Here is a 118,247-nt window from a genome sequence, read left to right on the forward strand (position 1 = left end):
GCACTCTGTATGCATTCGCCAATCCTCAGGTACTTCACCATGAGCCATACATACATTGAATATCCTCACCAACTAATCAACAACACAGTCACCCACTTTTTTAATAAATTCCACTGCAATAACATCCAAACCCGCCACCTTGCTGGCTTTCATCTTTCGCAAAGCTTTCACTACCTCTTCTCTGTTTACCAAACCATTCTCCCTGAACCTCTCACTTCGCACACCACCTCGACCAAAACACTCTATATCTGCCACTCTATCATCTAACACATTCAACAAACCTTCAAAATACTCACTCCATCTCACATCACCACTACTTGTTCTTACCTCCCCATTAGCCCCCTTGTCTTACTCACTTTATTTACCTCCTTCCAAAACATCTTTTTATTCTCCCTGAAATTTCATGATACTCTCTCACCCCAATTCTCATTTGCCCTCTTTTTCACCTCTTGCACATTTCTCTTGACCTCTTGCCTTGCTTTTATGAATTCTTATAAGGCTATCCAAAATTACTGAATCGCTGGCTTGCGGAAAATTTGATACACTGAATCAGGACTTTGGCAACAAGGTTCCCATAATGGCATTTTTAGCTAGAGATGGGCATTACTGAACTCCACCTGCTTGTGGTTATCCCACCTATGAACAGTCCCCTTTGGCTGATGAAAGAGAAGACAATTCGGAGTAACATGGGTAATAAATTTTGATCCTGGCTCTTGTAGAAGATAAATATGCTCTTCATTTACAATGGTTTTTGAAAATTTGCTGCCTTTTTGATATCTGACTATAGTTTTAATCCTTGAACCCATCAAAGTAAATAACAAAAGGATGAGCTGTCTCCATCTCACTGCACTGTTGACTTTCAATGAGTGCTTTTTGCCTTTCATGGCAAATTTTGTTTCTGTCAATAACTAAATTGGTGTTGCTTTCATCAATATCACCTATATCCTGCAGTAGTGACCTGGAAATAGTTGCAGCTGCTCTGTCTGATACCAGCCTGTTCTGTCACAAGCACATGCTACAGCTGAGAGATTAAGTCAATTTCTATATTTTGAAATCTCTCTTGGCACTAAGAAGTAACTCTGTTTCACAGTCCGATGGTTCATATGAGTTTGTCTCTCATTCACAAGATGAAGGAAGACCTACAAGAGATGAAGATGAATGGCCTAATTCAATATCTTGTTTATGTTTATCCTTAATTCTGCATTCACACCTTTTTTTCTAATCTTCAAGCTTTCTTGACGGTCTACACCCCCAATTACCATCTTTGACCTCTCATCAATCAAAAATTCATGTTCATTTCTAGGAAATTTCTCTATAGCTGGACAAATACAAAAATTCAAATCTGGACATTTACTAGCAGCAATATCAAAGAGCACTTTTGCATGGTTCTGAAATTGACTGAACTTCACTTGCTACGAGGCAGTATATTTTCTATATGATATAAAAGTCTCTTATATTTTTGTCATAATAATTGGAAAGCTGTGTAGGTATGTATATTTGCGTGTGTGGACGTATGTATATACATGTGTATGGGGGTGGGTTGGGCCATTTCTTTCGTCTGTTTCCTTGCGCTACCTCGCAAACGCGGGAGACAGCAACAAAGCAAAAAAAAAAAAAAAAAAAAATCTTTAATACAATTTTTTGAGACCATCGGGATTGATGCTGACTGCCAGTTCCATAAGGAAGTTAATAACTACATCACAAATACCTGAAAATGCTGGTTCCTTTGAAGAATAATAATCTATTTTGCTCCAACTGGCATGCTCTCATCAAATCTTTATATGTTGGTAAAACAGTTTGTTTCAATTGTTGTGGATGACCAAATATAGGGCACTTAGTTGCTTGCTAAGTCCTGCAGCTTGCCATCGCACAGATGAAAATAAACTACAGCTTGCCATCTCACTGATGAAAATAAACTACCCCCATATGAATATCAAAAAAGTGTAAAAACAATCCAACCTAGAGAGCATGGTAAGGATCACGGGAAAGGTCTGAAGAGGGGACTACTAAGAATGAAAACATTCCAAGGTACAAACTGTTAAGGGGGGAGGGGGGTTTACACTAAAATAAACTACTAGGCAAGAGAAAAAATTGGAGCAAAACCACTACAGAAGAAAACAATCTGCACTAAGTAATTTACGGTAAGAAAACTGTCAGGTGGGGAGCTTGTGAAGTAATGTATTTATAATGTATACCTTGCAAAAATAACTTAGAATTTTGCAAATGCGTGTATATACAAATACTTATGTTTATGGATTTTTGCACATAAAACTGAATGTTGAGGTGCCCATGTATTATAATATATTACAAGATAAAGACAATGTTTACAGATATAAGATTTCTATCTAATTCTAACATACTTATTCAGGTATCTTAAGGTTCTGAAAAGCAAGTTAAAGGAACTTGGTACAAAGAGCACATATTTAACGTAACTGAATCAATATATGAACTATCCGAGCAAGCATCCAAGAAAGAGGTTGTCTTGCTGTGATAAAGCAAGCAAAGCTGCAAAAAGATGATGTTGCAAGTGAACCTAATGACAGTAACCAAGACATAAAAAGAATTTTTTTTCTAATTTCACAAGGTAGCATCTGGAACAGATGAGTAATGAACTCAACAGTACACACTGACTTTCTAGCACTCATATATGACAAAGAAAAAGCACCATAAACATGACCCCATGTAAAACACACTAAAGAATGATTTTACATTGATAAATGTTCTATGATATATAAATGGGATGGAAAAGAGTGAACAATAAGTCCCCTGCTTGTAAATAAAACTAGAGACTCCAGGCCCCTTACATATAAACCTTAATGGAGGAACAAAGGCAGTAATCTGCTCCTGAAACAAAAAATTAACTACAAAAAAGTACTTAGACTGTTGAGGAGATGGTCTAAAGGAATCAAAAATGGAGAATTAAAGGGGCAACAAAAAAAGGAGGCCACAGTCTGTTGTTGAGGTGAGCCCAAAGCATGGAATGAATGGTTTGTCTGTGTCTGATAAATCCAGATATGATCTTGTAATATAAAGCTTGTTCCTTGATGGGAGACAATCATGAATAATTACCAAAAAGAGCAGGCCCTTCTATTTTCCCTGCTCAATCGCCAACTTGTTGTTAGGAACATTTTTTTTAATAATATTTATTTGTTCAGAAGTACTCTAAATTCTTGAGAATTAGCTGCAAAGTTTTGACTACATCTGTTTAGATCATCAAGAACTTAGTGAGATATACAGTAAAGCTACAGAGATCTAACCTACAGTGTGTTGCTAGCCCTGAATAAAAAAAAAGAAAAAAAAACTGCCGGCATTAATAATAAATTCATTAATATTTGTTTGTTCAAAAGTACCCTAAATTCTTGAGATTTAGCTGCGAAGTTTTGACTACATCTGGTTAGATCATCAAGAACTTTGTGAGATAAACAGCAAAGCTGTAGAAATCTAACCTATAGTGTGTTGCCAGTCCTGAATATAACTGCTGGCACTAATCAAATTCATTAAGCATATCTCTGTTGACTTCTAGTACACATTCACACAAATCTACGACTACTTCATACAGAACTTAATAAATATAGCTGCAGGTGACTATATTTCATGAAATGACAAAGCTGCAAGATGAAATGAAATAAATGCCAACATATGTTTAAAATACACATGTATGAAGATGAACTAATAAGGCTTAATGATATTTGTTGAGCTAATGCTTAAAAAGCAACTATCTATATATACGGGTTTAATAAGCTATGAAATGTTAAGTGATCATTAAGCCAAAATCCAAATCATATGCTTTCAAACACTAAGAACACAAAGTTTCAGAATTCAAAAACATCCTTAAAGAAAACAGTTGTAAATAGCAGCATGTAAAGTTATACACTCTAAAAACCATATGATTAACAAAGGATGAATATCACTTTATTACCCAAAATTATGGCACATTCTAGCTGTCAGGAACTAAAGAAATTTAAATGGTTTGATGCTTCATTAACTGATATGCAACAAATTGCATTATCCTCACAGCATATGTCCTTTATGGTAATAATAAGTTTACTTCAATAAACTATGTATACAAATCAACCCAAAAATTTTCACATGTACTATATGCTTGGGAAAGTGGTTCAAAGACACTCATATATTAGTGTACATACCACATCCAAACAGAACATAATATAAAGTCAAGTACCAAACCATCAAGGAAAGTAAAACTTCCAATCACTGTAAATGCTCCTTAACCTCAAGACATATATCCTTTATGGTAACTATTATATTCATATTTGATAATCTATTTGATAATAGTGAGTTTCCTGTTGTGAGCACTACGGGCTAGCCCAGCCTATTGGCAAATGGAATGAGCAACAGATAGTAGATAGTAGGAACATTTTGGCAGGAGCATTAAGTACAGACATTAGGTAGAAGCAGGAATAATAGTTGGAAGCATTAGGTAGGAGATGTCAGTAAGAACATTAAGTAAGAGCTACAAACACTGCACGAGAGTTGCCCTCAACCAGTGGCCTGTTAAGGGTGAGGCACTAAAGGCTAAGCAGCAGCACTGGAGTTCACTAGTTATGGAGACTACTGCTGAAGCCGTCTCTTTGAGGGAGTTCCAAAGGAGAACTGGTATCAGAGATACAGATAGACAGACAGAATCTATGAACCAAAAGATACATCAGATATGCAATAAGCTTGGCAATAAATGTCAGATAGCAGCAGGAAAACAATGAACCTGACCTTAATTTCATGCAATATTGTTAAAGAGCCTAAATTTGACCTGAACATGACAGATATAAGGTATTATCATATACTAAGATCAAATCTGCTTTTTACCATTTTTAGGAATTTATGTTTGTCATTCACTTCCGCTTCCATGGTTCCATCCGCTGCCAGATCCACTCCCAGATATCTAAAACACTTCACTTCCTCCAGTTTTTCTCCATTCAAACTCACCTCCCAATTGAATTGACCCTCAACCCTACTGTACCTAATAACCTTGCTCTTATTCACATTTACTCTTAACTTTCTTCTTTCACACACTTTACCAAACTCAGTCACCAGCTTCTGCAGTTTCTCACATGAATCAGCCACCAGCGCTGTATCATCAGCGAACAACAACTGACTCACTTCCCAAGCTCTCTCATCCACAACAGACTTCATACTTGCCCCTCTTTCCAAAACTCTTGCATTCACCTCCCTAACAACCCCATCCATAAACAAATTAAACAACCATGGAGACATCACACACCCCTGCCGCAAACCTACATTCACTGAGAACCAATCACTTTCCTCTCTTCCTACACGTACACATGCCTTACATCCTCGATAAAAACTTTTCACTGCTTCTAACAACTTGCCTCCCACACCATATATTCTTAATACCTTCCACAGAGCATCTCTGTGAAGTGTTTTAGATATCTGGGAGTGGATCTGGCAGCGGATGGAACCATGGAAGCGGAAGTGGATCATAGGGTGGGGGAGGGGGCGAAAATTCTGGGAGCCTTGAAGAATGTGTGGAAGTCGAGAACATTATCTCGGAAAGCAAAAATGGGTATGTTTGAAGGAATAGTGGTTCCAACAATGTTGTATGGTTGCGAGGCGTGGACTATGGATAGAGTTGTGCGCAGGAGGATGGATGTGCTGGAAATGAGATGTTCGAGGACAATGTGTGGTGTGAGGTGGTTTGATCGAGTAAGTAACGTAAGGGTAAGAGAGATGTGTGGAAATAAAAAGAGCGTGGTTGAGAGAGCAGAAGAGGGTGTTTTGAAATGGTTTGGTCACATGGAGAGAATGAGTGAGGAAAGATTGACCAAGAGGATATATGTGTCGGAGGTGGAGGGAACGAGGAGAAGAGGGAGACCAAATTGGAGGTGGAAAGATGGAGTGAAAAAGATTTTGTGTGATCGGGGCCTGAACATGCAGGAGGGTGAAAGGAGGGCAAAGAATAGAGTGAATTGGAGCGATGTGGTATACCGGGGTTGACGTGCTGTCAGTGGATTGAATCAAGGCATGTGTATGGGGGTGGGTTGGGCCATTTCTTTCGTCTGTTTCCTTGCGCTACCTCGCAAACGCGGGAGACAGCGGCAAAAAAAAAAAAAAAAAAAAAAAAAAAAAAAAAAAAAAAAAAAAAAACATTGAATATGTGGTGTGAGGTGGTTTGATTGAGTAAGTAATGTGAGGGTGAGAGAGATGTGTGGAAATAAAAAGAGCATGGTTGAGAGGGCAGAAGAGGGTGTTTTGAAATGGTTTGGGCACATGGAGAGAATGAGTGAGGAAAGATTGAACAAGAGGATATATGTGTCGGAGGTGGAGGGGACAAGAAGTGGGAGACCAAATTGGAGGTGGAAAGATGGAGTGAAAAAGATTTTGAGTGATCGTGGCCTGAACATGCAGGAGGGTGAAAGGCGGAGAAGGAATAGAGTGAATTGGATCGATGTGGTATACCGGGGTCGATGTGCTGTAAATGGATTGAACCAGGGCATGTGACGCATCTGGGGTAAACCATGGAAAGTTGTGTGGGGCCTGGATGTGGAAAGGGAGCTATGGTTTTGGGCATTATTACATGACAGCCAGAGACTGAGTGTGAACGAATGGGGCCTTTGTTGTCTTCCTAGTGCTACCTCGCACACATGAGGGGGGAGGGGGATGTTATTCCATGTGTAACGAGGTGGCAATGGGAATAAATAAAGGCAGACAGTATGAATTATGTACATGTGTATATATATATATATGTCTGTGTGTGTGTATATATGTGTACATTGAAATGTATAGGTATGTATATTTGCATGTGTGGATGTGTATGTATATACATGTGTATGTGGGTGGGTTGGGCCATTTCTTTCTTCTGTTTCCTTGCGCTACCTCGCAAACGCGGGAGACAGCGACGAAGCAAATAAAAAAAAAAAATAATGTTTGTCATTCAATATATATATTATTTATTCATTTATTTTGCTTTGTCGCTGTCTCCCGCATTTGCAAGGTAGCGCAAGGAAACAGACGAAAGCAATGGCCCAACCCACCCCCATACACATGTATATGCATACACGTCCACACACGCAAATATACATACCTATACATCTCAATGTACACATATATATACACGCACAGACATATACATATATACACATGTACATAATTCATACTGTCTGCCTTTATTTATTCCCATCGCCATCTCGCCACACATGGAATAACATCCCCCTCCCCCCTCCTGTGTGCGAGGTAGCGCTAGGAAAAGACAACAAAGGCCCCATTCGTTATACTCAGTCTCTAGCTGTCATGTAATAATGCCCGAAACCACAGCTCCCTTTCCACATCCAGGCCCCACACAACTTTCCATGGTTTACCCCAAACGCTTCACATGCCCTGATTCAATCCATTGACAGCACGTCGGCCCCGGTATACCACATCGTTCCAATTCACTCTATTCCTTGCACGCCTTTCACCCTCCTGCACATTCAGGCCCCGATCACTCAAAATCTTTTTCACTCCATCTTTCCACTTCCAATTTGGTCTCCCACTTCTCGTTCCCTCCACCTCCGACACATATATCCTCTTGGTCAATCTTTCCTCACTCATTCTCTCCATGTGCCCAAACCATTTCAAAACACCCTCTTCTGCCCTCTCAACAACGCTCTTTTTATTTCCACACATCTCTCTTACCCTTACATTACTTACTCGATCAAACCACCTCACACCACATATTGTCCTCAAACATCTCATTTCCAGCACATCCACCCTCCTGCGCACAACTCTAGCCATAGCCCACGCCTCGCAACCATACAACATTGTTGGAACCACTATTCCTTCAAACATACCCATTTTTGCTTTCCGAGATAATGTTCTCGACTTCCAAACATTCTTCAAGGCTCCCAGGATTTTCGCCCCCTCTCCCACCCTATGATTCACTTCCGCTTCCATGGTTCCATCCGCTGCCAGATCCACTCCCAGATATCTAAAACACTTTACTTCCTCCAGTTTTTCTCCATTCAAACTTACCTCCCAATTGACTTGACCCTCAACCCTACTGTACCTAATAGCCTTGTTCTTATTCACATTTACTCTTAACTTTCTTCTTTCACACACTTTACCAAACTCAGTCACCAACTTCTGCAGTTTCTCACATAAATCAGCCACCAGTGCTGTATCATCAGCAAACAACAACTGACTCACTTCCCAAGCTCTCTCATCCACAACAGACTGCATACTTGCCCCTCTTTCCAAAACTCTTGCATTCACCTCCCTAACAACCCCATCCATAAACAAATTAAACAACCATGGAGACATCACACACCCCTGCCGCAAACCAACATTCACTGAGAACCAATCACTTTCCTCTCTTCTTACATGTACACATGCCTTACATCCTCGATAAAAACTTTTCACTGCTTCTAACAACTTGCCTACCACACCATATATTCTTAGTACCTTCCACAGAGCATCTCTATCAACTCTACCATATGCCTTCTCCAGATCCATAAATGCTACATACAAATCCATTTGCTTTTCTAAGTATTTCTCACATACATTCTTCAAAGCAAACACCTCATCCACACATCCTCTACCACTTCTGAAACCACACTGCTCTTCCCCAATCTGATGCTCTGTACATGCCTTCACCCTCTCAATCAATACCCTCCCATATAATTTACCAGGAATACTCAACAAACTTATACCTCTGTAATTTGAGCACTCACTCTTATCCCCTTTGCCTTTGTACAATGGCACTATGCAAGCATTCTGCCAATCCTCAGGCACCTCACCATGAATCATACATACATTAAATAACCTTACCAACCAGTCAACAATACAGTCAACCCCTTTTTTAATAAATTCCACTGCAATACCATCCAAACCTGCTGCCTTGCCGGCTTTCATCTTCCTCAAAGCTTTTACTACCTCTTCTCTGTTTACCAAACCATTTTCCCTAACCCTCTCACTTTGCACACCACCTCAACCAAAACACCCTATATCTGCCACTCTATCATCAAACACATTCAACAAACCTTCAAAATACTCACTCCATCTTCTCACATCACCACTACTTGTTATCACCTCCCCATTAGCCCCCTTCACTGAAGTTCCCATTTGCTCCCTTGTCTTACGCACTTTATTTACCTCCTTCCAAAACATCTTTTTATTCTCCCTAAAATTTAATGATACTCTCTCACCCCAACTCTCATTTGCCCTCTTTTTCACCTCTTGCACCTTTCTCTTGACCTCCTGCCTCTTTCTTTTATACATCTCCCACTCATTTGCATTTTTTCCCTGCAAAAATCATCCAAATACCTCTCTCTTCTCTTTCACTAATAATCTTACTTCTTCATCCCACCACTCACTACCCTTTCTAATCAACCCACCTCCCACACTTCTCATGCCACAAGCATCTTTTGCGCAATCCATCACTGCTTCCCTAAATACATCCCATTCCTCCCCCACTCCCCTTATCTCCTTTGTTCTCACCTTTTTCCATTCTGTACTCGGTCTCTCCTGGTACTTCCTCACAGAAGTCTCCTTTCTAAGCTCACTTACTCTCACCACCCTCTTCACCCCAACATTCTCTCTTCTTTTCTGAAAACACATACAAATCTTCACCTTCGCCTCCACAAGATAATGATCAGACATCCCTCCAGTTGCACCTCTCAGCACATTAACATCCAAAAGTCTCTCTTTCGCGCGCCTGTCAATTAACACGTAATCCAATAACGCTCTCTGGCCATCTCTCCTACTTATATACGTATACTTATGTATATCTCACTTTTTAAACCAGGTACTCCCAATCACCAGTCCTTCTTCAGCACAGAAATCTACAAGCTCTTCACCATTTCCATTTACAACACTGAACACCGCATGTATACCAATTATTCCCTCAACTGCCACATTACTCACCTTTGCATTCAAATCACCCATCACTATAACCCAGTCTTGTGCATCAAAACCACTAACACACTCATTCAGCTGCTCCCAAAACACTTGCCTCTCATGATCTTTCTTCTCATGCCCAGGTGCATATGCACCAATAATCACCCATCTCTCTCCATCAACTTTCAGTTTTACCCACATTAATCTAGAATTTACTTTCTTACATTCTATCACATACTCCCACAACTCCTGTTTCAGGAGTAGTGATGTTTAAGATACATGTGATGTTTTGATACATGTAATTCAATAATGCAAGGAAAAAAATGCAGGTTATGGATGATGAAATACATTTTCTTTCTAAAGCCAGGTTCCACAAGCAAAAAAAAGATTCTCACTGGGAATACCAATGTCACAATAATTTCTTATCTCTTGCTATTAGTGAGGAAGTCACTCATTAACTCTATTTCTGGTCGATCCTTGGATCACCAAGGCTGTTTCCTCAACTAAGGGGATTGCTCTCATCCAACTACTGACTGCCATCTCTCAGCTAATCACTGACTGTTATAAGGATAACATCACCAACCTACCTGCTCCAGGTTGGTAAGAGCTCACATTTCACAAGTTGCAGCACCAACCCTAGGCAGTCACAAAACATACAGAGGAAAGGTTTCTCTATAATGAAAGGAAAGGCAAGACAAGGTAAGGAAAGAAAGCAAAATTACTCACTTTCAGAACTTAAATTTCACTCTTTTGTGATCTGTTCCATGGGCAATGAGAGCATACCTACACAAAAGAGGTGGGCTATACTGTATAAGTTTTCAAATCGGACAAAAAGAGCAACATGTCAATACATTCCATGATGAACCAGAGGTGGATTGAAAAACAACTCTTTAGAAGGAAGAATATCCACAGCTATTCAGGGAACGTCCTATGAAAGGTTTCTAATGAAAAGTAAATCAGAGGCCACCTTCTTTGCATCATGTAAATGACTTCCTCAATAATCTCTGATGAAGTCCACATGGTCTCTAAGGAATTCAAGTAGGCAAAAGGCATGATGCTTTTTTGATAAAATCTTCAAAGAGCGGATGATGATGGAACTTTTTGTAAATTCAATAGTTTTGTTCTTGGACAGCAAATCGGGATTTGAATTCATCTTCAACCACAAGAACTTGTTACCAAAAACAAGAAATTTCTTGTATCTGAACGTAATGTGTAATTGACCAACACTCCCTCCAAATCTCAAGGCTATATGGAAAAAAGTTGTCATAAGAAGCCATTGAGGAAATAAAATCCCATAAAATATAGAAAATAAAAGGTCTCAGACTTTTGAAAGCTCCCCACTTAAACTGAAGGGAAGAAGCAAACATCTCAAAATGAAAATTCAGAGTTCATTTCAAACAGGGCTTGTCAAACTAATACTACAGAAAGGAGGTTCTTGAAGTGTACTCTTCTCCGAGGCAACATAGCTACTAGCCATGTTTTTGTCATGAAACAAGCTAGAGAAGAACTCTAAACAGATAGGCTCCCACTTCTAAAGCACTAAATGATCTCCAGACCAACTGGTACTGTCTTTGAGTCGAAGGGTGTATGTTATGTAAAAAGTGATCTGATGAAGGGTACAAGAAAATTCTAACATAAAAATTCCAGAATCCATGACTTACAGTTAGAGGTCCTAAAAAATAGCTGAGGTGAACTAGAAGAACTCAAAGCATCAAAAAAGGCACATGGCAGAGCAGAAGTCTGCGGCACAAAGGTTGCTTTTCCCATTTCCTGGAGGTTATTGGCTTTACTAAACCCTAAAAGCTAGTATTTCTGAGAAGAACCTGGCCCTAGATGTGAATGGAGGAAAAAGATAAATCTAGTTCCACATTATTCCAATCTAAGAAAAGAGCAAGTGTGTGCAACTGCCATTTCATCTAAAACCACAGGAAAGTTGGAAGTAATGCACTGGTTCCAGTGGCTATGAGAAAATATGCATATCTAGTTAGTTGTCTGGGTGGCTGTTTGGACTTCCAGCTAATTGACTGCCCAGGTCACCAAGGCTACCAACGTCAAATTACATCCATCAACCAAAAAAATATTTAACACCTTCTTTAGGGTAAGAATAATTTCCCAGCCACTTACTCTGTAAGTATGTAATTACCAATTTGTATGGGGCCCACATTTCCTGAACTTTCTACACCATCAAGCTGCCTTTTAAATCTTTGTAAATTGCCATAATTCACCCATCAATTAGTTTTCCAACTATACACCACCCTAACACTAAACCAGTATTTCTTAACATCCTTCCTATTCAGCTTCTTACCAGCTTTTGTTATGGCCTCTGGTTACTCTGGTGCTACATCTGTTGAAGATCTCTGCACTACCAATACCATCCAGCTGATTCAAAAACTTGAACACTATTATCAGTCACCCCCCCTCTCTCTCTCTCTCTCTTTCCTGCAAGGTGGACAGCTTCATGACCCTAAGCCTCTTGCTGTGACTAAATTCTCTTCATTCAGGTACCATCTTAACTCCTCTCCTCCATACCCTGTCATCATATCTGTGTGTTACCTTAGTTGCAGTAACCAGACTTGTAAAGCATAATCCAGTTTTGGTTTAATATATGAAGGTGGCCCGTGGTACATGTGTCCATGATGCAATCCCAAAGAACTGTGCGTGCCACTATCTGAACGGCCAACAACAGGTGAGTCAGTGATGACCTGGTGGCAGTTACTGACTGGAGGAGAGTGACCCCATTAGTCAACCATCAGCTTCAGTGATCTAAGGATTGACCAAAAAGACTGAGTGAGGTGATAAGTAGCTCCCTACCAATATTCTGAAGGAAGGAATGATCCTGACCCTGACATTTCCGACAAATATATCAAATTGCTCACACAATATAGACCACAACGGAGATAAATGAGAAAAAACTTAAACTGATGTGTATGATAGGGGCTGCAAATCAGCCAGTCCTAACCCATGATGGGTAAGATACAACAACACAGTTACAAAACTGTTGAAGCCAAAGCTTGCAAACGCCATACCTTTTCAACCATAGTGTGTCTAAAGATGACAATTTCATACAGAGAGATACAATAAGCACTTCCAGTCAAATTATAAGAAACTACAAAAGTATCTTTTCCAATTCTGTGCAGTGAAGGGCTATATGAACAACAAGTCATATTAACAAAAAGGGTACCTTAGAATGTTTCATTTTTTCATGTAGTAAAATATCACCTGTAAAACACACTAAATTTCAAACACAATGTTACAATCCAGAAACTCACATCATGTTAAAAAATATGTTTCATTATATTACAGGTATCGAATAATTTCTAACTACTTTTCTAACCAGTGAACCATAAGCAAATACTGCAACTGTTTGCTAGAATACATCTCCACTTTCTATATTTGTTCACCATTTCCCACCTTACTGAAGTAACCCAGAATCTTAATTTCTGAAAACTGAAAATGAAGGAGGAATGTCTTCAAAATGTTGTGACAACATTTTTCTATGTGATCTAAACGTAAAAAAATATATCAGGTTGTTTTAAAAGTTAATTTTTACCAGCAGAAAACTAGAAGTGAAGACAGAGTTTGGTATCTGTCTAATTTCCTGTCAAAATATTAGTGTCAGTGTGACAGATAACGAGTTCAGTTCTGATCTGAATAACGTGCAAAAATTATGTAATAATAGTGGTCTAGGAAATTTTACCTAAATCTTGCATTTTTCAAGACATAAATGCTACGAAAAACTAAATTCTCAAAATTTTTGAGGAATTTTTAAAGTTACAACATTACTCAAAAAGAAAAAACTACTGAAAACAGTTGCTTCTAACACCAGCTGAAAGCATGATATTGTGATCAAACTGCCACAATATACCAAAGCATAAAGGTATGAAGTGTATTCCAAGTAAAGAAGCAAAGAGGAAGTGTGGATGCTGTAATCAACTCAAAAACAATCAAGAGCAAAAGGACTATATCCTTAAAACTAACACATTAGCCACCTGACAATTTAACTTTAACTTCCTCTAAAACTTAATGGATATAAAAAATCTTTCTTGATATTTTTGATTAGCAAAATATTCTTTTCTACCATTATACAGTTTCCTTAATATGGAACCATATCTCTATATCCTTAAACCTAACACATTGGCCACCTGATAAAATGAATTAAATTTCTTCTAAGACTTAACGTTTCTATAAAGAAGGTCTTTCCTGATATTTTTGACAAGCAAGGTATTCTTCTGTCAATAAAAATTCCTGAACTCAAAACTGACTGAAAATGCATACTTTCAAATTCCTACAATCATATGATACAGCATCCTATATTAATTAAAGAAGCCTTAATTCAGATGTGTCAGGATATATGACAACTGGATGCAGTGCTTTGATATAGCACAAGCACTTGAATTACTCCCACTTGTTATTATAACATAAGCCACTGATACATTGTAAGCCTAGCTGGCCACAAGGTAATGATGCTGACCATGCCACAATGACCATCACATCAGTTTTCTGCTGACATTCAATGAGTAGGGTCATACTGTACATCACTTGTACAGTTCTACATGTTCTTAAGCTACCAGCAAGTACCCCTACTATAGGCAAACCTGCCAAAAGGGTGATGAAGACTTTAACTTGGAGGACAAGGAAAAGGTTAGAATACTGGATGGACTTAAGCGTGGGTCTGGCATTCCAGCAGTTGCTCACCATTATGCAGTAACTGATAGGCTGAAAAGAGAATCAATCGGGAAAGCCTCGTTCACATTCACATAGTGGTGGATTTTGGAGCATGCTAAAGAGCAACTTTCCCTTCAACTACAGAAGACACTGATTCTCTTGTCAAAACGAGATTCCATTTGATCAGTGCCAAAAGATTCAAGAGATATCTTTCAACATCAATAAAGTCTGCTTCTTGGCAAGTGGAAGACTATACAGTTCATACTTTTTCCTGTAGCATTAAATCAGTGTAAAATATCCTAAACTCACTCATGTCATCTTAGTCTTACTTGTGAACTTAGGGCTTTAAGGAATGCTTTATGGATCTTTCCACAAGTAGTGTTAGATGCCTTAATGAGATATCGCTGCATTGGGTAGTAGAGATCTTGCCTCAGGTCCTGACCAAGCTTGTACTGTAAAATTGTAATGAACTGCAATTATTAACCTTGTTTAGATTTACAGACTAGAAAAATCATAGATGACTTGTAATAATATACCAACTGGGCATGACAGTAATCAAAATTACTTCACATCAAAGACAGAGAATGCTGTAAATAAAAATAGACACATAGATGGCTATCACTCTGTATGCCTCCACAAAAAAATACTTGAGCATAACAATTTTAGTCAGACCTCTGTTTATTAATCTCAATAAGACAATGCACAAAATACATAATACAAGTTCTTAATATTTACATTTCCTAGGGATAAAAAATTTTCCAGAGTGGAAAAAACATTAAGAAACAAATTTCTGTTCTCTGACTTAAAAGAGACTTGAAGGGCACATGCTAAGCAGTCCTGATGAGCCAAGGTTAAACCATGAAATGTAATGAATTCCAATAACTGTTCTCAGTAGACTAGTCAATCACATTCCTTACAAACTCCTGAGTCACTGGATCAACATCCTATGACTAGTCTCACTAGACTCAAAAGTTCTAAACATCAAACACCCAAGAAAAATATCTAAAACATGAATGTCAAGTAAAAGTTCCAAGTCTCCTTCAATCAACTTGTTAAAGTGTAAAACTTAGTTTCTGAACACAATATGTCTCCACTTAAGAGTGCTTTAACAAACCCTTACAAATCAGCCAACATCAACTATTGTTCTGTTTGGAAACAGCAGTTAAAATCATTTGATATTTCAACCTTTCCCACATCTGTCTGACCCTTTTGCTATGTCAAGCAGATGTATCCACCCACACGTATTCCCATTACCAATGATTGACTTACCCTACAGCTTCAGAAAAACCCCCCTTCCCCCTTACAACATGATGAAATTCTCACTACTGTAGTCTTTAAGGCTCTGGAATAGATAATAAAAAGCAGCAAATGGATGACATTATACAAAGAAGAAATTACTTAAGTAGAAGAAAGCATGGTTTTAGGGAAAGTAGGTCATGCGGATGCAAGGCATTGACTAAAGATGAAGATGTGCAGAGGATGGGGGATGTGATGGAAATGAAATGCTTGAGGACAATACATGGTGTGAGGTGGTTTGATTTAGTATGTAATAAGAGGATAAGAGAGAGGGTTTTTTTTTTTTTTTTTTTTTTGCTTTGTTGCTGTCTCCCGCGTTTGCGAGGTAGCACAAGGAAACAGACGAAAGAAATGGCCCAACCCACCCCCATACACATGTATATACATACGTCCACACACGCAAATATACATACCTACACAGCTTTCCATGGTTTACCCCAGACGCTTCACATGCCCCGATTCAATCCACTGACAGCACGTCAACCCCGGTATACCACATCGCTCCAATTCACTCTATTCCTTGCCCTCCTTTCACCCTCCTGCATGTTCAGGCCCCGATCACATAAAATCTTTTTCACTCCATCTTTCCACCTCCAATTTGGTCTCCCTCTTCTCCTCGTTCCCTCCACCTCCGACATATATATCCTCTTGGTCAATCTTTCCTCACTCATTCTCTCCATGTGCCCAAACCATTTCAAAACACCCTCTTCTGCTCTCTCAACCACGCTCTTTTTATTTCCACACATCTCTCTTACCCTTACGTTACTTACTCGATCAAACCACCTCACACCACACATTGTCCTCAAACATCTCATTTCCAGCACATCCATCCTCCTGCGCACAACTCTATCCATAGCCCACGCCTCGCAACCATACAACATTGTTGGAACCACTATTCCTTCAAACATACCCATTTTGATGATACAGCGCTGGTAGCTGATTCATGTGAGAAACTGCAGAAGCTGGTGACTGAGTTGGGTAAAGTGTGTGAAAGAAGAAAGTTAAGAGTAAATGTGAATAAGAGCAAGGTTATTAGGTACAGTAGGGTTGAGGGTCAAGTCAATTGGGAGGTGAGTTTGAATGGAGAAAAACTGGAGGAAGTGAAGTGTTTTAGATATCTGGGAGTGGATCTGGCAGCGGATGGAACCATGGAAGCAGAAGTGGATCATAGGGTGGGGGAGGGGGCGAAAATTCTGGGAGCCTTGAAGAATGTGTGGAAGTCGAGAACATTATCTCGGAAAGCAAAAATGGGTATGTTTGAAGAGAGAGGCGTGGTACTAAAAAAAGAGTGTGGCTTCGAAAGCTGAAGAGGGTGTACTAAAATGGTCTGGACATATGAAAAGAATGAGTGAGGAAAAGTTGACAAAGAGGCAATATATGTGTTTATGTCAGAAGTGGAGAAAGCAAGTTGAATATCAACTGGTGACAGAAGGATAAAGTGAATAAGATTTTTAGTGACTGGGGCCTGTAATTCTGGAGGGTGAAAGATGTACATGGGATAGAGTAAACTGGAACAATGTGGTATACAGTGATCGATGTGCCATCACTGGACAGAATCAAAGCATGTGAAGAAACCAGGGTAAACTGTGGGGCCTGGTTGTGGATAGGGAGCAGTGGTTTCAGTGACTTACACATGACAGATAAAGAACAGATGTGAGCAAATGCAGCTTTTCCCCATCTATTCCTGGTGCAACCTCGCTTGGCTCCTTCTGTTTCCTCTTTCAGAAATCAAAATGCACCAAAACCATAGCTCCCTATCCACAGTTTACCACAGATGTTTTACAATGCCCTGGTTCAGCCAACTGATGGCAAGTTGACCCCAATATACCACATCATTACAATCTAATTCAAGTCCTTTTCAACCAGTTCCATCTAATTACTTGTAAACAATGAGTCTCATGTCATGAAAATGAGAATCTTCTCATCCTTTAAGGCTGATTCTCTTCTTACAGCTATGTAACTCAAATGAAAGACTATGTAAGATAATTAAAACACCTGTAACAAAAGGGATGACTTTCATAAGAATATAAAAAAGTTTTGCACTAACCTCTTCCCAGGCTCGGTAAACAGCCCTGAATGCTGGTTGTTTATCAGTGTGGAATGTCCCTCGATTACCATGAAGAACAAATATCCCTCGTTTCTCTGCTGCTTTGCAAACACTCATGTACATACAGTGATCAGGACGCAGATTATATTCACACCCATACACATACAGTTTATCTGAAATTTCATTTTTCAAATCTTAAAATCTGCTCCTTACATCTTAAAAAAGTTTGTTTATACAATTCCTTCATTCCTGTCCTTAACTACATGATATCAAAATGCCAGCCAGTGCCCACTGCACATCCACTGGACACATATCCAGGACAAAATGTAGGTCAGAAGAATGAAAAACCATTTCCCTACTTGCGAGTAACATCCAAAAACCTCTCCTTTTTCTTTCACTAACAACTTAACTTCTTCATCACATCACTCACTACCCTTTCAAATCTGCCCACCTCCCAACTTTCTCATGCCACATGTATCTCCTGCACATGCCATTACTGCTTCCCTAAATACATCCCATTCCTCATCCACACCCCTCATGGCATTTGCTCTTACCTTTTGCTATTCTACACTCAATCTCTCCTTGTAGTTTCTCACACGTCTCCTTTCCAGGCTCACTTGCACTCAACACTCTCTTCTCCCTGACATTCTCTCTTTTCTGAAAACCTCTACAAATCTTCACCTTCACCTCCACAAGATAGTGATCAGACATCCTATCAGCTGCCCCTCTCATCACATTAATATCAAAAAGTCTTTCTTTTGCATGCCTATTAACTTTCTTGTAAGCTAATAATGCCCTCTGACCATCTCTTCTACTCGTATACATAAACTTATGCACATCTCTCTTTAAACCAGGTATTCGCAATTGCCACTTTTTTCAGCAGACAAATCTACAAGCTCTTCACCATTTCCATTCACAACACTGAATACCCCATGTACACCAATTATACCCTTAACTGCCACATTACTCACCTTCACATTTAAATCACCAATCACTAATACCTGGTCTCCTGCACCAAAACTGCTGACACACTCACTCAGCTGTTCCCAAGATACTTGCCTCTCAAGATCTTTCTTCTCATGACCAGGTGCATAAGCACCAATGATCACCCATATCTCCATCCACTTTCAATTTTACCCACATCAATCTAGAATTTACTTCCTTACACTCTATCACACTCCTGCAACTCCTGCTTTGGGAGTGGTACTACCCCTTCCTTAGCTCTTGTCCTCCCAAGACTTTTCCAAACCATTCTTCCCCTTTACCCTTGAGCTTCATTTCACACAGAGCTAGAACATCCAGGTGTCCTTCTTCAAACAAACTACCTAGAGCCAGAACATCCAGGTGTCCTTCTTCAAACAAACTACCTATCTCTTGTTTCTTCTCATCTTGATTACATCCACACACATTAAGACACCCCAATCTGAGCCTTACAGGAGGATGAGCACTCCCAACTTGACTCCTTCTGTTCCTCATTTAGAAATTGAAATACAAGAAGGGGAGGGTTTCCAGGCCCCCCCGCCCCCTCTAGTCACCTTCTACAACACGCAGGGAATATGTGGGAAGTACATTATCATATATCATCCCTAATAACAGGGGAGAATGAATACTTCCCACGAATTCCCTGCATGTTGCAAAAGGCGACTAAAAGGGGAGGGAGCGGGGGCTGTAAATCCTCCCCTCCAGTATCTAATTTTCCAAAAGAAGGAACAGAGAATAACGCCGAGTAAGGATATTCCCTCTAAGGCTCAATCCTCTGTTCTTGACACTACCTCACTAATGCGGGAAATGGGGAATATGTATGAAAGATCAACATATATATACATATACATACACATACACAGCCAAATACATAAATACACAAGTACATATTCGTACTCTCTTGCCTTCATCCATTCCTGGTGCCACTCCACCCCGCAGGAAACAGCATCACCACCCCCTGCGTCTGTGAGGTAGTGCTAGGAAAACAGGCAAAAAAGCCACATTCATTCACACTCAGTCTCAAGTTGTCATGTGTAATGCACTGAAAGCACAGCTCCCTATCCACATCCTGGTTTCACATATTTTTCCATGGTTTACCACAGGTTTCACGTGCCCTGGTTCAGTCTACTAACAGCACGTAGACCCTAGCATACCACATTGTTCCAATTCACTCTATTCCATGCATGGCTCTCACCCTCCTGGATGTTTATGCCCCCTTTGCTCAAAATCTTTTTCACTCCATCCCTCCATCTCCAATTTGGTCTCCTGCTTCTTCTTTCCTCCACCTCTGACATATATATCCTCTTTGTCAACCTTTTCTCTCATTCTCTCCATATCTCCAAACCATTTCAACACACCCTCTTCAGAACTCTAATCCACACTCTTTTATTACCACACATCTCTCTTACCCTTTCATTACTTAATCAAACCACCTCACACCACATGTTGTCCTCAAACATTTCATTTCCAACACATCCCCCCTCCTCCGTACAACCCTATCTATAGCCCATGCCTCGCAACCATATAATGTTGATGGAACAACCATTCATTTAAACATACCCATTTTTGCTCTCTGAGATAACATTCTCTCTTTCCACACATTCTTCAGTGTTCCCAGAACCTTTGCTCCCTCCCCCACCATGTGACTTACATCCACTTCCATGGTTCCCTTTGCTGCCAAGTCCACTCCCAGATATCTAAAACATTTCACTTCCGGAATCCAACCTTTCTCAAATCAAACTCACATCCAAACTAACTTGTCCCTTAACCCTGGTGAATATAATAACCTTGTCCCTATTCACATTTACTCTCAACTTTCTCCTTTCATGCACTCTTCCAAACTCAGTCACCAACTTCTGCAGTTTTTCACTCGAGTCATCCACCAGTGCTGTACCATCGGTGAACAACAACTGACTCACTTCAAGGCCCTCTCATTCCTAACAGACTGCATTCATGCCCCTCTCTTCCAAACTCTTGCAATTACCTCCATAACCAACCTATCAATACACAAGTGAAACAACCATGGGGACATCACACACCCCTGCAACAGACTGACCTTCACTGAGAACCAATCACTCTCCTCTCTCCCTACTAGTACACATGCCTTACATCCTTGATAAAAACTTTTTACCGCTTCTAGCAGCTTACCTCCCACACCATATACTCATAAGACCTTCCACAAAGGATCTCTATCAACCCTATCATATGCTACAAACAAATCCATCTATTTTTCAAAAAATTTTTCACACACATTCTTCAAAGCTAACACCTGATCCATACATCCTCTACCACTTCTGAAACCACAATGCTCCAGCCCAATCTGATGCTCTGTACATGCCTTCACCCTCTCAACCATTACCTTCCCATACAATTTTCCAGGAATACTCTACAAACTTATGCCTCTGTAGTTTGAACAATCATCTTTATCCCCTTTGTCTTTGTATAATGGCACTATACATGCATTCCGCCAATCCTCAGGCACTTCACAATGATCCATAAGTATGATGAATATCCTTACCAACCAATCAACAAAACAGTCACCCCCTTTCTTAATTCAACTGCAATACCATCTAAACCCACAACGTTGCCAAATCTCATCTTCTGCAAGGGAGAGTAGTACAGGGTAGAAGAGTCACTAGGTTACTTAATAGAATAATGAAGGGTAAAGGTGAAAGTATGGAAGTGAGGAAAGGATTAAGGGACAGCATAGTCCTCCCAACCCTAACCTATGCAGCCAAAACATGGACATGGAGTGAGCCACAGAGATCAAGAATCTAGGCTAGGGAAATGAGCTATTTGAGAAGAGCATGTGGTGTGACTAGATGGAATGAAGAAAGAAACAAAGGGGTGTATGAGTGATGTGGTATGGCAGGGAATGCAAAGGGAATGAATTGTGGAGTGGGGGAGAATGGGTGGAACATAATACTTTGAAGTGGTTTGGGCATGTGGAAAGAATGCAAGACTGGAGTTTACAAGAAGAGTGTATGACAGTACAATTAAAGGGGTTGGTGTGAGTGGAAGACCACCAGTGACATGGAAAAATAGGGTGGAGGAATACTGGGGAGATAGAAATAGTGGAAGAATGTATGGAAAGGTGTATGCAAGGGAGGCATGTAAGAACAGGGATAAGTGGAGACTTTTGCCACAGCCACCCCTTGATGCGAGTTAATGGAGGGAATGGGCATCAGAGATATAGATATATAGGTTGTACCTCTTTAATCCAGCAACCTTGGGACCTGACCACATAAAAGAAAAAAATCAGATGAACAAATGGGCAAATTTAAGTAAAGACTGATGAGCAATATAGTTAATGTATTAAAATGCTAAACATGGAAACTAGTCAGAATAGTGGAGAAATTAGACTAACCTGGATGGAAGTGAAAGATTATATTGATAATATCTTGGTCTCCCCAGGTAATAGCCAATTTGTAGTGCTTGTAAATTGGCAACACATAATCCTCCCATCCAAACTTTCGAAGGCGAGTTAAATTCATAAGCATAACCCCTGAATTAACACCTGTAGAAAGACAGTAAATGGTTTAACATTCCAAATTATGATTTCACTTTTTCTTCACACTAAGTAAATACAAGGATTAAATATCTTAAGAAACTTTGACATTACATATTTTTCATCCATGATTTCTCATAAAACAGGTTCAGAGCAAAGAGAAGACCCACTTTTTGATAAAATCAATTACCTTGTTGGAAAGGATCACAATTGAGCGCGTGATCAAGTATATTTCTATGAGTCCACAGGGTAATGAAACACAATAAGTTCCCAAGTGCACTTTCATGTACTAATCACATCCTTAGGGTAAATAAAAGAAAGAAATATAACAGTCAGTAGATATACAATGAAGAGATGGCTAGGGCGCCATCTGACAGTCACTTGTTTACCAAATGGCATCTTAGCTACGTCTCTTCATTGTATATCTACCGACTGTTATATTTCTTTCTTGTATCTTTCCTGATGATGTGATTTTTACACGAAAGTGCACTTGGGAACTTATCATGTTTCATTACCCGTGGACTCATAGGAATCAATTACCTTGTATATTTTAGTCAGGTGTGAAGGGTATTATCAATAAATCATAATAATAAAAGTACTAAATGCTTTTGTGTCTACTAGAGTGCAACTCATCTTCATATAGTGACTGAATAGCAAGTAGAGTAAGACCTCTGTTATTCGTACTTAAATAAAACAAAATTTTCAAAACAACTCGTGTCTTTCAATTTCAACTGGCAACTATCAATTATCCCGAAAAATTCAAAAATTTGATAAAGATGCATAAAGAATATTCAAGTCACACGTGCAATTCGCTGCACTGATTAGTGTACTCACCAACCAGCGTTTTGTGGTACTGGTGATTGTTACCTTCTCCCAGTTGCTTTCTGGCATGAAGCTGTATGCTGGTCTTACACATGTGTATTCTGTGCACCTTTTATTACTGTTATGGGCAATGACCCCTTTCAAACATCATCAGCAATTGCCTGGCAGCTCCTCAAAGCCATCTACATCAAGCAAAAAGTGCAAGAGGAACATTTTAAGGCTCTACAAAAAATGGAGTTGTGCAAGAGGCTGGATCAGGGCGATTCCAAGATGGCACTTGAGCAGGACTCCAAAATTAGCATGATGACTATCTATGACATCATCAAGCAGCAGATGATCAAGGTGATTAACAGTGCTGGTGGAGTAAGCATAGGTCCACGAGGAATGCATCATGTTCCTCCTAGAGGATCAGTCTCCTAGGTACAATCATGTGCAATTTGAATATAGATGCTAAAGTGATTTTCCTGCAACCCACTGTGCTTGTGTTTGTTAACATGGCATCCAAATGTCCAATATCTTCTACCCAAGGACCAGAAGTTAAATGGAAGAGAACCTCTACGACTTCAAAAAAAAGCTAGAAAGCTTACAGGCTGATACTGATGAGGGACCATCAGAATGGTAGAAAGTGCACCAAAATTTCAGTGTGAGTTGGACTGGGTTGGTGGGTGAAGAAAATGTGGGTCCTGGGTGGTGTGTGCCACATCCCATGAGCAAGTCTGTCTCACAGTTAGCAATGTTGTTTGTAGGTCTGTGCTACTTCTGCAATTTGGGCATCACTACTAATGTGACCTTCCCACACCCCGCTGTGCTGTGTTTGTTAGTATGGGGCCTAAAGTCCAGCCACATCTAGCCCAGAACCAGCAATTAATTGGAAAAGAACCTATCTATCCTTGTCAAAGAAGCTTGAAATTTTCCGATACACTGATGCTGGTGAGGGAGCATCAGCACATGGGATGCTTACAACCTGACTGAATCTACAATCCAAAACATAAAGACCAAAACATAAAGAAGAAAGCTGAGAAAATCTGAAGTGCTATGTTACACTTTACTTCACTGTCTGACAAGGTAACTACAAGATTACATAGAGCATGAGATAAAGAAGAATAGCATCACAGTAATCTTCAGCTCTGAAGACTCATGAGCATTTAAGTAAAGAAGACAATGCAGCTGAGCCAGAGCCATTTCAAACAAGAAAAGGATAGCGAAATATGTTTATTCAATGTCAGAAGCTATACAATGTGAAGGTAACAATAGAATCTGCCACTGCTGACCCTAAAGCTGCTACACACATCCCGTTTTTCTCTATGCTTGCTGGTTTGCTATATGTAATTTCTTTAAGTGTGAAATTTTCATAGAACAAAACTCATTCATAAAACAAGTGATGGGTGTACTACAATATCTGAATTAATTAGTATATCTAAAAAAACTCAGGAGGCCATAAAATTTCATTATCCAAAATGGTTGATTCCCTAAGCAATTTGGATAACAGGTTTTACTGTAGTAAATTTTCTATCAACACTCTAAGGGCATATAGTAAAATACTATGTAGAAAGCATAAAAAAATCCATTTTGCATTGTTACCTAGTCTGCCATAGTATGGGTGCTTAGCAAAACGATTGTACCATCCAGTAGCTAGATCTTCATGTTCAGGAGCCATGGCTGCCATTTGAGAAGAATTCATTGCATAAAAGTGTCCCCATAACTCCTCCAGTGGTGCTAAGAAGACAACATCAGTGTCTACATACACCAAAGCATCCACATCCTTGAGCAGTGACTGAAAATTATAGTAAATTATGTGAATCACTCAAGATATACTCATTATCATTTAACCCTCTCTGAATGATATTGACAATTTCCAGAGCTCCAAAATCCAACAATAACTTCAACTGACAGTAAATACTGATCGGCTTGCACAAAAGTAAGCAAAATAAATGCTTGAGCTTAACTCAAAAAAAATGCAAATACTTTCTATGAATTCATGTTCATCCAACTTCTTTATTCTTATAAATGTGAAATGTGGCTCATACAAGGCAATCTCAACAATTCATCAAGTTCTGGTATGTTTCCTCAGTCAATCCTCTCTTGTTCTCTCTTTCTCTGTGAATATCATCTTAGAGGATAATACAAATATATGGTAAAGAGTAAATATAAGCATCCTAAACTACACAAACTTGGGTTAATTGGAAGACTTGATGCAAGAGGATAGAATAAAGGAAAGTACTTTAAACAAAGACATCCGGAATTATATCATGAAATATATCGTGAACATTACTGGGAATGTGGTAGCAATTTTCTACACCCAACTAGGATAGAAGATGCAAAAGTTTGCTACTATCCCAACAGATATCAAAGTTGTAAAATGAGAGAATAAATGTTGCTTCTTACACCCAACTGGAAAAGATCAAAGACACAGAAATTGGAAAACAAGAGGACCAAGTCTTAAGATGAATTGTAATTAAGATCAAGTTATCAGAAATATTGTAGCATAAATAAACACCTTGCTGAACAGATGGGAAAAATGAACCTGGGATACAGAGGATGACTAGTAAGTATGACTGGAAGACCTGACACCAGATCATATTATCCAGATAACCAATCAATAACCAACCTGGACAAGATCAGACAATAAAAATTACTTACAAACTATGACTATTTCTAAGAGAAACCAAAACAGTATTAGGAATGGCAATGAAATGAAAATTGCAAAACCAACCCCTTTATCAAAGGATATCTGATGAAAGGTATGGAAACAAAAACAAGTTAGATGTATCAGCCAGAAATATGATAAAAGCGGTACATACACCCTTGAAAATCACATATCTCTATACAAAACTTAGTAAATGAGAACTTGAATCTATAATTCAAATATTGGGATAACAATATAACACAATGAATACAACAGAAATCTGACTAAGTGAAACTATTAAATGAAGCTGATGAATGAAGTTGATAAAATCATTACAAGACATTCCATACTCAAAGAATAAAAAGTAAACAGGGAGGATTGGTGGTGTACTACATATACAAAAAATTAGAAAGCATACTACTGGCAAAGACTATCCATAAAAAATGAGAACTTGTTTTAGAAGAACTCACTCTATAAATGCTGAACATTGTAACCTAAAGGCCGGCTGAAACCTAACTACAGGAAATTAGTGTTACATTTGAAGTGGAGAAGATCATAATAAGCCTAATAAAACTGAACCAATAGTTCCATAGACTGGAAATTTCAATTCCTATTTTGTAGAGTGGATAAAAAGAGGGTTTGGTAAACAGAGAAAAGGTAATGAAAGCTTTGCAGAAGATGAAAGCCGGCAAGGCAGCGGGTTTGGATGGTATTGCAATGGAATTTATCAAAAAAAGGGGTGACTGCTGTTGATCGGTTGGTGAGGATATTCAATGTATGTATGGTTCATGGTGAAGTGCCTGAGGACTGGTGGAATGCATGCATAGGGCCACTGTACAAAGGCAAAGGGAATAAAGGTGAGTGTTCAAATTGCAGAGGTATAAGTTTGTTGAGTATTCCTGGGAAATTATATGGGAGGGTATTGACTAAGAGGGTGAAGGCATGTACAGAGCATCAGACTGGGGAGGAGCAGTGTGGTTTCAAAAGTGGTATAGGATGTGTGGATCAGGTGTTTGCTTTGAAGAATGTATATGAGAAATACTTAGAAAAGCAAATGGATTTGTATGTAGCATTTATGGATCTGAAGAAGGCACATGATAGAGTTGATAGAGATGCTCTGTGGAAGGTATTAAGAGTATATGGTATGGGAGGTAAGTTGCTAGAAACAGTGAGTATTTATCGAGGATGTAAGGCATGTGTATGAGTAGGAAGAGAGGAAAGTGATTGGCTCCCAGTGAATGTCGCTTTGGGGCAGAGGTACGTGATGTCTCCATGGTTGCTTAATTTATTCATGGATGGGGTTGTTAGGGATGTGAATGCAAGACTTTTGGAGAGAGGGGCAAGTTTGCAGTCTTGTGTGGATGAGAGGGCTTAGGAAGTGAGTCAGTTGATGTTCGCTGATGATACAGCGCTGGTGGCTGATTCGGGTGAGAAACTGCAGAAGCTGGTGACTGAGCTTGGTAAAGTGTGAAAGAAGAAAGCTAAGAGTAAATGTGAATAAGAGCAAAGTTATTAGGTTCAGTAGGGTTGAGGGACAAGTCAATTGGGAGATAAGTTTGAATGGAGAAAACTGGAGGAAGTGAAGCGTTTTAGATATCTGGGAGTGGATTTAGCAGCGGATGGAACCATGAAGCAGAAATGAGTCAAAGGGTGGGGAGGGGGCGAAGGTTCTGGGAGCGTTGAAGAATGCATGGAAGGTGAGAACGTTATCTTGGAAAGCAAAAATGGGTAGGTTTAAAGGAATGGTGGTTCCAACAATGTCATACGGTTGTGAGGCATGGGCTATAGATAGGGTTGTGTGGAAATGAGATGTCTGAGGACTATATATGGTGTGAGGTGGTTTGATTGAGTAAGTAATGAAAGGGTAAGAGAGATGTATGGTAATAAAAAGAGTGTGGTTGAGAGAGCAGAAAAAGGTGTACTGAAATGGTTTGGTCACATGGAGAGAATGAGTGAGGAAAGATTGACAAAGAGGATATATGTGTCAGAGGCGGAGGGAACGAAGAGAAGTGGGAGACCAAATTGGAGGTGGAAGGATGGATTGAAAAAGATTTTGAGCAATCGGGGCCTGAACATACAGGAGGGTGGAAGGCGAGCAAGGAATTGAGTGAATTGGAACAATGTGGTATACCGGGGTAGACATGCTGTCAATGGATTGAACCAGGGCTTATATCACTGGGGACAGGGGAGAAAGAATACTTCCCACGCATTCCTCAAGTGTCACAGAAGGCAACTAAAGGGGACGGAAGCAGGGGGCTAGAAACACTCCCCTCCTTGTATTTTAACTTTCGAAAAGGGGAAACACAAGAAGGAGTCATGCGGGGAGTGCTCATCCTCCTCAAAGGCTCAGATTGGGGTGTCTAAATGTGGTTGGATGTAACCAAGATGAGAAAAAAGGAGGGACAGGTAGAATGTTTGAGGAAAGGAACCTGTACAAAGCATTAGATTGGGGAAGAGCAGTGTCAGAAGTGGTTGAGGATGTGTTGATCAGGTGTTTGCTTTGAAGAATGTATGTGAGAAATACTTAGAAAAGCAAATGGATTTGTATGTAGCATTTATGGATGTGGAGAAGGCATATGATAGAGTTGACAGAGATGCTCTGTGGAAGGTATTAAGAATATATGGTGTGGGAGGCAAGTTGTTAGAAGCAGTGAAAAGTTTTTATCGAGGATGTAAGGCATGTGTACGAGTAGGAAGAGAGGAAAGTGATTGGTTCTTAGTGAATGTTGGTTTGCGGCAGGGGTGCATGATGTCTCCATGGTTGTTTAATTTGTTTATTGATGGGGTTGTTTGAGAGGTGAATGCAAGAGTTTTGGAAAGAGGGGCAAGTATGCAGTTTGTTGTGGATGAGAGAGCTTGGGAAGTGATTCAGTTGTTGTTCCCTGATGATACAGCGCTGGTGGCTGATTCGGGTGAGAAACTGCAGAAGCTGGTGACCGAGTTTGGTAAAGAGTGTGAAAGAAGTTGAGAGTAAATGTGAATAAGACCAAGGTTATTAGGTACAGTAGGGTTGAGGGACAAGTCAATTGGGAGGTAAGTTTGAAAGGAGAAAAACTGGAGGAAGTGAAGTGTTTTAGATATCTGGGAGTGGATTTAGCAGCAGATGGAACCATGGAAGCGGAAGTGAATCATAGGATGGGGGAGGGGGCGAAAGTTCTGGGAGTGTTGAAAAATGTATGGAAGTCGAGAATGTTATCTTGGAAAGCAAAAATGGGTATGTTTGAAGGAATAGTAGTTCCAATAATGTTATATGGTTGCAAGGCGTGGGCTGTAGATATGTGGACTATAGATAGAGCTGAGCGGAGGAGGGTGGATGTACTGGAAATGAGACGTTTGAGGACAATATGTGGTGCGAGGTGGTTTGATCGAGTAAGTAATAATAGGGTAAGAGAGATGTGTGGTAATAAAAAGAGTGTGGTAGAGAGAGCAGAAGAGGGTGTTTTGAAATGGTTTGGTCAAATGGAGAGAATGAGTGAGGAAAGATTGACCAAGAGGATATATGTATCAGAGGTGGAGGGAACAAGAAGTGGGAGACCAAATTGGAGGTGGAAAGATGGAGGGAAAAAGATTCTGAGTGATCAGGGCCTGAACATGCAGGAGGGTGAAAGGCGTGCAAGGAATAGAGTGAATTGGAACGATGTGGTATACTGGGGGGTCAACGTGCTGTCAATGGATTGAACCAGGGCATGTGAAGTGTCTAGGGTAAACCATGGAAAGTTTTGTTGGGCCTGGATATGGAAAGGGAGCTGTGGTTTCACTGCATTATATATGACAGCTAGAGACTGAGGGTGAACGAATGTAGCCTTTGTTGTCTTTTCCTGGCGCTACCTCGCGCACTTCAGGGGTGAGGAGGTTGTCATTTCATGTGAGGCAGGGTGGCGATGGGATTGAATAAGGGCAGACAGTATGAATTATGTACATGTGTATATATGCATATGTCTGTATGTGCATATATATGTATACGTTGAGATGTATAGGTATGTATATGTGCGTGTGTGGACGTGTACATGTATATGTGGGTGGGTTGGGCCATTCTTTCATCTGTTTCCTTGCGCTACCTTGCTAACGCAGGAGACAGCAACAAAGTATAACAAATAAATATAAAAATATTTATTTGGTATTTGGTATTGCAGTGGAATTTATTAAAAAAGGGGGTGACTGTATTATTGACTGGTTGGTAAGGTTATTTAATGTATGTATGACTCATGGTGAGGTGCCTGAGGATTGGCGGAATGCTTGCATAGTGCCATTGTATAAAGGCAAAGGGGATAAGAGTGAGTGCTCAAATTACAGAGGTATAAGTTTGTTGAGTATTCTTGGTAAATTATATGGGAGGGTATTGATTGAGAGGGTGAAGGCATGTACAGAGCATCAGATTGGGGAAGAGCAGTGTGGTTTCAGAAGTGGTAGAGGATGTGTGGATCAGGTGTTTGCTTTGAAGAATGTATGTGAGAAATACTTAGAAAAGCAAATGGATTTGTATGTAGCATTTATGGATCTGGAGAAGGCATATGATAGAGTTGATAGAGATGCTCTGTGGAAGGTATTAAGAATATATGGTGTGGGAGGCAAGTTGTTAGAAGCAGTGAAAAGTTTTTATCGAGGATGTAAGGCATGTGTACGTGTAGGAAGAGAGGAAAGTGATTGGTTCTCAGTGAATGTAGGTTTGCGGCAGGGGTGTGTGATGTCTCCATGGTTGTTTAATTTGTTTATGGATGGGGTTGTTAGGGAGGTGAATGCAAGAGTTTTGGAAAGAGGGGCAAGTATGAAGTCTGTTGTGGATGAGAGAGCTTGGGAAGTGAGTCAGTTGTTGTTCGCTGATGATACAGCGCTGGTGGCTGATTCATGTGAGAAACTGCAGAAGCTGGTGACTGAGTTTGGTAAAGTGTGTGAAAGAAGAAAGTTAAGAGTAAATGTGAATAAGAGCAAGGTTATTAGGTACAGTAGGGTTGAGGGTCAAGTCACTTGGGAGGTAAGTTTGAATGGAGAAAAACTGGAGGAAGTAAAGTGTTTTAGATATCTGGGAGTGGATCTGGCAGCGGATGGAACCATGGAAGCGGAAGTGGATCATAGGGTGGGGGAGGGGGCGAAAATCCTGGGAGCCTTGAAGAATGTGTGGAAGTCGAGAACATTATCTCGGAAAGCAAAAATGGGTATGTTTGAAGGAATAGTGGTTCCAACAATGTTGTATGGTTGCGAGGCGTGGTCTATGGATAGAGTTGTGCGCAGGAGGATGGATGTGCTGGAAATGAGATGTTTGAGGACAATGTGTGGTGTGAGGTGGTTTGATCGAGTAAGTAACGTACGGGTAAGAGAGATGTGTGGAAATAAAAAGAGCGTGGTTGAGAGAGCAGAAGAGGGTGTTTTGAAATGGTTTGGACACATGGAGAGAATGAGTGAGGAAAGATTGACCAAGAGGATATATGTGTCGGAGGTGGAGGGAACGAGGAGAAGTGGGAGACCAAATTGGAGGTGGAAAGATGGAGTGAAAAAGATTTTGTGTGATCGGGGCCTGAACATGCAGGAGGGTGAAAGAAGGGCAAGAAATAGAGTGAATTGGATAGATGTGGTATACCGGGGTTGACGTGCTGTCAGTGGATTGAATCAGGGCATGTGAAGCGTCTGGGGTAAACCATGGAAAGCTGTGTAAGTATGTATATTTGCGTGTGTGGACGTATGTATATACATGTGTATGGGGGTGGGTTGGGCCATTTCTTTCGTCTGTTTCCTTGCGCTACCTCGCAAACGCGGGAGACAGCGACAAAGCAAAAAAAAAAAAAAAAAAAAAAAAAAAAAAATATATATATATATATATATATATATATATAGTGAATGTTGGGGTGAAGAAGGTGGTGAGAGTAAGTGAGCTTGGGAAGGAGACCTGTGTGGGGAAGTACCAGGAGAGACTGTGTACAGAATGGAAAAAGGTGAGAACAATGGAAGTAAGGGGAGTGGGGGAGGAATGGGATGTATTTAGGGAATCAGTGATGGATTGCGCAAAAGATGCTTGTGGCATGAGAAGAGTGGGAGGTGGGCTGTTTAGAAAGGGTAGTGAGTGGTGGGATGAAGAAGTAAGAGTATTAGTGAAAGAGAAGAGAGAGGCATTTGGACGATTTTTGCAGGGAAAAAATGCAATTGAGTGGGAGAAGTATAAAAGAAAGAGACAGGAGGTCAAGAGAAAGGTGCAAGAGGTGAAAAAAAGGGCAAATGAGAGTTGGGGTGAGAGACTATCAGTAAATTTTAGGGAGAATAAAAAGATGTTCTGGAAGGAGGTAAATAGGGTGCGTAAGACAAGGGAGCAAATGGGAACTTCAGTGAAGGGCGTAAATGGGGAGGTGATAACAAGTAGCGGTGATGTGAGAAGGAGATGGAATGAGTATTTTGAAGGTTTGTTGAATGTGTCTGATGACAGAGTGGCAGATATAGGGTGTTTTGGTCGAGGTGGTGTGCAAAGTGAGAGGGTTAGGGAAAATGAGTTGGTAAACAGAGAAGAGGTAGTAAAAGCTTTGCGGAAGATGAAAGCCGGCAAGGCAGCAGGTTTGGATGGTATTGCAGTGGAATTTATTAAGAAAGGGGGTGACTGTATTGTTGACTGGTTGGTAAGGTTATTTAATGTATGTATGACTCATGGTGAGGTGCCTGAGGATTGGCGGAATGCGTGCATAGTGCCATTGTACAAAGGCAAAGGGGATAAGAGTGAGTGCTCAAATTACAGAGGTATAAGTTTGTTGAGTATTCCTGGTAAATTATATGGGAGGGTATTGATTGAGAGGGTGAAGGCATGTACAGAGCATCAGATTGGGGAAGAGCAGTGCGGTTTCAGAAGTGGTAGAGGATGTGTGGATCAGGTGTTTGCTTTGAAGAATGTATGTGAGAAATACTTAGAAAAGCAAATGGATTTGTATGTAGCATTTATGGATCTGGAGAAGGCATATGATAGAGTTGATAGAGTTGCTCTGTGGAAGGTATTAAGAATATATGGTGTGGGAGGCAAGTTGTTAGAAGCAGTGAAAAGTTTTTATCGAGGATGTAAGGCATGTGTACGTGTAGGAAGAGAGGAAAGTGATTGGTTCTCAGTGAATGTAGGTTTGCGGCAGGGGTGTGTGATGTCTCCATGGTTGTTTAATTTGTTTATGGATGGGGTTGTAAGGGAGGTAAATGCAAGAGTCCTGGAAAGAGGGGCAAGTATGAAGTCTGTTGGGGATGAGAGAGCTTGGGAAGTGAGTCAGTTGTTGTTCGCTGATGATACAGCGCTGGTGGCTGATTCATGTGAGAAACTGCAGAAGCTGGTGACTGAGTTTGGTAAAGTGTGTGGAAGAAGAAAGTTGAGAGTAAATGTGAATAAGAGCAAGGTTATTAGGTACAGTAGGGGTGAGGGTCAAGTCAATTGGGAGGTGAGTTTGAATGGAGAAAAACTGGAGGAAGTGAAGTGTTTTAGATATCTGGGAGTGGATCTGTCAGCGGATGGAACCATGGAAGCGGAAGTGGATCATAGGGTGGGGGAGGGGGCGAAAATTTTGGGAGCCTTGAAAAATGTGTGGAAGTCGAGAACATTATCTCGGAAAGCAAAAATGGGTATGTTTGAGGGAATAGTGGTTCCAACAATGTTGTATGGTTGCGAGGCGTGGGCTATGAATAGAGATGTGCGCAGGAGGATGGATGTGCTGGAAATGAGATGTTTGAGGACAATGTGTGGTGTGAGGTGGTTTGATCGAGTAAGTAACGTAAGGGTAAGAGAGATGTGTGGAAATAAAATGAGCGTGGTTGAGAGAGCAGAAGAGGGTGTTTTGAAATGGTTTGGGCACATGGAGAGAATGAGTGAGGAGAGATTGACCAAGAGGATATATGTGTCGGAGGTGGAGGGAACGAGGAGAAGAGGGAGACCAAATTGGAGGTGGAAAGATGGAGTGAAAAAGATTTTGTGTGATCGGGGCCTGAACATGCAGGAGGGTGAAAGGAGGGCAAGAAATAGAGTGAATTGGAGTCATGTGGTATACAGGGGTTGACGTGCTGTCAGTGGATTGAAGCAAGGCATGTGAAGCGTCTGGGGTAAACCATGGAAAGCTGTGTAGGTATGTATATTTGCGTGTGTGGACGTGTGTATGTACATGTGTATGGGGGGGGGAGGGCATTTCTTTCGTCTGTTTCCTTGCGCTACCTCGCAAACGCGGGAGACAGCGACAAAGTATAAAAAAAAAAAAAAAAAAAAAAAAAAAAAAAAATATATATATATATATATACATATAATTTGCATAAAACAAAGAATCATTACTCAGCAGACTAAAGGAAGTAGGTAATAAAAACACTATTGGGTGGTCTTCACATACAGGCATGAAGAGTCTCTGGGAGGCACATGGCTTGAAAAGCTTTCTCCAAGTTGCTGCATCCTGTCCAGGTGGGAAAGTGATACTATGAAGGGTCAGAGATATCCTCTCACGTACATCTGCTGGCCATGATGCGTGCTGTAAAATATAATGAATCATTCAGTATTGAAAAAAAAATAAGAATTGAAGATCTCTTTGAAATCTTTTGTGCAAAGTGAAACTACAATAGGATAAGATCAATTACAAAACATGACAGTGTCATCTGTCTCAAAAATAACACTGCACGCCTTCAACTATAACCATAATAAATAAGCTCAGCAACAGTGTGACACAACTGCTTGTATTTCATAAGGTAAAAATTAGTAGTCCTAGGTAACTCTGAGCTTTTTATAAATCAAGGAACATACACATTTGCAAATATATCATGAATGAATCAGAGGCACCAGATGTGAAAATGAAGTGATCCTGGTGTGAGGTTGTCAAATCCTTATTTGACTGAAGAAATGAGAGTAATTGTAATATCACTGAGGAATAAATAAAAAAACACAGAATGAACATGAGTAAACAGGGAGAAAATAATAAACAAGGAGTTGCTGTATACATCAAGTTGGAGATAGAGTGTGTGTATGTGTGTATGGCAGGGAAAGCAGGTGAAGAGAGGAGCATAAGAAAAAAACAAAGGAATGGCTGGGTAAAAAGAAGTAGTAGTGGGTAAAAAGTAGTGAAGTAAAAATAAGGTATATACAAGATGGTCTAAAACTGATTAAATAATTAGAAGGTTAAGAGAGACTGGGCAAAATACACAAACCACAGAAAGAAATCAACATGAAAGGCAGGTGGCAATAAAAAGGTGTTTGTTCCAAAGTACTAGGTGGAAAAAAGGCATCTGTTCCAAAGAACTTGGTAATTAAAGTGCTAATGAGACATAAGAAATAAGAATATTATGTTTACATATATCTGAAGTTATGTTCTTTTTTTTTGCGTGTGTGTGCTACATCCAGTCGCAGAGAAACTGTGGGCTCCTTTGGAATAAGAAGTTCTTCAAAGAGACTGTATTCCCTTTTGTTCACTGACAATGATACAACCTCACCAAAGGTGAATTTTTTATTCACTGCAGGTAGAGTTCACTAACACTCATAAATATGATTTACATGGACCACAGCATCAGCAAGGTTTGTTGTGTTAGAAAGTAATGGACATCTTGACAAAGCTAATGATAAAGTGAGAGGAAAGTAGTGGAGCACATAAGGCTACTTTGATGAAGGAAGCTGAAAATAACAATGAAAAGAAGCTACGGAGATGGGACATAAGTTAGAGGACTGAAAGAATAATTTCAGGTTCATGTTATGATTGTATGCTGATGTTCATTGATCTTGATAAATGTCAACTCTGTTCCAAATTACATGGGTTGAATCAGATACACAATGCCTTTAAGTTTACTTATATATATTTTCAAGTTATGTCTAATGTTAATAAGAAGCATCAATATCCAAGCAAATATCAGTGGTTACTTTTTCAATTTTAGCAAAGTTGATTAATGTAAAACTAATGCCTCCATTCACACCACATTCATGTACAAAATCATTCCAATGCACTGGATCACAAATCATTTCTCAGGTATCTTCATCTACAATATCTCTAATCCTAATCAATTCCCTTTGCATTTAAAATTCTTTATAAGTCTACCCCTCCCCTTGTAACTTCAATACACTACTATAAATCTTCTTGACCAGCCTATCATCTACATTGCCATCTGAACAGACTTTTGTACAAAAAAATATAGCCTACCCACATATTCATTTCAAATCCTACCCATTCTCCTGATTCCAACGATAAAACATAAGCAATCCATATCTACCAATCATTTTACCATCTTTTCTGACCTATACAACCTTAGATGTCACATCCATACATAACAGCTGGAACAAATACTCCTTCAAATTAATTTCACCAATAACCTTGTCTTTCTTTATCAGAACCCAGCAGCAGAGCATATAGAGTTCAACTGAAATGACATTTTTCTAGTCCAAACCTTCATATTAGAAATTGAGTCAGAAGGCGAGGTGCCATCTGCTTTGCTATCCTGATGCTACCACTTTTTCTAGGCCACTACACCACATAACCTTATCATGGACTATCAGGTCTCCTGTTATCTGTCCTTCCTAGGTATGAACAAGCTTCTTACACAAAATACACAAAGAATCTCACACATTCTTACTCTTAACCCTTTTGCAGTGCCAGGCAGACATAACCACTCACACATTCATTCCCACTAACAATAACAAATGAACTTACTCCAAGGCTTCAGAAAATCTTTTATCTCTACTACAATATGCAGAAATACCCCCAACATTCTTAAAAAGCCTACCACACCTAAAAATTCAACACAAAATGACTCAAGACTGAAAATACTAATATTTGCTTAAAAATCTTATCTAAAGGCTGTCATATTATCTATATACTATGAAAATCTACAGCAATTAAGTTCATCTAAACAAGAAACGAGTCTCAAAAATATTTCTAATCCTTTACAGACAGAGCTAAGAGCACTTAGGTGGGTCTCCAAGACAAGGGAATACTTGGAAAACTAAGAAAAGAAAAACATTCTAGCCTTCTCATTTCACAGGAAATACAGTAAAACCTCTGTTATCAAAAATGCTTGGGGAATGTGCAAAGCTGATTAATAAAAAATTCCTGTTTATTCGAGAATTTTTAAACAGTAAACAAGTAAACAGATATTCAAATTTTGCATGCTGTACTTAATCATCTTACTGCATGTTCGTTGACTTTTGCTGATTCATCCATCTGTCTCTTCTCTGCCACACACTGCCAAATATCATAAAAGAAGCCAAGGACCCTTTTTCCAAAGACTCCTGCAGCTCAAATGCTGTGCTAAAATTGGTACCAGGGATAGGATGGACTCCTCTGGTGTGGGTTCTTCAATAAGACTGTTTTCCTAAGATACAACCTGAATGAAGATATCTTTTACCTTGCAATGTAACCACTAGCAGGCAGAGTCTGACAACATCGCCACTACTAATGGATTACAGTTATGCAGAGCTATTCCCAGTGCTAACTGTTCAACATCTGCCAAATCATTAACCACTAGTTAACAAAGAGTGCATAAGTATGCATTCCAGGACCACCCATTACCCCCTTGTGCTATGAATTTTCCCAGAGGTAATCATAATTGCTTGTGATACAAGGAATCCCCCATAGCATTAAAGTATGCCTTCCAATTTAAATCTTAGTCACGTGGACAAAAATATGGACCCCACATTAATTAAGGGACACTATCAAAATGCAGACCCCAAAGTAATCGTTGTTAAAGGATTTAGCAAGACATATAATCTGCATATCATTCCGAAATAGTATCAACTACTCCCTTAAGACCAACCAGGCTTTACAGAAATCCAGTATACAGTCATTAAAAATCAAAGTGGAAAATAACAAAATGGTCTCAAATGTGTCTCTATATTCATCGAACATACTATTAATCACATTATCATCAGCTACATGTACTTTTAAATCTTTGGTCATTTCTTTGGATAAAATTAAGGTCAGTATGCCTGAAAACCTACTCCTTACTTCCCCATCTTCATTAATCAATGACAAACTTAATCGCCAATGCATTACCGCCATATCCTTTGTAAAGACCAGTAAAATTTCCTGTACATCATTAAAACCTCTTTCTGACACGACAGTTTTAAAAAAAGACATTAACCTCAGAAAGGAGTCATCTATTTGACTGAAAAGGTCTGTCAAGACCTCCTGGCACTGAATTCCAGCATCTTTGCTAAACATCTCTTAAAATAGAAATTAACACTACATATCCTTTGTAAATACTAGCAAAATTTCCTGTACATCATCAAAACACCTTCTGACGCCACAATTTTGAAAAAAGACATTAACCTCGGAAAGGAGTCATCTATTTGACTGAAAAGGTCTGTCAAGACCTCCTGGTGTTGAATTTCAGCATCTTAGATAAACAGCTCTTAAAACAGAAATAATCACTACAATCTTTCAGTGCCTTTGGCCTGCACACTACACCTAATAACTTTTATTTTCCTGGTATGATGTTAATCCTACAAAGGCTTTCCAGAAAACTTTAATTCTCCCCATGTTAATTCACTCTTACAAAGGCTTTCTGGAAAAATTCTATTTTCTTGACATAAGTCCTAAAATGGCTTTCCAGAAAACTTACTACATGGGAGTTACCTAATCTTCCAGACCTAACATATGAGGTTAAGTGCAGCAGCAACTCGTAACGTCTATATCAGCATCACAGACCTGACGATGAAAAGAACTGCAAAACCTACAGTCAATCAGGAAATGGACATAACCCTCTGTATACCTTGCTTGAATACAACAGCACCATAGCTAACCACAGGGACAACTCACGCCCATATATAGTGGTGGAAAAGTGCATTATGATCGACTGTTTCTCATTAATCAATTACTAAGTTTGTTGTGTTTTGTTCCTTTCTGCTTTTCAATTTTCCATTAACAGATCATACTTTTAAGTTCTGGATATGTAATACTGTAAATGGAATGTTATTCTTTTTCATTTTTGCTTGCCATTTTCCACATTAACAAGACAGCATCATGAACAGATAAAGAATCAAGGTCAAATTATGAGTTTGTGGGGCCCTTTGTATTGTCATTAGTGGACAAAAATAAGTGTACAGTCTCATCAAAATACTTCTTACTCCAATGAAATCCATCAGTTCCTTGCTACTGACTGTAGTGAAGCTGCATGAGATCCATGAATGGGGTCCTAGTATTATATAAAAACATTAATAATACTAATGTGCAATTATGAACTTTCTACAAAGTATTCTCCAAAAGTCACCATGGTAATGAAAACATGACAAGGAGATTTATACATACGTACATACATATAACTAAAGACACCTAGGAGATACCAATTTGTTCCATCATAATATGGCAAAACTTTGAATGGTTTGTAATACTATGTTTACAGAAAAATATATTAAGGTAATACTTGCTTTGGTCCCTGTTGTTCATGAAAGTATTGCCATTTCTCTCTTTGCCCATATTTAAAACATTACATTCTAAAGCTATAAACTATAAACTATCTTTCTGCAGCTCATGTTTCTTATCTCATTTTGCTTTCCTATCTAAATCTTTCTCTATGCTGTCCTTCTTCCTCATATTCATTGAAGTAGTTCTCATTTTATCTGAAACAGCTATCATGCATTCTGTATCCAAAATTGAGAGAGCTGTTTCCAGTCCCTTTATCAATGGAATGGAAATTGTCTGAGGCCAAATTATCTAAGATTTTTTTTATCTGCCACCCAACTATGATTACAGAATATGGCATATACAACATACAGTGCTCATTTAAAGATACATAATTCTTTTGTACAATAACAAAATGCAAGGAGATAATAAAGTGTCCCTATGAAACTGAAATTAGTGGGAGGAAGATACACTAAATGGTACTGGTAATTCATATCAACAGAGATGGCAGACTAATGCCTCAGTACTATGACCACCTCTACAGCACATTCTTGAACCTTGCAGAAACATCATCACTGTCATACCAGTTTCCTCCCCTCAGCCACCGCCTTACCTGAGAGGATTAAGGGTATACAAGAAGACCTAAAAGTTGAGCAGTTTCTTCCTCATACCTTGTGGAGAACCTTTCATAAAGTTATATAACTTCCTTTTTCATTTCTTTTCCTAATAAGCATACCTTACAGGACAACTAAACCTTTAATGGAATATCACATATATCAAAAACTGGATATAGACATATAAAGGAAAAAAAAACTGTCTCTCTTTCAAACTATCTACTTTTTCATTTCTTCACCTTTGTTTCTCTCTCTATTTGTGTTTACCTCTAACTCTTCCTCTTGTATATCTCTCTTCTGCATATCTTTCCATCTGTTTCCTCAAATCTTTCTCCATTTCACTACTCTCTCTCTCTCTCTCTCTCTCTCTCTCTCTCTCTCTCTCTCTCTCTCTTATGTGTGTGTGTGTGTGTGTGTGTGTAACCTGAACAAGTGAGATCAACACTATTTAAAAAAAAACGCAATGAAGTAAAAGAAATATAGGAAGTACAGAAAATACAACAGTGAAGAGAAAAAAAAGTGATGATCACATAACTAAAAGTACACAGGTTAATCACTGAAAATTCTAAACAAGGAAAAATACTTCACTGAATATAACAAAGATAACAATGCAGTCCTAACAAATATGACAGAAATGTAGTTCAATGAAAAACTGTGAGAAAAAAGACAGAGCATTATGAAACTTTCCAAGAAGATAGTTAAAAAAGGTGCAGAAGCAAAACATGTACGTATAGGAACTGGATGGAAAACTCATCAATCAATCATTTCAGCTTTCTTGCATGGAATTTATGTATACTATTACAAAGTCCACTAAGAAGCTGACGTGAATACAAAAGTAAAAATATTTTTCACAATATATGTCGTGCTGAAACATGCCAACACAAAAGTACAATACACGACAAACAAACACTTTGACCTTAGAAACACATACATGATGGTAAAGCAAGGAGTTGTTCCAATAAAAACCCATAGCGTCTCAAATCCACACACCAATCATTTACACTTAAGAATTAAACAATTACAATCGGTTCCAGGCGGGTGTACACAGTCAGAGCCAATGAGGAAAGGCCTACAACACAAAAGGTCGACGACTTTCTGTTCTCTCCCACCTTATCAATTAAAAAAAAGACATCAATGAGTGGTTACTATCGCGACAACCTACATACCCCCAAAGCGGAGATGTCTTTATTTTACCTGATCACTGCATGATCATTAGGATACCAGAATCATCCGATACCAAATGGTGATTTTTAACTAGACAGACAAATATTAGGCACCCTACAATAAGCACCGCAGGCAAAAATGTACCAAAACTTATATTTTGGCGGTCAACATCTGGTGTCAAACTTCCCAACCTTTACTGACCACACCAGATTCAATACTTACAAATGGTAAAACCATCTACGATATCAACATGAGACGAGATGACCTGACAAGAGGCCATATTCATATGTTAGTAACCATATCAACTGCCCCAATCCTTATTCCCGGTACAAAACGGCTGGCTACCCGGGAATCTAACTGGGACCTGTTCAGTGAAACAATCAACAAGAATCTCCTCAAACCCGACCTTGAAGGGGAGCAAACTGATAAAACAGACAATGCGCTTATTAGGTGGAAATAAAACCGAAAAAAAACCGCAATCAGCTGCAGTCCTCATCCAGATAGATGCATTATCATACCCTCCGTCCACTCAAGAATTGAAACTGAAACTAAAGTTTCACCAGTATCCTAGAATGCGCCAAACCCTTCGGCTCAACAAGTGCTATACTGAAAATTTCTCCTACTGACCTCAATGGAAAAAGGAAGAGAACATAACCTTCACTGAGGCATTACGATCACTAACGCAGAAAAAATTGACCCAAAAGCATTCTGACATAGAGTTAGACACCTACAGGGAATCTAAAAAAATATATATCAAATATACTACAGTTAACAATAACCAAAGTGATGATGAAAGTACGGCAACAAAATTCATGAACACATGGAAAATGTGCTCAAGTTTACGCCTGCAGGAAAAAGGCATTATAACCAGGATAATGGAAAAGAAATATCCGACGGACTGAACCAGAACAGGGGAAGGATCTTCACCCAACACCAAGCCACAGACTCAGTCCCACTGCTCCCGAACAATTACCCCTCAAATGCAAGTGACTCACCGGGAACTTTGCACACCCATCCAGAAAACCCATCCAGCTCCAGAAAAAAATAAATAAGAAAAGGGGGAAATCAGCATGCTACCTCTCCAATAATATTTCAGTACTATCTCAACATGTACAGGATACACTTCCGAACGTTCAAAGAGTACAAGCGTAACAATGATACCAATACCAGAAATGCCGGAATCAAACGCAAAACAAAAAATGATAAATAAAAATAACGCTTTATTTCCCTCCTATGAGTTCAAAGGAAAATCTTTAAAAGAATTATGAACCTCACATTTAGAGGACACCTTGAAAACAACAGCCTCTATACCCCTAACTAATCAATATGGCTTCCGGAGGGACATAAACCCCACTCCGCAATCGCGAGTGCGGCAGAACAAATTGGTTTCTTGGGAACAGGGATTCAATTTTACAAACATACAAAGAAGCAAAGCCTATGACGAAGTATGGACAAACGGCATACCATATCAATTACTACATCTACGAATACCCGAGATGTCAGAAAGACTAACTTTCTAAACCAACGCACCTCAAATCATCAACTCTGCAACGTCACCCACATTCCCACCAGTATGTGCAATGAGAATGGGCATCATCTATGCCAATGACGCCAATCAGAAAGTAGTCTCGAAGAGTCAATGTTAGAACAATCTCATTTAGTACATCAGAAGCGAGTGGACCAAACAAAATCGAAAAGGACTAAAATACACAAAAACATAGACAAGAAGAATAAAACCCAACGAAATAACCGAGGAAAGTAACAAACAACGCACAAGAATAGCTGCAGAATCCTGGGTTACACACTAACATTTAGGGGCTTGATACCAGACATGTTAACAAAAGATCCACACGTGGAAAAGTGGCCTTGACCAAACTGTACACATTCTGGCACATTCCAGAGAACCAAAAATTACACCTACCCAAGGCTAGGATAAAACCTGTCTTAACCTACTCACCTACACCAACATTCCTCGCTCCAAATCACGAATGCTGAAGTTCCAGAGGATACGCAATAAGGTTCTACGCTTAGTCACAAATGAAAAATAACTACAGCGAAAACAACCGTGCATCAGCATCAACGATTTAAAATTAAAACTCGCTTCATACTGAAGTAGCCCCCCCCCCCCTCAGAAAAACAATTGTGAGGCAAAGACAACTATACTACAAACTAAAGACAAATCTGAGATTTCGAATGGACAAACATGGAACATCCATTCAAAGCACACAGGGAGGTTCCAGTCACCCATCTATGTATACAGTGAATAATAACCTTTGCCTAGTTAATCTCCCTAAAAAAAAAAAAAAAAACGAATACAAACACACCTAGAGTCTGCCAGGAGTATATAAATAAGTCACCAAAAACAAGCTTCCAGATAATCAACCAAGATGCATGAGAAAAAACTTACAAAATACACCTGCACACACTTCACTATTTTCTTCCATTTCAAAATACCCCTTTCCTCTCCTCTAACCACTCTATTGTTAAAAAGAAAGAGACAACGAGGAGAGATATGGACAGAGACACAAACACAAAAATACGTTAAAAACGTTAGAGAGAGAGAGAGAGAGAGAGAGAGAGAGAGAGAGAGAGAGAGAGAGAGAGAGAGAGAGAGAGAGAGAGAGAGAGAGAGAGAGAGAGAGAGAGTGGAGAAATGACCAGACGTGTTCTGGCTATGTAACAGAGACAGTCCTGGTAATACGATAACATGGACCAAACCTTCCCTTACAGCATGTGCGGGAATTAAGTGGTATTCTGTGTTACATCAGGCTATGAAGGTACTCAGTTCCGTGTAAGTTCGTTCTGCACTTCATACAACAAACTACTGTAACTGATATGACTCTACACAACACACTTCCTATCACACTTTTTCCATTATTCTAGATTCACTACAGGAAAGAAAAGGCAAAAGTATAAGTTCTACACAATTTGTTCTCCACAAACCCTACTTGGCAACACAGGAGAACAATGATCCACTCAGGTATTATCAGTTCGTGGACGTGCACCATATCCAGCAACCTCAACGACCACTGGGTACCATGTGGTACAAACATCTTAATAGAATATATATTTTTTTAGAAGGTATGCATACATAAATATGCTTCCTAAACCAAAATTCGTTCTTCTATATATATATATATATTTTTTTTTTTTTTTTTTTTTTTATACTTTGTCGCTGTCTCCCGCGTCTGCGAGGTAGCGCAAGGAAACAGACGAAAGAAATGGCCCAACCCCCCCCCCCCCATACACATGTACATACACATGTCCACACACGTGTATACATACCTACACAGCTTTCCATGGTCCACCCCAGACGCCTCACATGCCTTGATTCACTCCACTGACAGCACGTCAACCCCTGTATACCACATCGCTCCAATTCACTCTATTCCTTGCCCTCCTTACACCCTCCTGCATGTTCAGGCCCCGATCACACAAAATCTTTTTCACTCCATCTTTCCACCTCCAATTTGGTCTCCCTCTTCTCCTCGTTCCCTCCACCTCCGACACATATATCCTCTTGGTCAATCTTTCCTCACTCATTCTCTCCATGTGCCCAAACCATTTCAAAACACCCTCTTCTGCTCTCTCAACCACGCTCTTTTTATTTCCACACATCTCTCTTACCCTTACGTTACTTACTCGATCAAACCACCTCACACCACACATTGTCCTCAAACATCTCATTTCCAGCACATCCATCCTCCTGCGCACAACTCTATCCATAGCCCACGCCTCGCAACCATACAACATTGTTGGAACCACTATTCCTTCAAACATACCCATTTTTGCTTTCCGAGATAATGTTCTCGACTTCCACACATTTTTCAAGGCTCCCAAAATTTTCGCCCCCTCCCCCACCCTATGATCCACTTCCGCTTCCATGGTTCCATCCGCTGACAGATCCACTCCCAGATATCTAAAACACTTCACTTCCTCCAGTTTTTCTCCATTCAAACTTACCTCCCAATTGACTTGACCCTCAACCCTACTGTACCTAATAACCTTGCTCTTATTCACATTTACTCTTAACTTTCTTCTTCCACACACTTTACCAAACTCAGTCACCAGCTTCTGCAGTTTCTCACATGAATCAGCCACCAGCGCTGTATCATCAGCGAACAACAACTGACTCACTTCCCAGGCTCTCTCATCCCCAACAGACTTCATACTTGCCCCTCTTTCCAGGACTCTTGCATTCACCTCCCTAACAACCCCATCCATAAACAAATTAAACAACCATGGAGACATCACACACCCCTGCCGCAAACCTACATTCACTGAGAACCAATCACTTTCCTCTCTTCCTACACGTACACATGCCTTACATCCTCGATAAAAACTTTTCACTGCTTCTAACAACTTGCCTCCCACACCATATATTCTTAATACCTTCCACAGAGCATCTCTATCAACTCTATCATATGCCTTCTCCAGATCCATAAATGCTACATACAAATCCATTTGCTTTTCTAAGTATTTCTCACATACATTCTTCAAAGCAAACACCTGATCCACACATCCTCTACCACTTCTGAAACCGCACTGCTCTTCCCCAATCTGATGCTCTGTACATGCCTTCACCCTCTCAATCAATACCCTCCCATATAATTTACCAGGAATACTCAACAAACTTATACCTCTGTAATTTGAGCACTCACTCTTATCCCCTTTGCCTTTGTACAATGGCACTATGCACGCATTCCGCCAATCCTCAGGCACCTCACCATGAGTCATACATACATTAAATAACCTTACCAACCAGTCAACAATACAGTCACCCCCTTTTTTAATAAATTCCACTGCAATACCATCCAAACCTGCTGCCTTGCCGGCTTTCATCTTCCGCAAAGCTTTTACTACCTCTTCTCTGTTTACCAAATCATTTTCCCTAACCCTCTCACTTTGCACACCACCTCGACCAAAACACCCTATATCTGCCACTCTGTCATCAGACACATTCAACAAACCTTCAAAATACTCATTCCATCTCCTTCTCACATCACCACTACTTGTTATCACCTCCCCATTTACGCCCTTTACTGAAGTTCCCATTTGCTCCCTTGTCTTACGCACCCTATTTACCTCCTTCCAGAACATCTTTTTATATATATATATATATATATATATATATATATATATATATATATATATATATATATATATTATTTTTTTTTTTATTATACTTTGTCGCTGTCTCCCGCGTTTGCGAGGTAGCGCAAGGAAACAGACGAAAGAAATGGCCCAACCCCCCCATACACATGTATATACATACGTCCACACACGCAAATATACATACCTACACAGCTTTCCATATATATATATATATATATATATATATATATATATATATATATATATATATACATATATATATATGCTCGCATTTTCCCGCATTAACAAGGTAGCGCCAGGAACAGAAGAAAAGACGCATTCGCTCATAACTATGTCGTGCATGGCCGGCCCTGATCACGTGTAGTGATTCCACCGAAAACAGCTCCCTTATCCAGGCTCCACAGATCTTTGCGAAGTTTCCCCCGGCTGCTTCATATGCCGTCGTTCAGTCTTCTGATAGCAGTTGCCCCTTTATACCACCGTTCCAAATCATTCTATCCTGTGCACGCCTTTGACTCTCAACATGTTCAGTCCCCAAATACTCAAAATACTTTTTTCACTCCCTCCTTCCATCTCCAATTTGATCTCGTTTCCATTCTCCCCTCTACTTCTGAGACACAAACCTCTGCCCTGCCTCGCTTCACTACACTCTCCTGTCGCGAAAAAATACCCAATTATAAACGCGCAAATTCTAATGATCGCATTTCTTTTGACAAGCAAACCTGGGATGATATCGGCAACGTACACGATATGAAAACCTTCCGTAATATAATATAATTAATCTATTGCTTGGAAAACGCAGTCGTTTTGGTAAGTTTATCATTTTCGTTCATCTAAGCCCAAAAGATTCTTTTCATATATATATATATATATATATATATATATATATATATATATATATATATATATATATTTTTTTTTTTTTTTTCATACTATTCGCCATTTCCCGCAATAGCGAGGTAGCGTTAAGAACAGAGGACTGGGCTTTTGAGGGAATACCATCTCCTGGCCCCCTTCTCTGTTCCTTCTTTTGGAAAATTAAAAAAAAAAAAAAAAACGAGAGGGGAGGATTTCCAGCCCCCACTCCCTTCCCTTTTAGTCGCCTTCTACGACACGCAGGGAATACGTGGGAAGTATTCTTTCTCCCCTATCCCCAGGGATAATATATATATATATATATATATATATATATATATATATATATATATATATATATATATATATATATATATATACATATATATATATATAAAAAAAATATATATATATATATATTTTTTTTTTTTTTTTTTTTTTTATCGCTGTCTCCCGCGTTTGCGAGGTAGCGCAAGGAAACAGACGAAAGAAATGGCCCAACCCCCCCCCCATACACATGTACATACACACGTCCACACACGCAAATATACATACCTACACAGCTTTCCATGGTTTACCCCAGACGCTTCACATGCCTTGATTCAATCCACTGACAGCACGTCAACCCCTGTATACCACATCGCTCCAATTCACTCTATTCCTTGCCCTCCTTTCACCCTCCTGCATGTTCAGGCCCCGATCACACAAAATCTTCTTCACTCCATCTTTCCACCTCCAATTTGGTCTCCCACTTCTCCTCGTTCCCTCCACCTCCGACACATATATCCTCTTGGTCAATCTTTCCTCACTCATTCTCTCCATGTGCCCAAACCATTTCAAAACACCCTCTTCTGCTCTCTCAACCACGCTCTTTTTATTTCCACACATCTCTCTTACCCTTACGTTACTTACTCGATCAAACCACCTCACACCACACATTGTCCTCAAACATCTCATTCCCAGCACATCCATCCTCATGCGCACAACTCTATCCATAGCCCACGCCTCACAACCATACAACATTGTTGGAACCACTATTCCTTCAAACATACCCATTTTTGCTTTCCGAGATAATGTTCTCGACTTCCACACATTCTTCAAGGCTCCCAGAATTTTCGCCCCCTCCCCCACCCTATGATCCACTTCCGCTTCCATGGTTCCATCCGCTGCCAGATCCACTCCCAGATATCTAAAACACTTTACTTCCTCCAGTTTTTCTCCATTCAAACTTACCTCCCAATTGACTTGACCCTCAACCCTACTGTACCTAATAACCTTGCTCTTATTCACATTTACTCTTAAGTTTCTTCTTTCACACACTTTACCAAACTCAGTCACCAGCTTCTGCAATTTCTCACATGAATCAGCCTCCATCGCTGTATCACCAGCGAACAACAACTGACTCACTTCCCAAGCTCTCTCAGTATATATATATATATATATATATATATATATATATATATATATATATATATATATATTATACTTTGACGCTGTCTCCCGCGTTAGCGAGGTAGCGCAAGGAAACAGACGAAAGAATGGCCCAACACACACGCACATATACATACCTATAATTTCAACGTATACATACATATACATACACAGACATATACATAAATACACATGTACATATTCTTACATACTGTAATCATCCATTCCTGCCGCCAACCCGCCACACATGAAATGACACCCCCCCTTCCCTGCGTGCACGCGAGGTAGCGCTAGGAAAAGACAACATAAGCTACATTCGTTCACACTCAGTCTCTAGCTGTCATGTGTAATGCACCAAAACCACAGCTCCCTTTCCACATCTAGGCTCCAAAAACTTTCCATGGTTTACCCAGACACTTCACATGCCCTGGTTCAATCCACTGACACCACGTCGACCCCGGTATACCACATCCTTCCAATTGACTCTATTCCTTTCACGCCTTTCACCCTCCTGCATGTTCAGGCCCCGATCGCTCAAAACCTTTTTCATTCCATCCTTATGCACCTGGACATAAGACGAAAGATTGTGAGAGGGAAAGCGATGTGGGAGCAAATGTGTGTGTCAGCAGTTTAGATGCAAGAGACCGGTTACTGGTGATGGGAGATAAAAATGTGTAATTGGGTGATGTGGTAGGTGCGATTATAGTTCGTAAGCATGGAGTATTCAGTTATGTGAATGGAAACACTGAACAGGTTGTGTGGTTGTGTTCTGAAAATGGTGAGAGATGGAGTTATGGGACTCGGTGAGGAATTGGAGGTATTTAGGGAAGTAGTGCTGGCATGCGCAAAAGATGTTTTTGGCATATGTAAGGTGGGAGGTAGGCAGGTTAGAAAAGGTTTGCGAGTGGTGGAATGACCATGTTAAGTCCCTAGGAAATAAAAAACAAAAGGTATATGGGTTGTGTTTACAGGGAAGGAGCACAAATAATTGGGAGAAGTATAGGAAGAAGCAGCATGAGGGCAGTACAAAGGTGAAGGGGATTGAAAAAAAAAAAAAAGGAGGGGAGCAAATGAGAGTTGGGCGAACGATAATCAGTTAACTTCTAAGGGAATAAGATATTTGGATGGAGGTTAATACTGTGAGAACAAGAGAACAAGCCGGTACATCAGTGAAGGGGGCAAATGGGTAAGTGATAACAGGTAATGAGAATGAGATGTGAGTATTTTGAAGGATTGTTGCATGTGTCTGATGATAAGGTGGCAGATGTAGGGTGTTTTATGGTGGGGTGGTATGCAAAGTCAGAGAGTCATGGAGAGTGTTTTGATGAATAGAGAAGATGGGTGAAAACCTTGCATAAGGTGAACTGTGGCAAGTGGCTGGAGTGGATCGTATTGCAGTTGAATTTCAAACGAAAGGAGAATAGTGATTGAGAGGGTCAGGGCATGCACAGTGCATCAGATGAGATTTCAGAAAAAATATAGGGTGCGTGGATTAGGTGCATGCTATACAGAATATGTTTGAGAAATACTTAAGGAAACAAAGGATTTGTATGTGGCATTTATGAATCTGGAGAAAGCATAGGATAAGGATGATAGGGATGCCTTGTGGAAGGTCTTTGGAATATATGGTGAGGGAGGAAAGCTACTACAAGCAGTGAAAATATTTTATTAAGTAATGCGTGTGTACGAGTAGGAGAAGAGGAAAGTATATGGCTCAAAGCTAAGGTTGGTCTGTGATAAGGGTGCGTGATGTCACCGTGGTTATTTAATTTCTTTACAAATGGGATAGTGAGGTAAATGGAAGGCTCTTGGAGAGAAGGGCGAGTCTGCAGTTTGTAGGGGATGAAGGGGGGCTAGGAAGAGTCAAGTTGTTGTTTGCTGATGATACAACACTGGTAGCAGATTCAACAGAGAAACTGTAGAAGCTGGTGACTGAGTTTGGAAGTGTGTATGAAAGGAGGAAGTTGAAAGTAAATGTGAATGAAAAAAAAACGGTTATTAGGTTTAGCAGGGTCATAGGAAAGGTTGCTTTGGGTGTGAGTCTGGAGAAAATTTGGAAAATGTCCATAATCCACATGTGGTGAGGCAGAAAGAAATGACAGCTACCTGGGTCAGAGGAAAGCATCTTGACAACCACTGAAGTGCTGGCTCACTACATAAGTGCCACTAACCATCCCAATACCCAAGCAGGTTTTACTAGTAATATACCTCCCTGGTCATTAGCTACCTACCGGCTGCTTCCTACAGATTGAAATATCAACAGAGAAGATCTATTCAATATTGTACACTTACTTTTGCTATGCAGTGGAAGGACAAACCAACGAATTTACAGTCATATATATAACTATAAATGAGAAAGAAAATCAAGTAAAAACTAGCATGCTAAGTAAAAAGATTTAAGATTACCATATCTTTGAAGACAGCTTTCAGTGGATCTTCTGTAAACACTATCATTCGAAGATGGGTGTGAGAGAGTGCTGCTGCAGACTTGAGCATAATACGTGTCTCATTTAACCGATCGCCACAACAAACAACAGCCAAAACCATTCTGAAATATAACAGTAGAAGTTATTACATTAAAGAAGTCTACAGAATTGTAAATATGAATCATGTAATGATGAGGAAGATATGGTTAAGGATGCCCTTTACATAGAATCTGCAGGGGCACATGAAGGTGTTAATCCAGAGAAGATACTATGTGAGATAAGTGACTTAAAGGAATATGAGATAGGCAGAGTGGTAGGTGGGTATCAGGCATTGAGTGCAAATAACAATGGTGAAAGAATACATGGATTGTGTGTGTATCAACAGGCAAGATTGTTGCAAATACACATTTTTTAGGTAAAGTTGTTTAAAAATACACATATTTCAAACACAGGGAAAACTGGGCTTTTAGACCATAATTGGCATATTTTTGGTAGGAAGGGATATGGTTGGCTGTTTGCATGATGAGTAGTTAAGGGGGTTTGTAGGACTTAAAGGTAGTAATATGTACATTATTACTTTTATAGCAGATGATATAGGACTAAACACAAACAAAAATGTACATTTTGAAAGCTGAATAACTTTTGATTTGCAAGACAGTGTCCAACAAGCAGGAAATACCAACCCTGGGAGTATATGGGTCAGGGTTCTTCCTATCTCATGATTTAGGTGAGGAGGCACCAGCCTTTGCTCATCCCTCACAAATAACCCAACGATGATTGTAGCAGTCTGCTTCTTATATGATCCTCCCTTGGCTAATCAACAACCACCATGGACTGACACCATTGACCCACTTAGTACCAACAAACTGTAGCTCATATTTTGCAGATCACAGGAGCCATCCTATTGTGATAACAGAGGGTACAGATAAAAAAGTTTTCCCAAAAAGATGAAAAGAATGAAAGGTAAGAAAATCTAAAAAAAGTAGCTCACAGGGCACTGCCTCAAAGGGATAAGGTTTTTCAATTTTCAAAAACTAAATTTTCTCCTTTGTAGTGTCTTGTGACCATAAAAGCATACCCTTATGATGCAGAAGGGCTTAAGGCAAACATTAATGCCTCCAATAGTGAATCAGAAGAACACTGGAATCTGATTTGCCAGAAGGAAGAAATCCCCAGAGTCACACCAGGAAGATCCTCAATGTCTTAACTAAAGTAACATTTGGTGAAAGTGGAAGAAGAATGCCAGAGGGGTTTCTGAGGAAGGCCACAATATGAGCCATCTTTCTCAAATCAAGTGTTCCAGCATAAAGCCAAGTTCAAACCAATAAAAGGTGTCAGATCCACATGGACATACATATCTCGCCACAAAGGGCCTCAAGGTTCAGGAAGTACGACTAAATGATCCCCTCAGCAACATTCAATGAAGTCCAAAAGGTCTCTAGGATGATACCTTTCAAGAGTGGATGAAAAAAATCTACATTTATTATCATCATTCTTGGCCAAAAAATGGGTTCTTTTTATCTCTTACCATAAAATAAGTGCCATCAAAGACAAGAGAGTATGAATACAAATGCCTCCCTACAGTAATTGTACATATAAACAATAAAGTGAAAGTAAAACAATACACCTCGACCAAAACACCCTATATCTGCCACTCTATCATCAAACACATTCAACAAACCTTCAAAATACTCACTCCATCTCCTTCTCACATCACCACTACTTGTTATCACCTCCCCATTTGCACCCTTCACTGAAGTTCCCATTTGCTCCCTTGTCTTACGCACTTTATTTACCTCCTTCCAGAACATCTTTTTATTCTCCCTAATATTTAATGATACTCTCTCACCCCAACTCTCATTTGCCCTTTTTTTCACCTCTTGCACCTTTCTCTTGACCTCCTGTCTCTTTCTTTTATACATCTCCCACTCAATTGCATTTTTTCCCTGCAAAAATCGTCCAAATGCCTCTCTCTTCTCTTTCACTAATACTCTTACATCTTCATCCCACCACTCACTACCCTTTCTAATCAACCCACCTCCCACTCTTCTCATGCCACAAGCATCTTTTGCGCAATCCATCACTGATTCCCTAAATACATCCCATTCCTCCCCCACTCCCCTTACTTCCATTGTTCTCACCTTTTTCCATTCTGTACTCAGTCTCTCCTGGTACTGGTGCAAAGTGAGAGGGTTAGGGAAATGATTTGGTAAACAGAGAAGAGGTAGCAAAAGCTTTGCGGAAGATGAAAGCCGGCAAGGCAGCAGGTTTGGATGGTACTGCAGTGGAATTTATTAAAAAAAGGGTGTGACTGTATTGTTGACTGGTTGGTAAGATTATTTAATGTATGTATGACTCATGGTGAGGTGCCTGAGGATTGGCGGAATGCGTGCATAGTGCCATTGTACAAAGGCAAAGGGGATAAGAGTGAGTGCTCAAATTACAGAGGTATAAGTTTGTTGAGTATTCCTGGTAAATTATATGGGAGGGTATTGATTGAGAGGGTGAAGGCATGTACAGAGCATTAGATTGGGGAAGAGCAGTGTGGTTTCAGAAGTGGTAGAGGATGTGTGGATCAGGTGTTTGCTTTGAAGAATGTATGTGAGAAATACTTAGAAAAGCAAATGGATTTGTATGTAGCATTTATGGATCTGGAGAAGGCATATGATAGAGTTGATAGAGATGCTCTGTGGAAGGTATTAAGAATATATGGTGTCGGAGGCAAGTTGTTAGAAGCAGTGAAAAGTTTTTATCGAGGATGTAAGGCATGTGTACGTGTAGGAAGAGAGGAAAGTGATTGGTTCTCAGTGAATGTAGGTTTGCGGCAGGGGTGTGTGATGTCTCCATGGTTGTTTAATTTGTTTATGGATGGGGTTGTTAGGGAGGTGAATGCGAGAGTTTTGGAAAGAGGGGCAAGTATGAAGTCTGTTGGGGATGAGAGAGCTTGGGAAGTGAGTCAGTTGTTGTTTGCTGATGATACAGCGCTGGTGGCTGATTCATGTGAGAAACTGCAGAAGCTGGTGACTGAGTTTGGTAAAGTGTGTGAAAGAAGAAAGTTAAGAGTAAATGTGAATAAGAGCAAGGTTATTAGGTACAGTAGGGTTGAGGGTCAAGTCAATTGGGAGGTGAGTTTGAATGGAGAAAAACTGGAGGAAGTGAAGTGTTTTAGATATCTGGGAGTGGATCTGGCAGCGGATGGAACCATGGAAGCGGAAGTGGATCATAGGGTGGGGGAGGGGGCGAAAATTCTGGGAGCCTTGAAGAATGTGTGGAAGTCGAGAACATTATCTCGGAAAGCAAAAATGGGTATGTTTGAAGGAATAGTCGTTCCAACAATGTTGTATGGTTGCGAGGCGTGGACTATGGATAGAGTTGTGCGCAGGAGGATGGATGTGCTGGGAATGAGATGTTTGAGGACAATGTGTGGTGTGAGGTGGTTTGATCGAGTAAGTAACGTAAGGGTAAGAGAGATGTGTGGAAATAAAAAGAGCATGGTTGAGAGAGCAGAAGAGGGTGTTTTGAAATGGTTTGGTCACATGGAGAGAATGAGTGAGGAAAGATTGACCAAGAGGATATATGTGTCGGAGGTGGAGGGAACGAGGAGAAGAGGGAGACCAAATTGGAGGTGGAAAGATGGAGTGAAAAAGATTTTGTGTGATCAGGGCCTGAACATGCAGGAGGGTGAAAGGAGGGCAAGGAATAGAGTGAACTGGATCGATGTGGTATACCAGGGTTGACGTGCTGTCAGTGGATTGAATCAGGGCATGTGAAGCGTCTGGTGTAAACCATGGAAAGTTGTGTGGGGCCTGGATGTGGAAAGGGAGCTGTGGTTTCGGGCATTATTGCATGACAGCTAGAGACTGAGTGTGAACGAATGGGGCCTTTGTTGTCTTTTCCTAGTGCTACCTCGCACACATGAGGGGGGAGGGGAATGGTATTCCATGTGTGGCGAGGTGGTGATGGGAATGAATAAAGGCAGACAGTGTGAATTGTGTGCATGGGTATATATGTATGTGTCTGTGTATGTATATATATGTGTACATTGAGATGTATAGGTATGTATATTTGCGTGTGTGGACGTGTATGTATAAACATTGTGTATGGGGATGGGTTGGGCCATTTCTTTCGTCTGTTTCCTTGCGCTACCTCGCAAACGCGGGAGACAGCGACAAAGCAAAATAAAAAAATATATAATGTAAATGCATATGTATGTATATGTACATGTATGTATGTATACATGTGTGTATATGAGTGGATGGGTCTTTATTTATCTGTTTCCTGCCGCTACCTCAATATCGCAGAAGACGGCAATCAAGTATAACAAATATATATCATGGAAACATCTTTAGGGCCTAGTTGTGGATTGGGAAGCTATGGTTTCAAGGCATTGCACATGACTAGAAAATGGATGTATGTGAAAGAAGCCTTTCTTCATCTACTGTTACAATACTCGCTAATGTGGGAAATGGTGAATAAGTATAAATGTAGGAAAAAATTCTTGATCTCAGTACCACTGATGTGATACAGCCATACTTTCTGGTTTTTCCGAAAATTGGGGGTTTTCAAGGCATGTGTAAAACCATCTCCTTTAATAACAGAACATCATGTAATATAAACATAACAGCCAAGAGGTGTATTTCAAAGAAAATGGTAAGGCTGCACACACTGGTGTTGACATGCCTCAGAGGCAGCACTTCCTTCTTTTGATATTAACACACATCCCACCTACTATTCAGACTCATTTATAAATACTCTTGTTTCACATGTCTTTAATGCTTCTGAAGATCTGTATAAAGTTTCATTATGACAATTTGGTATTAATGTATCAACAAATTTCTTACTTGCTAAAGTTCAATAAAATTCGGCAATATCGTTGTTTTAAGGTACCTGCATATGCGTGTGATTATTAGAGAAAATACAGCAGTAACACACTCTTCACAGAAACCATAAATATAGTACGACAAAACCCCAAAATAAGAGAGTACGTCATCCACATTACCTATGGTATGTTCGAATGAGCTTATAGAACAGAATATCCTCAGCATTAACTACAAACTAGGAATCTGAAGTCTGATTATGTCAACATGGAACCACAGTTTCACGATGACCAAAACGCCCTACAATATCATTTGATTACCTGTTCACTCTCCTCCTCTCCGGTAACCGAGGTTGCTTTCTTACATTCTTGACTTCATGCTGGTGTGCGGTTGGGAGTATCGTCCTCATACCACGTAAAGTATCTTTCCTCGGATAATGTAATACTGTTAATTGGTTCTTACTGTTTTCTGTGTCGTGCAATGAGTCCCCGATCAAATGAGGGCGTGAATGATTATCATGTGCCAATATACTTGAGTTTAATCCACCAGGTTTGACCTCGGACCTTAGGGATATCGAACTAGGGGCTCCAAAGTCAAGTATTCTTGTGACATCCCCTGTCACTCCAAGCATTACTAATACAAAACACACTGCTCCAATTGAAAGCCATAATCTGTAAGTACATTTCATTTTGGCACAATACGTCGCAGTTTTCCAAATATCATATTGGCGTCTGCCGCCCACCAAGACTTTCTCCAACCTGTTCCTCAAACACTAAGCATTTTGGTGCCAGCAGCTTAATAAAGTTCATACAATTGTTGATCTTTACAAATGAATACCTCATTTCATCAAAAGTCTATAATCCTTTTTAGTATCATTGATATGCGTTAATTTAGGTGACTCAGATGTAATTTCGAAATGCTTAAATTGATATATGAATTGGTTACTTTTACGTCAGCCAACTATGTGCAGTATTTGTTTGTTTACATGAGAAATGAGGCTCGCAAACTAGCTATGTCATCTTTAATTGAGTTATATATTTATATATATATATATATATATATATATATATATATATATATATATATATATATATATATATATAAAACATGTATTTTTTCTTTACATGCAGCACTACATGTTTCAATGTGCATGTTTCACGTGGACAATCCGCCAGATCAGGTGCAAACAATTCTTGAAGTTTTTAAAATCCCCAACACCACCATAGAAATTCCATCACTCTGTTATTTTCGACACTTTAAGAATTGTGTGAACCTGATGAGAAGGATCGTCACCGTGAAACATGTAGTGTTGTATGGGAAAATTACGTTGAATAAAATCACCTGAACTACTGAACTGCGAATTTTATATATATATATATATATATATATATATATATATATATATATATATATATATATATATATATATATATATATATATATTTTGTCGCTGTCTCCCGCGTTTGCGAGGTAGCGCAAGGAGACACGAAAGAAATGGCCCAACCCAACCCCATACACATGTATATACATACGTCCACACACGCAAATATACATACCTACACAGCTTTCCATGGTTTACACCAGACGCTTCACATGCCCTGATTCAATCCACTGACAGCACGTCAACCCCGGTATACCACATCGCTCCAATTCACTCTATTCCTTGCCCTCCTTTCACCCTCCTGCATGTTCAGGCCCCGATCACACAAAATCTTTTTCACTCCATCTTTCCACCTCCAATTTGGTCTCCCACTTCTCCTCGTTCCCTCCACCTCCGACACATATATCCTCTTGGTCAATCTTTCCTCACTCATTCTCTCCATGTGCCCAAACCATTTCAAAACACCCTCTTCTGCTCTCTCAACCACGCTCTTTTTATTTCCACACATCTCTCTTACCCTTACGTTACTTACTCGATCAAACCACCTCACACCACACATTGTCCTCAAACATCTCATTTCCAGCACATCCATCCTCCTGCGCACCACTCTATCCATAGCCCACGCCTCGCAACCATACAACATTGTTGGAACCACTATTCCTTCAAACATACCCATTTTTGCTTTCCGAGATAATGTTCTCGACTTCCACACATTCTTCAAGGCTCCCAGAATTTTCGCCCCCTCCCCCATCCTATGATCCACTTCCGCTTCCATGGTTCCATCCGCTGCTAGATCCACTCCCAGATATCTAAAACACTTTACTTCCTCCAGTTTTTCTCCATTCAAACTCACCTCCCAATTGACTTGACCCTCAACCCTACTGTACCTAATAACCTTGCTCTTATTCACATTTACTCTTAACTTTCTTCTTTCACACACATTATATATATATATAATGAAATTAGTGGTACCAGACTCCGCCTGTCTGTGGTTACACCTACTTAGAAATCAACTTCGGTGTAGTTGTATCATCATGTGTTGAAAAGGGAGTACTCTCTCGTCAAGGAACTTTCATTCCAATAAAATCCATTATTTCCCTGTTTTAGACATAGTATAGTATATCACTTAAGCTGCCGGGATATCTTACGTGAAAAGGGTCCTGGAGTTTTTATGATATTAATGAATAATATCACCAAATCTACTTTTCTACGATCAGTGTATACGGATGTTTGTTTTGTTAAATGCACATTACAGTATTTTCAAATAAAAGTCTTTGCGTCACTTTATTAGCCGTGCCTCACGGTCGGTGACAATTTTCGAAGACCGGCACTCACGGCATAATGTGCGTGCTCAGGAACTATGCTCGGCAAGTGTCTTGTTCGTGTATTAGCATAGTCATACTCTGATACTCCATGTGATATGAGTCTAAATCTTATAGAACCCCTAGATCAATATACATTTGAATTGGGTAAGCAGTAAAACATACAAAAAAGAAGCTGTCTCCCTAAACTCCGAATACCACTGGCTAGCAACGGATACCACCACAAATTAAAAGTGAAAAAAATTAATCTCACAAAGTTAAAGAACTTCGTATAAAAACTGTAAAGCAAACAAGAAGCAAGTGATGTAGGTCTCAACTTACTAAGGGATGAATAACAAATCCTCAGTGGGAGCGTATACTACTACCGTTTTCTTTTATCCGTCTACGGAATTACTTGAATTAATAGATAAATAACGATAAATAAAAAAAAAAGCCACTAACATACCCTTGGTGCAAAATCTTCATATGATGCAAAAACTGTCTTGACCATTCCATTACTTAACAGTTTAAACAATATGTTCTTTCACAGTTCTGAGTTCATGTTCATATTTCCTCCAAGATTGAGTCTTTTTACGTCTTATCAACACACATGGCATTTAAGAGTTTGTACATTGCTCATAAGACAGACTACGGAGCTGATCCTATCCTACTTTTTAACCAATATCATTGTATCCACTTCCCATTGTTACAGCATGAAATCACTATATTGGTAGATTGTAACAAGTAATGGTGTACACCGAAACTACAGCCCCCTATTTACAACCAAACTCCACTGACCTTTCCGTGGTTTTCCTCGGATGCTTCCTATGCCTTGGTTCAGTCCACTGACAGCACGTCGCCCCCTGTATACCACATTGCTCTAGTACACTCTAACCCATGCACTCATTTCACCTTCCTGCATGCTCAGGCCCCAACCGCTCTTTTTTTTTTTTTTTTTTTTTTTTGCATTCCATCCTTCAATCTCCAGTTTGGTCTTCCCTCTTCTTCCTGTCCTTTCCAGATCTCGTACATATATCTTTTACCACTCTCTTTTCACTCACTCTCCACATGTCCAAGCCAGTCAGCACACCCTCTCCAGTTCTCTAAAGTGCATTCTCACGATAACCAATGCCCCGCATCCATACAACATCGTTTAGATTATTGTATCTTCAAACATACCTAATCTCGCCCTCCCAGATAACTCTTTCATATTTCCTCTATGCTCCCAGAACTTTCGCCCCTTCCCCCACCCTGTGACTCACTTTCGCTTTCATTGTTCCACTCCCTGCCAAATCCACTCCCAGGTACCTAAAACACTCCACTTCCTTCAAATTTTCACCATTCAGGCACACCCCAACTAATTTGTTCTTCTGCCCCGATAAGCCTCATAACCTCTCGTTTATTCACATTTACCCTCAACTTCCTCCTTTCACACAATCTCCCAAATGCAGACACAAACTTCTGTAGTTTCTCACTCGAATCTGCCATCAGTTAACAACAAATGACTCACTTACCAGGTCCCCCTCACCCCATACAGACTGCATACTCACCCCTCTCTCCCAGGCCCTTGCATTTACCTCCCTCATCGTTCCACTCATAAACAAATTAAACAACCATGGTGACATCACACACCCCTGTCATATACCCACCTTCACCTGAAATCACCTATTCTCCTCTCCACCTATTCGTACATACGCCTTATACACTTGATAAAAATGAATTTCTTCTGGTAGCTTTCCTCCTACACCATATGTTCGCAAGGATTCAACTAGGCATTTATACCAACCCTATCATTTTATTTTCTCCAGATCCGTAGATGCCAAATACAAATGATTTTGTTTCTGTAATTCTTCTCACACACATTATTGAAAGCAAACACCTGATCCACAAATACTTTACCACTCCTGAAACCACATTATTCCTCTCAGGTCTGTTGCTTTTTACATGCATTCACCATCTCAGTCACCACCCTCCCATACAACTTACCAGGTTCACACAGCAGACTTATACATTTGTAGTTCGAACACACAGTCTCGTCTTCCTTGCCTTAATACAGTGGCACTATATTTGCATTCCATTAATCCTCGGCTTATCATCAAACACATTCAACAACTTTCAAAATACTCACCTCATCACTGCCTATTACTTCCCCATTTTTCCCCAGCACGTATTTGCCCATTTGTTCTTTTATTTTCCTCCTTCCAAAACATCTTATTCTCCCTAAAGTTTACCTGTTGTCGATCACCCCAACTTTCATCTGCCCTTCTTAACCTCTGCACCCTCCTCTTGACCTCCTGCCTCTTTCACTTGTACATATCCCTGTCATTTACATTCATTTTCAGTAAGAACGGCACATATACCTCCAAAACATCTTATTCTCCCTAAAGTCTACCTGTTGTCGATCACCCCAACTTTCATCTGCCCTTCTTAACCTCTGCACCCTCCTCTTGACCTCCTGCCTCTTTCACTTGTACATATCCCTATCATTTACATTCATTTCCAGTAAGAACGGCACATATACCTCTTCTTCTTAAGCAATTTCGTCATCCCAAACTACATTTCCTCACATGTCCATCCCCTGCCTTCTGCATACACATATGTACTTCTCGCACCTAAAGTTTACCTGTTGTCGATCACCCCAACTTTCATCTGCCCTTCTTAACCTCTGCACCCTCCTCTTGACCTCCTGCCTCTTTCACTTGTACATATCCCTGTCATTTACATTCATTTCCAGTAAGAACGGCACATATACCTCTTCTTCTTAAGCAATTTCGTCATCCCAAACTACATTTCCTCACATGTCCATCCCCTGCCTTCTGCATACACATATGTACTTCTCGCACATAACAGCACTACTTCCCTAAATACCTTTCATTCCTCACCTACTCACACTGGCTTCATTTACTCTCACAAAAGTCTCTTTTCCAAGCTCACTTACTTTCACCACTCTCTTCTGACATAATTTCCTCTTTTCCTAAAATTACAAATCTTCACCTTCGTCTCCACTAAACATCCTACCAGCCACCCCTCCCAGCACATCCATGGGAAATCTAATTAATTCAAACAGGTCAGTGCTTTAGAAAGGTGGTAAAATGACAGTTGTTTTATTGGTCATAAGTGTAAATTATAAAACAGTTATATAAACGTGCATATGTTTATTTCTTTTTTTAGGGATTAACAAGGTTAGATATTAAAAAATGTATAGTAATCATTGTTAATGTGTGGGATAATTGAATACAGTATAGTACAAGGAGGGCGATTAACAATGATTCCGTGTGACCCCCACTCCCTTGAATGATTACGGTATATCTCAGCTGGTAAGAAAGTCTAGGTGATAATTCCACTTTTTTATTAAAACGCTTCCAAGAATTAATCGGAAATGTGATAATCACACCTGAATCCCCCAAAGAGCATGTATTTACCCATATTTTCAGTTAAAATCAAAATATGCATGTCATCACCTTGTCAGGCTGTGTGCGTGTGTAGGAGGATAAACATGGATTATATAAACAGGGCTAAAAGACGGGGTACGTATCACCTAAATAGTAGTAATCACATAGTAATCAGAGGGGACTGTAGTCACGTTCTTCAGCCAACTGCCGGTCGAATAAACGGTTATACCGCCGTCAGCCGGTCGTGCAGTCCATGGAAAACGAGTCTCACGGCCACGGTCTCACCATATGTGTTGCCGCGGTATTCATAACTCGTGTTTCAAACTTCACATGTACTTTATTTACTTTATATTTCGGGAATAACAAGAAACAACAGTTACAAAGTCAAACTTTAGGAATTTGTCAGGACAGATCACTCATTTTTAATGAAGACTACACATTCGTACTTTTGGAAATTCTGTAGGATCTTTACAGTTATATGTCAGTGTTAACTTGACATTAGTCTTGCGTAAGTACTTCAACTGTCCTCTTTTCTTTTGGAGAGCTTTTCTTTCACATTGAATTGATTTTTCACGAAGAATGGTACGGTTTTCCGTGATATGATGATAGGCCAACAGTAGTTGTATCAGTGGAACCAGTCCAGAACAAAAGTCGTCGTGGGAAATTCATTGTGCGTCATTAAATCTCACACTAAAGGGATAAATGGATCTGGAAAATGTTAAAGTGTTGTTTAGGGGTTTGGCATTTTAATTTAAACTGACTTATAAAATTGTTGTTTGCATTTTGTACTATTTGATAACTGGTTATTTTGATGGCTGGTCAGCATCACAAATGGGTCTAATTTAACACTACTGATTAATTAATTTTCGCTACTTAATTTTCCTTTGTGCTAACTTTGGTTTACGTTATGGCTACGATGAGGATATACTAAGGTAAGCTAGGGATCTGTTGAGGTTAGGGTGATGGGGTTAAATGAGGTAGGATCAGGTTATGCTGAGGTTGGTGTGGGATACAAAGAGATAAGACAGAACATTAATGAAAGATGTGATATAGCTGTTTCCACTTTTTGTTTTGTTTGAATTCATTCATGTTAGAGGGAACATCCTCTCAAGACTTTTGCACAGGCAACTCCCAGGAGAGGTAGGATGAAATTCATCAGTATAACTGTATTTTGGGATTGATACAATAAGACTGCTTGTCAATGTGGAAGATAACTGACCAGTAACATAACTTGTGCAGCTTCAACTGGGTGACTGGATACATGTCTTGGAAGTCTAGTGTTTTAAGGGATATTATCCTCTCCAAGGGCACAGGCCCTGGTAAGGGCAACATCAGGCTTATACTCAGTAACTGGGACCTCATGTTCATCACCTCTGTCATTGGATTTGTTGTACAGAACATTCCTGATAGGTATTACATGACAGCATGCAGTAGCTAGAAATATGAGCCCATTTTGTGATTATTTCAATATCATTTTGCAATGGATTGGAAGGTGATATTCATTTTTTAATACCTTTCTAGGTTTGGCTTAAAGGATTATGTTCATTTAATCCACAGACAAATTGTTGCTATTTATTTTGACTACGTTCAGACAGACTGCACAAGTACAGCATATTTCTTGACCTGAAAGCTGCATCTGATATTCTTATAACTTCCAAGACCTCCTCACCTACTGCAGACTGGATACTTCCCCTTCCCTCTTAATCCCTTGCATTTACCTCCCTCACCTTCCCATCCATACACAAATTAAAGGGCCATGGTGACATCACATACCTCTGCACAGACCCACCTTCACATGGAACCACTCACTCTCCTTTGTACCCACACACATGCTCACTCACTTGATGAAAATTCTTTTCTACTTAAACTAGCTTTCCTTTCACATCATACATTCATAACATCTTTCACAAAGCATCGCTATCAACCCTACCATATGCTGTCTCTGAATCCTTAAATGCCCTAAGTATTATCCATAAAGACTCTTCAGGGCAAAGACATAATCCACACATCCTCTGCCAGTCCTGAAACCACAGTCTGTTGCATTTTGCCCTCCACCACCCTCCCATTCACCAGTCTTCCGTACAACTTACTGGTAAACTCAACAAACTTATACCTCTGTAATTCAAAAACTCATTTTTGTCTCCTTTACGTTTATACAGTGGCACTATACATGCAATGTAATACATCAATCCTCAGGTACAAAATTATCGTCCATACACGTTGAAAATCTTAACTAACCAGTCAACAACACAGTCACTCTTTCTTTAGAAATTCATCTGCAGTAGCAACCACTTCAGCAGCCTTGCTGCTTTTCATCTAACACAACATGTTCACATCTGATTGAAATAATAGTGAATGCATTGAAATTTCAACAGTGCAGAAAATGAAAAAAAAAAAAAAGGAGGTTTAGGTATACACAATTGCCTCATGAAATGTCATTTTTTACACAAATGTAATCACACCTGCATTCATTGCCATCATCTTCCCTTGTCAGATCATGTACAATAACTGATGAGTTTCTTCATCCTTTTCATTGTAAAGTTAGTGTTAGATTGGCAGTTGAAATGCAGCATATAAACATGATGAACAGTAATACTGTTTGTTTACATATTCTAGTGGTATTGTTTATGAATATTTTGATGTATTTATGGTAAATATGTACAATGATTCATGTAAAATTTGTTTTAAGTCTCAGCTCAACACCTTTGAGACAGTATATTTTATAAAACCATAGTTGTGAAAATGATATTAAATCTCTTTTCCAGGGGATCATCTACTGAATAAACAAGAATGCGAGCAGGATGTGTCATCTGTGGGGACCTTTTTATTTCATCTGCAGATATTTCAGCTACTCCTTGTGGCCACACGTTTCACTCTTTATGCCTCATCCAATGGATTGAAAGGTTCAGATTACTGTTATTTTTGGTTTTGTATCATTGAGAGTATATTTAGCATTAATGAGATGGCCTTGATTAGGGCCTCAGCTCCCCATGCCATCTCAGCTAACATACAAAAAAATATATTGGTGAGATGGTTTATACATACATACAGATTTTCATAATTGCCATTTCTTGTGTTAGCAAGGTAGCACCAGGAACAGATGAAGAAAGGCCACATCCACTTACATCTATTCTCAAACTGTCATATGTAATGCACTGAAGCCACAGCTCCCTATCCCCATAACCAGGCCTCAGTATACCACATCGTTACAGTTGACTTTGTCTTCTTGTGCATGTCATTAGCAAGGTAGCGTTAAGAACGGGACCAAGCCCTGGATGGAATATCCTCATTTGGCCCTCTTCTCTGTTCCATTTTTGAAAAAGTAAAAAATGGAGGGGGAGGATTTCCAGCCTCTCACTCCCTCCCCTTTTAGTCGTCTTTTTGACATGCAGGGAATACGTCAGCAAGGTAGCACCAGGAAACAGACAAAGAATGATCCATCCACTCATATGAATATATACATAAAATGCCCATGAATGCATGTATAAATACATAGTCATATACATATACATACACATACACAGTGTGGTTTCAGAAGTGGTAGAGGATGTGTGGATCAGGTGTTTGCTTTGAAGAATGTATGTGAGAAATACTTAGAAAAGCAAATGGATTTGTATGTAGCATTTATGGATCTGGAGAAGGCATATGATAGAGTTGATAGAGATGCTCTGTGGAAGGTATTGAGAATATATGGTGTGGGAGGCAAGTTGTTAGAAGCAGTGAAAAGTTTTTATCGAGGATGTAAGGCATGTGTACGTGTAGGAAGAGAGGAAAGTGATTGGTTCTCAGTGAATGTAGGTTTGCGGCAGGGGTGTGTGATGTCTCCATGGTTGTTTAATTTGTTTATGGATGGGGTTGTTAGGGAGGTGAATGCAAGAGTTTTGGAAAGAGGGGCAAGTATGAAGTCTGTTGTGGATGAGAGAGCTTGGGAAGTGAGTCAGTTGTTGTTCGCTGATGATACAGCGCTGGTGGCTGATTCGTGTGAGAAACTGCAGAAGCTGGTGACTGAGTTTGGTAAAGTGTGTGAAAGAAGAAAGTTAAGAGTAAATGTGAATAAGAGCAAGGTAATTAGGTACAGTAGGGTTGAGGGTCAAGTCAATTGGGAGGTAAGTTTGAATGGAGAAAAACTGGAGGAAGTAAAGTGTTTTAGATATCTGGGAGTGGATCTGGCAGTGGATGGAACCATGGAAGCGGAAATGGATCATAGGGTGGGGGAGGGGGCGAAAATCCTGGGAGCCTTGAAGAATGTGTGGAAGTCGAGAACATTATCTCGGAAAGCAAAAATGGGTATGTTTGAAGGAATAGTGGTTCCAACAATGTTGTATGGTTGCGAGGCGTGGGCTATGGATAGAGTTGTGCGCAGGAGGATGGATGTGCTGGAAATGAGATGTTTGAGGACAATGTGTGGTGTGAGGTGGTTTGATCGAGTAAGTAACATAAGGGTAAGAGAGATGTGTGGAAATAAAAAGAGCGTGGTTGAGAGAGCAGAAGAGGGTGTTTTGAAATGGTTTGGTCACATGGAGAGAATGAGTGAGGAAAGATTGACCAAGAGGATATATGTGTTGGAGGTGGAGGGAACGAGGAGAAGTGGGAGACCAAATTGGAGGTGGAAAGATGGAGTGAAAAAGATTTTGTGTGATCGGGGCCTGAACATGCAAGAGGGTGAAAGGAGGGCAAGGAATAGAGTGAATTGGATCGATGTGGTATACCGGGGTTGATGTGCTGTCAGTGGATTGAATCAGGGCATGTGAAGCGTCTGGGGTAAACCATGGAAAGCTGTGTAGGTATGTATATTTGCGTGTGTGGATGTATGTATATATATACATGTGTATGGGGGGGTGGGGTTGGGCCATTTCTTTCGTCTGTTTCCTTGCGCTACCTCGCAAACGCGGGAGACAGCGACAAAGCAAAAAAAAAAAAAAAACAGACATATGCATATACACACATGTACATATTCATACTTGCATTCATCCATTCCTGGCACTACCCTGCCCCACAGGAAACAGCATCGCTACCTCCTGGTTCAGCGAGTTAGCACTAGGAAAACAGACAAAAAAGGCCACATTCATTCCCACTCAGTCTCTACCTGTCATGTGTAATGCACAGAAACCACAGCTCCCTGTCCACATCCAGGCTGCACAGACCTTTCCATGGTTTATCCCGGACATTTCACATGCCCTGGTTCAGTCCACTGACAGCACATTGATCCTGGTATACCACATCATTCCAAGTCACTCGGTTCCTTGCACGCCTCTCACCCTCCTGTATGTTCGGGCTCTGATTGCTCAAAATCTTTTTCACTCCATTCTTCCACCTCCACTTTGGTCTCCTGCTTCTTGTTCCCTCCACCTGTGACACATATATCCTCTTTGTCAATCTTTCCTTACTCTCTCAACCCCACTTTTTTTATTTCCACACATCCCTCTTACCCTTTCATTATGCACTCGATCAAACCACCTCATGCCACATATTGTCCTCAAACATTTTATTTAGGAACACATCCACCCTCCTCTGTACAATCCTATCTGTAGCCCCTGCCTTGCATCTATATAATGTTGGAACTATTATTCCTTCAAACATACCCATTTTTGTTCTCTGAGATAACTCTCTCCCTTCCCTAGGGATAGGGGAGAAAGAAAATTGCCAACATATTCCCTGCATGCTGTAGATTGTGACTAAGATGGGCGGCAATAGATGGCTGGAAATCCTTCCTTCCCATATAACTTTGCAAAAGAAAGAATAGAGCAAGGAGCTTGGTGAGAATTTTTCCCCCTAAGGCTCTGGCATCTGTTCTTGACACTAACTCGCTCATGCGGGAAATGGCAAACATGTTTGAAGAAAGTGGCAGGAGGTCAAGAGGAAGATACTAGGGTTGAAAAAAAAGGCAAATGAGGGTTGGAGTAATCATTAAACTTTAGGGAGAATAAAAAGATGTTTTGGAAGGAGGTAACAAACATGCAAAAGACAAGAGAACAAATAGGAACATCAAGGAAGGGGGCAAGGGGGAAGTGATGATAGGTAGTGATGAAGTGAGGAGATGATTATGTATTGTAAAGGTTTGTTGAATGTGTTTGATGACAAAGTGGCAGATGTAAAGTGTTTTGGTTGGGTTGATGTGCAAAGTGATAGGATCAGGGAGAAAAGTTTGGTTAAGAGAGAGGAGGAAGTGAAAGCCTTGCAGAAGATGGAATCTGGCAAGGCAGCATGGGTTTGGCTTGTATTGCAGTTGAATTTATTAAGAAAGGGGGTGACTGTGTTGTTGATTGGTTGGTAAGGATATTCATTGTATGTATGGATCATAGTGAAGCTCCTGAGAATTGGCGGGATGCATTCATAGTGCCATTGTGCAAAGGCAAATGGATAAAGGCATGTTCAAACTACAGTCACATACGTTTGTTTATTCCTGGAAAATTGTATGGGAGGGTATTGATTGAGGGGGTGAAGGCATGTACAGAGCATCAAATTAGGGAGGAGCAGTGTGGTTTCAGAAATGGTAGAGAATGTGTGGATCAGGTGTTTGCTTTAAAGAATATATGGATCAGGTGTTTGCTTTAAAGAATGGGTGAAAATATTTAGAAAAACAGATGGATTTGTATGTGACATTTATGGATCTGGAGAAGGCATATGATAGGGTTGATAAATATGTTTTTTTGAAGGTCTTAAGAATATATGGTGTGGGAGGTAAGCTGCTAGACACAGTGAGAAGCTTTATTCAAGGGTGTAAAACATGTGTACAAGTAGGAAGAGAGAAGAGTTAGTGGTTCTAAGCAAAGGGTGGTCTTTGGCAGGGGTGTGTGATGTTTCCATTGTTGTTTAATTTGTTTATGGATAAGGTTGATGAGGGAATGTTAATGAAAGTCTTGGAGAGAGGGGCGAGTATGCAGTCTGTGGGGGATGAACGGGCCTGGGAAGTCAGTTGTTGTTTGCTGATGATATAGCACTGGTAGCTGTGATAGAGAGAGCAGAAGAAGGTGTGTTGAAATGGTTTGTACATATGGAAAGAATGAGTGAGGAAAGGTTGACAAAGAAGACGTGTCAGGAGTGGAGAGTACAAGGAGAACATGGAGCCCAAATTGGGAGACAAAGGGATGGAGTGAAAAGTATTTTGAGTGGTTAGGGCCTGAGCATGCAGGACTGAATGAATTGGAGTGATGTGGTATGCAGAGAGACATTTTAAAGCAACCTCATATAACAGATTTTCATTTAACGGATGTATTGTTTGGTTAGGAGTGTAATATTTATTGAGTTATTTCTACTTTTATGGCAAATCATTTGACAATGTATTACTGTGCATTTATTGTTTGGAGCATAGGTTTATATGTTTGCTAGTGTTTGAAACTTTACATTTTTATTCAAAGGTCCAAATCATGTCCTCAGTGTCGACAGAAAGCTACAGAAAAGAGTCTTGTGAAGCTTTATTTTGACACTAGTGGTGCAGATGCTACACAGTTAGACCCAGACACTCTACAGCAACAAATTGACAATCTTAAGGTAAACAAAATGCTTTATTTTGATATACTGTAGCAGTTGTAAGAGGACACCTCATAGTTTCTCAGTTTAACATGATAATTATTATAGCCATGTATGTAACAATTGTGTGAAAGTATCTTACTGCTTTTGATACTAGCAGTGAGATTGTACTTAAGGCAGGGTGAGTGAGTAGCACTTTATATCTATCTTGCTTGTTCTTTCAATCCTTCATAATAGTTTATGTGCACCATTCCCTCATATTTAATAAATCTTTTGTAAAACTGAATTTTGCACATAGGACAGACTTTGCTGTAAGTGGTGTAGCTTTAGCAATGGCTTCCTTAATCATGTCATCATTTTTCCATATGGTGCAAATGCTAGACTCTCACGACTGAGCTTTGAGCTATTCTGGTAGGAAGCTACCCATGCTCCGACTTTAACATCATTGCTGACTCTTCTTCTAGTGTGAAACTCTTCATAATTTTGGGAGGTATTTCCTGAGCAGTAATACTAGCTGGAATTTTGGGTCTTATGATAAAAATTTCTTGAAAAAGTCCAGCACAACATATGTAAGTTCAAGTTGCATCAGGTTACAGGTCATTTACCATGTGGTGACTGAGGGGCATGCAATTTGGATTAGTTGAATAAAAATGTGCTGTTATGAATCTTAACCATTGCACTTAGGAATTTGGTATCTTACTTTACCTTCTTGCCCCAGGATCCTCTTCTGTGGGGCTCCTGCAATGCTCAGGAAGCCAGCCACCTTGACCAGGAAGGACCACAAATAAGAAAAAACAATGAAGGAATGTTGTGTGTGTCTAACCAACTTTTGAGAGTTACACTCTCTGTACCTATTAACTTTGGGCACCCAGTTGTCTCTGTCATCATTGTTCTTGTCTGATGTCTCCAAAGGGTTTATGAACCAAAATAGCATCAACATAATAGGTATACTCCTTTACCTAACATTTAAATACCATAAAAGTAATTTCCAGTAACACAAATAATAACATCCTCTATTTATGTAAAGCTTACGATATTCTCTGAATATTGTTACACCATCCACTCCAGCTTCCATGCCATATTTCATTGTATGCAAGGCTTTCATTACCTTTTTTCTTTTCACCAAACCACTTTCTGTGACTCTCACTTTGTATGTCACCCCAACCCAATTGTCTTATATTTGTAAGCCTATCAAACATATTCACTTTTCCTTTAAAGTTCATTTGTTCTCTTTTTCTCATGCTGTCAACCTCCTTCTGTTTATCTATCTATCTGTATCTCTGATATGCATTCTGTTTGGAAACTTCCTCAAAGGGGTGGTCACAGCAAAATTCTCCATAGCTCATCAAAAGTTTCCATAGCTGGTGAATTCCACTGCTACTCATAGCTTTTAGTGCCTCACCCTTAACAGGTCACTGGCAGAGGGCAACTCTAGCGCAGTGTTTTCAGGGGCTTCTACTTAATGTTCCTTCTGATTATTGCTACCTTATGTGTCTTCCTGTGTTCCTATCTAATGTTCTTAATGCTTACACTTAATGTTCCTACATACTACTTCTACTTAATGTTTCTATTTAATGCTTCTGTCTAATGTTTCTACCAATGACTTATATCTATTGCTCCTACCATTTTGCCAAAAGGCAGGGCTTGCATGAAGTGCTTACCACAGAAATCTAGTGTTATGAAGAATGAGCTGTGTGAGTTAAGTGTTATCAAATCTTATGAGTAACAGTGAGAGATTGTATGTATTGTGGACAGAATGCCAGCAGTCCATGTGTGGGTGAGGCAGAAAGGAAAGACAGCTACCTGGATCACAGGAGAGCAACTTGACAACAACTGAAGTGCTGGCTTACTATGCAGCAGTCACTAATCCTTCCAATACCCATGTGGGTTGTATTGGTAATATATCTCCCTGGTCAGTGGCTGCCTACCACTTACCTCCTACCAAAACATCTTATTCTCCCTGAAGTTTGCTGAAATACTCTCACCCTAGCTTTCTTTTGCCTTCTTTTTCAACCTCTACAACTTCCTCATGATTTCCTGCCACTTTCTCTGTACATCTCCCAATAATTTACACTCCTTCCCTGCAAGTACTGTCCATACACCTCTCTTTTCTCTTTCACCAGCAACTCTGCTTCATCATCCCATCACTCATTACCCTCTCTCACATGCCCACCTCCCCACTGCATACCACACATCTCTCATGCACACTCCCTTAGCTTTGTTTACTTTCACCTTTTTCCATTCTACACTCAATTTCTCGTGGTATTCTTCAGACAAGTCTTTTCCAAAGTCAGTTGTTTTCACCATCCTCTTCTCACCCATATCATTCTACCAGATCTCCCAGTAGCTGTCCCTCTCAACACATTCACTTGTAGTGCTGTATTTGGTTTTAAAATACATTTTTTCATAAATGAATGCTCTATAATACCATATACACAAAACAGTAAATACTGTAACAGCTTCATGAGTATCAGGTGCCTTATGTCGAGGTAAGACCTGTCAATATGAAATGTTTACGATATTTTTAGATATGTGATACTGTTTTAGGTCTTACTTTTTTATTTTTCATTGATGATTGTTCATTAGTTCTCTGTACACCAAATGATAAATATAATAACAGCTTCATTGTTACAAAGGAATTCTGTTTAGGTAGGAGCTACTGCCATTGTAATTAAGTTTATGATATAAATTTGTTTGTGATGCTGTTTTGTCTTCTATGTTTTTCTATGCCTTTGTAGTGCTGTAGCGGTTAGCATTCCTGATTGTATTGCACGTGGGTTTGAATACTGGTTGTGTTAGCCGGTCCACAGTCAACCGAGCTGTTCATCTACCCCTAGGGGTTGGATGATAAAATAGGGACCTGGGTTTGGCCAGGGTACATGTATATTATATTATTTATCTCTGGGGTAGGGGAGAAAGAATTCTACTTCCATATCCCTGCGTGCTGTAGAAGATGACCAAAGGTGGCCGCAGCATGGGGCTGGAAACCACCCACCCTTCTTGTATCTCAGTTTCTAAATTAGGGAACAGGAGAAGGAGCCAGGCAGGAAGGGCTCTTCCTCCAAGAAGGCTCAGGCTGGGATGTCTAAATGTGCATGGATGTAACCAAGATGAGAATAGAGGAGAGATAGGTAGTATGCTTCAGGAGAGAAAGCTGGATGTCTTGGCTCTGAATGAAACAAAGCTCAAGGGTAAAGGGGAAGAATTGTTTGGAAATATCGTAGGAGTGAAGTCTGAGGTTGGTGAAAGGACAAGAGCTAAGGATAGAGTAGCGCTGTTCCTGAAACAGGAGTTGTGGTAGTGTGTGATAGAGCGTAAGGAAGTAAATTTTAGATTGATGTGGGTAAAACTGAAAGTGGATGGCAAGAGATGAGTGATTACTGGTGCTTATATAATTGGCCATGAGAAGAAAGATCATGGGAGACAAGTGTTTTGGGAGAAGCTGAGTGTGTCAGCAATTTTGATGTAAGAGACCAATTATTTGCGATGGGTGATTTAAATGCAAAAGAAATTAATGTGGCAGTTGAGGATATAATAGGGGCACATGAGATATTTAGCATTATGAAGGGAATTGGTGAACAGCTTGTAAACTTGTGTGCTGAAAAAGGACTTGTGATTGGGAATACCTGGTTTAAAAAGAGGGATATACACAAGGTATATGCATGTGAGTAGGAGAGATGGTCAGCAGGTATTATTGGATTACATAGTAATTGGAAGGCATGTAAAAGGGAGACTTTTGGATATAGATCAGCTGAAAGGGGCAGCTGGTGTGATATCTCTTCACTATATTGTGGAGGCTAGGGTAAAAATTTGTAGAGGTTTTCAAAAACAAGAGGAAACTGTCGGGAGAACAGAATAGTGAGAATAAGTGAGCTTGGAAAAGACTTGTGTGAAGAAATACATGGAGAGATTGAATGTAGAATGGCAAAAGGTGAGAGTAAATGAAGCAAGGGGAGTGGTTGAGTAATGTGAGGTATTTAGGGAAACAGTGATGGCATGTTGCATGCAAAAGGCAGGAAGTGGTTAGATTGGAAAGGGTAGTGCGGGGTGGGATGGAGAAGTGAAATTGCTAATGAAAGAGAAATGCGAAGCATTTGGGTAATACTTACAGGGAATGTGTGCAAATAATTTGGAGATGTATAAGAGAAAATGACAGGTCAAGAGGAAGGTGCAGGGATTGAAAAAGAAGGCAAATGAGGGCTAGTGTGAGCGAGTGTCAGTAAACTTTAGGGGCATTAAGAAGATTTAGAGGGAGGTAAATAATGTGTGAAAGATAACATATGGGAACATTGATGAATGGGGCAAAAGAGGAACTGATAATAGGTAATGAATTGAGGAGGAGATGGAGTGAGCATTTTATAAGGATTGTTAAATGTGTTTGATGATAGAGTGGTAAATGCTGGGTGTTTTGTTTGGGTGGGTATGCGAAGTGACAGTGTCTTGGAGAGTGATTTGGTGAAGAGAGAAGAGGTAGTGAAAGTCTTGCAGTAGATGAAATCCAGCATTATTAAGAAACTTGATGACAGTGTTGTTGATTGGTTGGTATATATAAGAAAGAGACCTTTAATGTGGAACTTTATTGGATGCTTTTTGAAAATTAAATTGATAGTATCAGTAACTTTTCTTTCATCATATATGTCGATTATATCTAAAGAAATCAAGTAGATTTGTCATACATTAATGATTTCATCAAAAACTATGCTGATAGTCGTTCACTGGGTGGTGGTCCTCTAAATGGTCTACTTTCTTATCCTAAGTGATGGTTTCCATAAATTTACCAACCACAGACATTAAGCTAATTGGATGATAATTTCCGGACAGTGATTTTTTACTTTTCTGAGAATGGGTGTTACATTAGTAGGCTTTATACTTGTCCACTGCTCCCCATATTAGTAGTGTCAGGAACAGATGTAGAAAGGGTGAATTTGCTCACATTTATTCTCTGGCTGTCATATGCAATGGACCAAATCCACAGCCTCCTGACCACAACTAGGACCTACAGACTTTTTCATGGTTCCACCAGCTGCTTCACATGCCTTGGTTTAGTCCATTGATAGCACAACTTTCCCTGCATACCACACTGTATCAATTCACCCTTTTCCATGCATGCTTTTCTCCCTCCTGCATGTTTAGGCTCCAAGCACTTAAAATATTTTTAATTTCATCCTTCTATCTCCAGTTTGGTCTCCCTCTTTTCTTTTTCCCCTCCACCTCTTTCTGATATATCCTTTTTCTACCACTCCTCACTCTTCACTCTATATGTCCAAACTATTTCAGCACACCCTATTCAGCTTTCTCAGCCACTCTTCTTATTACCACACATTTCTCTTACTCTTTTATCACTTACTTGATCAAACCAACTTACACCATATAGTATCTCCAGACATTTCGTTTCCAAATACCCAACATCCTCATCTATATATAAATGATATGTAAGTTTAAATTATGATTTGGGCATATCTAATTATTTTGTTATGCAGTTTCAGATTAGACTTAAAGAACAGGAAATAAGAACTTTGAAGGAAAGCACTGCAACACTGACAAAGCAGAACAGAGCTCTCAAGTAAGTATTTGTAAGTGTGGTATGAATATTATTCTTGCCCATCATAGTAATTCCTTTCATCATTGGGTGGTTAGGGAAAATCATTTCCAAAGACACTCATTAACCATCTCTGTTGTAATGAAAAAGAGACTCTCTGATTGACACAGTTGTCCATTCTGTCCTTTGAATTGTTTTAGCATTACATGTAGATGTTTTCATCTCTCTCTCTCTCTCTCTCTCTCTCTCTCTCTCTCTCTCTCTCTCTCTCTCTCTCTCTCTCATCACACCTTAAAACTTGTATTTTCACATCCTTACTGATGCTTTTCCTTGAATACTTACCCACATTACCAACACCTACAGCCCTTTTACCAAACATTATGGGTGCAAACATTGATAAGTGAAACACAGCCACCACACTGTGGCAAACATGGCCAATACAAGAGTTGTCAAAACTGGGAGCCTGAGGTACTTATTGGCTGAACACTTATCAACACATGCCCTTCTCATTGGTTGAGCATGCAACTGAAAAAGAAGGGATTACTACAGTTGCATATTCTTGCATGAAAATTTTGATCTACTTAGATTTTTTGTAGGGTGAAGCCAGGAGCAGTACAACAAAATAACACTAAACAAAGCATTGCAAGCCAAGGTATCCCTGTATAATGTGGAGCTACTCATGTCTTGTAACCCCATCTTTGCCCATGAGATTGTACATTGTAGAATCATATTGATGTTTTCCTTATCATGACCACCTCTGTCCTGCTTATAGCAATAAACAGCTTATAGCAGTAAACAAGAAATCTCTTCAGTATACTTAATGTTTAGAATGGCATTATGCAATATTTATGAAAGTTTTATATGCCATCATGCATTGAATGTTGAAAGATTACATGATAAAGATGGATTACAGGAAAGTCTACACATTGTATTTTATCCAGGGAGGAATATAAAACTGTTGAAAGCCAGGTGAAGGTCAAAGAGACAACCAATTTAGCACTTAAGACTCAGCTGCAGTTCATGGACCGCATCACCAAAGAAGCCCAGAAAGCAAAGGAAGAAGCCAAAAGTTTACGAGGGCAGCTGAAAGTTCTGCAAGAGTAAGAACATATATGATTTTTTTTATATCACCAGTTGACTATTTTTCTAAAGCATATATTAATTATTCAAATGAGTAAGATCAAAGATGTATTTTAGAAATTGACCAAGATCAGACATTCATTTATCTGTGTTCACTCCAGTAGGTTTAACTGATTTTCATATTTACTTGTCAACTAGTGTGGAGGGTATAGTGTCAGGGACGAGTGAAGACGTAGAGGAGATGCTGGTATCTTATACAGGCAACCATGATGGTACAAGATCTCTTGCTACTTTCTGTTCCATACTGAAAAAGTAAGTTCACCTAACCTTTTAAGTTTTATTAGAATGTATTTCATATAAAATGCTGAAAGGCACTGAGAAACTAGAAGTATATTCAGTAATGTTCTGTGAAAAAGAGGAATTTATTTCATGTGCACTGTCAAAGAATGCTTTTTAGAGGCAAGTATGAAGAGAACATTCAAATGAACGATGATAGCAATATGGTTGTGATAGGGCGAGATAAATAAAACGTCTGAGTTTTAGGGAGATTACTTGTAACTGGATTACATGGTATGGAGTAAGACATGAAGAAAGGGGTCACAGGTGAAGTTGTGGCCAGTTTTGAGAATGGAAGCCATTTTTTTTCTTTTTTACTGTTATCTTTTCCAGGCTCAGGCTAGGGTGTGTAGATGTGAATGGTTGTGACTAGAATAAAAAGGGAGAGATATGTGCAATATTTGATGAAATTAACCTGGATGTTCTGGCCCTGAGTGAAACTGAAACTAAGTTGAAGTGGATAGAATGGTTTAGGGAGTAAGATTTAGGGTTAGTGAAAGTCTTGGTTGAAAGCACTGTAAGAGGTGGAACTGCTGATGAAGGTGTGGGACCTTGTTAAAAATGTAAAGTGGCATTAAAGTGTGTTTCAGATTGATGTGGATTTTGGAGAGAAAGTAGACTATGAAAGGTGTTGGGTGAATTTTAGTGCTTGTGCATCTGATGGTTAAGAGGGTGAAGAGGAAATTGAGAGCTTTTTGAGAGGCGCTGAGTGAGCATTTTGGCAGTTTTGATCCAAGTCATTGAATTGTAATGCAAGATCTGAATGAGAAATTGGGTGATGTGGCATTTTAGGGTATAATGAGGGGCATGGGTGTAAATGAAAATTGGAAAGAGCTAGGCAAGTTTCGTGCAGAAAAGGAATGTTTGAATGGAAATATTTGGTTTGAAAAATTGCTTATACATAAGTGAGTAGGGTGAGGGGTCAGTGAAGGTTACAGGATTACTTTATTTGTTAACTGACAGTTGTTCAAAAGAGAGGTTGTTGGATGTGTATGTACTGAGAGGGGTAACATATGGGATGTCTGATAATTTCCTGGTGGAGGCCAGTGTGCAACTTTGTAATGTATGTAATATATTAAAAAGCCATGGTGACATCACACAGCCTTGCCTCACACCTACATGTATCCCAAAACTTTCGCTCAGCTCTCCATCCACTCTTACACATGTATTTGCTCCTCTATGGAAGGCTTTCACACCATCCAACAGGGCCTTCTGGTAATGTAACCTGTTCATAAGTTGGGGACCTCTGGTATGCAAATTTGAAAATATATAGAAGGGTAGATGTGGAAAATGCTTAAAGAAAAGAAGAATGACAATCCGAATGTTAGTTTAGAATTTCAGAATGCATATAAGATGCCCTGCAGTGTGAACATAACCAGAAAAGAACTGTGAACACTCCTATTTCATTCTTCCATAAACAGCTGTCATTTCATTTGATTATTTTTCAAGGGAGCTAAACAAAACTGTGGAAGACAAGAAACGATTCAGAGATGAAGCATCATCCCTGAGGAATAAAATTAAAGAGGCAAAACAGAAGTACACTGCTGCTGCAGCTGAATTGGTGAGTTATTTTTACTTGATTACTCAAGGAATTAACCTTTCAATAGATTTCTTACATTCTGTTTTCAGTAATTACATAATGTTCATGGGCTTAATGATGATAGTATTATTTACTTTAAGCCAGTTAAATAGAATACCATTGCATGATATAAATACTTCAATACTTACTGGATCAAACAACCCCACACCACTTATTGTCCTCAAAACATTTCATTTCTAACGCATCCAGCCTCCTCCGCACAACCCTATCTATAGCCCATGCCTCGCAACCATATAACATTGTTGGAACTACTGTTCCTTCGAATATACCCATTTTTGCTCTCTGAGATAATGTTCTCTCCTTCCACACATTCTTCATCGCTCCCAGAACCTTCGCCCCCTCCCCAACCTTTGACTTATTCCGTTTCCATGGTTCCGTCTGTTGCTAAGTCCACTCCCAGATATCTAAAACATTTCACTTCCTCCAGTTTTTCTCCATTCATAATTACATCCCAGTTAACTTGTCCCTCTACCCCACTGAACCTAATATCCTTGCTGTTATTCACATTTTTCCATACTCAGTCACAAACTTCTGCAGTTTTTCACTTGAATCGGCCACCATTGCTGTATCATCGGCGAACAACAACTGACTCACTTTCCATGCCCTCTTATCCCCAACAGACTGCATACTCCCCCCCTCTCTCAAAAACTCTTGCATTTACCTCCCTAATCACCCTATCCATAAAAGTAATCAACCATGGGGACACCACACACCCCTGCTGCAGACTGACCTTCATTGGGAACCAATGAAACTCCTTTCTTCCTACTCGTACACTGCCTTACAGCATTGATAAAAACTACCCACTACTTCTAGCAGCTTACCTCCCAGACCATATATTAAGATCTTAAGCACCAATGATCACCCATCTCTCTCCATCCACTTTCAGTTTTACCCACATCAATCTAGAACTTACTTTCTTACACTCTACCATACACTCCCACAACTCCTGCTTCAGGAGTAGGGCTACTTCTTCCTTAGCTCTTGTCCTCTCACCCACCCCTCACTTTACTCCCAAGACTTTTCCAAACCACTCTTTCCCTTTACCCTTGAGCTTCGTTTCACTCAGAGCTAGAACATCCAGGTGTCTTTCCTCAAACATACTACCCATCTCTCCTTTCTTGTCATCTTGGTTATATCCACACATTCAGACCCCCCAATCTGAGCCTTCAAGGAGGATGAGCACTCCCCGCTTGACTCCTTCTTCCGTTTCCCAATTTAGAAATTGAAATACAAGAAGGGGAGGGTTTTCAACTGCCTGCTCTCACCCCCTTTAGTGTTAATGGGATGGCCTTAATGAGGGCCTCAGCTGCCTGTGCTGTCTCAGCTAACTTTAAAATACTGTAATTCCTTTACCATGGAAACATCATTGAATCTTGAATTATTAAATACACAAAGAAATGTAACAATATTAGTGAAGGTCTATACAAACTTGATAGCAATAGCTTTGTCATAGGCAAAATTTATAAACTTCCCTTTCCTGTCCACATGAAAAAAATTTTATAACAGGCCTGATGCCAGACCCGAACACCACCATTTGGTAACGCTTGTTTACCAATGGCGTCTTAGCTATGTTTCTTCCTTGTATATCAACTGACTGTTCTACATCTTCTATCTCATTTTTGTATCTCCACAGACAATGTGATCATTACATGAAAGTGCATTTGGGAACTTGTCGTGTTTCATTTTCCTGGTGGTTTATACATCTATACTTGCTCACCTTCATCCATACCCAGTGTCACCACACCCCAGAGAAAACAGCACAAATGCATGAAGGAAAAGAAAAAAAGATAACTTATGCATTCTCTCTCCTCCCCCACACCCTATTGTCACCCTGTGTAAGCAGGGTAGCGCCAGGAAACAGATGAAGAAAAGCTACGTCCGCTCACACTCATTTTGTAGCTTGGTACGTGTAATGCACCGAAACAGATATAAAAAAGCAATTTTATTTGCTATCGTCCTCATCTAGAACTATCTATAAAATCAGCCATCTTGGTCACACCCAAAGCTGTCTTAAGGTCCTCCAAGAGTGCCTGGACTCAAAGCCAGATTCAAAGTAAAATGTCATAACACTACCTATGCAGTGCCTGAAACGTGTGCTATACCCTACCAAGCCACCACAGCTACACTGTAATGGCCATGAAGTAAGAGCATCCTCACTTTGTCACCATTCGCCACCAAACTCAGATTTCATTGGAGGAACAATGATATTGTTTAAGCTGGTGAATCTATTTTACAGTCAATTAATTTTTTCTTCTTGTATTTAATTCTTGATTTTGGGGCCCCCTGACATCTTATTTCTCAATAATTATGGTGAATTAGATATGATATTCAGTGTACTAATGCAATAATAATGTAAATTTTGGTCTTTTAAGGGTGAAAAACCTTTCTCTGAGGTGGTGTCAAATGAGCAGTGAGAAATATCTCTTGGATATTTTGGGAGTTAGGACCCTCTAACATCCAACTGTTGGGGCAGCATAAGCATTTTTCTTCCATCATTAACCATTGACTCATGGTAACAGCTGCTTGCTCATTTTAGGCCCAACCTCAGCCAGTCAGAGTCTTCCCCAGTGATGCCATCACCTATGCTCTCACTTTAGAGGAGTGATCCATCCAGTGGCTCAGAATTCAAAGATTGTGTACATCATCCCAGAATTGAACATAACTGGTTAAGAGATAGGTTTTCCAGAAAGACAGAGGGGATGACTGGGCATAGTAAGAAAATTGAAAATTTGCTTGAAGGGCACTAAATTGGGGAAAAAAATCAGACTTTATTTAGACTTTCACATCCTTATTTTCTTTCCTCTGCTGGTTTGGCTCGTGAACAGTGACAGCATCTCTATGTGAAATAGAAGGACTAAGAGAAAAAAATTTTATAGGAAGGCAACAACCATAAGTGAGGTTATACTTTCTTTAAGTGATCTAGGGGCACAGAAAAATCATCAATCCTGAAAGATGAATCCTGAACCACACAGGGTAGTGCCACAAAGGAACCACCTGATGAAGGAGTTTGATGAATGTCAAAGATCCCATCTTTTGATTTTCTTCAAAGTCAGATTCCTAAGAAGTGTTAAAGTAAAGGTCACCCACTTCACAACAAAGGTTATAATTTTATAGTGAAGACAAGTTTGAGCCAATATGAATCTTAATAGAAGTTGATATGTTCTTCACTAAAGGGAGTTTCACAGAATTTTTGTAGTAGGAAACCTTGTGAATAAATGTCTTTAACCTAACTTTAAAAAGTTTGCTAAGCAGAGTATGTTTTGGATTATATGTAGGCTTGTTAGCTTTTTAATTAGTAGGGAATCATTTAATTAGTTCACCAATGACAAGTTTTCTGTTATAGAACAGGTTGGAGCAGACCAACAAGAATATGCAAGATGATGTGTTGTCTCTTGAAAGAGAAAATACCAGCTTGAGAAAGAAAGTGAATGCCCTAGAACAGGCTATATGTTCACCTTCAGGTAAAACCTTTCTGTTCACATCTGTGCCTTATATATTACAGAATGTAATACATTGTTATATTGATCTTAGTTTAGTTCTGCCTACAGTGAAGTGATATATTTTTGTCAGGTTTGATGTACTTTATTTTAGGATATCTCAAAAGCAGTGTGTTACCATGAACAACTAAATCCACCCCTAGGAAAAAAACCTCTTGTTTGGATCTTTTATCCTTTGTGATTTTCCTGCTGTTTTTATTCAAACTTGATAACCATTTCCCACGTTTTTGAGGCAGCACCAGGAACAGATGAAGAAAGGCTGCATTTCCTCACATCCATTATCTAGCTTTCATATGTAATGTACTAAAACCACAGCTCCTTATCCATAACCAGGCCTTTCCATGGTTTACCCTGGATGCATCACATGCCCTAGTTCAGTCCATTGACTGCACATTTGCTCCAGTATACCACATCATTCCGATTCACTCAATCCCACGTGCACTTTTCACCCTTATGCATGTTCCAGTCCTGATTGCTCAGAATCTTATTCACTCTGTCCTTCCATCTCCATTTGGTCTCCCTGTTCTCCTTGTTTCTTGCTCCAGTTTTGTTTATTAGTTTTTGTTTCAACATTGCCCACATTTCAACTACCACAAAGAAGATACAGAGCACTTACTACTCAATTGCCCTGCACTCTCTGTACATAGATGCACATACTTCATCATAACACTTTATGACCTGTGGTCCTGACTGGTGGATGTGGCCAGCTTACTGAAGGCTGCAGGAGCCTCATAAAGATAGAAGGCACTCCTGGGGCAGGAAGTAAGTTTATTTATATACATACAGGAGCCTGTGAGTTTGATGTACAAGTTGCATGTAAAACATATCACAAATTATTTATTCCAAACCAGAAAATATGAAATACTATAATATACTTTTTTTCATACATGTCACCATTTCTCGCATTAGTGAGGTAGCATCAAGGACAAATGACCAAGCCTTAGAGAGAAAAATCCTTACTTGGCCCTATTCTCTGTTCCTTCTTTAGAAAAAGTAAAACAGGAAGGGAAGATTTCCAGCCATCCCGCTCCCACTCCTTTTAGTTTCTTTCTACAACACGTGGGGAACACGTAGGCAGGATTCTTTCTCCTCTGTTCCTGGGGATAACTATAATACACTGTACAATAAATTCTCTTAATAAAAGCAGAAATTGACAAACTTTGAAACTTGGAGCAGTCTTCTCACGATATGTACGTTCTCAAAGGCACTCTTTTCCAAAATAATTCAGTCATCCACATTAAAGATATGCTTTTATGGGAAATATTTGGCAGCAGCAACATGAGCAGAAGCAGCCTCACAAGTCATCTTGTTCAGAAAATTTTAGTATTTCCCAATATTAACAAACCAACCAGGACTTGCTTGAAATGTCTTTGCTGCACCTTCTTCCACTGCCAGGTTATCATATATACTCTGGACCTTTGCTTGCGTCACAAGCATGCTGACTGGAACATTTTCATGAGTTTGGCGTTTGATCCTTGTGCTCAACATTTGTTCCATTGATTCTCTCTGTAATCGAATTTCAGGAATATTAGGTCTTAGATACACTGATTAATGTTCCACTCTTGGCACTCTCTTTGATCTTCTCTATGCAATTAGTCTGTAACGTCAGAAAGTCATGTCCAAGGGCATACTTAATATTAGCTGTGTGTCCATAATGTAGATTCACTAAGTCCAAGGGCATACTTAAAACCAGCTGTTTGTTCACCACTCCTGCAACATTTGAGCACATCCATCTTAACCTCAATGGTGATGGCCGTATACTTCATAGCACCACTGGTATCAGGAGAACTTAAAAGACACTTTGGTGGCATGATGGTAAGGGCAAAACAAGTGCAATATAGAGTATAAAAAATTAGTGTAGCACTCCATGAGTAAAGACTGCATCCTTGCCATGTGGAAGTGTGCCTCCTACACAGTGCTGGCAGCACCACCAACCTAATGGTGGTTGTGTTATTCCAAATTTAAGCCTGTGTAAATTTGAAAAAGGTGTAAATGGACCTTGCACATTTTTCTGAAAATGAGGTACATAAAAGACACGTAAAATCAAGAGGTCCCCATACTGTGGCACCAGCTTCGAGTATGTTTTCTGTAAATATTTTTTAAATGTTTTACATACTACAGTGTATAATGACTGTCTCAAAAAAAAGTCAGACTATTTCCATTCTGTTAGGTTTTATTGCCAAACAAATCTTTTTACTCGCTAACAGTGAGGATATTATATATCTTGCAGCATGGTACAGTCTTCAAAGTCAGCCTCAGTCACTCCATGTTGTTAAGAGAGGAGGGATGCAGCTTTTGCTTACTGCCCTTGTGTTTAGTGATATTTTTGCTGTGTCTGGTCTGTGTGATGTTTTTCCATTATAGTAACTAACAATGGATCCTAAGATCTTGTAACAAGAAGAAAATGCCCGTCTGCTTGCATAGAAGCAAGGAAAAATGTGTACAAGCAAGATATCAAGACATACTGGCAGGGCCAAGTCCACCATCTGGAAACTTGTTGCCTTGGCTCATGGGTTTATTCGTAACATCATCCCTCCTTAAAAAGCTGGGTCTGATCAGACTATGAAGACAAGCAAGAATATGGGTAATCTGATAACATGTGAGATGTTGAAAAGCAAATCCTTATCTGCAGCTTGATTGAAAAAATTTACCCCAAAATCCTTGCAGGGGTGTCACAAGAGAATAATATGACCACTTCCAGAAAGACATGAAATTGCCTTTACATCAAACTGCCAAGAAACCTCTTTTCACACACCAGATGTGCATGAAATGCTTGGCTTTTGCTAGTTGATATAAAGACTGGCCAGTTTCTTACTAATGAAAGCTCAGTTACGTGCATCTTTACAAGGCATGGAAGGGTGAGATGACTGTGATGTCAGCTGTATCTCATCTCATTATGCAAGGAAATTGGTAAAGCATATCAGGTCTGTGATGACTGATCTCATGAAATGAAACTGTCTACATAGTTCAAGTCAGAATGATTTCAGGGCAGAAAGGGCATGCTTTTTTCAGTTCCTTGATCACTAAATATGATTGTGGAAGTACTGAAGAAGACACTAAGTGCCGATATGATATGTACAGACATCACAACAGCCTTGACAAAATGTGGGGATCATGTCATAGGACTCAAAAGTATGTAATGTGAATGTGTGGAAAAGTGGGTAGATGAGGATACAATATCTTATACTGACAGATCACAAGTTGTGAATCAAACAGTTTCCAATTTCTAGTACCTCATAAGTATACAGCTCATTTATCAAGGAATTATACTTTTACCTTTACTCTTTCTCACTGTCATGATTATCAGGTGCAGTCACAAACCATAGTTTCATGTTGTTCTCTACATTTGATACAAAAAATAAGTGTTGAAATCTCAGTAGTGAACAACCCTGAGAAAGTACAGACTTGAATCAAGTCTTGTGATGGGACACTCTTAATAACATGCTTTTTAATGGTGAAAAGTTCCAGTTACTGTACTCTTGTATAGGTGGGGTGAAGAAAGGATTACTGAATACAGTACCAAACGGAAATGAACTTCATCATACCTTGGAAGAGTAGTGTACATAACCACAGAGTAATGCCTAATGACTACCTGCAGCAAGCGTAACAGAGTAACAATTGCCTTTTCCAAAAAGATGGCAGGCATGAGTTTATGAACCAGCAGTGGTGTTCTTGAAGTTACTAATACTGTCCTGAATATTGTTGCTTTATGTTAAAAATTCCCAGGTTTTGAGAAATTGCGAAGTTAGAAAGTGTGCAAAGATCTTTGACAGCCTTCATTGACAATGTCCAAGAACCTGAACCACATGGTGTGTCTGAAAACACTTGAGGTTTGTGCTCTTCAGAATGTAGATGAGATATTTATCATATTCTTTTGGTAATAATTGTTTTTCTTGCCTCAGGTAGCATCAGGAACGGACAAACAATGACTTCATTTGAACATACTCATTTGTTGAATCATAATTGGGACTTAGAAAATTCTTGAAGGTATAGTTCCCAATTTTCACTTGAAAATGGTTTCCTATTGGTATTACAGGCAGTGAAGACTTTTAAGATATCACTACAGAAATTTGAAGGTGCATTAAGTACAATGAGAGAAACCAGTATAAACATCCTGGGTCCAGAATTGCTTTATGCTTTACCTGCAGTCATCAGGAACATTTTGAATAGTTCGGTGGAGAAATTTGAAAATGGTTTGAACAAGTACTTGGAATGTACCAGACCAGTCATGATGTGATGTTAACACAGGTTTATGGACTGGAATCTCCAGAAACCTGACTAAGCTGAACAGCAGCATGACAGCTTGGTCCTGGGCCAAGCTGTTTGGGTAAAAGTCATCCAAAACTATTACAAAAATTTGTGTTTTAAAGTTTTATAATGATTTATGGTAAACCTTAATGGAAATCTTTTTGTTTGAATACTTCAATTAGTTTTCCTGTTTAAAAGTTTTTCTGCTCCACAGGGGACAAAACAAACAGTGTTTTACATCGCTTAATAGCCGAGAGCCCTGCCCCAGCAGATTTAAAGCGTCATCGTACAATTAGCTCAGACAGTGAAGACTTAAGTATTACCCCAGAGGTTAGTAACTGAGCTTTGAGAAAAAGATCTGTGTGATTTGGTGGGACATTATATGTATTAAACACAGAAAATATTGTTTTAGTTTTTTTTTTCTTTTTTTATGGTTATTACTCCATTCCCATCATAATAGCTTGGATTAAGTACATACAACCTCTGCAGCATCATTCACACACATCCTTAACCCATGTTCAAGGTGGTAAAATGAAACGAGGACTTCCACACTTACAAATGGATTAGGTACATACAACCTCTGCAGTATCATTCTCATACATCCTCAGCCCATGTACTAGGTGTTAAAGTGAAACAAAGACTTCCACATTTACAAGAGTGCTCCATACTTTTTCAGTTTACACACTGAGTTAATGCATCAGTTGCAAGTAGTGTCTCCAGTCATACCACCACCATACACAAGATGCTTCCATTGCATCTGATCCATAGTCATTCTTTTAACATCATCTGATATGACACTAATTTTAATCAGTTTTCTCATAGCATTTATCACTCTTTCTTGGTCTACCTCTTTTCCTTCTGTCATCTACTATACTGCTACACATCTTGACCAGCCTCTCCTATGCCATGAGTCCTTCATGATTAAACCAACCTTTTTAAAAGACTTTCATGTATGTGTCTTTCTTATGACTTCCTTACATCTGGGAGAGGACATGACATGACAGTAGGTAGAACTGTGAGAGCTGAAGTGAATAGTATGGTGGGAAAGGGAGCAAAAGTCTTGGATGCACTGATGAGTATGTATGTTTGAGCAAAGCTGGGTATATTTAATGTTATAATAGTCTCATTGGTGTTGTTTGCATATGAGTATTGAGCCCTGAAAGCAAAAAACAAAGAGAGTGGATGTGCTGGAAAGTAAATGTCTGAGGACAATATGAGCTTTGAGAATGGTTGATCATGTAAGGAATAACAGTGTAAGAGATGTGTGGTAGTAAGCAAAGTACGACTGAGAAAGCTGACAAGGGTGTATGGAAATGGTTTGGACATGTGATGAAGTTGTGCTATGAAGATACAAAAGAAAGGTCTCATTTGCTTACATCCATTCTCAGGCTGTCATTGAGTAATGCACTAAAACAATAGACCCCTATCCACAACCAGGCACCATGTACCTTTCTGTTGTTTCACCTGGCTGCTTCATTTGTCCTGGCTTAGTCCATTGACAGCACGTCTTTCTCTGTATACCACATTGCTCCAGTTCACTCTATCCTTTGAACACCTTTTTCTCTCCTGCATGTTCAGGCCCGGAGCACTAATAATCTCATTCACTCCATCCTTCCGTCTCCAATTCATTGTCCCTTGCTCCTTTTCCCACCATTTCTCATACACCCTCTTCAGCTCTGTCAACCATACTCTTACTGTATCCATACTTAATCAGTTGTCCTCACATATTGGCCTCTGACATTTCATGTTCATTACATTCACCCTCCTTCATCAGTTATCTATAGCCCATGCCTCGCATCCATACAACATTGTTGGGACTATTATACCATCAAACAAAACCATTTTCACTCTCCCAGAGAATGAGTGAACTCCTTCCACACATTCCTCAATGCCCTCAAGACCTTTTCCACCTCACACACTGTGTGTCTCACCCCAGCTTCCATGGTTCTGTTTGGTGACATGCCCACTCCCAGGTATCTGAAACATTTCACTTCCTCCATTCAGACTCACACCCCAATTAACCTTACTTTTTCGACTGCTGAATCTTACTCTCAGTTTTCTTCTTTAGAACACTCTACCAAACTCAGACGCCAACTTCTTTAGTTGGGACCTCAGGATCCCTTTCTAAGAAAGGGTCCTGGTGTTACTCAGGACCTCTTTTCTAGGGGCTCTATCAGCTCAAGGCTGCACTACAGTCAGTAGCAGGGACTGAATATTCTCCTTTGAAGCAAAAACGGTGACTTTTCACTTACAGTGTAACCTTGTGCAGGTGGAGTCCAGCACCATCTACATATGCTTATATTCTCCTTAATTAAAGGCTCAAGCTGGAATGTCTCAATGTGCATGGATGTAATCAGGATGAGAAGGAGAGAGACAGGTTGTGTATAAGCAGAAAGAAACATGGATGTTATGGCTCTAAGTGGAACTATTCTTGAGGGGAATGGGAAAGAATGGTTTAGGAATATCTTAGAGTAAAGTTTGGGTTTAGTGTGAGGACGAGAGCTAAGAAAGGGTGGGATTCCAGTGGAAATGAGAGAAAATGTAAGGAAAGTGAATCACAAAAGGGGGTGATTGTTAGCTTACAGCACATGGGAATGAGAGAAGTGAAGAAGAGAGGAAGATCCTTTGGGAAGAGCTGAATGATGCATCAGTGAATTTGATGTAAGGGATCAGATAATAGTGATGGGTTATTTGAGTGCAAGTTTGGACAATGTAGCAGTTAAGGGTATAATTGGATGTGTCAGTGTACTGTCTTGGGACATCTCCATACATTGTCTGATCATACAGCCCCATGGCTTTTGGACAGTCTGTTTTTTGTGTTAGTTTGCCAATTAGAATAGTGTTGCTACTATATTTTAAGAAGCCTAAATTGTCTTGTTTGGAATACATGGATGTTTGTGAGAAATGCTACCCTCACCAGTTTATTATGCTTTCAATTGTGAAAGAGTACTTAAGCTGCCAGCTCAGTCACTCTTGGTGCCAGTCATTTACATGCTGAAATAAACTTGTTTAAATGAGGAGCTAGGTGGTCTGTTCCCTGCTTCAAAATAAGCTATTGACTGGAGGGATGAAATTAATTGCTGGATAATTCTGAATTTCATGGTGCCAGTTATTTACTTACTGAAATAAACTGCTGTAACTGAGGAACTAGCTGGTTTGTTCCCTACTTCAAAGTAAGCTACCGACTGGAGGCATGAAGCTAATTGCTGGATAATTCTGAAACTGAGCTGTAGTCACCTTGGCTGAAAGGTACTAAGCAGTTATTAAGCAGTGTCTGTGAAGTATAGCATTCTTCACTTGGTTGGAATTAACACTTGTTGGGATCCATGCTTCTATCAGTTTCATAGATGGATATCTATGTACTGTCCAATGTGATACCAAAGTCTTTGTAATCCATTGAATCATTGCAGAGCAATTAACATAAATTGAGGGAGAGCTGGGCATAATACATGGAAACATATATGGATGCTAACAAACTTTAATATATTTGCACAATTTTATCCACATTCATTAGATGTTATAAGAATCTTGAAAGGCTGCTGCATAGGAGTTCCTAAAAGGGGTTGAACACTTCAATAAATCCAAGTTTCAGTGTCTTGTATGGCAGTCTTATGATTTTGATTATGATGAACAGAACTAATATTTTAAGAATTGGTTTTGGTAACTAAAGATTACAATAAAAGAAGACCAATCTGAGTGCTGAGGTTTATGCAGTTTAATACTTAGAATAGAATATGTTTATTTTATTGAATAATGAAGGATGAAGTGAAAAAGATTTTGAGAGATTGATGCCTGAACATGCAGAAGGGTGAAAGTGGTTCTGGTGCATTACATAACAGCTAAAGAACAGTAGTGAGCAAATGCATTTTTTTCCCCCCCAGTTCCTGGTACTTACCTTGTTAATGTGGGAGGCAGCGATTATGGGGGGAAAAAAGAAAAAAAAATGCTTCAGTGCAGTGTATCTTTTATTATTTCTCTTTCCCTAGTCACCTTTTAGAAGGATCTTGGGTACCTTTTGTATCCTTTTGAAACTTACTTTTAAAGTTTTTTATTTGAAAACATCTCAAGCACGCATGGCTTGTGACTTATAATCCATTGTAATTACAGGTGGTGCATAAAATGGCTCATTTTGAAAAAACAAAAGATGACAAGAATGACCCTTTGTGCATTCAGCTTTCACCACCTTCACAACAACAATCACAACTATCTGCCAAGGTAATATGAATAAGATTTATGTATCTATCTCCCCTTTTTAACTTTATAACATTCAATATTTTCCACCACTGAACATTTCATGTCACTGTCATTTGAAATTATAATGTCTGTATTTGAAAAAAAAAGATTTCTAGTTCAGTTTCATTTTTAAAAAGAAGTTACTCATTCCTTTTGGACTTTAGAAAAAGATACATTTTCAGAGTTGGTAAGAACAAGGATAATGATTAGTACTTTTAACCTCAAGACAGTTATGTACATTGTAATATTGTGAGCATAACAAGCAAAGTGGTGATGTACAGTGACATGCGTGTGGCATATCTGATGTGTGAGAACCAAGGAGTAACTGTCAGGGTATGTTCTTAGTTTATGTTCTAACTGCCAATTCCAGTAGAATTTTAGTTCCTGCTATCCAGAAACATGTGGGGTCTTGCATTACATATATCCCAGTCACCAAGCAGGATAGGTCTTGTCTCTTTTGCTGAACAGTGCCCAAGAATGCACTCCCACCTTAGTGAGACTGTTAAACTCTTGCTAGTTATTAATCTTTGTGTTTACAGTGTCACAAACCTCTTTATAGAGTATTAGGATCAAACCTAACCTGCAGAGGGAGATTAAATCAGACTGCAATACCTTTGACAAAGCTCTTCATCAACCTGAGCTTAATGTGCAATGGAGGCAGATAAATTTTCTCACAATCAAGAAGAGGAGGATTGATGACTTTCTTCAGTGGAGTCTGATGTTTGTTTTAGCTGTCCCTTTCACAGAGGTAACAACAGAACTTCATGTAACCAATTTGCATTCTGAGTAAAAGTGCCACAACCTTTAGGTCATCACATATATTCCACTGAAAGTCCTTATATTTAATTTTTCCGAAAAGAATCTTTATGTTACCATAAGATTCCTTCATGTTAGCTGCATGAGCTAGAGGAATGGAGGGGAACTTATTTCTATTGTGGTGTAGAACTGCTTATAAGCTTACTTTTGATGAATCAATAAACAAGCACCACTCGTGTTATATGCATGACCAAGAGTCTCCATAACAGAATTTACAAAGCTGCAAAACACCAGACCATCCTCAAGGGAGAAAAATTCTCTGAAAACAAAATGGTAATCACGATGAAAATAAACCTTCATTCTGGAGAAGATTCCAGCTCTTTAACCCGGAACCTAAAAGCTCAACTTGCTTCTTAGACAATTATTAGTAATAGACGAGATCATTAAGATCTTGACTCGGCAAATGTGGTTCACTTGAAGAACAGCTTGCTTCAAATATTGGATCCATATTGTCCTCTACTTGGTCTACTTTCTCTTCACCAGATTCATTGTCACTCAGTGTCATGTTTCTAAGAGGCTTTGGCACAGTTAATTCTTGACGGTGAGGTATTGGCCTCGTAGCAGAAGGTAAATTTGTTTATTTAACAGTATGCATGGATTTTGATGTTATACCATTTATATTTGTCAGACAGAAGTAGCAATTCAAAGCATGATCTTTGGGTTCTTTCCAAACCATAAGAATGGCAAAAGGCATACAGCATGAACCTTTTGCCCATGCAGTGAAAAGCCTGAAACACAACAAATATGGGGAGCCCAACTTTTATCCTGGTCACCCATGTTACAACCACATTAATGCTCATAGCATGAATTAATGAGGGGTGTGAAAGAACATTTTTGCAATATGAATGTCGGTTCACTGCAGATGTAGCAGAAAGAATTGGACTATTTACACAGTTTCTCGGCATCATAATGGTGGATGGGGTATCAGCACAACACTTGAATACATAAAAGCACAATCTGTCAACAGAGTGGAAAAGACACTGCTTACACATTGAGTTCTAACCTGCAATTGAGAGAGAACTGTCACTCAGGAGTGAGTACTGTTAGAATGTCCCATTTCCAGTTGTGTATCTACAGGCCCCTGGTGACTCATTTAGCTTGTGCTTTCAAGAAGAAGCTGTTGCACTTCACAAACAATGAAAATAGCTGTGTTTGTTAAACTTTTTGTTTCAAATGCTCTTTAGAGCATTGGTATATATATACTGTATGTAATGGTATGTGAAAATGCTGGAGCAAAAAACTATGGGTGATAGAGAAATTCTGAAAACATATCTGTATTCAGCGTGCAAAAATACATAAGAAACATATTTTTTCCCATAGGACAAAATCTTTGTTGACCAGTGAATTATTGGTGGAGGGACTTTAGTCATGGTCACCATCTTGAGGGGAATTCATGGAGGGAACAGGCATCAAAGATATAGATAGATAGATAGAAATATATAATAGTAATATGTGATATTTTTGACATATTATGAGTTGGAAGCACAGGGCATTTTAGCATCCCTTTAGATCTGGCCCATTATTTTTTTGTGCTGTTCTTATTTTGTTCATCTGTTTTGTTCTCATTTTGTATCATAAAGCATGAATGAAGATCTTATGATAATATGTGTTTTAATGAATGGTCATGAGTTGGTAATGTGGGGCTTATTATCTCTAATTTTCTTTCATTATCTCTATCTCTGAAGATTGGCAGAATTCCTATATAGTGCCACTGTATGAAGACAAGGGGTACAAAAGTGAATGTTTAAATTACATACGTACAAGTTTGTTGATTGTACCTGGTAAGTTGATGGATCGAAGAGTGGTGACTGAGAGGGTGATCACATGCACAAACCTTCAGAGCAATGTGGCTTCAGGTATCCCCTTTGAAGAATGTATGTGACAAGAACTTAAAGAAACAGGTCTTGTATGTACAATTTACAGATCTGGAGAAAGTGCATGATAAGGTTGAGGGATTTTTTATGGGAAGTGTTACAAATATATGATGGGGGAGGAAAGTTGCCAGAAGCAGTGAGGAGTTTTTATCAAGAGAATAATGCAAGTGTGTGAGAAGGTAGAGAGGAGGGTATGGGCTTTCAGTGAAACTCGGTCTGTAGGAGGGGTATATGATGTCACCATGGTTGTTTAATTTGTTTATGGATGGGGAGATAAGGCAAGTAAATGAAAGTGTCTGGGAGGTCAGTCATTTGTTTGCTGGTGACACTACTGGTGGTAGATACAAGTGAGAAACTGCAAAGCTGGTGCCTTTGTTTGGTTTTGAGTGTATGAAAAGATTATGTTGAGTGAATGTGAATAAAAGCAAAGTTATTAGGTTTAGTAGTGGTAGTGAAAAGAGCCAGGCTATTTGAAGTGTGAGTTTGAACAGAGAGAACCTGGAGGAAATGGAGTGTTTTAGATACCAATGAGTGGATATGGCAGCAAATGGAATCATGGGAGCTGAATAATGTGTGGAAAGAGAGGTCATTGTCTTTAAGGGCAAAAATGGGTATGTTTGATGGTAAAGTAATCCTGTTGGTTTTGCATGGATGCAAGGTGAGGACCTTAGATAGAAATGTAAAGAAGAGGGTGGATATTTTGGAAATGATGTTTAAAGACAATATGTAGTGTGATGAGGGTTGATCAAATATGTTAATGTGAGAGATATGCGAGGTAATAATTATAGTATTTATGAGAAAGTAGAAGAGGATGTGCTGAAATGGTTTGGACATATAGAGAGGATGAGTGAGGAGAGGATGACAAAGAGGGTGAACATGTTGGATGTGGGGGAAACAAGGAAAAGGGAGAAACCTTTTCACCCTCCCCCCCCACCTTTGACACATATACCCTCTTCATCAACCTTCTCTCTCATCCTGTCCTTGTGTCCAAACCATTCCAGGTCACTCTCCTCAGCTCTCTCAACCATATGCTCCTAATTACCATACCTCCTTCTTCTTACCCTATAATTTCTTAATTGATCAACCCTCCTCACACCACTCACTGTTCTCAAGCATTTCATTCTGAACCCATTCACCCTCTTTCATACTTTCTCATTAGAGCCCACACCAGGCATGTGTGCAACACTGTCAGGACTACTTTGTTGTCAAACATGTCTTTGCCCTCTCCCCACACACTCCTCAACTGACCTATGGCTCATTTCATCTTCCATGGTTTCACTTGTTGCCATATCTACTCCCAGGCATCTAAAACACCCCAATTCCTTCAGGCTCCCTCCATTCAAACTCATGTTCCAAATGACTTGTCTTTCTTCACTGTTAAACCTAATAACCTTGTTTTTATTCACATTTACCTTCAACTTTCTTCATTCCCTCACTTTCCTAAACTCAGACACCAGCTTCTGCAGTTTCATACTTGAATCTAACACTAGTGCTGTGTTATCAGCAAACAACCACTGACTGACCTCCCAAATGTTGTCTGGCAGGCCACATAAAAACAGTCAACCCAGCCTTCCTTTTTGTCTAAGACAGAGCTCACTCTTGTAGAAATATAACCTTGATTGGGCAGTGTCCAATGATTTGCTTTCAGGATGTTTTTTTTTTTTTTTTTTTTTTTTTTTTTTTTTTTTTTTTTTTTACCTCGTCGCTGTCTCCCGCGGTTGCGAGGTAGCACAAGGAAACAGACGAAAGAAATGGCCCAACCCCCCCCCCCCCATACACATGTACATACACACGTCCACACACGCAAATATACATACCTACACAGCTTTCCATGGTTTACCCCGGACGCTTCACATGCCTTGATTCAATCCACTGACAGCACGTCAACCCCGGTATACCACATCGATCCAATTCACTCTATTCCTTGCCCTCCTTTCACCCTCCTGCATGTTCAGGCCCCGATCACACAAAATCCTTTTCACTCCATCTTTCCACCTCCAATTTGGTCTCCCTCTTCTCCTCGTTCCCTCCACCTCCGACACATATATCCTCTTGGTCAATCTTTCCTCACTCATTCTCTCCATGTGCCCAAACCATTTCAAAACACCCTCTTCTGCTCTCTCAACCACGCTCTTTTTATTTCCACACATCTCTCTTACCCTTACGTTACTTACTCGATCAAACCACCTCACACCACACATTGTCCTCAAACATCTCATTTCCAGCACATCCATCCTCCTGCGCACAACTCTATCCATAGCCCACGCCTCGCAACCATACAACATTGTTGGAACCACTATTCCTTCAAACATACCCATTTTTGCTTTCCGAGATAATGTTCTCGACTTCCAGGATGATTTAAGGAACTAATTTATGCATAGTAGGTGGTTTTCTGCTATTTTCATTGTCAATGTTTATTCTGAAATATGTCAAGTATAGAGAATGAGCTTTGAATTGAAGAGAATGATTTCTTACATTTGAAAGCTGTAGAAATACTTAATCATGCCAAATATTCTTTAAGTTGAAGGTGAGGACTGATGTTTTGTTCTCTGGAATTTCTCATAATTATACTAGCCTTTGTATTACAGTTGGAGGGGGATGGGGTAAACTCCAATTACTGAAGTAGCATAGCTAATTATTGTTGACTTTGGTCAACTTAGATTTAAGTAGAGAATTTCATTAGTTAGTTACCTGGGGAAGAGCCATTTGCTTTCAGAATTTTGGCCCCCATGCAGCATTTTTCCACTAAGAATACAAGAGTAACAAAGTATTAACATAGCCCACATGTGTACTGAGATAAGGCATTGAATCAAAACTAAGAAAACCTTATTCTGCACCTTATCTGCTTCTTTCACTCAAGAAACATATTCCTTATAGTTTTCACTTTCATGATTTACATTATGCTGTATTTCTCAAGTCATGGCTCCTTTTTAGTGCAGTACATTTCACAAGAAAATATTACCTTTTAAACTGCTTATCTTTCTCCTGTGCTGTGTCCGCTATACCATGCTACCCTTATGGAGGGCTCTTTAGCTTCATTCTCTAATTTTTGATTTTGCTACCTGTAATTTTCCTGAACTTTCCTTATTTACTTATGTGAACACCAGTTTATTTCACTCATTCCTCATAAACACTGTTTTCATAAGATTCTTTCCTCCTCTTGTTTGTTAATTTTGCCATTTTGTTAAAGCAGGAAAGGCAGACAGATATAACAAATAAATTACCCATATGTTTATACTGTTGATGCTAAACATTGGTGTCAGTGGACTCAACCTGCATATGATTACACTGGAGTGGAAAGTCACTTTCGGTGAGATTGTATCATTTAGAAACTACATGCACCAAAGGAGTCCATTATTCCCCTGCTTCTGATTGAAGTACATCCTTGAAGCTGCAGGAACCCCAGAAAAGGGGGTCTTCGGGCTGTATAACTAATAAAACCTAAAAACTATTATGTTATTTTACCCCACAATGTTCTTTCTTGCTTTCATTATGTCTACTCTGCTTCAAAATATTAATTTAGATATGTTCTTATTTTGGTTGTCTTTAATATGAATTACATATACTTGAACAAAGAATAATGTAAAAATGATTGTATAATCAGTTCTAAAATTCTATTGCTTTTATGTTTTACAGACTGTCTTATCTTGTCGCAACCCTCTAGCTGTTACCGTTAATGTAGTTCCGCCTACAAATATCCAACACCATGACATATTTGCAAAGAACAAACCTTGTCTCAAAAGTTTGGGTGAGTTAGTAGGCTTTTTTTTCTTTCTAAGTCAAGAAATGAGTAGCCCTTTCCTGCAGATGTGCCTCCTCATTTACAGATGTCCTGATATATATATATATCTGCATATTCCTCAATACATACATCCCTCTGTCTTCCTATCTACTCTTATGATTTGTTGTTGCACCTTACTTGTGGTTGGAGACCTCTTTGTACCTTGTGAGAAAATGAGGGTAAGGGGCAGCAGAAGCTATATTATCTTTTAGATTGACTTTTTTTCCCCACCTATGCTGATTTGCATTGGATGTCAGCAGACTAAAAAAACATTCTTATAATAGCCTGTCATCATTGCAAAAAAGTCATGGATTTCCATGACTGCTGGTTGTGATAAAGTCAAGCAACCAACTCCCTTGCACAACACTGTGGAAATAAGAATTTATTACCTGTAGTTGGTATTTACTTGGTCCACTTTATTGCTGATAGGATGGCTCACTCAATGCCCTGAATCTTTCTACTGCCACAAATCAGTCATTTGAACTGAAACTAATTGTACATAACCTTGCAAAGCTTCAGTATTTGGAAGTGTTTTCATGAAATTCTACTTAGTTACTTCTTGCAAAGAGTTCTAAACTTTTTTAAGCAAATTTAAGTTCCCTTCCCAAAGTGGTGCTGGATGGGATGTGGGAAGTTTTAACAGGTATAACGACATAATTCAGACAAATATGAATTGATAAACTTTGTTTCCCGAGCTGAAGGAATGTTATTTCATTCAGAGATTGATTACAAACCTACAGTTAGGAGATTCAGGATTTCTTGTGTCTTTTGTGATGGATTAGGTTCATGTAGTCTCAGCGAGAGAGAAAATTCTGTGCTTTCTGCACAGATTTATTGAATGGAGAAGATATAAGAGCCCTCATTTATATCCTGAGCCATGTTTTATACTAGCTCCCACCTTTTATGGGCTGAAGGCAAGGAAAATGAGAATGCTTTGTATCATTTACTCAGGCTTACTAGATAATAACACTTGTTAAGGCGTGGATATCATATTTAATCCACTCTCCATGATGACTACAAGAGAACTTTTAGAGTAATAAGCAACTTCCATGACCATAGTCTTTATCTTTTTCATTTGAGGCATCCACATCAGCCAGATGTAAGTACAATACCTAATTTTATGCACAGATTGCACTTTTTTGCCTGGTAATAAAGGGATGATTGTAAGTTCCCTGTTATTGTATAATTGCATTGCCATGTTCTGTGATGGAGAGAAAATTTTTATAAGAAATTATGCTAGAAGGAGGTAAAAAGGAAAGAAGTGGATATGTTGATGTGAGAGGTAAGTAAGGGGAATTGCTGAATCAAAAGGAGGAAGTGAAAGGAAGATGGAAAGAGTATTTTGAAGAACTGATGAATATGGGAGTAGGGGAGGCAGCAGTTTTTACATGCATGGGTATGGAGAGGGGAGGGAAGAAGATACAAGTGTAGGGGCCTAAAGCAAAGAGGGAGGTAAGAAGGGTAATAATAAGGCTGAAGGTAGGAAAGGCACCTGTGGTGGATTGGATTACATCTGAAATGCTGAAGTATGGAAAAATGTGACAGAATGGATGCATCTTATATGTAATTTAACATGGAAACAGAAGGTTGTGCCTGAGGATTGGGTGAAAACTATTACTGATCCTTTATTCAAAGGAAAAGGTGCTCAGGATGTATGTAGCAATTATAGGGGAATAAGTCTGTTAAGTAAGCCAGGAAAAGTGTATTCAAGAATATTAATCGAGAATGATGGAAGTGACTGAATGCAGAATAAGTAAAGAGAAAGGGGGTTTTAGGAAAGGTAGGAGACATGTGGATCAGATTTTTGTAGTAAAGATGACCATGGAAAAGTATTTAGTGAAAGGTGAGAAGTTGTATGCATCTTTTATGGATCTGGAGAAAGCGTGTAACAGAGTTGAGTAGAAAGCTTTGTCGGATGTATTAAGGATATATGGTATTGGAGGAAAATAGTTGGATGGTGTAAAAGTTTTCTATAAAGGAGCAAATGCATGTGTAAGAGTGGATGGAGAGTTGAGCAAAAGTTTTGAAATACATGTAGGTACGAGGTGGAAGGATGGAGTGAAAAAGATTTTGAGCGATCAGGGCCTGAACATACAGGAGGGTGAGAGGCCTTCAAGGAATAGAGTGAATTGGATAGGGGAGAAAGAATACTTCCCACGCATTCCTCACGTGTCGTAGAAGGCGACTAAAGGGGATGGGAGCAGGGGGCTAGAAACCCTCCCCCTCTTGTATTTTTAGCTTTCTAAAAGGGGAAACAGAAGAAGGAGTCACACAGGGAGTGCTCATCCTCCTCGAAGGCTCAGATTGGGGTGTCTAAATGTGTGTGGATGTAACTAAGATGAGAAAAAAAGGAGAGATAGGTAGTATGTTCGAGGAAAGGAACCTGGATGTTTTGGCTCTGAGTGAAATGAAGCTCAAGGGTAAAAAGTGGTTTGGGAATGTTTTGGGAGTAAAGTCAGGGGTTGGTGAGAGGACAAGAGCAAGGGAAGGAGTAGCACTACTGAAACAGGAGTGGTGAGAGTATGTGATAGAGTGTAAGAAAGTAAACTATAGATTGATATAGGTAAAACTGAAAGGGGATGGAGAGAGATGGGTGATTATTGGTGCCTAAGCACCTGAGCATGAGAAGAAAGATCATGAGAGGCAAGTGTTTTGGGAGCAGCTGAGCGAGTGTGTTAGTAGTTTTGATGCACAAGACCAGGCTATATTGATGGGTGATTTGAATGCAAAGGTGAGTAATGTGGCAGTTGAGGGAATAATTGGTGTACATGGGGTGTTCAGTGTTGTAAATGGAAATGGTGAAGAGCTTGTACATTTCTGTGCTGGAAAAGGACTGGTGATTGGGTATACCTGGTTTAAAAAGAGAGATATACATAAGTATACGTATGTAAGTAGGAGAGATGGCCAGAGAGTGTTATTGGATTACATGTTAATTGATAGGCACATGAAAGAGAGACTTTTGGATGTTAATGTGCTGAGAGGTGCAACTGGAGGGATGTCTGATCATTATCTTGTGGAGGCGAAGGTGAAGATTTGTAGAGGTTTTCAGAAAAGAAGAATGTTGGGATGAAGAGAGTGGTGAGAGTAAGTGAGCTTGGGAAGGAGACTTGTGTGAGGAAGTACCAGGAGAGACTGAGTGTAGAATGGAAAAAGGTGAGAACAAAGGACGTAAGGGAAGTGGGGGAGGAATGGGATGGATTTAGGGAAGCAGTGATGGCTTGCGCCAAAGATGCTTGTGGCATGAGAAGCGTGGGAGGTGGGCAGAAAAGAAAGGGTAGTGAGTGGTGGGATGAAGAAGTAAGATTATTAGTGAAAGAGAAGAGAGAGGCATTTGGACAATTTTTGCAGGGAAATAGTGCAAATGACTGGGAGATGTATAGAAGAAAGAGGCAGGAGGGCAAGAGGAAGGTGCAAGAGGTGAAAAAGAGAGCAAATGAGAGTTGGGGTGAGAGAGTATCATTAAATTTTAGGGAGAATAAAAAGATGTTTTGGAAGGAGGTAAATAAAGTGCGTAAGAGAAGATAACAAATGGGAACATCGATGAAGGAGGCTAATGGGGAGATAATAACAAGTGGTGGTGATGTGAGAAGGAGATGGAGTGAGTATTTTGAAGGTTTGTTGAATGTGTTAGAGATGATAGAGTGGCAGATATAGGGTGTTTTGGTCGAGGTGGTGTGCAAAGTGAGAGGGTTAGGGAGAATGATTTGGTAAACAGAGAAGAGGTAGTAAAAGCTTTGTGGAAGATGAAAGCCGGCAGGGCTGCGGGTTTGGGTGGTATTGCAGTGGAATTTATTAAAAAAGGGGGTGACTGGTTGGTAAGGATATTTAATATATGTATGACTCATGGTGAGGTGCCTGAGGATTGGCAGAATGCATGCATAGTGCCATTGTACAAAGGCAAAGGGGATAAAAGGTGAGTGCTCAAATTACAGAGGTACAAGTTTATTGTGTATTCCTGGGAAATTATATGAGAGGGTATTGAATGAGAGGATGAAAGCATGTACAGAGCATCAGATTGGGGAAGAGCAGTGTGGTTTCAGAAGTGGTAGAGGATGTGTGGATCAGGTGTTTGCTTTGAAGAATGTATGTGAGAAATACTTAGATAAGCAAATGGATTTGTATGTAGCATTTATGGATCTAGAGAAGGCATATGATAGAGTTGATAGAGATGCTCTGTGAAGGTATTAAGAATATATGGTGAGGGAGGGAAGTTGCTAGAAGCAGTGGAAAATTTTTATCGAGGATGTAAGGCATGTGTACGAGTAGGAAGAGAGGAAAGTGATAGGTTATCAGTGAATGTCGGTTTGCGGCAGAGGTGCATGATTTCTCCATGGTTGTTTAATTTGTTTATGGATGGGGTTGTTCAGGAGGTGAATGCAAGAGTTTTGGATAGAGGGGCAAGTATGCAGTCTGTTGTGGATGAGAGGGCTTGGAAAGTGAGTCAGTTGGTGTCCGCTGATGATACGGTGCTGGTGGCTGATTCGGGTGAGAAACTACAGAAGCTGGCAACTTAGGAACAAGTCAGTTGGGGGGTAAGTTTGAATGGAGAAAAACTGGAGGAAGTGAATTGTTATAGATATCTGGGAGTGGATTTGGCAGCGGATGGAACCATGGAAGTGGAAGTGAGTCACAGGGTGGGGGAGGGGACGAAAGTTCTGGGAGCATTGAAAATTGTGTGGAAGGTGAGAGCATTATCTCGCAAAGCAAAAATGGGTGTGTTTGAAGGAATAGTGGTTCCAACAATGTTATATGGTTGCGAGGCGTGGACTATAGATGGAGTTGTGCGGAGGAGGGTGGATGTGTTGGAAATGAGATGTTTGACAATATATGGTGTGAGGTGGTTTGATTAAGTAATGAAAGGGTAAAAGAGATATGTGGTAATAAAAGAGTGTGGTTGAGAGAGCAGAAGAGGGTGTTTTGAAATGGTTTGGTCACATGGAGAGAATGAGTGAGGAAAGATTGACAAAGAGGATATATGTGTCAGAGGTAGAGGGAACGAGGAAAAGTGGGAGACCAAATTGGAGGTGAAAGGAAGGAGTGAAAAAGATTTTGAGGGATTGGGGCCTGAACATGCAGGAGGGTGAAAGGCATGCAAGGAATAGAGTGAATTGGAATGATGTGGTATACCAGGGATGACGTGCTGTCAATGGATTGAACCAGGGCATGTGAAGCACCTGCGGTAAGCCATGGAAAGTTTTGTGGGGCCTGGATGTGGAAAGGGAGCTGTGGTTTTGGTGCATATACATGACAGCTAGAGACTGAGTGTGAATGAATGTGGCCTTTGGTGTCTTTTCCTAGCACTATCTCGCGCACATGTTGGGGGAGGGGGTTGTCATTTCATGTGTGGTGGGTTGGCGACAGGAATGAATAAAGGCAGCAAGTATGAATTATGTACATGTGTGTATATATATGTATGTGTATGTATTTATATGTATAAGTTGAAATGTATAGGTATGTATATGTGTGTGTGTGGACTTGTATGTATATACATGTGTATGTGGGTGGGTTGGGCCATTCTTTCGTCTGTTTCCTTGCGCTACCTCACTAACGCGGGAGACTGCGACAAAGTATAATAAATAGAAAAAAAATATGTTTACAATATTTCCTGTGACAATTGGTTAGTGTAACTGTGCCACAGCTGTTGCTGCTAACATTTTGTATAACTGTCTCTTTACATCTTTATGCCTATTCCCTTTGGGAACTCTCTCAAGGGGATAGCCATGGCTAAAGAGTCTCATTAACTGTTAGACTCCAGTGCTGCTTCTAAGCTTGAGTTTCCCCTCCTTAACAGGCCACTGACAAAGGGCAACTCTAGTGCAGTGTTTTCATAGGCTCCTACCTAATGTTCCTACCAATCAGCTTCTACCTATTATGTCTACCTAATGTTCCATTGTATAGCATTTAAAGGAAACCTGTACATGTACTGTATATTGATTATTCTTAAGTTTCTTGTGCTGATTAATATCATATTATAATAATTACAACTAACATGAAAATATTACCAAAATTGTGTGTGTGTATATTTACTAGTCCTCTATGTACTCTTGCATCTGCTGGTAGTGTTAGAGTTCAAACTGCTTAAGGGGTGTTTATGGGTAAACATTCATTTGTTCACTGCTCAAACTTTCACTTTTGCACTATGATTAAGAATTGTTTTTTTTATAGTTTCCCTCAACATTTATTAGACATTTATTCAGTCTGTGTACAGTAAGTGGTGTTTCTCTGACTGTCCATGTGAAGTTGCCTATTTTCACTTATTTTAGCTGTATTGGGAGGGACTTCTATATTTATATGGCCACAGCTCTTGAACTTTGATGTCATTTAAATTTCTAAACTTTTGTGTGCTGTCAGCAATTGCAGTTTCGATGGCTTGTTCCTGATACTATTTCTAAAAATTTTTTTTTTTTTTTTAATCTTCTTGTTAAGAATATAGATATTTAGTTACAAGGAGCTTCATATATATAGAGAGAAAGATACATACCACAGAGCTAAATTTGCTTTCTTTTTCAAAAAGCAAACTTCACACCCATTTGAAATGGTTGCCGAATCAGATAATTTAGCAGGTGATGTAAAACACCCAAAAGCCCTTCTCTTTTCCTTATTCCATCCTAACCTCCTCCACCACTGTACGAAGCCCTTAGCACCCCATTTTCTGGTAATTTCTCAAAAGTTATCATATTATACAGAGTGTGTTCTGTGTATTTGTGGTAGTTTGTTAGTTATTTGGTATTTTTGTTTGTATATTTTTGTCCTTCAGTCCTGAACCCTATGGTTGAGTTGAAACCTGAAATAAGAAATAATGCAGTTCTCTGTAACATGAAGTGTTGAAGTCTATAACATGGCATATCACATGACCCTGGTGTATTTTAGGGGGTAAAGTATGTAGGGCAATTTTGATTATGAAGATAATTTTGATATGCAGTTTCAAAGTGGCTACTCAACTCTGGGGTTCAACCTAGAGTAGAGGACCAAGTTATTTTGCATGAAATATGTCCAGAACTCAACCTGTGGCTTAGAATAGAGGGTTGCTCCTTTTCAAGTAAAACATGGTATAGAATTAATATTTTGTGTTTAGTCCTTTATCAAAATAGCTTTTTTTAAAAAAAACTTCAATTTCATAATTGAATATGTTGTGTAGCTTGCAAACTGTATTAATGTTCCTTGGTTTGATTTTTGTTTGATGATACAATACCATGCAGCATAGTGCATTTGCCTTCTTTTCTTAGGTGCGAGTCAAAAGGCAAGCAGCAAAGTGACTTCAGAGAATGACCTTATAGGTTATGATGGTTTGGGTGGTCATCATAAAGTGGATACCTTTCCCAAACCAAGACCTGCTTACCTCAAAAAGAAGACTGGCGTCAAAGTGGTAACAAGGGGTGGTTCAGGCGTTAGAGTACAAAGTACCACCCTCAAGAATTTCTTTGTGAATGTATTTGATGATTAGAATGAGAGATCATGTGTTTTGTCCATTAGAGAGGTCAGTGTAAAAGGCTATTTTGAGCTATGAAATAACAAGCTGTATATTTTTGAACCTATAATTCTTGTTACCTTATATCTTTGTGTAGCAGTTACAGATAGGTAGAGTGACCAGTGAAGAAGAAAATTCTCACAGGGTTGTTCTATTAATGTTTATATATGAATGGGGCCTTTGTCGTCTTTTCCAGCGCTACCTCGCACACATGAGGGAGGAGGGGATGTTATTCCATGTGTGGCGAGGTGGCGATGGGAATGAATAAAGGCAGTGTGAATTGTGTGCATGTGTATATATGTATATGTCTGTGTGTGTATATGTATATGTACATTGAGATGTATGGGTATGTATATTTGCGTGTGGGGACGTGTATGTATATACATGTGTATGGGGTGGGTTGGGCCATTTCTTTCGTCTGTTTCCTTGCGCTACCTCGCAAACGCGGGAGACAGTGACAAAGCAAAATAAATGAATAAATATATTTTTTTCATAATTCTTCACCATTTTCTCCACAGCGATGTAGTGTTAGGAAGAAATGAAGAATGGTTTCATTTGCCAACATCCACTCTCTAATTTTCTTGTATATTGCACAAAAATCAAAGCCCCATATCTATGGTCAAACCCAAGGCCTTTCTTTGGTTTCCTCTGATCGCTTCATGTGCTATTTCAGCACATTGACAGTATGCTGCCCTTTGATTATCTCCTTGCTCCAATTTGCTCTGTTTCATGGATGCTTCACACCCTCCTGTATGTTCAGGCCCTGACCATTCAAATCATCTTTCACTCCATCCTTCCACCTTCTTGATTTCCACCTCCTCCTCCTTGTTCCCTCTTAGTCAGACTCCCATCACTCATCCTTTGTGTTTGTTCAGACAATTTCAGCGCACCTTCAGCTCTATTATACATTTTCATCTCCCTACCACAGTGCTTTTGTTCTTTCATTTCTTATTCAGTCGATTCTCCTCACACCATGTATTGTTCTCAGATAGTTTATTTACATCGTATTCACTCTCTTCCATAATTTTTTTTCTCTCGGGCCCATGCCTCTCATCTGTACAACACTGTTGGCACTACTATACCATCAGCCATACCCATATTTGCCTTACAGACAGTGACTTTTCATTCCATACTCTTCTCAATATGTCCAGGACCTTAGTTCCAATGTTTCCATATATATATATATATTTAACAGTGAAACAGATTACAGTTTCATCAGAGAATTTCTTGCTTCATAGGAGGCTGTCATGCCCCTTCTGAATGTAGCACAGCATTGTAGCTGCAGGAACTCATGGAAAAGGGGTATTAGGGTAAAACTGTAATAATTTCTGAAAGGGGTCCTTCACTCACTCTCATACAAGTAGTGCAATTAAAACCTCAAAGAACTTTCTTGCTATAATCTCTGACACAACATAAACTTTCTTATTAAACAGTTTGTCTTATTTGCAAATCAAGCACTTACTGATATATGTGGACACTTCTGGCTACACAATAAAATCCTACAGGCACCTTACCATACTCTATACATATGTAGAAAGCCAAACTAACCAATTATCATCATAGTCAACTCCTTTCTTAAGAAATTCAACTGCAAATGCAATACCATCCACTCCAGCCACCTTGCCACATTTCATCTTATGCAAGGCTTTCACCACGTCTTCTCTCTTCACCAAAGCCCTCTTTGTGATTGTCTCACTTCACATACCACGTCAACCCAAACACCCTACATCTGCTAACATATCATCAAACACATTCAACAGTCCTTCGAAATACTCACTTCATCTTTTATGCATCTCATCACTTCTTGTTACCACTACCCATTTGCCGCCTTCACTGGTATTCCCATTTATTATCTTGTTTTTTGCACACTATTAATCTCCTCCCAAAACATCTTGTTTTCCCTGAAGTTTATTGATACTTATCCAGTCTCTCATTTGCCCTTTTTCAACCCCTGTACCTTCTTCTTGACCTGCTACTTTCTCTTATACATCTCCCTATCATTTGATGTCCTTCCCTTTATGTAAAGCCCATACATCTATTTCTCTTTCACTAGTAACTTTACTTTGTCATCCCACCACTCGCTGTCCTTTCTATACTTTCTCATCCCACCACGTGCTACCCTTTCTAACTTATCCACCTCCCATTTTATGCATGCTTCTTGCATCCTTTGCAAATGCTAGGGCTGCAACCCAAAATACCTCCGATTCCTCACACTTTTCCCTAGGATCATTTAGTCTCACCTTTTGCCATTCTACAATCAATCTTTCATGGTATGTCTTCATACAAGTTTCTTTTCCAAGCTCATTCTCTTTCACCATTCTTTTCTCTCATAACATTTCTTCTTTTCCAAAAACCTCTATAAATCTTCATCCCACTACATCCCAGTATCTGCCCCTATCACCACATTCACATGCAAAAGTCTCCTTTGCATGCCCAACAATTAATACATAATCCAATAATTCCCACTGACCATCTTTCCTACTCTCATATGTATACTTGTATGTGCCCTCATTTTAAACTAGGTATTACCAATCACAAGCCCTTTTCAACACACATCTCCACAAGCTGTTCACCATTTCCATTCATATTACATATTGAATACCCCAGTTAACTGCCTCATTTAAATCATGCATTACTCATACCTGGTCTCCTGCATCAAAAGTGCTGACACAGTTGCTCACCTGCTTCCAAAATACCTGCCTTTCATGATCTTTCTGTTCATGGCCAGGTGCATAATATACATAAATTACGAGATGTTTACAGGACTGCCTGCTAGAGGTTCCACTGGGAGTGAAAAGTCAAATCTTGCAAGGCTGTATCTCTGGAAGTACAGTCTCAACAAAGAACTTCCAACTCAAAGGAGTCTACATTTCTTTGCTGCTGCAAGTAGTGGAGCCATAGGATGTGGGAACCTTTAAAAAGGTCCTGAGTAACAACAGGACTCATTCATAAAATTTGGTCCTGGGATAATTATAGATAAAAACAAAAATTGGTGATCCCAGACTCTACCTGCATGAAGTTACTCCATGAGTGAGGTTACCTTTGGTATGGATCTATCACTGGGAATACAGTTTCATCAAAGACTTTCTAACTTTGAAGTGTTCATATTTCCCAGCTACTGGAAGAAGCACAGCTTTGGGCAGCTGCAGCCCCAGGTAAGCAATCCTGAATTGCACCAAGCCTCTTTCTTTGATATTGGTCTTGGGGAATTACAAGTAAATAAATTATCTTTCTTTCCATACCTCTGATACCTGTATCCTTCTGGAACTCCCTCAAGAGGGTGGCCACAGCAATAAAGGCTCCATAACTAGTGAACTCTAATGCTGCTGCTTAGCCTTTAGTGCCTCAACCTTAACAGGCCAATGGCAGGGAGCAAGTCTAGCATAGTGTTTGCAAAGTCTCCTACCTAATGTTCCTACTGAATACTGCTCCTGCCTAATGATCCTTCCTAAATGTTCCTACTACTTCTGTCTTTGCTCCAACCAAATTGGAGATGGAAGGATGGAGTGGAAAAATTTTGAGCAATCAGGGCCTGAGCATCCAGGAGGGTGAGAGGCATGCAAGGAATAGAGTGAATTGGAATGATGCAGTATACTGGGGTCAGTGTGCTGTCAGTGGACAACCAGGGCATGTGAAATGTCTAGGGTAAACCATTGAAAGGTTTGTGAGGCCTGGATGTGGATAGGGAGCTGTGGTTTCAGTGCATTACACATGACAGCTAGAGAATGAGTGTGAACGAATGTGGCCTTTATGTCTGTTTTCCTGGCACTACCTCGCTGAAGCAGGTGGTAACAATGCAGTTTCCTGTGGAGTGGGGTAGTGCCAGGAATGGATGAAGGCAAGCAAGTATGAATATGTATGTGTGTATATATATATACGTACGTATGTTTATGTTGATATGTATATGTGCGTGTATGGGTGTTTATGTATATATATGAGTGGATGGGCCATTCTTTGTCTGTTTCTTGACGTTACCTCACTGACATGGGAAGCGGCAATCAAGTATAATAAATATGAATAAATACATGTATCAAGTTGTTCAAGTCTGCCTGTACAGTATGAGAATACTCCACAGCTGAAAAGTCACTTTTGACAAAGTTGTGTCACTCACTGGAAACTGTATATATAATGATTCATGTACACATGTTTTTAAAACTCTGTGACAGTTCTGATATATGATTTCAAGCTATTGTTTGTAACCATAAGTATTATTTTAGATAATGGTGAAATGCTTAAAAAATTAGTCACTTTTTCTGGAATTATCTCCTTTTTTTTTTTTTTTTTTTACAAAACTGTAAAAATATTTTTTCTATTTCATCTTCATATCCTTTCCATAGGTTGTAATAGAGTAATATATATGTGTTTTTATACCAGTATCTACTGTGTGTTTGTTAAACTTGTGACAGTTAACCACATATATATATATGGTGTAATTTATATTGAAATAAATTTTGTCATACTACCATGTGTATACAGAAATGAATCCTTTTAAGTTTCTTATTCTCTTGTCATAATATACATAGAATTGATTTTTTTTCATGTACCTCTTCCTCAAAATGGCTTGGTCATCCTGTAAGTTGAGAATTAATCTCGAAGATCCAAGGAGTTAGAAACCAGATTCCCAGCGAGGGCACACAATATGATTAGTAACAAGTTGGATGTAATTGTTTAGTTTGTTGGTGTCATATTTTGAGGCCAAAAACAGTTGGATTTTAGTTCAGTGATACTGAAATTATGTCATTAATAAGATACATAAGACACATCCAAAAATGCCAATTCCACCAAAAGATGCTAACTTTTCATATACATTTTCATTTTTTTCATACATACTCACCATTTCCAGCGTGAGCTAAGTAGAGTCAAGAATGCTGACTGAGCCTTAAAGAATAATTTCCTTACTCGGCTCCTAGCTTTGTTCCTCAGTTGGAAAGAAATATAATGGAGGATTTCCAGCCACCTCCTCCTGCCCCTCTTAGGTGCCTTCTAAGACATACATGGAATATGTAGGCAGTATTCTTTCTCCCCCATCCCCAATATGTATTCATGTATATTTGATACTTGATCACCATTTCCTGCATTGGCATGATATTACTGGTAACATACAAAGAAAGGCCACATCCCCTCATATCCATTTTCTAGCTGTAATGTGTAATGCAATGAAACTACAGCTCCCTATCCACAAACAGGTCCCAAGGACCTTTCCCTGGTTTACCCAGATGCTTAACATACCCTAGTTCAACCCACTGACATTACGTCCACCCCAGTATACCACATTATTCTAACTCACTCTATCCTTTGCATATCTTTCACCCTCCTGTATGTTCAGGCCCTGATCACTTAAAAGCTCATTCACTCCACCCACCCATCTCCAAATTGGTTTACCTGTTCTTGTTCATTCTACTTCTGACACATATCTTCTTTGTCAACCTTTCTTCACTCATTCTCTCCATGTGTCCAAACCATTTTAGCACACTTCTGCTCTTTCAAATGCACGTTTTTTTATTGTGACACATCTCTCTTACCTTTTCATTACTTACTCGATCAAACTACCTGACACCATATATTGTCCTCAAACATTTTTTCCAGCCCATCCACCCTCCTTTGCACAGCCTTATCTATAGCCCATGCCTCGCATCCATATAATATTGTTGGAACTGCTATGCCTCTAAACATACCTATAACATACTCTCTTTCCACACATTCTTCAATGCTCCTACAGCTTTGCCCCCTCACACACCCTGTGACTCACTTCTGCTTTTATGGTTCCATTTGCTGCCATGTGCACTCTCATGTACCCAAAACACTTCACTTCCTCCAAGTTCTCCACCTGATGAACGTAATAATCTTACTTTTATTCACATTTACTCTCAGTCCAATTTCCACTTTTCACACACTCTTTGAGCTCAGTCATCCAACTTCTGCAGTTTTTCTTAAATCCACCTGCAGTGGTGTATCATAAGCAAACAACAAATGCCTTGCTTCCTAGAACCTCTCATTTCTCACAGACTATACTCTCCCCTCTCTCCTTTCATCACCAGCCCATGGTGACATCACACATCCCTGCCACAAACAAACCTTCATTTATAACCATTACCCATTCACTCTCCTCTTCCTACCCATACACATGTCATATAGCCTTGATAAAAAACCTCTCTGCTTCTTACAGCTTTCCTCCCACATCATATAGTCTTCAGACTCTCTATCAACACTAACATACTTTCTCCAGATCCATAAATGATATATACATATACGAAACTGTAACTGTACCTACTGCTCCAGAAGCAGTCACCCAACGTTACACCAAGTAATTACGTGTACATTTAAGCTATATGAATTTAACACTATCTTAATCACTGAACAGAGATCAAGACTTTAGTTATTATGAATGAAAGTCACAATTACAAAGTCACAATCACAGAACTATATTGGATCATAAGTTTAATGCACAATAAACATTTACCTCCATGGGAAAAATTTAGGTTAAAATAGAAAAAACATTCATGTCCAGGATTTTGTGCAGACCAAGATTTCTAGAGTGTAATTTCTCATATTTTCGTGTGTAAGGTAATGGTTAATTATCATTTGACCTTTTGTTATGTAAAAGTCTGACAAGGGACATGGCTTTCATTCACTTATGGCAAACATTAGTAATTTTTTCCTCTCGACTGATCATATGCATAACTCTACTGTATTGTGTTCCGGCACCACACCTTTAGAGATTGTCTGCTAGATTTTTTTTTTTGTAATTGTTTTTAGTGTGTAGTAGACAGGAAATAGGTTGAAAGGCATATTCCTAATTCATGCATTTTTTTTTTTTCTTTTTTTTGCTTTGTCGCTGTCTCCCGCATTTGCGAGGTAGTGCAAGGAAACAGAAGAAAGAAATGGCCCAACCTGCCCCCATACACATGTATATACATACATCCACACACGCAAATATACATACCTACACAGCTTTCCATGGTTTACCCCAGACGCTTCACATGCCCTAATTCAATCCACTGACAGCACGTCAACCCCGGTATACCACATCGATCCAATTCACTCTATTCCTTGCCCCCTCCTTTCACCCTCCTGCATGTTCTGGCCCCGATCACACAAAATCTTTTTCACTCCATCTTTCCACCTCCAATTTGGTCTCCCTCTTCTCCTCGTTCCCTCCACCTCCGACACATATATCCTCTTGGTCAATCTTTCCTCACTCATTCTCTCCATGTGCCCAAACCACTTCAAAACACCCTCTTCTGCTCTCTCAACCACGCTCTTTTTATTTCCACACATCTCTCTTACCCTTACGTTACTCACTCGATCAAACCACCTCTCACCACACATTGTCCTCAAACATCTCATTTCCAGCACATCCATCCTCCTGCGCACAACTCTATCCATAGCCCATGCCTCGCAACCATACAACATTGTTGGAACCACTATTCCTTCAAACATACCCATTTTTGCTTTCCGAGATAATGTTCTCGACTTCCACACATTCTTCAAGGCCCCCAGAATTTTCGCCCCCTCCCCCACCCTATGATCCACTTCCGCTTCCATGGTTCCATCCGCTGCCAGATCCACTCCCAGATATCTAAAACACTTCACTTCCTCCAGTTTTTCTCCATTCAAACTCACCTCCCAATTGACTTGACCCTCAACCCTACTGTACCTAATAACCTTGCTCTTATTCACATTTACTCTTAACTTTCTTCTTCCACACACTTTACCAAACTCAGTCACCAGCTTCTGCAGTTTCTCACATGAATCAGCCACCAGCGCTGTATCATCAGCGAACAACAACTGACTCACTTCCCAAGCTCTCTCATCCCCAACAGACTTCATACTTGCCCCTCTTTCCAAAACTCTTGCATTTACCTCCCTAACAACCCCATCCATAAACAAATTAACCATGGAGACATCACACACCCCTGCCGCAAACCTACATTCACTGAGAACCAATTACTTTCCTCTCTTCCTACACGTACACATGCCTTACATCCTCGATAAAAACTTTTCACTGCTTCTAACAACTTTCCTCCCACACCATTTATTCTTAATACCTTCCACAGAGCATCTCTATCAACTCTATCATATGCCTTCTCCAGATCCATAAATGCTACATACAAATCCATTTGCTTTTCTAAGTATTTCTCACATACATTCTTCAAAGCAAACACCTGATTCACACATCCTCTACCACTTCTGAAACCACACTGCTCTTCCCCAATCTGATGCTCTGTACATGCCTTCACCCTCTCAATCAATACCCTCCCATATAATTTACCAGGAATACTCAACAAACTTATACCTCTGTAATTTGAGCACTCACTCTTATCCCCTTTGCCTTTGTACAATGGCACTATGCACGCATTCCGCCAATCCTCAGGCACCTCACCATGAGTCATACATACATTAAATAACCTTACCAACCAGTCAACAATACAGTCACCCCCTTTTTTAATAAATTCCACTGCAATACCATCCAAACCTGCTGCCTTGCCGGCTTTCATCTTCCGCAAAGCTTTCACTACCTCTTCTCTGTTTACCAAATCATTTTCCCTAACCCTCTCACTTTGCACACCACCTCGACCAAAACACCCTATATCTGCCACTCTATCGTCAAACACATTCAACAAACCTTCAAAATACTCACTCCATCTCCTTCTCACATCACCACTACTTGTTATCACCTCCCCATTTGCGCCCTTCACTGAAGTTCCCATTTGCTCCCTTGTCTTACACACTTTATTTACCTCCTTCCAGAACATCTTTTTATTCTCCCTAAAATTTAATGATACTCTCTCACCCCAACTCTCATTTGCCCTTTTTTTCACCTCTTGCACCTTTCTCTTGACCTCCTGTCTCTTTCTTTTATACATCTCCCACTCAATTGCATTTTTTCCCTGCAAAAATCGTCCAAATGCCTCTCTCTTCTCTTTCACTAATACTCTTACTTCTTCATCCCACCACTCACTACCCTTTCTAATCAACCCACCTCCCACTCTTCTCATGCCACAAGCATCTTTTGCGCAATCCATCACTGATTCCCTAAATACATCCCATTCCTCCCCCACTCCCCTTACTTCCATTGTTCGCACCTTTTTCCATTCTGTACTCAGTCTCTCCTGGTACTTCCTCACACAGGTCTCCTTCCTAAGCTCACTTACTCTCACCACCCTCTTCACCCCAACATTCATGCATTTTTATTCTTACAATTACTATGGGCGAGAAACTCTAACCAAACTTACTTGAAGCAAAGCAATTAGGCTTCTTGAATCCATTCTTTTTAAGTACGCTCAGAACCAGGAACATGGTTTTTGATTTTATTATTTATTTATTTATTTATTTTGCTCTGTCGCTGTCTCCCGCATTAGCGAGGTAGTGCAAGGAAACAGACAAAAGAATGGCCCAACCCACCCACATACACATGTATATACATACACGTCCACACACGCAAATATACATACCGATACATCTCAAAGTATACATATATATATATATACACACACACAGACATATACATTTATACACATGTACATACTTCATACTGTCTGCCTTTATTCATTCCCATCGCCACCCCGCCACACATGAAATAACAACCCCCTCCCCCATCATGTGCGCGAGGTAGCGCTAGGAAAAGACAACAAAGGTGGCCACTTTCGTTCACACTCAGTCTCTAGCTGTCATGTATAATGCACCGAAACCACAGCTCCCTTTCCACATCCAGGCCCCACAGAACTTTCCATGGTTTACCCCAGATGCTTCACATGCCCTGGTTCAATCCATTGACAGCACGTCGACCCCGGTATACCACATCGTTCCAATTCACTCTATTCCTTGCACGCCTTTCACCTTCCAACATGTTCAGGCCCCGATCACTCAATTTTTTTCACTCCACCCCTGCTACGCAGGCGACACAGTTAGTCCGTCCTCGCAATAACAGCAAACACATAACTGAGGGAAATATGTAACTACATAATAACACCACAAAACAGCTACATACGTATATTATGTTCGAATTTACACCGGTGAGACTTGCATCAGTGCACAGAGAGTGGGAGGCAGGGAACGATACTCCTGCATTTCGACCGTAATAGCAATCCATTTCAGTTCCGGTGTGATCAAACAGACCAATTTTCTTAAATGCTCAGTAAACTAGTAGGAGCGCTTGCTCCCGGCGAGGTACAAGTCACTGGTGAAGTTTAGGCATGTTCTGTGGATGTGTTATGCTGCTCCTGTCCTTGTCTGTGAGGTCAGTGAACTCGGTAAAAAGCCGTTTATATTCTGAACCAGTCACTTAAGGTCACTACAGTTCTGGGCTTGAGGTAAGGTACTAAGGGAGTGGAGGCGTGCTGCCAGACTTTTATTTAACCTCTTGAATTTAAACGACACGATCCTTGGGTAAGATGACCTGGCCTTTGACCTAATTAGTGGTAGTTAACTAAAGATCTGACATTCACACACGGGGCGGCACTTCACCATAATGTTCATGGAGTCTTTGCTCGTGAGGATAAAATCTTCTGAGACCGAATATTAAAATTCATCACTCCACTTTTTGTTATCTTTGTTGTGTTTAATTCACCATGAAGCCAATAATTACTTCTTGTCATCGGCGGAATGAACTGGTTCCTGTCCGTCGTCACACGGACCACTTTGGCCACATGCCCGCGCCAGCGTGACGCGCCAACCACGCATATAAGACGCCACCCACTGCCGCCTCACACGCTGCTCATGCCCACCTCACACGCCACCTATGTCTATCTCACACACCACTAACGCCCACTTGACATACCACCTACGCCCACCTTACACGCCATCCAAGCCCACCTCACACGCCGCCCATGCCCACGTTAGACGCTGCCCACACTTACCACGGCACAAACACGCCTAACACGCCAGCCACGCCCTCCTCACACGCTGCCCACGCTCATCTTGCACGCTACTCATATCCTCCACACGGCGCTCACGCTAATCTTCACGCCATCCACGTCCATCTTTTACACAACCAGTACCTACCTCACGCGGTGCCTGCGCCCAACTAACACGCCTTTCGAGCCGCCCACGCCTACTCAACACGCCACCGACTTCTACCTCACATGCCACCCATGCTCTCCTCACATGGTGCCCAAGCATCAAATCATAACACCCATGGCCACCTCACACCCTGTCCACTCTCACCGCAAACGGTAGCCAGACCCACCTCGCACGCCACTGACGCCCACTTCGGTGCCCATGCCCTCATCACATGACACTCACACCCAATTCACACGCCACCCATGCCCCCTCACTCACCACTCATGTCCATTCCATGCAGCGTCCATGCCCACTCATACGGCGCCCTCCTCACATGGCATTCTCGTCCACATTCATGTTACCTACGCCCACCTCACACGGCGCCCATGCCCACCTCACACGGTGCCCATACCCACATCCCATAGCGCCTATGCCTACCTCACACGGCGTCCACGCCCGCCTTACACAGCCCCCACAGTCATCTTACACGCCGCCCATACCCACCATCCACGCCTTCCTCACACGACTCCCACTCCAGCCTCACAAGGCGCCCACATCATATATCACACTTCCCACGCCCACCCAACAACCCGCCCATGCTCTCCTCATACGCCATGCCCAACACGCCAGACCGTCTGCAGACCATCATCAACAGAATTAAGTGGTCGTTCATGAAGATTAACTTAACACTTAAAAATTCAAGGAACTTAGGAATAATCGAGTATGGAGACGATAATATACACATAAAACTAAGGTCGACCTTAGCAAAGGTGACTCTTGGTCCCGCACGAGCGTTTATAAGTCGGTAATCACAACACAAATCCTGCCTTCTGTGGCGGCCGCTCATGCTGGGGAAAACAAGACCCCGGACAACTTTACCTTGCATGTTGTTATCAGGAAGACAGATGCTGATGCTCTCTCTCTCTCTCTCTCTCTCTCTCTCTCTCTCTCTCTCTCTCTCTCTCTCTCACACACACACACACACACACACACACAGGAAATAGTAGTAGATGGCCCATTCGCACGACGTACTGGGAAGGGTAATTGTAAGAAAGAAGCGGATTGAGGTCTTGATATATAATCCCGCAAAGAATCTCACCGATGCCAAACAATTATTCAAGAAATACAACGAAGGAACAATCAAGTTGATGCCTGAAAGCATTAAAACAAATACACTGCCCAGATAGTGTAAAGCTATGATAAGGAAGGATTTTCAACTACATAGAGATAAACTGGATAATTTGATGGGGAATTTAAATTCTCATGGTGATAGGGGGTCACGAAGACTCAAGCTCTTAAACTGTGTATAGGAATATTTCTTCTACCGGCAGGTCACTGAACACACAAGGATGAAAAGGACTGGTTCACAATCATCACTAGACCTTATCTCCACACATGCTAGCGTGTTCTTATCTCCACACATACTAGCATATTTTTATCTCCACACATACCACCGTGTTCTTACCTCCACACATACTAGCGTGTTCTTATCTCCACACATATTAGCGTGTATTATCTCCACACATACTAGCGTGTTCTTATCTCCACACATACTAGCGTGTTCTTATCTCCAAACATACTAGCGTGGGTATGGAAAATATCATATACCATACACCAAGTGAAAGAAGTGATTGTACGATGCTCAAGTCTGATTATGTGGTGAATTATCAAGTTCAAAGAGCAGCCTCATTATGAGACAAGGCTTAAAGAGGAGACACAATTGTGAAAACTGCACATAACTTGACAATATATACAGTAACGTGAACTGGGAAGAGGATTCCAGTAGGCAGGAACTTTGCTTTTTTTTTTTTTTTTTCTTTTTGCTGCGGTGAAAGGTTCTGTGTAATTCACAATGGAGTTGGAACGTGAGTACCTCTAGCCCCACATATAGAGGAAACGTTACTAAAGGAGGTGAAATGGTTTAATAAAACATATAGAAACGCAAAATATCTGCGGGATGTGCTGTGTCTAAGATAAAGGCATCATTCCACTCGGCTTACATTTGTAAGGTACACGAGAACGAGAGATAAATATGGCAATATAAGAAAGGAGAAACAAGGAATCGTTGAAAAGAATATTGTAAATAGTCAGGAGAAAATCTAAAGCGTTTCCATAAATTCATCAGATATAAATTGTCAATTAAAGAAGTTATTTATGCTATGGAGATCAGAAGGAGTTGTACAGGATGTACTGATATATGAGGAACTGAATGACAAGTTCAAAAGTTTCTTCGCGGTGGAACACAATATGGCCCTAAGATCAGTGAGATGGAATGGGGAGAAATCCTTCAAATATCTAAAAAAAAAAAAAAAAAATATCAACAGGATATTAAAACGTCTTGACCCACATAAGGCTTATGGTCTGATACAATGTCACTATATGTGCTGAAAATGTGTAGAGAAACACTTGAAAAACCTCTTGAAATGTTGGTGAAGGTATCGCTGGAGAAAAGCGATGTGCCAGGGCAAATGTTTTACTTATTTGTATGAAAGGAGACCGATTTGAGACGATAAAGTACAAACTAGTCTCACTGACGAGTGTTGTCTGCAAGGTACCAGAAAGATAATCAGAAAGGAAGTGGATGACTTCTGCAGAGAGAAATGACTGTAGCAGGATCATACATAACGATCCCCTTAGATCTCTAAGAGAAAGTGAGCTCAGTATTGGACAAAGAAGTAAAGCAGAGCAACGTTAACTCTAGGTCCCTAACCTGGCGAACACTGGTGTCTATAACATAGTCCTGGCTCCCGTGGCTCTCGCTGATGTTTAGTATCGTGAAAACATGACTTAACACTGGCCAGCCAGCCACCCCGTATGTTGCTATCACGAAGTCAGATATTAATGCTCTCTCTCTCTCTCTCTCTCTCTCTCTCTCTCTCTCTCTCTCTCTCTCTCTCTCTCTCTCTCTCCCCTGACACCGACTATACTCAACTCACACGCCACCCAAGCCCACCTCACACACCGTTCTCGCCCTCCTTACGTGCTGCCAACGCCCGCCTCGCACGTCCTCACAGCCCACCCTACACGCAACCCATGCATCAACTTGCAAGTTTGATGCGTGGTTGATAAAATTCAACCTAAGTAAATTTAGAGTAATGGTCTTCCTTGACGTGTCTGGTTTTTGTAATCAAACTTTCGTCCACGAACTAGTCGATCTGATTTTGCCATTGGTGCTTTTGCATTCAGTCTGATCATGCGTTCTGATTGCCTAGAAATCTCACGTGTATCCACATTTCTTGCTTCTAGGCGAGAAATTGGGCTTTGCTTCTCCTTAAAAAGCACACTTGGATGATATAAAGCGCTATTAGCGAAATTCCCAAAATGATATGACAGGAAGAGTAAAGAAAAGACACCCTTCCCTTTAGATAGCCTGAGGCACGCTGAGGCGGGTTGTTTGTCTCAGCGACCAGATGTACGATGATTTCACCCAGAGAGCGTCATATGCTTGTACTCACAATGCACCTTAGTCACGTATCGTCATTGAAAATATAAGGGGGGAGGACAATGTTTCTTTTTTTTGCAGTATGTATGTTACTAGGCATACATGTATGGATTTATATGTGCAGGCGTGCGTATCAACATGTAAGGATGCATGTATAAGTGCATGTATGCTTATGGATTTATGGATATCTGCAAAAATACACATGCATGTACTTTGGCAACTGGATGTTTCCGTATAACGTCACGTGCCCTCCATCCATCATTCTGGA

At 39.8% G+C, this 118,247-nt stretch overlaps 2 protein-coding genes across 2 annotated transcripts; one reads left to right on the forward strand and one right to left on the reverse strand.

Moving 5' to 3' along the window:
* Positions 1–9,459: 9,459 nt before the first annotated feature.
* Positions 9,460–56,274, reverse strand: LOC139757919 (glucoside xylosyltransferase 1-like). Its single transcript, XM_071678866.1, has 7 exons — positions 55,841–56,274; positions 50,684–50,825; positions 34,119–34,253; positions 24,747–24,939; positions 22,203–22,352; positions 17,855–18,027; positions 9,460–14,963 (listed from the first exon to the last, which is right to left on the reverse strand). The coding sequence occupies exons 1-7, from the start codon at positions 56,206–56,208 to the stop codon at positions 14,826–14,828; spliced, it is 1,299 nt and encodes a 432-aa protein (XP_071534967.1). The 5' UTR covers positions 56,209–56,274; the 3' UTR covers positions 9,460–14,825.
* Positions 56,275–61,856: 5,582 nt separating this feature from the next.
* LOC139757899 (E3 ubiquitin-protein ligase TRAIP-like) lies at positions 61,857–107,981 on the forward strand. Its single transcript, XM_071678836.1, has 12 exons — positions 61,857–62,102; positions 64,360–64,497; positions 68,953–69,085; positions 74,545–74,627; positions 75,545–75,703; positions 75,882–75,995; positions 77,469–77,580; positions 80,963–81,080; positions 85,579–85,694; positions 89,472–89,579; positions 95,924–96,035; positions 103,295–107,981. The coding sequence occupies exons 2-12, from the start codon at positions 64,385–64,387 to the stop codon at positions 103,510–103,512; spliced, it is 1,386 nt and encodes a 461-aa protein (XP_071534937.1). The 5' UTR covers positions 61,857–62,102; positions 64,360–64,384; the 3' UTR covers positions 103,513–107,981.
* Positions 107,982–118,247: the final 10,266 nt, after the last annotated feature.

This window comes from Panulirus ornatus, chromosome 2 (genome assembly GCF_036320965.1).
Source record: "Panulirus ornatus isolate Po-2019 chromosome 2, ASM3632096v1, whole genome shotgun sequence".
Lineage (NCBI taxonomy): Eukaryota > Metazoa > Arthropoda > Malacostraca > Decapoda > Palinuridae > Panulirus > Panulirus ornatus.

Coding starts and splice junctions, on each gene's coding strand:
- LOC139757919 (XM_071678866.1), bottom strand. CDS start 56,208: ATGAAATGTACTTACAGATTATGGCTTTCAATTGGAGCAGTGTGTTTT. Junction 34,254..50,683: donor AAGCTGTCTTCAAAGATATG/GTAATCTTAAAT, acceptor TATATTTTACAG/CACGCATCATGGCCAGCAGA. Junction 22,353..24,746: donor CCCATACTATGGCAGACTAG/GTAACAATGCAA, acceptor GTCTTTCTACAG/GTGTTAATTCAGGGGTTATG.
- LOC139757899 (XM_071678836.1), top strand. CDS start 64,385: ATGCGAGCAGGATGTGTCATCTGTGGGGACCTTTTTATTTCATCTGCA. Junction 69,086..74,544: donor AACAAATTGACAATCTTAAG/GTAAACAAAATG, acceptor TTTGTTATGCAG/TTTCAGATTAGACTTAAAGA. Junction 85,695..89,471: donor ACTTAAGTATTACCCCAGAG/GTTAGTAACTGA, acceptor TTGTAATTACAG/GTGGTGCATAAAATGGCTCA.